Source organism: Mixophyes fleayi, chromosome 2, assembly GCF_038048845.1.
Source record: "Mixophyes fleayi isolate aMixFle1 chromosome 2, aMixFle1.hap1, whole genome shotgun sequence".
NCBI classification, from domain to species: Eukaryota; Metazoa; Chordata; class Amphibia; order Anura; family Limnodynastidae; genus Mixophyes; species Mixophyes fleayi.
Genome location: NC_134403.1, coordinates 346638102 through 346782280, shown reverse-complemented (window position 1 = coordinate 346782280; position 144179 = coordinate 346638102). Strand labels below are relative to the sequence as shown.

At 40.5% G+C, this 144179-nt stretch overlaps 1 protein-coding gene across 2 annotated transcripts; it reads left to right on the top strand.

The window, feature by feature from the left end:
* Window positions 1-71128: 71128 nt before the first annotated feature.
* SAMSN1 (SAM domain, SH3 domain and nuclear localization signals 1) lies at window positions 71129-131150 on the top strand. 2 transcript variants are annotated; one of them, XM_075197098.1, is made up of 14 exons: window positions 71129-71188; window positions 76370-76410; window positions 79716-79802; window positions 82124-82203; window positions 83961-84032; window positions 84819-84924; window positions 88376-88743; window positions 117112-117180; window positions 119622-119771; window positions 120245-120380; window positions 121359-121510; window positions 123852-124058; window positions 125620-125770; window positions 130826-131150. In XM_075197098.1, the coding sequence occupies exons 4-14, from the start codon at window positions 82144-82146 to the stop codon at window positions 131023-131025; spliced, it is 1671 nt and encodes a 556-aa protein (XP_075053199.1). In that variant the 5' UTR covers window positions 71129-71188; window positions 76370-76410; window positions 79716-79802; window positions 82124-82143; the 3' UTR covers window positions 131026-131150. The 2 variants fall into 2 exon arrangements, with proteins under 2 accessions (XP_075053199.1, XP_075053201.1); XM_075197100.1 differs by lacking the exons at window positions 71129-71188; window positions 76370-76410; window positions 79716-79802; ... (2 more) ...; window positions 84819-84924; window positions 88376-88743 and adding an exon at window positions 104422-104592.
* The last annotated feature ends 13029 nt before the right edge of the window (window positions 131151-144179 follow it).

Here is a 144179-nt window from a genome sequence, read left to right as displayed (position 1 = left end):
ACACCCAGACTGTCGTGTGGACTACAGCTCCCCCTGCAGGCCGTCTCTAAAGTGGACAATGTCACCCACACATTGTAGCAAGCATTAAGTTCACACTTATCACATGACATGCCATAGAAATGAATGACAACTGAAGCAATAAATGTCAATTTAAAGTTTGCTATATCTGTATGTATTTCATATTATAATTAAACCGTTTTAAATGGTACAGTTTAATCTAAATACATGTAGCATGTGCGTAAATATGAGCCATATATTTATAATTGTTATCAAATTGTTTACAAACACTTTGGAACAAGTCCATTTATATGATTAACACGACTTACGCTTATTAATGTTTTAAAATGAATGACGTAAAAGGAGTTGGCGTAGGTGTCAGTTTATAACATAAATAACGACAGACAGGCCAGATGAAAATAACATGTGTTCCTTACCTTTGACAGCTCAGTACACACTTAACAGACAGTACTAAAAGCAAACAGGGAAAAGTAGAAGGGAAGAATATATTCCAGCTTCCAGATCTTCCTGAAGTATATATATATATGAAGATTTTTTTTTCTAGTGAAAGACAAGTTGGCAAGACAAGGTTTGGAAATAAACCCTGCGATTACTCATAGAGTTTACACGAGCAGGAGGATTAGTGACAGGGTTCGCTGAAAACAGTCTATGATTACTACTACGTGTCAGGGGGACAAGGAGTGAGTTCCAGGAAAGATTAATAGAGGCTAAAGACAGAAACACATAATAAATACATGTGGCAGATGGGATTGCTCCATGACATAAATATATGCCAGTACTATCTAAATATATTTCAAGATGTTAACTCTTTCAGCAAAGTGCAACTCAGAGTCGGTCGGCGATCAGACCTTCATCAAATTAAAGGGGTCTTTGTCTTACCATGTTTTTCTCATGCCACTGGGCTTTAGATCAGAGACTTCTCTTTCTCACAAAGAAATATACATTTATTAAAGGGAATAGGGGAAGCCCCTTCTAAAACACTGCCATTGTATTTACGCTGGACTTGTACTTAGTTAAATTAAAATTCGCATCCGCTCAATTTGGTGGCTGTATGCTTAGCGTAGAGATATACTGGGAAGTCATGGTGCCTGTAACTGCCCAGGCAAGAGTAAAAGTGCATAAAATAAGTACTTTTGCTTATGAGCTCTATGAGTGCATAATACCTTACATAGAGTGCAACAAGTACGTACGTTCTAGTGTAAGCTTCTGGGGTTGAGCTAATTGTATCAAAGTAACTATGGGAAGACCCTACCTCACAATTGTATAGTGCTAGACAGCCCTCTGGGGCGTGGCCACACTCCATTACTATATGGCCATGACCACGCCACCTGCCCCACTGGTGGGAACAGAAATGTTGGGAGGTATGGGGAAGAGGCATAGGGGTAGGTTTACTAAAGCTTATCAAAAGGAAAAGTAGAGGCGTGGCCCATAGCAACCAATCAGATTCTAGCTATCATTGTCTGAAATGTACTAGATAAATGATAGCTAGAATCTTATTGGTTGCTATGAGCCACGCCTATCAGATTCTAGCTATCATTATGTAAAATGTACTAGAAAAATGATAGCTAGATTCTGATTGGTTGCTATGTGCCATGCCTATCAGATTCTAGCTATCATTATGTAAAATGTACTAGATAAATGATAGCTAGAATCTGATTGGTTGTTATGTGCCACGCCTATCAGATTCTAGCTATTATTTTGTAAAATGTACTAGATAAATGATAGCTAGAATCTGATTGGTTGCTATGGGCAACACCTCCAATTATCCTTTTTAGAAACTTTAGTAAATCTATCCCATAAACAAGAGTCATGTTTGCTCTTCCTATTTTCCACCAATAATGTGCTTCAAATTAAACATATTTCTTTCTATATGCTACCAAAAGGAAGGCCTACCTGACCAAAAGACAGTTTGGTTACTCAGCAGTATCAATTTGTAGTTACTGAAAACCTCAAACTATTCTCACGTCTGACGTCCTATTTAAAATGACTCCTGCCATAAAATCCCCCAGATACCAGGAAAACCCCCTGTTCCTCTCAACACAGAGCTGTCTCCTATATTTAGAAGGGGACACACCCTTTTGGCATCTGTTACTTATAGAATCTATCCCTGTACTGACCAGCCAATGTCTTGGTTAATGTGTTTAGGGGGCATACATTTAATGTATTCCTTAAATTATACTCAAATTGAATAGCGCTGATTATAATATTTACAAAAAAACTTGTTTCATATTTGTAATACAGGCATTGTTAGAATGCAAGGTGACGGTGCTGCAATGCATTTTGGGTTTGTATAGACAAGTAGTGAGTGACTAGTGTGCTTTCCTTTACCGTGCAATGTGTTAAATAAAAGCTTTGTATGTTTTCACAAAATATAGTTTTTTGGGTTGTTTAATAAATTGTTTTATCATTTTTTTAATATTGTGTTCAGACTTTTGTTTTAAATTATTCAGAGAAATCTGAATGCTTTAAAAAAAATCTAAGTCTAAAGGTAAATTATTTATTTGCAACTAATATTGTTGAAATATATTTTACGGTAATTGGTGTTAAGATGTCATTGACCTGATAAATAACCCCATCTGAACTGCTGCTAACCAAATGTAGTTACTCCTCTGCAGTCCTCTGCAGTGTGCAACACTGCCACACAGTGGATATTTATGGTTGTTACACTTTTATTCTTAAGATGACTTAAAAATACAGGTAGATTTATTCAACAGTTAGATTTCTTTAATTTTAGACAACATACTTTAGCGCGTTAGTTAATTTATGATTCTATTAAATTATATATTGTGTGAAATAGGTAGATTAATGTATTTTAAATATAGACTATACCCATCAACATCACCAATAACCATGATCATGGTACTGAATTAATTCTAGTTTAGCTTACACAGAGTAAAGAATTGCAAGAATTGCATCCACCTCTCAGAATTAGTGCGCACCTTGCAATAGTTCAAATGGAAAATTAGAAACTTTCATATACAAAGGTTACCGCTCAACACTGCAGACACTGCACAGTAATAAGACAGATGTAAGTAAATAGTGTGAATGTTATATTAGATTGAAGAATGAAATACTTTTAGGAACTTGATAAGAATTGTGTCCATATAAGTTTACACTAAAGTGGACACATTTTGGGAATTATTATTTTGTATATTTAATACAAAATACAATTTAAGTTTACTGACCGCTGGCATATTATGTAATAGCATTGCATCCAGATGTTAAGAACTTACCTTATCCCCGTTCCGCTGCGCTGTCAGCGTGGTCTGACAGCTGTATCCGATCCGTGCAGCGCTTCTCCTGATGGCGCCGCCGCACTTCCGGGTTCTCCCTGCTGCCGATCATGTGACTCCTGGGCGGGGAATTCAAACTCCTATATCTTCTCTGCTCTGACACGCTGCCTGTGTCAGAGCAATGTGTTTCCTGTTCCTGGCTACAGTTCCTGTGTTCCTGACTCCTGTGAACCTGCTCCCTGTGTATCCCTCTATTCCTCCTACTCCTGTGTACCTACCTGGCTGTGACCTGACTATTCTTTGGCTTATCCCTGGCACCACGAACTGGACTATCTCCTGTGTACCGACTCAGCTGTGTTACCAACTATTCTCTGGATCTCCCTCTGGCACCGTATATCTGATATCACCTGTGTACCGACCCGGTCGTGTCTCTGGACCCATATCCTGCCACGCACCCATTGACTCCGTGCATCTACCGGTTACTGTTCCAGACCTACAACGCCTGGAATTAACGGTTAGTGCCTTTACTTGCACCGCTTTGTCATATTGCTTGTCTGCCTGCCATCACTTAGAACTTTCTCCCTTATGTCAGTAGGCTAATCTGGGGGCCGCGACCTGCGGTTCTTCGGCAGCAAAGTCCACACTACCTTGCGGTGGTTCTTGGTGAAGACCGGAAGGCCGTTAGACTCCGCGCCCTAGGTAAGCCTGTGCTAATACTGACTAAGGCATCATATTCGTAACACCAGAACGAAAATAAGAAACAGCTTCTGCAATATAGGAGGCACTGGGATTGGGAGTAAGGGGATCAGATGCCATTCAGCTACGCCCCCACATATATGACTCTTCCCATCCCCTCCACAACAACAAGTACATGGAGAATGAGAACTGGGAAGCCATTTGTAGAGCCCATACTTACCTACTCTCTCGGAATGTTTGGGAGACCCCCAAATTCCGAGGAGCCTTCCTAGACTCCCAGGCAAGTAGGCCACCCACCCGGATTCCCCTGCACCTCCTTGTGGACATGGCCTGGGGGACCCACTTTGCGTCATCAGGCCTCTCTACCACTGCGCATGGACTTGACTTACACCCCTGTGTAGAGGCGGACCTATGGGATCTGCCAGAGGGGAGGCAAAAGAGTAGGTATATATGGTAGAGCCTATGTGCCCCATTGGAATGCTGTGTGCAGATCAGAGCACAGAGAGAAAGGTTATAATATTTTGTAATGGGTAGAAATATAATTTGATATTTATAGAGTGCATGTTTTTACTATAATTTTGTTATTTTTGGCTTTGTTTATTTATTGGCTGATTGGGAATCTATGCACAGAATTCAGTATTACTTCATATAATTTTCCTTTTTGCATGCATTTAGTGATAATCCTTATTTAGTGTATCATGAATGTATTTACTTATGTTAGACATAGGGATGTAGACCTATTATTTATTATATTAATTAACGTGCAATGCAGCTGATATTCATATTAAATACTGATTGTGCTGTGTAATTTTTTTTAACAAAAGTAGCCTGTTAAAATAAAACAAATGGTAAGAGCTGACTTTCTTGACTTGTTCTTCAAAACTTTTGTGTATATCATTATATAAATATATATTTTGCATAAAATGCATATGTTCCCTCAGCCAAATCCAGGGACCATTTCTTCCTTTTTATCCTCCTGGACCTCTCTGCGGCCTTTGACACCGTGGATCACCCTCTCCTACTCTACACCCTTGACACCATTGGCCTTTCTGACACCGTCCTTTCGTGGTTCTTAACTCACCAACCTCTCCTTCTCTGTTTCTACCTCTGGTTCATCCTCCCCCACATCCATCCCACAGGGTTCTGTCCTTGTCCCTCTGCTTTATTCTCTGTACACCTCCTCTCTGGGTGATCTCATCAGTACCATCGTCCACCAGTACCACCTCTATGCAGACGACACTCAACTCTACCTCTTAACTCTCCCCTTCCCTCCTCTCTCGGGTGTCCAGTTGCCTATCCGCCATCTACTCCTGGATGTCCTTATGCTTTCACAAACTTAACATAGCCAAAACTGCATTCATTGTCTTTCCTCTATTAAGAGTCTTCTCCCCTCCCAACCTATTACTGTTGACAACATGTCACGGGCACTAGGAGTCTTTACCCAGGGATCACCAGGTGATAGGCTTACCAGAGCAATATAGGTGGTATAATGGTACTCTGGTAGCAGGGTGATCACGGAACAGGAAATAGCAGATGATGAGATGCTCAGGAAAGTCTATGACTAGCAGCACTGGTAATATGGAGGTAATAATACACGAGGAACTGTATGGACAAAGGACACGTGAAGGTAGTCAGTGGTCTGCGATAGCAAGTTGTACCACTGCTATAGTGAGGAGGAATGTCCAACAGAAACGAGGAGGTGATGAGAGTCAGCGGTCTGCGGATAGCAAGTTGTACCGCTGTCTTGAGTGAAGGAATGGAATCCAAGTGGAGGTATCCGGGGAGTCAGTGGTCTGCGTTAGCAAGTTGTACCACTGCTATGTGAAAGGATACTGGAACAAGTGACACAGGGAACAGGGATCAGTGGTCTGCCTCTAGCAAGTTGTACCACTGAATATATATGTGAGGAGGAGCACGGGGAGAGACTGCAACACAGGAGATACACGGGCACCTTAAACTTGATCCACAATAATATGCACAATATATAAATGACTGAACAGCACTGTAATAATAGAAAGTCTCTTGAGGTAATCCGGCACAAGATAACACAGTCAATGATGGCAGTAGACTCAGCGGATAACAACTCCAGAGAAGAACCAACACAGTCCAGCAATATATGCAATACACCAGCACAGTCAATGAGAAGTATGCATACCGTGGTTCAGAAGCAGGCTGTCAGACATGAGTGCAGAGATACCTGAACGGCAGGAGGCCGGCAGGAAGCGAAGTCCCTGGATGGGTGAAGCGGTAGTCAAGTAGGTGCAGCGCACAGGTAGGTAGACCAGCAGGGAAACAAATACACAGGAATCAGTAGAGTGTGGAACTGGACTCCTGGAGGACCCTGAAGAATAGCGATGGTCTAGCTGGAAGGTAAGTAGTGAGACACGAATCCAATGCTGACAGGCGGGTAGAGACCAGCGGGAACACAGGAAAGCATGGAGAGTGGATCAGCAGTTGAAGGACGAGTAGAGATGAGGAGAACCGGCAGCAGGACTCTGCGGACACACGGAGGTAGCCAATAGCAACCAGCAGGTGCAGTAACGATGGCACACGGGAGAGCAGAGTTGAGCTGGTACTGATGATCACGGAGAGTAGCGGATAGCAATAGTAGTGGCAGTCTCGAGGAAACACGGGAGAGTTGAGATGAGCTGAAGACTGAAGCGCACAGAGGCAGCGGATAGGAATCAGCCAACAGTCACGATGAAACACAGACGAGTTGCAGGTTGCAGACGGTAGTGCACGGAGGCAGCGGATAGGAATCAGCTAACAGTCATGATGGAACACAGACGAGTTGCAGGTTGAAGACTGTAGTGCACGGAGGCAGCGGATAGGAATCAGCTAACAGTCATGATGGAACACAGACGAGTTGCAGGTTGAAGACTGTAGTGCACGGAGGCAGCGGATAGGAATCAGCTAACAGTCACGATGATGCACAGGTGAGTAGATGTAGATTGAAGACTGTAGTGCACGGAGGCAGCGGATAGGAATCAGCTAACAGTCACAATGATATATGATAGAGATGAAGTGGCTTGAAGACTGTAGTGCACGGAGGCAGCGTATAGGAATCAGCTAACAGTCACGATGATACACAGGAAGGTAGAAGTGGTATGGGAACCACAGTAGTGGAAGTCTTTTGGAAACCACAGAGGTAGAAGTGGTTTGGAAACCACAGGAATCAGCAGCGCTGAATACACGAGGAAACACAGGAACACCTTCAGAGGCTCATGGGGAATGAGACTCCAAGATCAGGCAACGTGGTATTGACCACAGGTGCTTAATATAGGAAGTGTTGCCTGATCTGCCAATTGAGTTAAAGGGACATACACTAAAGTATAGAAAAGGGCTGCGCATGCGCAGACCCTCAGGATGGAGGACGACCACGGTTCCTAAATGTCCGGGAAGAGGCACTCACGGTCCGGTGAGTGACAGTACCCCCCCTTTTAAAGGTGGGCACAGAACGCCTGGAACCGGGCTTGTCCGGATTTTTGGAATAAAACTTCTTCAGAAGAGCTGGAGCATTAAGATCTTCAGCTTTGATCCATGAACGCTCTTCAGGACCAAAGCCCTTCCAATGAACGAGGAAACGGAGAACTCCTCGCGAAATTTTTGCATCCAATACCTCAGTAATCTCGAAATCTTCCTCCTGATGAACTTGAACTGGCTGAGGTGCTGAAGGAGGAGTCGAGAAACGGTTGATGATGAGAGGTTTGAGCAAGGACACATGGAAGGCATTGGAAATCCGAAGATTCTTAGGAAGAAGAAGTTTAACACACACTGGATTGATTACTTGAATGATCCTATATGGACCAATAAAACGAGGGGCGAATTTCATAGATGGAACCTTCAAACGAATATTTTTGGTAGATAACCAGACACGATCTCCAATTTTCAGTGGTGGAATAGCCCGCCTCTTCTTATCTGCGAAAGACTTATATTTGTTAGATGTCTTCTTTAAACAGGTTTTGACCTGAGACCAGATATTTTTGAAGGTCTGACAAGCAGTCTCCACAGCAGGAACTTGGGTGGGAGGGAGGGCAGGAAATTCCGGAAAAGACGGATGGTGACCGTAGACCACAAAGAATGGAGTTTTGGATGATGACTCATGGTACATGTTGTTATGGGCGAATTCAGCCCAAGGAAGCAATTCTACCCAGTTGTCTTGATTGGCTGAAGAGAACATCCTTATAAAGGTCTCGAGATCTTGATTGACCCGTTCAGTTTGTCCGTTAGATTGCGGATGGTAAGAAGATGAGAGTGCTAATCGTATGCCCAAGGTTTTACAAAGGGCTCGCCAGAATCTGGAAACGAATTGTACTCCTCTATCTGACACAATCTCAGACGGACATCCATGGATACAAAAGATTTCTTTAATGAAATGTTCAGCCAGAGTAGATGAGGAAGGCAAACCAGACAAAGGGACAAAATGAGCCATCTTCGAAAATCTGTCTACCACTACCCAAATAGTATTATAATTCTTACTAGGTGGCAAATCAGTAACGAAATCCATACTAATATGGGTCCAAGGCTTGGACGGAATGGGTAGTGGTCGCAGCAACCCTGCTGGGGTTCTGCGGGAGGATTTGAACTGAGAACATAAATCACAGGAAGCAATAAACTCTTTGACGTCTCTCCTCATTGAAGGCCACCAGTAACTTCGAGAGAGAATCTCAAGGGTCTTGTGTTCACCGGCGTGTCCAGAAAAACGAGAGGCATGGAACCACGAAAGGATTTTCCTCCTCAGAGTAGGAGGCACGAGGGTCTTCCCAAATGGTAGCATTTTGGTGGACGAAGCAGCCAGCGAGATACATTTGGGGTCTAGAATAGCATGGTTGGGAACCTCTTCAACGTCAGAGGACGTCACAAAAGCTCGAGATAGAGCGTCAGCTTTTTTGTTCTTAGCAGCTGGTTTGAAGGTTATAATTAATTCAAAACGGGAAAAGAAAAGAGACCATCTTGCTTGACGAGGGTTCAAGCATTGAGCAGACTGTAGATATGACAGGTTCTTATGATCCGTGAAAATCGTCACCGGATGGCGAGCTCCTTCCAATAAGTATCTCCACTCCTCTAATGCAGCTTTGATAGCCAGCAACTCCTTGTCCCCGATTGTATAATTCTTCTCTGCAGGCAGGAGACCTCGAGAGTAAAAGGCACAAGGATGAAATTTTTGTTGCTCCGAGCGTTGGGAGAGAATGGCTCCTAAGCCCACATTAGAGGCATCCACTTCTAGGAAGAAGGGAAGTGTCACATCAGGCTGTCGAAGAATGGGAGCAGAGGAGAAGGACTCTTTGAGAATTTGAAAGGCTTGGAGAGCCTCAGATGACCATTGCTTAGTATTAGCCCCTTTACGAGTCAGGGCCACAATAGGAGAGGCAATGGATGAAAAGTCTTGAATGAAGCGTCTATAGTAATTGGCAAAACCTAAAAAACGCTGGATAGCACGAAGAGTAGTTGGCTGGGGCCAATGTAGTACAGCATTCACCTTATCTGGATCCATCTTCAGGCCAACTCCGGAAACTATATACCCCAAGAATGGAATCTGGGGCAACTCGAATGAACATTTTTCTAATTTACAGAACAATGAGTTTTTCCGTAGTCTGGAGAGGACCTCTGCCACATGTTGGTGATGAGAAGGCAGGTCCTGTGAAAAGATCAATATGTCGTCCAGGTAGACAACGACACATACATATAATAAGTCCCGAAAGATCTCATTGATGAAGCCTTGGAAAACAGCGGGGGCATTGCACAACCCGAAAGGCATTACTAGATACTCGTAATGCCCATCTCTGGTGTTGAACGCTGTCTTCCATTCGTCACCGGAACGGATTCTAATTAAATTGTAGGCACCACGAAGATCCAATTTAGTAAAGATCCGAGCTCCCCTGATGCGATCGAATAGCTCAGTGATCAGCGGAATGGGATACCGATTCTTGATAGTAATGGCATTGAGTCCACGAAAATCTATGCAGGGGCGTAGTGATCCATCCTTCTTTTTAACGAAGAAGAACCCGGCTCCAGCGGGAGAGGTGGAAGGTCGCATTTCCTGATTTCTTAGGGCAAGAGTTGAGCATATGTGTGGAATCAGCACAATAGATACAGAGTCTATTCTTGACTCTTCGTTTCCTCTCTTCTAACGATAATTTGGAACGTCCTATCTCCATGGGAATCACAGAAGGTGAAGCTGGACGAAATTGAGGGGTTGAACGAAGAGGTGCTTTAACAGAAGTTGTTTTCTCAGATTCTCTTTCACGAAATCTCATGTCTACACGATGGCAAAGAGAGATCAAATCTTCTAGTGACGAAGGAAGCTCTTGGGTAGTCAGTGCATCTTTAATTTTATCGGAGAGCCCCTGCCAGAAGGCGGCAATTAATGCTTCAGTGTTCCACTGAAGTTCAGAGGCTAAGATCCTAAATTGAATGACGTACTGGCCTACTGTATGAGGACCTTGTCGTAAACGAAGAATGCTGGAAGCAGCGGAGGTCACCCGACCTGGTTCATCGAACACACTTCGGAACGTAGAAATGAATTTGGCACTATCTTGTAGTATTGGATCATTTCTCTCCCACAGAGGGGAGGCCCAAGCCAGAGCTTGTCCAGAAAACAATGAGATAAGATAGGCCACTCTGGAACGATGGGTAGAAAAATTTTGAGGTTGGAGCTCAAAATGAACTGAGCATTGGTTAAGGAAACCCCTACAAGTTTTGGGGTCTCCATCGTACTTTGACGGAGTAGGCAGGTGAAGCGTGGAAGCTGTAGAGACCTGGGATGGCACTGGGGAAACGGAGGAAAGCACAGGAGCTTCAATATTAGCTGTAACAGTCTGTCCAGATGTTTCTTGGGAGGTTAACGATTGGTAACATTGAAGTAACAGCTGTTGGCGAGCATCCTGTTGCTCCACACGGTTGACCAGATGCTGCAGCATCTCCTTGGCTGTAGGTTTAGTATCTGGGTCTGTCATGGCCTGATCTTACTGTCACGGGCACTAGGAGTCTTTACCCAGGGATCACCAGGTGATAGGCTTACCAGAGCAATATAGGTGGTATAATGGTACTCTGGTAGCAGGGTGATCACGGAACAGGAAATAGCAGATGATGAGATGCTCAGGAAAGTCTATGACTAGCAGCACTGGTAATATGGAGGTAATAATACACGAGGAACTGTATGGACAAAGGACACGTGAAGGTAGTCAGTGGTCTGCGATAGCAAGTTGTACCACTGCTATAGTGAGGAGGAATGTCCAACAGAAACGAGGAGGTGATGAGAGTCAGCGGTCTGCGGATAGCAAGTTGTACCGCTGTTTTGAGTGAAGGAATGGAATCCAAGTGGAGGTATCCGGGGAGTCAGTGGTCTGCGTTAGCAAGTTGTACCACTGCTATGTGAAAGGATACTGGAACAAGTGACACAGGGAACAGGGATTATTGGTCTGCCTCTAGCAAGTTGTACCACTGAATATATATGTGAGGAGGAGCACGGGGAGAGACTGCAACACAGGAGATACACGGGCACCTTAAACTTGATCCACAATAATATGCACAATATATAAATGACTGAACAGCACTGTAATAATAGAAAGTCTCTTGAGGTAATCCGGCACAAGATAACACAGTCAATGATGGCAGTAGACTCAGCGGATAACAACTCCAGAGAAGAACCAACACAGTCCAGCAAGATATGCAATACACCAGCACAGTCAATGAGAAGTATGCATACCGTGGTTCAGAAGCAGGCTGTCAGACATGAGTGCAGAGATACCTGAACGGCAGGAGGCCGGCAGGAAGCGAAGTCCCTGGATGGGTGAAGCGGTAGTCAAGTAGGTGCAGCGCACAGGTAGGTAGACCAGCAGGGAAACGAATACACAGGAATCAGTAGAGTGTGGAACTGGACTCCTGGAGGACCCTGAAGAATAGCGATGGTCTAGCTGGAAGGTAAGTAGTGAGACACGAATCCAATGCTGACAGGCGGGTAGAGACCAGCGGGAACACAGGAAAGCATGGAGAGTGGATCAGCAGTTGAAGGACGAGTAGAGATGAGGAGAACCGGCAGCAGGACTCTGCGGACACACGGAGGTAGCCAATAGCAACCAGCAGGTGCAGTAACGATGGCACACGGGAGAGCAGAGTTGAGCTGGTACTGATGATCACGGAGAGTAGCGGATAGCAATAGTAGTGGCAGTCTCGAGGAAACACGGGAGAGTTGAGATGAGCTGAAGACTGAAGCGCACAGAGGCAGCGGATAGGAATCAGCCAACAGTCACGATGAAACACAGACGAGTTGCAGGTTGCAGACGGTAGTGCACGGAGGCAGCGGATAGGAATCAGCTAACAGTCATGATGGAACACAGACGAGTTGCAGGTTGAAGACTGTAGTGCACGGAGGCAGCGGATAGGAATCAGCTAACAGTCCTGATGGAACACAGACGAGTTGCAGGTTGAAGACTGTAGTGCACGGAGGCAGCGGATAGGAATCAGCTAACAGTCACGATGATGCACAGGTGAGTAGATGTAGATTGAAGACTGTAGTGCACGGAGGCAGCGGATAGGAATCAGCTAACAGTCACGATGATACACAGGAAGGTAGAAGTGGTATGGGAACCACAGTAGTGGAAGTGGTTTGGAAACCACAGAGGTAGAAGTGGTTTGGAAACCACAGGAATCAGCAGCGCTGAATACACGAGGAAACACAGGAACACCTTCAGAGGCTCATGGGGAATGAGACTCCAAGATCAGGCAACGTGGTATTGACCACAGGTGCTTAATATAGGGAGTGTTGCCTGATCTGCCAATTAAGTTAAAGGAACATACACTGAAGGGTTAGAAAGGGCTGCGCATGCGCAGACCCTCAGGATGGCGGACGACCACGGTTCCTAAATGTCCGGGAAGAAGCACTCACAGTCCGGTGAGTGACACAACACCACGATCTCCTCTGTTCCTAACTCCGCTGCCTGGGTGTAATTTTTGAGCCCTCCCTCTCCTTCGCCCCTCACATTCAATGTCTTGCCCAAATATCCGCAATATCGCCCGCATCAGCCTCTTCCTCTCCCAGGATGCCACTATACTCTTATCAACTAACTGATCATTTCTCGTCTCGACTACTGCAACCTTCTTCTTACTAGACTCCCCCAATCCCATCTTGCTCCTCTTTGATCTATACTTAATGCTACAGCTAGACTTGTCTTCTTCTCTCACCAGTCCACATCTGTCTCTCATCTCTGCCAAACCTTACACTGACTTCACTTCCACTACAAAATCCTCTTCAAACTCCTCACACTCATGTATAAGACCCGCTCCAGCTCCACTGCTCCCTACATATATATTGACCAATGACTGTCGCCTTTCCTCCCATCTGGTAACCATATCTCGCTCCCTTATCCAATATTTCTCCCATGCTGCCCTCTCTCCCACCCATGCTTTATGCCCTCAGACACCTTTATGTGTCAACCGATTGTCTGCCCCTTTCCCTTTAGATTGTAAGCTCTAGTGACCAGGGCCCTCTTCCCTCCTGTTCTCATTAGCTATACCTTTTTCTCACCAACTACACTGCACACCTCCTCCTTGGTCTCTTTGCCCATTGACTCCCCTCCTTCATTGTCTTTGCACCTCTTTCAGTGGCGCTAAACCTGTTAGCTGCACCCATGCTAATGGACACAGGTTTCAGCCTGCACTAAATACACTCTTTGCACCCTAGTATCTGTGTTGAGAGTTGTAGTGTTATTTGTTTACTGTATTGTACTGTAATACCATATACTGTCTTGTTGTTTTCCCTTTGTACGGTGCTGCGGACCTAATGTGGTACCTTATAAATCAAGAATAATAATAAAAATAATAATAATTATAATAAAGTGTCATAAAGAACAAAACAACCTCTAAAAGGTCTGCATGCACTACTGATTCCAATCACATTTTAAATCTGTGCCACAGCCTATAGGGCTCATTTAAAGATAGCCGTACATCAATTCTTGCATAAGATACGCACTACCATACTGCACATACACACAAAAAATATGCACTTACACGCCCAGTTATACATTTGTGGTGTGCAGGACATGCACGCATAGGCTGAATACACATAATTGTAACACAACAAGTTGTGGCTGCATCATCAGACATGCCTATTAGAAGGCGTATCTCTTGCAGGTGCTGGAGGGATGGTGGAGTGATGCACAATCATGATTATGACTATAAGCAGCAGTATTAGCCACTTCTGATTGGCTGATTGTATATTGACCATTCCAACTGACAGTAATTAATATAATATAGCTGATAAGCTGATGATTTAAGTTTCAGCCGTCCATTCCCATTACTTAACTTCCATTTCTATTTGCCCTACTGCAATAAAGAAGATTTCCATTTGATTTTAAAAGGTAAAACAATAGATGTGGAGGTGTTTGTATTTCATTACATTTTATATTGATAATGCGACTTTGGAATTTATTAATAACCGGGAAGACACTATTATGTGACACTTAATTACATTATTATATTTTGCACAAATAGAGTCATGCAGCATTTACTGCTAACACTGTTGAGTCCTATATATCTACAACATTGTGGAGAGTATATATACACACTTGTTACATCTGAATCTATATACGTATAGATATTTGAATCGCTCCGCTTGTATACTTGTTTCCATTTTATCCTGTATAAGAGTCTTGTTTTTTCCATATTGTGGCTGTCATTGGATTCTCTTGTTACGCCTTTGCTACTATTGTTTGTACAATAAAAAAATGTTGAGTTAAAAAATAAATTAATTCATTGACCGCCATGATTGTTCTTATTTGTGACTGTAGTGGCTCTTACTTATGTTTTGACTCTAGTGTTTCCGTGAATGCGGTAAAGGTAAGTTACTTCTGGTATTCTACAGTTTCTTGGCTGCTGAGACTGATATGAAGCACTGGGTGAGAAACTGTAACACTAAATGTATTTTATTTAATTGGATGTAATTGGGAGGATAGTAATCATTTTGTAGAGTTGTATTACTGTCACACTTCAATGCTGAGAGCTGGAAATGACAGCTAAGGAGCCCGGGATATGATGAAAACATATAATATTTATTTGAACAGGTATGAACCAGAGAATGCTGGAAATGATACGAACCGAGTATTGCAATCAATAAACAAGGATTTATGGTTGATGCTGAGAACTGGTAACAGGAAATACTGCAACAAACCCATATAATAATAATAATAATAATTAATAATAATAATTGAAAAGCATAGTGATACAATGGGGAATATCAGTGATACATTTATTTCCCACCATCTCAGTGTAGTGCCCTAGCCAATGTACAATAGTGCAGTTAGTACACCTGCAAACCATCCTTCTAATGATCCCCGTTTTCCCCCCTACGTGGGTCAACAAAATAAACTACTTGTAACTGGCCACCCTTCAGCTGAACCGTGCTCTATCTATAGGTCACACTCTTTCCCCTAATTCTCTCACTTTAACAATGTAAGCCTCGTGGATAAATAGCTGCAGGGAGATTTTTGCAATGCTATGGGCAACTAATCCCCTACTTATAAGTTATTATCATCAACTGTAATATGCATCAAGATGTTCGTTTTGTTTAACGTTTGCACTGCTTTAGAAAAATTCACACTTCTTTGCATGTATTGCTCTTTTTTTGGTAAACAAAGTTATCTATGAAAATAAGCACAAGACAAACGCAAGTTTGTACATTGTGGTCCTGATTTATTAAGGAACGTAAAATACTGATACGTGCCGTATTTTGAGTAAAGTCCAAGTCATCTTCGAGTGCAAAGGACCCTTACTAAACCCTACAATTTCAGGGGCTGAACAGGAAGGGGAATGAGCGTATAAACGTACTCAATGTACAGTAACGGCGTGCCAACCTCAAGCGCACGCAGCAGCGTCCTATTCAATCTCTGGGCATCTCTAAAATACATCACTTTCTGTCGTATCATTTGCACCAGCTGCAGTGCAGGTGTAAGTGCAGAGTGATAGTGAAGACGGTCGCGTATGCAGGCTTGAACTAGAGATGCTCAGGCTCTGTTCATCGAGAACCGAACGCACCCGAACTTAGCAGATCCGAGCCAGCTCGGTACTTTCGCGCGCCCTCGGAATTGAAAACAAGGCAAAACTACATCGCTACGTTGTCGGATCTCGCCAGTTTTAGATTCTATAAGTACCGCCCTCCACGGCGATCCAGCGCCATTTCACAGAGGGACACAGAAGGGGTAGCACGGTTCTTGGCAGTCTCTAGTGCAGTTCTGGCAGCGTCATAGTGTGCTACATAAAGAACAGCCAGTATTTAACTTATGAGCATGCAGGGCCGCCGAGGGGGGGAGGGTGGGAGCGGGTACTAATTACCCGGGCCCAGGCATGCCAGGGTGCCCGCCCCGGGCCCTCACTTTTTTTTATTTCCTTTTTTTTTTTTAATCTTACTTTTTTCCCTTTTTTTTTTTTTTTGGTCAATTTTAAGTGGGTTTTTAAAAAAAAAAACCGCATATTACGTTAGTTTTCCATTCCTTAGTGAACCAGGTCCTGTATGTTGTTGTGAGACTGATGAGCAGTTGGACACATGTTAGGGGTGTAATTTACACTCAAATGAGGCACCCTTAAAAATAATAATAATATTAATGCCCAAATGCTGAGTCGTAGACGTCTCAGGATGTGTCCGTCGCTGCACCTATAGCATATATGCCAGGTGTATATCAGGATTACTTGAGGTATACATGCACCCCCGTTCATTTAGTTCACAAATTGTAAAGTAAAAGTAAATAAGGTGCAGTCGCATCAAGGCATTCATGATGTAAAGCAACAGCAATAAAGATATGTCAGTCATCATCATCAACTTAGAGTTCATGCATAGCCCGCGTGTGTTCTATACGGGAGTGGTCATTCATAGCAGTGTCTAAAATCAGAGCTGCTCTGATTGATTATTCGCAGACAGGCCCCTTCTCGGTCAATTTGTCGTGTCTCCTAGAAGAACAACTCTTTCATCCTCCTTCTTTAAATTAGCCCTTGGGTGAAATAAAACAAAATATATAAAGATGTCATTGTTTATATGTAGCTTAAAACAAATCCTGAAGCATACAGTAAAGCTATTACTGTATCTGTAAACTTTTGGCGGCCGGGAAGAACTCAAACGCGCTGCTGTCATTCGATCATGCTGCTTCCACCGGCCAAAGCCTCATGGGTCACAACGGTGTAGGCATGGTGCTGGTCATGTGATGTGCAGGCAGGACAGCTGACAGAGTGCCATGCAGCACTGCTTCAGTGCACCACCTCACCATCAATATACATACTACTTAATATAGTTCCTGCAGATTTGATTTTACACTACAGTAAAAGTTACAGCACCATCTACAGTCTACAGCTGAACTTCTCACCTGCAGTAACTGTTCAAAGCTTACCACACACTTGTTAGAAAACTACCATAGTAAACAGGTGTAGTGCTTTACCGTAAGAGCTCTCTCTGCCCACATCATTTTAAACCAAGGCAAGGACGCACATTTAAATCTACAATCAGGGTCTGGTGGACAGAGCCAATGAATCCTTGAATATTTGACATTAACCACCATAAATCTTTCATTCAAATCTGCATGTGGCTTATATAGTCATACCATAGAGTACATACTATTGAACCTTCAGTTGAAATTCTATAAGTAAATAACATAAACTAACTTCTCAAGAGGTGGGCTCATGATGAAAAGTTGTTAAGGTGCCTGTAATTCACATGATGGACATATGGTTAGAACCTTCTTTGGGGGGTGGGGCTTCCTCTTAGCTAATAAACATCTGATTGTCACCTAAAACACAAAGTGGGGAAAAGCAAAAAATAAACATTTTTAAAAGAAAGGCAACTAGCTAAATGAAGAGCCAAACTGTGTATTGCCAGTAAATTACTAATGTAGTGGTAACATTATTAATAGCCTGTAAATTCAGTAACATTATCACTCTCATTCTGCTCTCAGTTTCTTACTCTTAAGAATCAACTCTGAATGAGACTTACTCTGCTTCAAAAATCCCGACTCCTCCCGTTCCAGGTGTCACACACCTATGGGGTGTAATACTGTCACCTGCTGAAGCACTTACAGTAGGCCTCAGTCGACTCCACCCACAGCTGACATGGGGTGTTACCCTCTCACCTGTTGAAGCACTTACAGTAGTTCTCAGCCTACTCCACCCACAGCTGACAAGGGGTGTTACACTCTCACCTGTTGAAGCACTTACAGTAGGCCTCAGCCTACTCCACCCACAGCTGACATGGGGTGTTATACTCTCACCTGTTGAAGCACTTACAGTAGTTCTCAGCCTACTCCACCCACAGCTGACATGGGGTGTTACACTATTACTCTTGAAGCACTTACAGTAGGCCTCTGCCTACTCCACCCACAGCTGACAGGGGGTGTTACACTCTCACCTGTTGAAGCACTTACAGTAGGCCTCAGCCTACTCCACCCACAGCTGACAGGGGGTGTTACACTCTCACCTGTTGAAGCACTTACAGTAGGCCTCAGCCTACTCCACCCACAGCTGACAAGGGGTGTTACACTCTCACCTGTTGAAGCACTTACAGTAGGCCTCAGCCTACTCCACCCACAGCTGACATGGGGTGTTATACTCTCACCTGTTGAAGCACTTACAGTAGTTCTCAGCCTACTCCACCCACAGCTGACATGGGGTGTTACACTATTACTCTTGAAGCACTTACAGTAGGCCTCTGCCTACTCCACCCACAGCTGACAGGGGGTGTTACACTCTCACCTGTTGAAGCACTTACAGTAGGCCTCAGCCTACTCCACCCACAGCTGACAGGGGGTGTTACACTCTCACCTGTTGAAGCACTTACAGTAGGCCTCAGCCTACTCCACCCACAGCTGACAGGGGGTGTTACACTCTCACCTGTTGAAGCACTTACAGTAGGCCTCATCCTACTCCACCCACAGCTGACATGGGGTGTTACACTATTACTCTTGAAGCACTTACAGTAGGCCTCAGCCTACTCCACCCACAGCTGACATGGGGTGTTACACTCTCACCTGTTGAAGCACTTACAGTAGGCCTCAGCCTACTCCACCCACAGCTGACATGGGGTGTTATACTCTCACCTGTTGAAGCACTTACAGTAGGCCTCAGCCTACTCCACCCACAGCTGACAGGGGGTGTTACACTCTCACCTGTTGAAGCACTTACAGTAGGCCTCAGCCTACTCCACCCACAGCTGACAGGGGGTGTTACACTCTCACCTGTTGAAGCACTTACAGTAGGCCTCAGCCTACTCCACCCACAGCTGACAGGGGGTGTTACACTCTCACCTGTTGAAGCACTTACAGTAGGCCTCATCCTACTCCACCCACAGCTGACATGGGGTGTTACACTATTACTCTTGAAGCACTTACAGTAGGCCTCAGCCTACTCCACCCACAGCTGACATGGGGTGTTACACTCTCACCTGTTGAAGCACTTACAGTAGGCCTCAGCCTACTCCACCCACAGCTGACATGGGGTTCTACACTCTCACCTGTTGAAGCACTTACAGTAGGCCTCAGCCTACTCCACCCACAGCTGACATGGGGTGTTATACTCTCACCTGTTGAAGCACTTACAGTAGGCCTCAGCCTACTCCACCCACAGCTGACAGGGGGTGTTACACTCTCACCTGCTGAAGCACTTACAGTAGGCCTCAGCCTACTCCACCCACAGCTGACTTTAACAAATCAGTATGAAATCCCCTCATAGAATTTCATGTAAAGAAGTTTCTTGAACGTGTCCCTGCCGGTGCATTAAAACACATTTTTCATATCGAACTTCTAAATTCTTGTAGACATACATTTCAAGTTACTTAATGTCCTCAGACAACACACTTTGTTTCAAAGTCCACTGAAATGACCTATTTGGTTGTTACAAGGTCTTAGGAACAGTCTAAAGTTGCTGGGTGAACTGCAGGATCTCTCTCTGAATGGCTAGAGGTCCCCTGACCATCACAAGCCCCTGACTGCTATGTTCAATAAATAGATAGAAAGCAGAACCTTAGGAGAACCATGCGCTATAGATGCTTCTTTTTACTTCCCTTTCTTAACTACATTTGGGCCCAGTAGGTATTCAAAATCCCTTGCCTCTCTCCCATGGATGGTCACATAAAGCACCGCATTTGGACATTGCAACCCCAGAACAAGACATTTTCTTTCTGGATCCGAGCAGACACCTCAGAATTGTGTCACCGGTCAAGAACAATCTTTCTTTCAGGTAGCAGAAGTTCCACAATTTCATCCCTTACCCACTCATGCCGGAAGAGCTACTGTAGCACAAATTGCTGAAAGTTAATGCTGACTATGATATAAAGGTGTCAGAACACACAGAGCATCACAGCTTGCTGCGTAGCCACACACCGGCCAGAGTGCCCATGCGGACCCCTGTCCACTGCCAGAAGTGCCTACAATTCTCATGTGAGTGCTAGAACTGGGCCATGGAGCAATGGAAGAAGGTGGCCTGGTCTGATGAATCACGTTTTCTTTTACATCATGTGGACATCCAGGTGCATATGCGTCGTTTACCTGAGGATGAGATGGTACCAGATTGCACTATGGGAATAAGGCAAGTTGACAGAGGCAGTGGGATGATCTGGCCAATGTTCTGCTGGCATTAATGTGGATGTCAATTGGACATATACCACTTACCTAAACATTGTTGCAGATCAAGTACACCCCTTTATGGCAATGGTATTTCCTTGATGGCAGTGGCCTATTAGCAAGATAATGCGCCCTGATGTTCTGCAAAAATTGTTCAGGAGTGGTTTGAGGGACATGACAAAGAGTTCAAGGTACAAAAGAACTAAAAGGGAAAGCTCTCTCTATATAATGCAGCACATCGCATATATAGTTGTAAATAAAATGCTGAAAGAAGAAGGCGCAGTGTGAAACGTAGTGAGAGAAAGCACATAGGAAGCGTAGGCTGGCACTGCACAAGCACAAACAATGTTTATAGCTCTCTAGATGAATAATGTGGCGTCTCTGAAGCAAATCTAAGATTAAGGCCGAAAGGATGGGAAAAAAGATCTTACCCTAGTAGTCCCTATTGCGTTGATCCTGGCACTCACACATCTTCATAATGATAATCCTCCGTAGGGACTCGTGTTGCACTGAATAGCGCGTTACCGCGTCTGGAACGCGAAAGTCAGTAGCTGGGTATGGTGGCCAAATGTGGTCAAAAAGCTTAAACGCGATTCATCCAATATACGGACTTTGTCAAGGATGATGTAGCAAGAAGTGAGGGGTGTTAAATAGACCCTCCGTTCTCCTGATTGGTTAAATGTCTTTATGGAGGAGAATTTATTCTCATCAATAAAGAGTTCAAGGTGTTGACTTGGCCTCCAGATTCCGCAGGTCTCAATCCGTTTGAGCATCTGTGAGATGTGCTGGAAAAACAGGTCAAAAGTATGTAGGCTCCACCTTGCAACTTAAGGACTTAATGGATCTGTGGCTAAGGTCTTGGTGCCAGATACCACAGGACACCTTAAGAGGTCTCGTGGATTCCATGCCACGATGGGTCAGAGCTTCATTGGCTGCACAAGGGGGACCTACACAAGTGGTTTGATCAAGATATATATATATATATTTATTACATACAGTGCTTTCTTTGTCATAGAACTCACCAGAACTGAGTTCCAGCACCTTTTTTCGACAGATCTTCCAAGTTTTAGAAGTAACTTTGGGACATTTGATGTTTGGTCCACATGGACCTGAATCGCCCTGTTGAGTGTAGCAGGTCAGCGGCAAAATCATTAAAACGGTGCATGTGGCATGCGGGCTGCTTGTGTGTCAAGTCCGATGCATGCGTACTTCGTCCGCATTGGTTGTGATGGCGCTGCTCGGCTTGTGGCGCTGCGTTGTGTGGTTGTACGCTGAGTGTTTACTGCGAGCAGCGACCGCTATGTTTCGTTGCACAACTGACGTGTGTGGGTGTGTGTACAGTGATTGACTGCGTGATGTGAGTTCCCCGGAACCTTTTTTCTTACAAAAAAAGCACTATATGTGTGTGTGTGTGTGTGTGTGTGTGTGTGTGTGTGAAATGTTGTCTTAAATTGTATAATTTCTTTAACATTTTATATTATTAAATTAATTTACTAACAGCAATGAAACTTGCACTGTAAAATGACCCTTTCCAACTGTAACTTTGGTAATTATAAAAGTTATATTAACACTTTCTCACCCACCACCAATCCCCAATGTTGGAGATCCTCTTAGTGGATTGGCCGTGGTTCCTGTGCAATCAGCATCCTCAAAACATATCTAGGGCTAGATTAACTAAACTGTGGGTTTGAATAAATGGAGATGCTGCCTGTAGCAACCAATCAGATTCTAGCTATCATTTATTTAGTTCATTCTACAAAATGATAGCTAGAAGCTGATTGGTTACTATAGGCAACATCTCCACTTTTTCAAACCCGCAGTTTAGTAAATATACCCCCTAGACTCCAAGAAGTTTGCATTTCTCAGCCAAATGAAGGGTTGTCTAAAAGTTTACAACCTTTTTAACTAAAACATTCTTACGTATTTTAATATTTTCCAAACCAAATATATATTTCACCAGTTCCGAAAGTCAGGCTACAAAACTACAAGGCAGTTCACACTTGAAATTTTAGCTCTGCATGCTATGTAATCCGTGGTGATATTTTCTAATGTGGAAGCTGGCACATTCTCTTCTTGCTGTAATCTCCCATCTGTGCTGTAGATATGAAATAGTCATCTGTTTAAAGACCATTGCTGCTTAATTTTTCAGCTCAATTGACCATTTCAAATAAGTACAAGGGAGAAGGGAAAGCCCAATTAAATAACCAGTAAACCTTTGATTGAAATATTTAATTGACTGACTGACGAGCTGCATCGTGACAACGTGACTCATAGTCGGAGTCATTTCATCTGACATTAAGTAAAAAGACTGCCGGCAAAGTACTTTTCTTGCAAAATTAACTTTATGTATATTTTATGGCGCAAATAAATGCACTCCACACTCGCTGTGACAAGGCAAAAGTGTAGTTGCTAATAGTGTGTGAGGTTAGAAATTGTACATGGTCAGGGTTTAAAATGAGAAAACAATATTCAATATATGACTGGAAGAAAAACTAAATCACATTATATTGCATTGAATCATATGATTATAGTAAACTGCATAGACAGTATATTCTATTAGATTGTTGTTACAGTAATTCCATCATTATTTCTGGCTCTCTGAGGTTTATAATTTGGCAGTTTAAAGCAGTAGCTACTGTGTATTACTTTAAACCTTAAAGTAAAATTCAAGTGACGTTTATTTAAAGGTGCAGTATAATCATTGAGGATAAGGAACGCATGATTTGCAACATATTCCATGTATATTCTTTTCTTTTCTATCTTTCAGAAATTAAGTCCACCTGTGGTAAAGCCTTAAGTCTATTGTGAGGATCTCCAAGGTACTATCCTTTCCTTTAGGTGGAAGATATCCCGCTGTAGTGTACACCAGATGTTTCCGTTTATTTTTTACTTGCAAGCTTGACTAACAAACTTTGTCTATCTATGTGCACTTTTTGAAATCAGATGATAATATTTCATCTGGTATTATTGGATATCCATCTATTCCACTTAGTGTGTTTTAAATTTGTTTTCTATATTGTTATGATATTTTTTATGATTTTTATGTTATTTTTTATTGAATGTCCACATTTTATTTTGAGTATTAAATGCAGCTTTATTTTATATATATATGAGAATGCAACTTTTTTTGATTTTTTTTTGTAATATTTAATATTTATACCAATATTCTTTAGCGCAGACACTTATTTTCTATCAGTAGCTAAATTATGAAGCACATGCAATTGACTTAATTAAAATGGGGATAAAGCTGATTGTACCTCTTGTGCAAACATATTAAAGATTATGGATTGGCAGAGGGATAATTTTGTTAGCACGAACGGCAAGTGTGGCCATTTTCCAAGGGAAAGAATTAATTAAAGATCATATTGACCATCTGGAGCAGACAGAGAATCTAAATCTATATCTGTCTGATTAGACTTTTAGACTACAGGGTAATGTCTGATTCCTGCACACTGTATTACTAATGATAGTCTTTGCTGTATATTGGAAGTAGGATATGCCAAGTTTACGCCAGTAACAACAGTGCTACCTGGCATATATACACATTAATCTCCTACTCAGCATTACCGAACATTAGTGATTTACTGACTGTCAGACAAAATGAAATTAAAAAGGGAAAAAAAACACTACGACAGCAAATAAATAAAAAATGACACACTACAGTATTACTACTTACACCGCAACAGACACTGCAGTGTGTTAGTTTGAGAACACCATTATTTATCTTCCCTAAATGCCTTTCACTGCTCAAGCTTGCTACTACTTTATGTATTGGGTAATATACCTTATAATGTAAATTATAAGGATATTAGAAATTAGTTACCAAGGGGTTCTGTGACTATTTTATACAAGTCACAGAAATCTAAGGTGACTTCTAATAACTGTAGTAATTTACAGCAGGTCATGCCTAACTGTTGACAATACACACTTTTCCTAATGAACACTGAAGTGATGACATCAGACCTCACCAATTATACAGATATTATCTCAAGTGTCCTTATGGATATGCCTAAGTGCCTCCTCTGAGTGATGTGGGATAAATGGAACCAACTATTGGGCTTGTCTGTAGTGTAGGACTAGAGCGTTTAAATGTTCACTCCGGTGCCCATAAAAACAGCTAAAACCTCCTCTGAGTAAGAGTCAGGGAACACCATGGTTGAAACATAAATATTTAAAGTTCAGGATTAAACTTTCCATTCATTGAGAGCAGAAGCGGTACTAGCGAGCTGTGGGCCCTAGTGCAGGGGAGCGGGGAGGAGGGAACCAGGGCCCACAGCTCACTATTTCCCCGTGCAGTGAGCCCTATTATCTCCATTGACCCTGGTGCACAAATTGTGGTTGCTGCACGGATTGAGAGGGTTCTTCGTGTCCCCCTTATACCTATGCCCCTCTGACAGATATTTGGACAAGGGATAGTGCTTGCAGCAGAGTGTCAAGTGTGAGTCAGTATGAATTCCAAGAAGGTGACCAGGGTTTGACTGCAGAGAAACGTACTTAAATTCCAGAGGGAGAGAGACTGAGTACCCATAGGGAGGCTCTGGAGCCCAGTGTTGTGATACTGCTGTGAGTTGAGGTGGTTGCGCGGGGGGGCAGAAAGCCAGGCGCTGTCAGCCTGATTTGCCAGAGAAAAGAGTGGTAGGAGCCTGAGAGACTTCCTGAGAGGAGTGTGTGCAGAGAGTACTGAGCACAGGCAGGATACAGAGGTAATGAGAAGAGATGTCCTAAAGGGATGTGGGAACAGGGAAGGTGGAATGGCCCCGATAGGTCAGAGGAGGAAGAAAACAAAATGCAGAGTAACCAATCAGTGAGAGTGTGAGCTTAATTATGTGATGAGTTACAGCTGTGATTTATGCAACAAATAACTGAGCAGGAGAGAAACAATGTCATAAAAGTGATTCTTTATTTCATCGAGAGATAGACTGGTGCCCATTCATTGATCAACTGTGATTGGAATGGGTTACCATGTCTGTGTCTGCTCCACATCTTACTCTCTTGTTACTAAATCTGCATGTGCAGGGTCACGTACCTATGTCACTGTACCCTGGGAAGAACTGAGCTAGACCTGTGTGGAAAATGTGAGGATCTCCAGAGGTAGGTGCCAGGGAGTATGTACCTACATCACCCCACAGACAGGCATAGGACTACATTATTTAATACAATTTATACATGTATTAGCATCACTTAGTAATACAAAGTCATTAATAGACACAAACCCTGATCTTAAAGGAGAGAGACCACTGCAACTTGTAGTTGTGGTATAGTAGACAAAAATGCAATAGTTCAAATAATTAGTTGCCACTTTTGCACACTGGGGCTCATGGTGATTTGGATGTACTTCTGTTTGCATAGCCTACAATTCTCAAATTTGTACAGCCCATGCCCACAATAATATGCTGATGTCCTTATGCAGATAGGACACTTGCGCCTCCTTATGCTTGAAGAGGTGGAACAGGGGAGGATAGAGGAGTGCAAGCTCAGTGCTAGAACAGGCTGTGCGTGCTCATGTATTTGTAAACTGAGGCAGAACCACACAGAGATGCTGATGATGATTAGCCCTTCATTCCAATATTCAATTGTGCAGCAAAGTACATTTAAATGTACAAATTTGATTGTCTAACATATTTTAATAATAGTAATCAACATATTTGAACAGAGGGGGGTGTCACAACCAGTAGCAGACTGGCCAGGGTATCAGCTTGCCCAATGGCAAGTGGGCCCTGTGGACAATATGTTAAAAATGTTACTGACCATTTAGCAGCTTGAAAATATAATAGAAGTTCCAATATTATTACTGTATGCAACTAAAATTTACGTTGTATTACTATTTTAATAAAGTAATTTTTCAAGGATACTTTATATTTAAGAATATAATAAATAATGCTGAAAAAATAATTCTGATTCGGGCTATGTGAGGCCAACGCATACGTTATATAGGCTCAGATCTTTACAATTGCGACTGTGCAATGATGCTTAGCTGGGAATCCCAGCCTGGGATCGTGACGTGCACTGGAGTTGTTACCTATAGCAACCAATCAGGTTCTAGCTGTCATGTTGTAGACTGTACAAAATAAATTATAGTTAGAATCCCATTGGTTGCTATAGGCAACATCTCCACTTTTTCAAACCCGCAGTTTAGTAAATATAGCCCTAAGTCTGTGATGTTTTCTCACATCATTTACTTGTCTATTTTGACCATGTTTTCTCTACAACTAGAGCAGTGGACTATGTCTTGAAAACCCAGCTCTTTAAGTAATTTAGAACTCAGAGGGGGTAATTCAATTCCCCCCGAAGTACCGCCGGGTTAAAACTATTACCATTATTATGGTAGTTTAAACTCGCAGCTCCCTGAGCTGAAAAAAGCCGGCGTTAGAACTACCATAATAATGGTAATAATGTACAGGCCGCGTTACTTTTAACAGTAACGCGGCCAATTGAATATGCCCCAGAGAGACAATAATTATTTACAAACAGACAGATACAAATATTTGTGTATTCTTAAGTATACTCTGTAATGTTTGTTGCTTAGTTTGCAAAGTTAACTGTTTTACTCAGAATGATATTGTCATCAATTGCTTCACTTTAGCCATCTAACTGTTAAAGATTCAGTTGGTCTTGCAACTTATGGTCATGTGCATGGCATGTACATCTGGGGCAGTGACTGGAATCATTTTCTGCTTACTATATAAGCTGAGACGGGGGGGGGGGGGGGGGGGCGACCAGGGCCACCTTAACTACTTTATGGGCCCCCGGGCAATGCAGTGTACCGGGCCCCTAAAAAAATAAATAAATATATATATATATATAGTGTGTGTGTGTGTGTGTGTGTGTGTGTGTGTGTGTGTGTGTGTGTGTGTAAAAAAAAATATATATGTATGTAAAAAAAACGTGATTATATATATATAATCACTTTTTTTTTACATATATATATATATATATATATATATATATATATATATATATATATATAGGGGCCCACTTAACTTACCTTAAGTCCGATCCTCTTCTTTTTTCCGCGCCGCTGAGTCTCTTCTGCCCTCTTCCGTGCTGTGGTTGCAGTGAATGCTGGGCGTGACATCACGCCCAGCATTCACTGCAACCACAGCACGGAAGAGGGGACCAGGGAGGGAGCCGGATCACCGCTAATGTGACCGCAAGGTAAGTATTTAAAAAAAAAACAAAATAAAATATTTTTTTATTTTTTTTTAGGATTCGGATGGGCCCCCCTTGCCTGCAGGGCCCCCGGGCACCTGCCCATCGTGCCCAATGGAAGAGACGGCCCTGGGGACAACAGGGGATTCAGTAGCCTTTTCCCTGGAATAACGCGGACTGCAGAATCGCTAAGGAGACAGAAACCCATTCTAACCTCATTGTCTAGCTGAGGAGGCCTCCTAGAATTGCTGATGTGATTGCTGTACTGGGCATATATACCTATGAATTGATCAACACTTGTAGCTAAGTATATTTTATATAAATCTATTTGTAGTGCTAACTGAAGTTGTGTCTCTTACTTGGGATTATATATCTCATCGAACTTTCATATTCAAACATTTACAGTGGGCAACTTCATTCAGCTGTGCCAAGTAATTGATGGTACAGAGCAGGGACTTTTTGATCTATTGACTGAAACATTACAGCATCTTAAAATTGATCCCAAAAAATGTTTATCTGATAGTACAGGTGGAGCTGGAAGCTACCATGGCCAGTACAATGGTTTACAAAGTAAAATTACTTATATGGCTGATCAGCATGTTCATATCTGGTGCTATACCCATTTCTTCAATTTGGGGACAACTAAAATAAACAAAATGTTGCGTGCCTGCAGTTTCTTTTTTAAAGTTTCTCCAGAATTTAACATCTTTTGTGAAAACATCATACAAGAGAATGGCTGTAAAACATCCAGGAAAAGAAAAAATGAAACGATTGAAGTTAATTGATGAGACAAGATGGTCAGGAAAATACAATGCAGCAACAACTATATTTCATACTTACCTACTTTCTTCAGCTCCCTTCCGGGAACCAGCCAGTGGAGGGGGGCATGAGGGGGCGGGGCGGCCAAAATCGCGTCATTTCGGCCCCTCCCCATGTGACGTCATGACGCAAATTGCGTCATTTGACAGAGGGGCTAAACGCCGCGATTCATCGGGGAATCGCGGCGTTTGGGATCTAATTCTGACCACTTCACTAGGAAGTGGGCACTTTCTAGTGAAGTGGGCAGAATTCGGGAGATTGCCACACTCGCCCGGGAGACTCTCGCAAAATGCGGGAGTCTCCCGGACATTCCGGGAGAGTTGGCAAGTATGCTATATTTGGACGTTTTGATAATGCGCTGTCAGTACCTTTGTAAATCTATTGACATGCTTATCAATGATACCAGATTCAGAAAAGTTTGATGAAAAAACAAAACAAGAAGAAAATGTTTTACTTCAAAGGGGCATATTCAATTCTCGGCGGAAACGCTGAGAACCTCGCGGCCCGCGCACTAATACCGTTATTACGTAATCGTGCCTGGAAAAACCATTAATACTGTAATTTTCTCGCTGGATTTCAGCTCGCAGCTCCCTGAGCCGCGAGCTGAAATCCTGCTAACTAATACCCTATTAACGGTAATAGTTTTTCCGCGGCACGGAAAACAAACATTTGAATATGCCCCATAGACTTCTCAAGTTTGAAACAATATTGTCATAATTTAGTTTCTTGTATATATTTGAAACTACAGCCCCGTCATCAAGTTATTTACAGACAAGTGGTGTAGATATGTTTACTGCATGGAGTTCAGTAGTTTCAGCTACAACAAAGTTGAAGGAACAGGCAAGAACATTTGATACCGTGCACAGTAAGGCATTTTCAATTTGCAAAAAAATGTAATGACAAGATTTCGCAGTTGAACATGGATGCAAAGCAAACATTGGAAATTGACTCTTTGGAAACAACATTGCCAGTTAAGAGGCAGCGGAAGAAGAAAAGACTGACAGATGAGCTTATAGATGATGAAGGAAATTCCTCAGATTCTCTAGCCGATTTTCAAGTAAATGTGTTGAACCTAATAATGGACCGCATTGTCCAGTCACTAGATTCACGCTTTGTACAGCACAAAAAGTTGTATAAAGATTTATCCTGCTTGGACCCAGCAAAGTTTAAAACTACTGCAGGGAAGGGCCTTGAAGAGGAAGCATTGGAAGGTATTAATTATTAAGCTGTCTCTTCAAATCAGGAAAGATCAAATAATATTGGAATTGTTTTCTTATGCTTCGAACTTTGATGTATTAAAGCCATTGCTTAGTGATGGTGAGAATATGGATTCCAGTTGCAACAAGTGTAAGATTTGTATCACTTTCCCATCGTATGTACTGAATAATTCAGGCTCCCAACAGACTTTATGACAAGGCGTATGATAACCTTTATGAACTTTATAAAGTCATATGCACTGAGGAGAACTTGGAATCATACATGTTGCTATCCAATGAAAAGGAATTGTTAGATGAACTGGATGCAGAAGCAATTATTGACACATTCGCACAATCATCTAGTGTTATCAAATGATCGCTCTTAATATAGTGGATTGCATGAAATATGCTTTTGAACTACCTTTTATTGTGTAAAATATTCAGGAAAAGCAAACTATTTAAAAATATCCACCATTTATTTAACTTTTTTTTTAAAATAATTAAATTATAACACTCTGTATTTACATACAGAGTGTACAATATATGTAACTGTCATTACTAAAAAATATACATTTATTCCGCAAAAAGTTTAATTGTACCTTTTTTCCACTGTATTTTTTGAAAATGTTATTTATTTCTTATAAACATTAAATGATAGCCTTATAGTGTGGTGGGCCCCCTTTATCTGTTGACAACCAATATTTTAGACCCAGTCCTCCACTGGACACAACCTCCTTCTCCCAGAACTTCTACACTCCAGTTCTTAGCAACCACCCAATAGGTCATATTTCCAGAATTTCCTTAAAGTGGTGGTCTACACTCCGACAATCCATGCTCATAAAACAAGCCCAATCTATACAACAAATGAGGGTGAGAGATATCTACTGCTGGCACCCCCCACCCACCACCACCACTGGTAGACACACCAGGAGGGGTAAAACAAATGATTGATGATCTAAGTAGAATAGAGGAATGGTCAAGAGAGTGGCAACTAAAGTTTAATGCCAAAAAATGCAAAATCGTGCACTTGGGTCTCAAAAACCCAAAGGCTAAATATAGTATTAATGGCACTATAATGAAAACTACTGAGGATGAAAGGGATCTAGTAATCACTATTTCAGGTGACTTAAAGGCAGGTAAGTAATGTAACAAAGCAATGAGGAAGGCAAGTCAGATGCTTGGTTGCATAAGTAGAGGAATCAGTAGTAGAAGGAAAGAAGTAATAATGCCACTGTATAGGTCATTGGTACGGCCTCATCTAGAATACTGTGTTCAATTCTGGAGGCCAGAAGGATATAAATACATTAGAGATTGTACAAAGAAGGGTAACTAATATGGTACATGGCCTACAGCACAAAACTTACCCAGAGAGACTAAAAGATCTTAATATGTATAGATTGAAGTAAAGAAGGGAAAAGGAGGACATGATAGAAACTTTCAAATATATCAAGAGTTTTAACAAAGTACAGGAGGGAACTCTTCTTCAAAGGAAGAGAAGTATTAGAACACGAGGACATGTACTGACACTGGAGGGAAGTAGGTTCAGAGGAAATTTGAGGAAAAACTGATTTACAGAAAGGGTAGTGGATAAGTGGAATAGCCTCCCATCAGAGGTGGTAGAAGCTAAGACAGAAGAGAAGTTTTTAAACATGTTTGGAATAGACATAAGGATATCCTTACAAAGAATAAAGGATCAAATAAAGTTTGAGGTTAACATAGGTTAAAAATTGGGCAGACTAGATGGGTCAAGCGGTTCTCATCTGTCGTCAAATTCTATGTTTCTAATTGTTTGAAGCCAGGGATATGAAAGTGAATGTCACTGATTTTCTTTTCTCAGTACATGTATAATCTACAACTTTAGTATAAGTAATAGACAAATGGAAGACATCTACATATCACAATGACCTGCAAAGAGGAGCCAGTGAAAAGCTTCACCAATGCTACTAATGGGCAGTAAAAACTTATTTTCAGCAGCACATTAAGTATATCTGATCCCAAAAGCTCCTTTATTCAGGCATGTGCTTGCCTATGATAATGTTTTTTACTGCTATGAAAGAATGAACTGATGATAACATTATTATACAATGTAGCTGATATTGTATTAACTTACACTTATTTCCCCTCCCCTTACCAAGTAGCCATTGTGCCCCTTGTAGACATAATGGGTCTCATTCATGTTCGAACACAATTACGTTTGCATGCTCTATCATGTGTGAAATAGTTCTGTGCGTGACCAGAAACGGACCATACGCCAATGAACACAACTGCATGCAATTCATGTCCGAATGCAAATGACACTTCCGTCTGCCTACACAGCCATCTCAAAGTATTCTTTCTCATTCCGCTCCCTGTTTAATGTAGGGTTGCTTGGTGACTCGACTTCCTGGACCTTAATCTTCCGCTATTGACAAACCATCTGCATTTCCAACCTTTTCGATGGAAAATAACAAAATTATATAGTTGTAACGCTAAGCTCCACCTCAGCATCCTCCCGTTATCTCCTGCAGTCCGCTGTAACCAGTATCAAGGATTATGGTCGGTCATAATGGAGACCTCCTTTCCATAAAGATAGGGCTGCAATGTCTTAACAGCCCACACTAGGGCCTGGCGCGCCTTCTCAATTGTGGCATAAGTCATCCCACAGGCCAGTAGCTTGCAGGAGAGGTATGCTATAGGGTGTTCCCCTACCTGGCTTGGCACAGCTCCCAATCCAAGGCATCAGTATGCAAATGAACCATCTCTCAAAGTCTGCACTAAGGGATAGTAAAGTCTGACCTTCAGTCTCCTAAATACTATCTCATAGTCATCAGTACGGTCCAGTTGTCTACTGTATGTTAAACCAGTTAAGGGCTTGGCAAGGGTGCTGTAGTGAGGGATGAACTTCTTGTAATACTAGGCAGTGCCCAGTAAAGCATGCACCTGCTTTTGGTTGGTGGGTCTAGGCCATTATAGCCTCAATCTTTTCTGGTTCTGAACGAATCTTCCCTCCTCTGAATCTGTGTCCTAAATACAGCACCTCTGCCATACAGTTGTCCATTCCTGTGTCTAACACCAAGGCAGAGAGATCATTTTCAACATTTAAAATGATCAAAACTTATATACGTATTTCTATGGGGCAAGAACGGCTGAGGTCTTTGACGCTGTTGTCGACAGAAAACGATTTCAGCAAAACCACTAATGAATAATGAATAATTGCTTTAAAGAAGTCGAGAAAGAAATGTTTTTATTCTTAAGTCTATGTGTTGCTTGTTGTCACTATGCATAGGTTTGCTTGTATGTTATATATAAATGTTTTTTTATGTGTTTTCCTAATTAGAATATTTAATTTATTGTTATCTTCATTAAATTATAAAAACCAGCTCAGTATTTTTTTTTATTTTTCTTACAAGGGCCCCATTCCAATGAGCTGCCCCTGGGTCCCAACACTCTCCGGTACTGCACTGGGTTTATTTTGGTACATTATATATATTCCTATATTTACATAACTCTAAGATGATTTTTGACATGGTGCATGGCTTCTATACAGCTGTTATCAAATGGAGTAATAATAATCTCTCAATTCATATTCATCATTTTTGTAATCTTTAAAATATATGTCTTATTTGTCTAAATATATTGCAACCTTAATACCAACATATTTATGGCCAGATATCTGTTTTTCACAGTTTTTCTCCTTATTTTTTTGTTGTATGCTATTTTATATACTTGTATATAGACATTTCTGTACATTTTATTTAGTTGTATACTCCACCTGCCCTCTTGTTCTGGGAATGCAGCACCTGATGTACAGAAGGGGGCGGGGCTTCACATCATCAGCAGCAGCTATTTATATAGCGCCACTAATTCCGCAGCGCTGTACAGAGAACACACTCACATCAGTCCCTGCCCCATTGGGGCTTACAGTCTAAATTCAATAACACACACACATACACACATACACACACACACACACACACACACACACACACATATACACACACACACACACACACACACACACACACACACACACACACACAAACACAAACACACACAGACTAGGGTCAAATTGATAGCAGCCAATTAACCTACCAGTATGTTTTTGGAGTGTGACACATGGTAGGAGTGGTCAATGAATATATTTTGTTGTAGAGTAATTAAATGTTGGTGCATACTTTATACTTCTTGCCCCGACTTTGGTGGTTCTTTCAATGAAACATTGACTCGCTAAATATTTGTTGCATTATTAAGTGTGTGTGATATAACACAATCCACTGTGCACAGGTGATAAATCTACTTTAAATAAAACTATAAGTCAAGGTCTATATTCATTTGTCAACTTTAATCTGGGGTTTCTAAGCCTGTTCAGCTGATGTCTATAAATGAAGGGCTTAGCCACATTTCTCTTACAAGTTCTTACCACACGGTGCCCTATCACTTTGCCAAGGCCCTAAGGGGATCTCCAGCTGTGTTGCAATTAAACATATCTTGCAGTCATTGGTATTGTCCTTAACAAGGTCACCGTTCTACTGAGCAGACAGAAATAATATCTGCTTGGAATTTCCATCCTGGTTTGTTGCAGAGATGCTGTAGATGAATTTACTGTACACAGATTCAATGCTGATGGAATTAAACGCTCAAACAGGGTCTTATGCCAAAAGCACATTCAGGATTGCACGACGGTGGTAAGTATTACCGGATGATCACTGAATTGGATGGTGGGTAAAATGAATGATGACATGTATAATGAGCATTAAGACTCATTAATGCTGTGTTTATTTAATTGTAGCTTACATTACATTCTGTCAGAATTGTCCAGGAAAAGTTATATTTTAGCAGCAATAATACTAAGACCATAATAATGTTTAAATATTAAAAATATATATTTAAAACATTGTTCTTACTAAAAAAAAAAGTTCATATATGTATAATGGAGTAAGTTTTGTTTAGTGTTTCTTTATTTTATGTACAGGAAAACAGTAAATGAAAAAATAACTCATCTACTTTACATGAGTTTATTTAGTTGCAAAATTCAAATTGTAGCAACCATTCTGTGTCTATGAGCAGTCTATATATTAAGTTAGACACTGAAAACTAATGTCTGGTTGCTGTGTGTTTATATTAGTGCAAAACTTTATAACATCTCCATGAAGCATTTACAATATGAGTCAATCACGCGAATCAATCAGCAATCCTTAAATGTATTCCTTAGAACAGCAGGTGGTTGAACTATATAAAATAAAAGCAAATACTTTTGAATATTTAGTTGGTCATTTAAGTATCTACCATGATTTAAACCTCAATGCAAAGTACATACTCCTTAAAGAATTTAAGAGTGTATATTGGTTAAACTATCGTTTTTTTAAAATTAATATAAAATGTGAATTAATCATTCATGAATGATAAAAAAAAAAAAAAGTCACACGTACATTGATTTTTTTCTGATTATCCAGAATGATGGATGTTCCCATAAATTAACTACATTCATAAAGAAAAAAATATATATCGATATAACATAGTTTTGTTTACAATGGCTGCGCAGTAAAATGATTTGTAAACAAAGTTAGTTTGTTAACAATTGTTTACATGAGATTATTATCTGCGAACACTGTTTTCTGTTCTGCAGGGAATGGTTTGCTCTCAGAAAGCCTGTCTCATTTAATAATGGGCTCTGAGTCCTATGGATTACTGCAGGGATTTTATCTTGCTGTAATCTCTAGGAAGAAATATACAAACAGCTGGGAGGACGCGGCAGATCAGCATTCTTCCATCGCAACCCCATGAAATACAACTTTTAAGGACTGGAGGTAACCTGCATATTCCAAAATGAACCTCTTCTGTTTTTCATTGGTAAGTGGCACATTCACAATTTTGGTATAAGCTAAACTCAATTTCTCAGAAGTATGAAAGATGTATACTATTATTAAATAATGCCTAGTAATCTATAAATACATGAATCCTTGCACTGTATCCTACTTGTCTCCCTGAAAATGTTTACTAAGTATTCCTATTGTTTATACATGTACACAAAATAAAATCCTATGTCTCTAATGTTTAAAAAGTGCCCCATAAAGTGTGTAATTGTGCAATAGCAAATCCTTATATATGAAAATATATACCCCCCCCCCACCCACCAGGTGTATGTTAATATTTACTATATATTTATGTATTTATTGTATTTAAATACACACAAGTACTTTATGTCTGTAAATATTTACCAAGTACTCCCTCTTTATGTAAACAATATAAGAGAATCAGCACATACTGTATCATTTAGTTTATTATATCAGGAACAGTCTTGTTATAACCTTTTCCTTCCAATGAGCAATGTTTATGTCCTTTAAATTATTACATTTTAAAATAGGGACTGGTAAGATCAGGAATGACTCTGGCACTATTTAACCAGCCTAATATATATTATGAAACTAACACTTTCTGCTTGAATAGAGGAGTAGGCATTTCAAAGTCTAAAATGTATAAAGGTCAGCAGGTGGCTTAGTGGTTAGCACTTCTGCCTCACAGCACTGGGGTCATGAGTTTGATTCCCGACCATGGCCTTATCTGTGTGTAGTTTGTATGTTCTCCCTGTGTTTGTGCGGGTTTCCTGCGGGTGCTCCGGTTTCCTCCCACTCTCCAAGGTTAATTAGCTGAAAACAAAATTATCCGTACTCTGTGTCTACCTGTAGGGAATTTAGATCAGTGATCAAAGTGGAAATTTAGAAGTGCTGCTATGGAACTTCCACTTTGAACTAAACGGCCGGGGGATTTTAATAGAGTAATATTAATTTCAGATGCATTTTAACACTATATAGCATAATATAAAAAACATACTGGTAGGTTATTTGGCTGCTATTAAATTGCCCTTAGTCTCTCTCGGTCTGTGTGTGTGTGTGTATGTTAGGGGATTTAGATTGTAAGCTCCAATGGGACACGGACTGATGTGAATGAGTTCTCTGTAACAATTAGTGGCGCTATATAAATAGATGATGATGATGATGAAAGGTCATTTAACATCTTGCTTACAGTAAGTGGAGAGGGCTAACGATCTTTTAGCCTATATCTGGTCACACACAGCTCCCAGATACAAATGGGTCATGTGATCACAGCTCTTTTGCTATAAAGTGTATAAACTGTGTAAACGCCATATCATTGTGAATTTTTAATAAAAACTCCTTGCGATCTTCAAAGGGATCAATGTTTCAGTTCTAAAGTCCTATTTGAAAAGCATTCTTTATTTATCTTTATTCAGCTCAAGCGGAGGGGCAACACGGGCTACGCACCGATAGTGTAAAGGTCTCTAAAAATAAAAGTACAGAGAAATAGGGTATTTCCTCCCATATGCAGTAGAGACGTATACATCTTATGTATCCGCCTTCGCATGAGCAGCATATGCGCCTGGTATAGGACATCATCATCATCAGGGAGTATTTGCACCTGCCCTAACAAGCGTATATGCGATTCTACAGGTCGGCATGAGCTGCATTTGCACAAACATGCCTTTACTGTACTTCAACAATGTTAGAACGCCCCTTCCCTTCCTTACCAGGCACAGGCAGGCGTAAGTGCTAGATTCACACAAGACTGCATAGATGCATGTACATTCACCAATTTTCTGAGCAATTGCAGAGTGATTTCATTCAAGATACGCTACACAAACAAGCGTAGCCCCCCCCCCCCCAACCCCCTCTGTATCACCCCCATGTACACGTTTACTAGTACAGGTTGAGTACAGTTGGTATAGGCCAAATGCAGAACTTTTTCTGACATTGCACATCACATTACATTTTAATATTTTGCAACAAAAGTACCTAAGAATATGAGCAAACATTTAGCAGAATAAAATGTAGAATGTTATGTTTATGCAAAATAATATTTAAAGGCTCACGTACAGATGCTGTTTGTCATAAATGAATTAGGATAATTCTACGCCAAGAAATTGCATTCCAAGAAATTGTTAGCAAGAATGGCCTTTCTTCGTGAAAATAATTCACAGATCAAAATATATTTAACTTGTAGGATATTCTGCAATCCAAAATGTGTCTGTCACATTGAAGATATACAACCCTTTCCTCCCTGTATATGTTTATACTTTTTTATATTATGTGTATAATATACAGAAGTAATTTTAAAATATGTTTATTATTTAAATAAATAGTAAGTTCTGATTTCACTTCATACTGATATTAGAAGTCAACTCAGATTTCTGTGGCCTACAGCCTTGTGCTTTTTTTCTTATAAAGAGCCTTCTAATAGCCATATCATTTACAGTAGGGACTAAATAAGGTAATTTATCAATCTCTTGTTCAAGCATTGTTAAACTGTCCTTACAGGAGGGCTCCATGGACAGCCTGTACGAGCCAGTACAGAACAGCCAAGAAACAATAGAGAACAATCGTAACAGAGCCAGCACTCCACCGTGTTCTTTTGCAAAGATTGTATCACATGAGAGATCCCTTTCTATGGTGAGTTTTTAAAATAACTTTTATAGGATGACTACTTTCCCAGCGCACATTCATATGATGCACACTTGTCATTTTAGTGTAAGGGTAAGCGTGTTCTTGTGTTATATTGTCCTGATTACTAGTTTGTTTTTGTTTCATAGTGATGGACAAAAATATGACCTATTATTTGTTGACTACCAGTAAATTTACAGGAGGGGCGCTGTAAATGTCACATCAACTTTTTACCCTTTGGTACCACCCCTTTCAATCGAACAACCTTCTCAGATAACCTTATTTATGACTTAAAGAATCATGGCAGTAACAAGACTCGCTCCCCCAAATGCTCAACCTGCCCACAGCTCTGCACAGCCTCTGCTGGTTTATAACAGTGAGATCCAGGTCAGGAAGACCCCCAGCACTTCTCCATGCAGGGTTGGTGCCTTTATGGAGGTGAAAGGTGTTTGTGTGACACCCTTAGTGGTGGGTGTTGAGAGGATTGTACCTGGTCTTCAAATATTCTTCTTTCACAGCACAGAAGTAGAACAGAGGATCCCCAAGTTCCCAATACAAGTAGGACACCAAATTAATGATGTGACATCAGATTTATTATACAGGAACAATACGTCACTAAAATATATCTGGACAAAGAATGATTAGCAACACTTACAATCTGAATACGGTGTTCATAGGCCTGAGCCAATAGATGTGTCAGTTATTGTACTTTATAATGCATTTAACTTGGCCGTTACTATGGGCAACACTATCGGGCAGGGGAGGGCTGGCAAATTTTAGCTCGTAGGGGCTAAGACTCGGCTCAGCAGCCTATTAGGTACATTTTAAAGGCCAAAAATGCATGTCACCCATTGGCCCAGCCCAAGGTAGCCCACTATGGGACCGGCCCAGGGGGGCAGATGCCCCCTGCCCCAGAGCCCAGTCTGCCCCTGCTATTGGGCCTTACTTTCAGAGTAACAAAGGCAATGACAAGATTGTTATATATCAATACTTCTATAATGTAAACAGTTTGGTTACAACTATGCTTCAATACTCTGAGTACCTTTTGATAACCGTCACATGGTGAGAGACTCAATAGTGTTCTACGCTGCAGCCGTAGTAGTCTAAACCTGGAATATGTGAGGTCATATAAACTGTTTAAGAATACAGTAATACACTTCTAGTCCCTGATATCATAAAGAACATTCATTTCAAACAAAACACCACAAGCAAATGATATCACAGTCAATGAATCCCTGTTAACAAAAGTCCACCCACAGTAGAGCTAATTAACATAACTGTCTTCACTGGCCAGTCTTAATGTAAGTTTAGACATTAGAACAGGAGAGACAGGAGACCCTTGCAATAATGAGGCTTAGTTTTGGCTGAGTGCCCCTGTTATCGACATTAATGGTAACTTCGGTACAATTATCAAAAACAGAGAATTACTGTCTCAGGTGTCACACAATGCAGTGTATTGTGGGGGCAGTTAACACAGTGCTTTCATATATTCTTGCAGGAAGACGTCAGCTGTGATGCTGTTGTTTGACTAGTATATTCAGGTTATAATGGGTTGCAGGATGCTTCAGATACCAGGTTACTATAAGAGTGGGCACTGGTGATTAAATCTGTAATTCAGGTATATGTAGGGGTCATGCTCTATGTAGTAGTAGTAGGATTTTTGGTAATGCTTTCCAGTTGCTAAGCAAATGTATCTGTAAATTTAGCTCACAGCTCTTAAAATGTAGGATATACTGTGAAATGAGGGAGAATACACAGTCAGTGTGACTACACAGACCTTTTTCCTGTTGTGTAGATAGTTTTCAGCTCCACTTCCCTATCACTGGTGTCAGCTTTTGTCTTTCGTGACAGCCTCTCTTTAGCCACTATAATGAAGTCTTTGTTCATGCAGTATTCTGGCTGGCAACACACCTTTGTCTTCTACAGGAGTCAAGTTCTCAGCAACAACACTTGCCTCCCTTTTCTCACAAAAACATCCAGAAAAACATGTGTATTTTCATAATGTCTCTTTAGCACTCACTCACTCACTCACTCACTCACTCACTGAGGCTCCACCTCTTAAAAGTCTCTGTCTCAAAATCCATGGAACTTTCCAGCAACCTCACAGCCTGTTTTTTCCCTGGGTCCTAGAGTCTCTCCTGTATCAACAGTCATGTTCCACAGAGTCCTAGTGCCCTGCAGTTTCAGGACCAATTGCATAAAACAATATGCACCCTCCTCCCTCCTAGAGGCTACCAGCCCATGCTGAAAAGCACCTGACCCCCCTGGGCTGTGGGAGTCAGGATCATTAACAAGTTTAATACCCCATAAGTGCTAAGATTGCCACCCCAGTGTTCCCAGTATATTGGACAGGAAACTTTAAGACAATCTGCCTGTCTATTATACAAAAATAGTAAAAAACAAACAAACAATAAAATACAGTTTTCAAATAAACTTTATTTGAATAAGCAAATCCCCAATATCCTTATATCCACTTTTTTTATAAGTAAAATAGATGATTCAAATAGGAATTAAAATGTTCTCTTCCTCTTTGGAGGGCGCCACAGAATACTAAATGACTTTAAAACTGTGCGGCGACCGCTGACCATACCTGTCACGGCCGCCGCACAGCATTCAGATGCACGGGGAGGGGGGGAAGAGGCTATTTTGTCACCACCGCCGCCTCTCTGCTCCGTCTCCTCCCCTCCACTTACTAGTGTCAGTGAGTGGAGGGGAGGAGATGGAGCAGAGAAGCGGCGGTGGTGAGACAAGGTGCGCCGATTTTTTAAAAATGCCTAGGGCGCCATGGATCCTAGCACCAGCCCTGGACATACCCCAACAAGATGACACCGAAGATCTCATTGCCAACAGAGTGGTAACACCAATTGCTTGAAATGGAGACTTAAACCAATTGTGGCCGATGAAGATCCCGGCACACTACAATGACACCTCTTTCAGGGGCCACACTATCATTCGCGCGGTTAAGGTGGTAATTTAAGGAGGTGCCGGCTGTGGAATGTACAAGGCTTTCTAAGCATTATTGTTCAGCCGGCACCTCCTTTAATTACCACCTGAACAGTCCAAATGATAGTGTAGACCTTTAATGTGGCGTCATTGTAGTGTGAAGGAAGCTTCACCGGTCTCCAATTCAAGCAATCGCTGTTACCACTCTGTCGGCAATGAGATCTTCGGTGTCATCATGTCCAGGTATGTCATGTCGGTGTGTAGATCGTCACTATAACATACCCAACCCACCCAGCCAATCACAACTGATTTCCCCCTCTGGTTGCTTATGATGGTTGGCTGTGAATTGGAGTCCTGGCTACTCCCAGTTACAGTCATTTTGCGCTGTCTTCCATAGTGTGCAGGATTTTATGGAGATTTTTCAGGTTTTGTTTTATTCTCCTATATGGACTTGTTGTATCATGAAATTTTGTGTTTTGAAAAGTGGTGAACTAGAGTTTTGGAGAGTTATTTATTCAATAAAAAACATTCTTAAAATAGTGCATGTGTGTTTATTTTTAGATTATTTTAACACTTAGGAGCCCTTGTCTATTATACTGGGAGGACTGTTGTGGCAAATCTTGTTAATTACCCCAGCCTCCACAGCCCAGTGACTTGTAGCCTCTAGGAGGGGGAACATATGCTGTTCTTTGTGGCTCCTCACGAGCCCGCTATTGATCCATCCGGGGCCAGTTTTCACAAGGGGACCCCACAATACGAAGAATTGCAGCATTTCAGATTGTCATGGTTCCTAGAATTTACACACGAAAACCACAGCACAGGTGGGAAATAAAAGAAATGTGAGACCGTAGGTTTGTCTTTAGTAAGCTTTATTTTAAAACTTTTCCTGATAAAATTGTATCTGGCTACTAATATTGAAGTGAAAAAAAATGCCTAGAATTAAATTGCTTTAAGTAGTTCTTACAGTTTATTGTGCATCCTGATGACTCCCAACTGTTACAAAGAAAGTGATCATTTTTCCATTAACATGTACATGTTTCCAATACACACAGCAGGGGGTAAATGTATCAATATGCGGGTTCTTCAACACCCGCGTGTTCAGCCTCTTCCGCGATTAAATTTCAAGTGGCGCTGCATTGTAAAGGGTTAACTTCCCTTTACAATGCAGCGCCGCTTGAAATTTAATCGCGGAAGAGGCTGAACACGCGGGTGTTGAAGAACCCGCATATTGATACATTTACCCCCTGGTCTGATTCAATAAGGAACGTAAATCACGATACGTGCCGTATTTTGTATAGAACTGCTCTATGGGGGGTATTCAATTGTTCCTCCGGGCGCCGCCGGAACGAGCGCGTTAAAACTATTACCATTTATACGGTAATTACTCGCTGAATTTCATCGCGCAAGTTTACCGTATAAACGCTAATAGTTTTAACGCGCTCTTTCTAGCGGCGCCCGGAGGAACAATTGAATACCCCCCTATGTATGCTCAGATAGTGACCATATGCCAGTGAACACAAGTGTATGCAATTCAACTTCGAACGCAAATGACACTTTCGACATCCTACAATTTCAAGGGCGGAATGGGGGAGGGAAGTGAGCAGCACAACCCCCCAAAAACATAAAATGTGTTTGTTAAGAAATAATTATTAAACTGCCATGTAATTATGTCGCTACTCTGTCACTAATTTTAGCCAGCCAGCTCGCTGCAGACTTTGACCAAATTGTTAAAAATGTGGACAGTTGTAAAAAGATCATTAGAAAATAGTCTGTAAATGACTGGACATGAATGTTAATGCTATAAAAAGTAATATAGGAGCAAAAACAGCTCAAAATCACATCATGTTACCTATTTTTCACAATGTTAAATTAAATCTAAAACCAAAACACGGGGGTCAGTGCACACCTCTAGTATAAACACTAACTGTACTTTAATCTAGTCAAGTCACACCGTTATCCAGAGTCTTCATCTTCTAGTATTACTTGGAACATTAATTAAATCTCCAATATTATACAATATTGAAAGTATTCAAATGTAAAAATGTAACCAGTTAGATGTATGAAATATATTTTGTTAATGTTTTGGTTAGCATTTGTGTTGTGAAAGGTCTAGTGATTTTATTGGCTACGATCTGGTCTAACGCTGTGAATATTCTAATGCTCTTAATGGCTACAGGTTGGTCTAGTGCCTTCATGGAGTAACTCTATATTCCTAATGAAAATCAACATGAATGGGCTTAATTAATGTTTGGAATTCATTCATGCATGCAAGTTGCATTTTTTTAAAAAGTGCAGTTCCGACTGTATTCAAGTCCAAACATATCTTAAGATAATATATTAATCATTAATATTTTTTTTTTACATTAAATACATAATCAAGATGCCTTTAATGCATACTGTACATACAATGCATTTATCTAGAATTATCTTCCATGCGTACACATGTTCTGTGCTAGCTAGTGGCATTCATACGTGTAGTTTTTAAGACTATGCCATGTCATTCATCCCTATCGCCACTTACACCCGCCCTGTAGCAGGTGTAAATGATACGGCTGAAACTCGTCCTACTTACAAGAAACCCAGGACTTGAATCGGCTGTATCTGCATTGGCAGGCCCTCGGCAGGCCCTTACAGTACTGTGTTAATCTGCCCCATTTCTCCCTCGTTCCTCATCTCAAGAGTTGTAAGTGTCATTTGTGTTCAGACATGAATTGTCTGCAATCACGTTCATTAGTGTCTGTTTATGGGCATGAGCAGAGCAATTTACGACATGCAAACTGACTTACATCCAAACATGTATCAGGCATAATATGTGGACACATATCACACATTTACACACAGAAGGGTGCCAGGAATGTTAAATATTGAATGTGAATGCTTTATTTTCTTAAAACTATGGGAGCCCTTGTCTATCCGTTCTAATGCTCAAAATGCAGTTTTGACTAAAAAAATGTAAACCCTCATTTGCTACAGATTGTTTTAATCCTGCAAATGTTCCTATGCTGTGATTTGGTATGGGTTGGTCTAGCTCTGTGAATGTTCTAGTGATCTGATTGGCTACAGTCTATCCTTATGAATGTTTTTATGCTGTGATTTGGTACGGGTTGGTCTACCTTTGTGAAGGTCCTAATACACTGACTGGCTTAATGTTGGTCTAACTCTGTGAATTTCCTAATACTATTATTTGGTACAGGTTGCTCGACTCATGTGTATGTTCTAATGATCTGATTGGCTATAGGCTAGTCTAGCTTTGTGAATGTTATTTTGTGCTGATTGGTCCTTTGAACAGTTTAGTACACTAAGAGGTATATTTAGTTAACTGCGGGTTTGAAAAAGTGGAGATGTTGCCTATAACAACCAATCAGATTCTAGTTATCATTTATTTAGTACATTCTACAAAATGACAGCTAGAATCTGATTGGTTGCTATAGGCAACATCTCCACTTTTTCAAACCCGCCGTTTAGTAAATCTACCATGAAGTGACTACACGTTGGATCTACTTTTAAACAGCTCGTGCAAATGTATCGCAGAGAAACACTCAAATACAATAGGCATTCATACACCAGTGAAATGAGCATTATAGACTGAATTAGGGTAACTTATGAAAAAAAAAACATACTGATAAATTCATAGATATTACTTTGAGGATGGGCTGGTTCATAGCTGCAAATACTTTGTGTGCTTAATGCTATTAGAGTAATATTGTTTGAGAAGCAGAATCACATTGTGCAATGAATCTATAATTTATGTTGATAATCTGTACAATACATAACTCATACTTGCCAACTCTCTCGGAATGTCCGGGATACTCCCGAAATCCGGGAAAGCAGGCAAGTATCCCGCATACTGGAATTTACTATTGCAAAATTACGCGATTCGAGGCGAATCGCGTCATTTTGGCCCCACCCCATGCAACAAAATGACGGTTTCATAGTGGGGATGTGGCCAAAATGACACGATTAACCGCGCCCCACCCCCTCTCGCCCTCCAACCATGCCCCCTGCCCGGGATCTCCCGGAAATTCTCTTTTCAAAGGTTGGCAAGTATGACATAACTTAGAAACAATATGTAAGTATAGATAGGGGCTTCTGCACTATAGAAACACTGCAGTCTTCTCTCAAGTATCTTTGTAGTTTCACTCTATAAGAACAGACATGATATCTCAACAGTCATGAAACTAAATAAACTCCCAATGCTCTGAAATAATGGACAGACTGCCAGGTAATTAAGACGAGGAATTTGATAAGGACAATTTGTTTTTACTGAGCTGTGTTTTATTTACGACAACATTTTTAGTGAGCTACTGTAAAAATTTAAGCTTTAGAAACATAGGAGATAAAATCGTGCAGGGAACTGTGAGTAATGAAATAAAAAATAGAGAAATCTTTATTAGGGCATGTCCGAGCAGTTAATTGTAATTACACAACCAATCGATACACTGCACTGCACACATCTCTATGAGCAATCAAAATGCTCAGATATGCGTGTATGTAAAATATTCTGCTACAACAAAGAATTATCACTGAGTTGGGCAAGTGATGCCTTTACAACTAAGCTATCCTAAAATTTATATCCTTGCTGGTAAATGAGGACAATGCACAAACATCACAATACAAAAGTTCTTCTTGCTTAAAATATTGGTTAATTAAATGTAAACTCTTTGCATGTGGAACTATTAACATCTCTACAGAAGTTAGGTAAAGTCCTGCAACAGGAATACTATTATACGTTCATCTATTAATATTTATATTTTCTTTAACATATTTTTCTTAGTCTGTCTTTATACCTGCTGGGGTCAGATTAAAGCAGGATATTACTGTTTATGGGTCTATTTATCAGGACCTTACTATAATAAAGATTTCCTATTGCTGCCTATCACAGCAATAGAACATCGTCTCTTGCACAACTTATCAATAAAAGGTCGCCGTGGGTAACGGAGAGATGCTCAGCTTCCCAGTGATACTGAATAGCAGTGTAAAAGGTGTCTTACTGTTTGCCAGGCCAAGGCATAGTCCCTCACTGAATGTGTGAGTCGTGATGTCAGCTCACGCATGCACACCGGAAGTCCAGACTTGGCGTCCAGATCCAGATTTGTATTAGAAAAACAAAAAGAGAAAAAAATGAGTTATTTTAATAATAAAGCATTTTTCCTTACAGTACCTCCAGTTATGGCCACCCTGAGATGGTGGTGGCTATAAGAGGACAGTGGGGCTACTTGATAAATAGGCTTCTTCATCAAGGGCTACCGTCGGCAATAGTCTTCACCAGCCCAGGGGCTCTAATATATAGGAAAAGCCCTCTTCTGGCAAAAATGGGAGATCTAGGGCTTTTCATTTGCCCCAAGAATAAAGAAAAATATACTTTGGCGTAGTCTGAAATAATAGTGTGAACAATACAATAATAAGACAGCGTGGATGAAAGTAGAGCACCAACTCTTATTATGAATATCAGATTAACACAATAACTCGCAATAAATCAATAATATTAACAGGATAAAACATAAACATTAATTGTCACAACGTTATACACTGGATCAATATATCAGATGCTAACCTTACTGGCTCCTGATACTGGGAATTATCTCAAGGGGTGAATGTATATATATTTACTTATCTCTACAATATAGTGCCAAACACACACACCGACAGCACTCAAACACACCACACAGATGGAGCAGTGCACTGCAATTTGGGACCCTTCTGTATGGATGCCAGCATGGCATGGAAGCAGAACGTGTCCAGTTTGCAGCTTTTAGAGGTCTATCTATCACTTACAGTAAGGTACAACAGTCACAGTATGCAAACCTTCCTATAGCAACATCTGTAAATCCTCAGTTTGTATCCTTGCTCATTTGAATCCTGGGACATGTAGCTCTACAATGTTATTTTAGCACCAGAGGAATCACCTTGTGGTATATGTTTAAATGCTGATTAAACAAACACTTGGTGCACATTTACCTGCCCACCCATCTATCCCTGACTCTTCAGTCCTTGTGGCCAGATATAGTCCAAACCCCACTTGAACAATGCCAGATAGGTAGATTAACCACAGGTACTTATCTGCACCAGTGTGGGTCACAGGATATGAACTTAATTCCCTCCAAAATGGCTGACTTGCAAAGTATCCTTTCTCAGAGGTGCGTGTAAACCTCCTCCTACAGCTTCAAGCTGTGACTCCCCAGCAGGTTCTGTTCACCGCTCCCCTTTGCTCTGATATCCCTCAAGACTGTCAGTTCTCTCTGCTCAGACCACCAATCCAGTGTCCTTCTGCATATGGTCACCACCTCTGGACTTGTCACACAGCTCAGCCTCTCTCAGGATGCTCTTACATCTCTCTCCCCCTCTGCTCTGGGGTTTTACAGTCTTGTTAGGCTCCACCCCCTTTTCACAGTAGCCTTGTGGGAGATAGAGTTTCTCTCCCTGGACTGGCAAACGACAATGTCCATCTCTTTTCTTACTTTTTTATGCAAATGTGATTAGTAGCCCCTGGGTGCTCAAGTCCAATTGCAGCAACCCCAGGGGTTACATTTAATATTTGTGAATCATTCACAAACCTCTAATTACAAACGGTTTGCTAGTTCGGGGGTTCGCCATCACCGTCATCTGCTACTTACACCTGCCTCTGACCACCCGCAAATAAAACCGCTATAGTCAGAACACGCCCTTATTGTACATTGCCCACATTATAACACCCTTCCCCATTATGCCTCTTCGTAGAGGCATAAGTACAGTAGTTGCACATGCTCATTTTGCTATTGAGAACTTCCTCTGTAACCACACTGTGCTCGACATTTTGCAGAATCACTTATCCACATGGAAATACTCATGGTGTAAAGACTAATAAACGTCAGTCTTGCCGTCTATCACTTTAGAACAGCGCCCTTCAATAATTTAAACTTTTCTTTTTTTCTCCTAACATACTGCTCATTTATGTCTTAAATAAATTATGAGAGTAGTTGTGGAAATTCAGAACTGTCTTTATTACATGTCACTATCAAACATATTTTTATTATATTGGTCAATTCCCATTTGAAGTGCCCCTGGAAGATACGGTGTAGGCTAAGGACAAGGAGACCGCGAGTATAGGGCCCCCTGCTATTGTGAAAAAAAGCCAGAGGCCACTTCTTCTAAGGATATCCTTTTGTGGAGGAATGGAAAGCCCACAGCTGAACCCCTAATGTCCTTGAAGCTGAGAACTCCAGCTTTTGCTGGAGAACAGAGTGTGAAAGGGCGTGTTTTCACTTCACCCTCTATATTAACGCGGTTACTGCTGGTGATAACCCCCTTTGAAAGAGTCTCTTTTAGCATGAAGTGCAGAAATCTGCCAATCTTCTGGGCACACTAGAGTGTGAAATGTGTCACTCCTGGAGTCCCAATCTTGTTAATTACTTTGGCCTCCACAGCCCAAGGAGGTCAGACCTGGTAGATTCTGGTGGGGATGGGATATGTTGTTTTTTACACCCCTCTTCCCAAAGGCACCAGCACTGCACTAATCAGCCTCAAGCTTGTTTTCACTATAGCAGGGGACTCTACACTTGTGGTCTACTGGATATAATGTAAACTAGTCCATGTGGTTAAGGATTTCGAAAGGGGGTAATGCCTTTCTTTAATTATTTATTTTTGTCTTTATTCCTCCAACTCTGCCCAAGTCCTCCCTTGTACCTGTGTAACTGCTGCTCCTGTCTAGGTGCAGCCATCTTGCTTTATGAAACAACATGTCTCAGCTAATTTACACAAATCAAGGTGCAAAGCAGGTCCAAAGATGTATGTGCACTGCAGAGTTGGAGTCTTGTGCTTCATAAATGACCCCTGCAGTATTTCAAGTAAGAAGTATCATTGCAAACCAAGGTGACTTAGCAACTACACATTTGTTCTTTGAGAAAAATATATTTATCTGTAGAACAATATGTCCTGTTGTATGACTTTTAACAGACACAGTAGAAAGCCCCTGAGCGCTGTCCACATGGTCATATTTAAGTACAGTTGCAATCAAATGATTTTTAGGTCTGTAGGTTTAATAAATATTAATTGAATATTCCCTCCTAGAAATAAATTTACTCGCGATGATCACCATTAACAATCTCAATAGTGAACCTTTATTATCTTTGTATCCGTATACGACTGATAAAGTAATCTGAACCACCATAAAAAAATTACATCTACCGAGAGGTATAACTGGGGATTTTTGCCCTTCCTTGAAAAGTTTTAGTCTACAGACCCTTTTTACCACTCTATCTCCATGCTATGTCACCAAATCCTATGACAACTATGACCGTGGCACATTGAGTGCAGATGAACAAGAGAGGACTGTTACATATTGGCGGCAGGGTTATCTGTGCACCGCGAGGAGGCAGCAGGGGTGACCAGTTCTGATGGTTTTGGGACCACATATTGGCGGCAGGGTTATCTGTGCACTGCGAGGAGGCAGCAGGGGTGACCAGTTCTGATGGTGGTGGGACCACATATTGGCGGCAGGGTTATCTGTGCACTGCGAGGAGGCAGCAGGGGTGACCAGTTCTGATGGTGGTGGGACCACATATTGGCGGCATGGTTATCTGTGCACCACGAGGAGGCAGCAGGCGTGACCAGTTCTGATGGTGGTGGGACCACATATTGGCGACAGGGTTATCTGTGCACCGCGAGGAGGCAGCAGGGGTGACCAGTTCTGATGGTGGTGGGACCACATATTGGCGGCAGGGTTATCTGTGCACCGCGAGGAGGCAGCAGGGGTGACCAGTTCTGATAGTGGTGGGACCACATATTGGCGGCATGGTTATCTGTGCACCACGAGGAGGCAGCAGGCGTGACCAGTTCTGATGGTGGTGGGACCACATATTGGCGACAGGGTTATCTGTGCACCGCGAGGAGGCAGCAGGGGTGACCAGTTCTGATAGTGGTGGGACCACATATTGGCGGCATGGTTATCTGTGCACCACGAGGAGGCAGCAGGGGTGACCAGTTCTGATGGTGGTGGGACCACATATTGGCGGCAGGGTTATCTGTGCACCGCGAGGAGGCAGCAGGGGTGACCAGTTCTGATGGTGGTGGGACCACATATTGGCGGCAGGGTTATCTGTGCACCACGAGGAGGCAGCAGGGGTGACCAGTTCTGATGGTGGTGGGACCACATATTGGCGGCAGGGTTATCTGTGCACCGCGAGGAGGCAGCAGGGGTGACCAGTTCTGATAGTGGTGGGACCACATATTGGCGGCAGGGTTATCTGTGCACCGCTAGGAGGCAGCAGGGGTGACCATTTCTGATGGTGGTGGGACCTAGAAGATGTTTCTCCAGCCATATGTGAGGACCTCAGAGGAGGTGGCCTCGCCCATGGCAGCCTGATTACATCACCAGCAAATTGCATGCAGTCCCAGAGCCCAGTGTATATAGACCAAGTACTTCCTGACAGTAGCATAGGACATCTGGGAGACTAGCAACTCTGGTATGTATCATAACTAAATAGCCTGCTAATGGGTTTGTTACTGCTTTTATATGGTGTGGTAAGATGGGGTTAATGTGCACGGATGTTGTTATTGTGGTTGAATGGTGTTGGTTAAATGGTGTTATTGTCGACAGATGGTGTTATTGTGGTTGGATGGTGTTATAGTGGTTGGACGGTGTAATAGTGGTTGAATGGTGTTATTGTGGTTGGATGGTGTTATAGTGGTTAAATGGTGTTATTGTAGTTGGATGATTTTATTGTGGTTAAATGGTGTTATTGTGGTTGGATGGTGTTAGTGTGGTTAAATGGTGTTATTGTGGTTGTATGGTGTTATTGTGGTTGGATGGTGTTATAGTGGTTAAATGGTGTTATTGTGGTTGGATGGTGTTATAGTGGTTAAATGGTGTTATTGTGGTTGGATGGTGTTATTATGGTTAAATGGTGTTATTCTGGTTGGATGGTGTAATATTGGTTGGATGGTGTTATTGTGGTTGTTGAATGGTGTTATAGTGGTTAAATGGTGTTATTGTGGTTGGATGGTGTTATAGTGGTTAAATGGTGTTATTGTGGTTAAATGGTGTTATTGTGGTTGGATGGTGTTATTGTGGTTGAATGGTGTTATTGTGGTTGGATGGTGTTATAGTGGTTAAATGGTGTTATTGTGGTTGGATGGTGTTATTATGGTTAAATGGTGTTATTCTGGTTGGATGGTGTAATATTGGTTGGATGGTGTTATTGTGGTTGGATGGTGTTATAGTGGTTAAATGGTGTTATTGTGGTTGGATGGTGTTATAGTGGTTAAATGGTGTTATTGTGGTTGTATGGTGTTATTGTGGTTGAATGGTGTTATTGTGGTTGGATGGTGTTAAAATGGATGTTTGCTGTTGGTTGTTATTGCGACCCTGGGTTAATGCAGGTTGTTACTATGCTTCACAATCTTATGTTAAATAAAAATTAGTACTGGTATTAATGTAGTGCTGCATTACTGGGTTGTAGATTTGTGCAGCACGATATTAACATAGTACTATATTTTTATGTGTTATTAATGTAGTACCAATGCTGCTTACTTGCCAACTAAACTACTCCTAGTTGGGTGCGTGGCGACATGATTCATGATCCCCGTCCTGCCCACTCCACTATCTATGTTAGGAATTGCAGTGGTGGACTGGTGGTAGGAGGCATTACTAGTGGGCTGTACTATTGTGCCAGTTATGTCTCACTTTACCGGGCTATATCGCTGAGGGTTTTTGCTGTTTTGCAGTTTATATTTGGGTGCAGTATTTTTTCATATTATTTGTAGATTATATTTCTTGCTGGCTACTACTAGTGCAACACCCTCAATTATAATACAACTATAATAGTAATACAATTTTTTATTAGGGCATTCATAATTTTGCTCGTATATTCTGATTGTTTTACAGTGATTGTGGGTGCCGAGTGGCATATTAATATTTAGCGTGTTAGAGAACTAGACCAGTGAGGTTTAATATACACCCCATATTTTTGCAGTAGCATTATTCACTTTTGAGGCTGTGTGTATTTGGTTTAGATTCATAGGATAAAGGACAGCAGGGTTCTGCTTAAACTGCTTAGATATCTCTAGTTGTCTCTGTTGAACGAATCACTGTAATATGTTACAGTAATGTATTTGGTGGTTGGGTCTACGATATATATAGTTATGTAACTATCTGTTTTGTTGAGAAAAATTGGTGGGAGTGTGTAATTAATGATGTCAGCAGGGTGGTTTTAATCTTATGGGAGGGTTACTGATGTATGTAACTTGAAATGTAACTTGCATGTAACTTGATATTTGGCATGTTCTAGGTTCCTCCTGGGGGTATTTCTGTGTTCTGTGTAGGTGTTGGTTGTTATGACAACCATTGTCTCAGGCAGAATCCATCCCAAAGTCGCGTTACCATGGACAGTCTGGGGGCTGCTTGTCATGCGACCAATGCTATAATGACAAACCTGCATGCGGCTCATTGAGTACTTACCACTGAACCTGCAATAAAGATTTATTTCTATTACAGTATTGTACATCTTGCTAAGAATATAACAAAAAATACAGAACAAAATGTTAAGATATCACGTTTTGTTGCATTTGTTTTATTTACCTTACCAAAAAGATGATAAAAATATTGTTCTTGTCATTTTATTGTGATATAATAATTTTTAAATTTCATGTTTTCATCTCTCAAGGGGAGGTGAGACCAGACTCAAAAATTGTCAGGGGGTGCATCATTTTGATGGTTTGTTTTGATGCAGTGTTTATTCAGCAGCAAACTATGAGGTAAATTTATCAAGCTGCTGGTTTGAAAAAGTGGAGATGTTGCCTATAGCAACCAATCAGATTCTAGCTGTCATTTTGTAGAGTGTGCTAAATAAATGATAACTAGAATCTGATTGGTTGCAATAGGCAACATCTCCACTTTTTCAAACCTGCAGTTTTAGTAAATTTACCCCAAAGTGTTTTTATAATTTGTCCCCTTGGGTATGTACCTCTCAAAATGACTAAGTGGTGCCCCTTGTCGAACTTGTGTTTGGGCCCATAGGCCACATTTTTGTAAATGGTTGTGAATAGTCAACAAACAACAAGTGTGGTACTGTTTATACGGTGTTGGTAATGTGGCAGTCCGTACTATGGCTCTGTAGAGCGTCATGACTGCCTATGCACACTCAGTCGTGTTAGTCAGCCTTTGATGTCATGTTTTTAAGACAGTTAAGTTACAAAACACATTGATTTGAGTCTAGACATGAGTACATAACGGTTTGTTGAGTGCAAGTTTCAAGGTATTCATAAGTGTTCCCTGTGATGCAATTTCCTAGAATTAGGTAGTTGTTATCCATCTAATAATGGACTGTGGGGTATTACTTTATGATTACTGCTAAGACTCATGGGTATATTTACTAAACTGCCGATTTGAAAAAGTGGAGATGTTGCCTATAGCAACCGAACAGACTCTAGCTGTAGAATGTACTATATAAATCAGGGTTGCGGCCCAGCGCGACTGTAAATGTGGCCCAGTGGTTGTGGCAGGGGGGCAGCGCTGTTAATGAAAAAAATATCCTGCAAAAAAAATAAAAAAATACTTATCTTGCGGTCACGTCAGCTGGCGCTCCGGCTCCCTCCCTGGTCTCCTCCTCCATGCAGTGCTCGCAGTGAATGTCGGGGGTGACGTCATCACACCCGACATCCATTGCGTAGCGCAGAGGAGTCACTCGCGCGAACTATCAGCAGCAGTGAAAGATTATCCAGTATCTTATTGTTGTTACTCTGAATTTGGACTTTCTGCACCATGCAATTATGAACTAGCTGTGTTCTCTGTATGTATCTAAAATAAATATTAAGAGATAATTGTATTTTTAATATTTTAAACCATTTTAAATGTGCAGTGCTGAGTAGGGTGAAAATATCACCCACTGTTACCCTCATCGGAGGCTGCTCCATGAGCCATTTTTCCCGCCACTGTATCTTTAAATCTCTGTAGATTTCTATTAGTCCTCCTGATGCTACCTATATCGGTGACCATTTCAAAATTATCAATAAAAAAAATGATTCATGGGTGCAGAAAGAGAGGAAAAAAAAGTTTTTGGCATTTAATTCCCCAAACCCCACTAAGGGGCAGATGCAGGTAAGTTAAATTGCAGCTGGTAATGGGACTACTGCTTTAATCATGATTCTTCAACAGGTTTCCTAACTCTTACTAACTTCATTTCCAAGTAAGTTTAATATGTTAACTATGTTTTCTATGGTTTTTTTGGATGATCAGCTATCGTTAGTGTTAGTGTATTTTATATGCGGCCCAAACCAACTCGTCGTCTTCCAATGAGGGCCAGGGAAGCTAAAAGGTTGGACACCCCTGATATAAATGATAACTAGAATCTGATTGGCTACTATAGGCAACATCTCCACTTTTTCAAACCCGCAGTTTGGTAAATATACCCTTCAGTCTTTACAAGTAGCAGTGATGTTAAGAGTGCCCTTTTGTGTTTGTGTAGATTGCAATGGTTGTCATCTAGTACCTTACATATATAACTTGAATTATATCTGTGTATACGACTTCTATATTATCAATGCCCCTCAGTTGCTTTTCTATGCTACTCTATATGTGTTATTTTCCTCTGTGTTTTAATTTTGTTCGCTTATAGTAATAAAACTGATGTTACACAGTGGATATTTATGCCTCGTCATCGGTGCATTATATAAGTATATTTGGTTTTATACACAGGCATTGTTATATAAATTGATACAATCTTACATTGTTTTCACAAAATTGTGACTCCTTCCAGCATGTTTACGAGTGTTATAAAATATTCTTTAACAATAAATGAACATGTTAGCTTTAAATGTGACCTACTGTATGTTTCCACCATAAACAACAAGGTATAAACATATAGGTCATTTTTTGTGTTTTTGTCTGTTCACCAGGAAAAGGACCTAGTGACAAGTCCTATTTTCAACCTGACCGAGCAGGATGTGGTATGTGTTAGCTTTGTAGAGAAGTATAAACACACGGTAGTTTAGGTATTGTGAAATTAGGGCTTAATTGCTTTATGTAAAACAATGTTGCAAAGCAAAAAAGTGATGTGATAATGACTGTGAGTAGTTTAGTAAATTAAGCATATGTATTTTTTGCTTTTAAATTCATTGCGTGATGCATGTGAAGTGTGGTATAGAAGCTGCTTTTGCATTGACAGCATAATGTACAACCTTGACTGCACATAGGCAATTTGCAATCCTGTTATACCACTTTCATACTGCATATCTGTGAAGAAAATGTTTCTAGTACCAAGATGGACACAAACATCTGGGGGTAAATGTATCATACTCCGGTTTCTTCAACTCGCGGGAGTTCGGCGAGATGACAGCTAAAATTTAAAGCGGCTGCTGCCTTGTAAAGGCAAGTTTTCCTTTACAAGGAAGCAGCGCTTTAAATTTTAGCTGTCATCTCGCCGAACTCCCGCGAGTTGAAGAAACCGGAGTATGATACATTTACCCCCTGATTGTTTACCATGGACAACACAGCATTACATGTAGAACAGTTCCCCAATGAGTGGATGTATTTTTCACTAGGCCCCTATCACCTACACACACACACAATGGAGGCAGCCAGATTACTAGCTAACAATTCACTGTAACCAGTGATATATCCTTTCATTACCAATATTAATGAGGCCTGACTAGTATTCATGAGTCATGACTAATATTCATGAGGCACTGGTTAACAAGCTGCATTCTCATGAATATTTACAAATCCCCCAAAATGTCGGCTTCCACTATGTATAAGTGTCCGCTGATCTTAAAACTCACCATGACAAATCATGGTGATTATACAATATTATTAGAAAGATCATTAAAATATATTAAAAGTTATTGAGAGAATAGTAAGTTTTGAAGCATACATTCTGGTAAGTAAAAAAGGGATATTCCCATGTCTATTTCGTTCAAAGGTTATTGCTCTCAAACCTGAAGCCTCCAGTCTACCATTGTTCTTGATAAATTGTGGATACTAGTCTTCACCTGCCTGTGGATAATATTTCAAGTGTTTCATTAACCTAAAGTTAATATTGAACCAAGTACTGAATGGGGCGGTATATAGTAAAATGGTGACACTTACTTAGTACTATACTTCTAGTAGTTAAAGAACAGTGTTGGCTAACCTGTGACACTCCAGGAGTTGTGAAACTACAAGTCCCAGCATACCCTTCCAGCAATAAGCAGCTATATATTGGCAAAGCATGCTGGGACTTGTAGTTTCACAACACATGGAGTGTCACAGGTTAGCCAACACTGGTAAAGAAGGATGGAACAACAAACTGAATGTCAAAGTAGATCTAGATGTGATGGCTTCCTGGTACTGAGGTGTAAGGAGAATGGGGGAGGCCGGGTATCATGAGACACAAGGATTTCAATGGATTACAGGGGCAGATGGCGATGAGTACTACCATTCTACTATATACTGCCCACAGCTGTCCATAGTTAACTTTATGTGGAGGAAACTAAAATATGCTATTATTCAAGATCAGGCTTGGGCAACCTGTAGCATGCCAGCTGTGTCCCATGACTGGCAGAGCATGTTGGGAATTGTAGTTCCAGAGGGTACAAGTTTCCCACCTCTTTTTTTTTATTATCATTATTAATATTATTGGTTAACTCCAGCATCCACCCTACTCCAAGCTGGTAGAAGTCTGTGGTTCTGAGACAGGAACTCTTGTGGTTTAAGAGAGCTCAACCCACCAGTGCAGCAATGCTACTTGTTCCAGTCAGGGGCATAGTTGTTATGAACCCCACAATCAGCGATTGATAACCCCTATACAGATGCTATGGCGTGAGATTTTTTAACCAATAGCTGCTGTTTTCCCCAGAACCACACTGTTTTCCGGTGCTCAGATGCTCTCTGGACGATTCCAGTAGTTGTTATTAGCCGTGAGTGAGGTAGAGTCAGGGAAACTCGCAGCCATGGAGTCACACGTAGACAAAACAAGACAGGACACAAAAGAGACTAGTTAATTGGCAGGCCGGGTCAGAGGACAGGAGGTCAATAAACAGGCAGAGTTCAAGGGCAGGCAGAGAACCAACAGCAAGGTCCAGTAAACGTAGCCAAGGTCAAACACACTGAATGTAGCGGCAGAACGCAAATCAATCTATATAGAACAAAGGTACAGGAACTAGCATAGGTAAACCAAACATCAGCAAGGCAATAATGGAAATGAATGTATTTATGTAAGTCCTGGCTAATCAGCTGCTGGGTAGAAATCATGTGAGCAGAGAGTGTTGTCTGATCAGCTGCTAGGTAGTGAGCAGTAATGAGTCTTGCAAGAGCTGATAAATCAGCTGCAATGTGAAATCCCCATTAGCAGCTCAGAAAGTAAGGTGAGTATGGATGTTTATCAACCTCAAGCACACAAGGACCCAACAACTCTGACACACAGCAGAACCTAAAATGGATTCAGGGACCACAGAGCAGCATAAACATAACAATAGTTTGATATTCCTAGACCCAATAATGACATTTTTATGGGGTCCCCAAAAGATTCTAGGGAGGAACATCCTCCCCTCACTAGCCTTGCTGTCTGCAATTCCACTGCACACCCCTATGTACTCCTTGCTCAGAGAATAAAGGTAGAACCAGAGTTCTCTTCCCCTATAAGCAGCATGTATTTGGTGCTCTGGAATGCTGGCTCATGTGCACGGCATGCTGGGGCTTCAAATGTCTCGCAGTGTCAGCACTCATTATACTCCCTGTTTAGGGAGTATAAGGAGATGGCCAATGAGATGGCAGAGGAGATCAGGTCCTAAACCAGCATAGGTGGCAGCCACATAGGCCTACCCCTTCTACCCCATGGTCCCATGTTTGATATAAAGGAGCAGTTCACAGTTTCTAGGGTAGTTTTTTCAAACCTAAAAACAAGAGGTGGAGTTGTTGTCCATGGCAACCAATCAGATTCTTGGTTGCTATGGGCAACACCTCTACTTTTACTTTTCATAAGGTTAAATAAATCTACCCCTCTCTGCCTGCTCCATCCAGTCAGCACCACTGTTACAATCTTACACTGCTTCTTGGGCATCAATTATTGCAGCGCTGGTGAGAGGGAATTCTTCTAAACCGTGGGGATCTGTGACATTGAAATCCTCGGAAAGCTAGTTGAAACGGTACACTTCTTAAAAATAATTTTTAAATGGAATTATCCTTTATTTTTGTTGCCTCTTAATATTTACTGAACCCAACCCATGAAAACGCAAAGACGCAATGCTCAAAGCAGATGAGGCTTTGTCTGCTTTCAATCAGAAAATGTAAGATGTTAATCCCAAATTGCTGTGATAGATGTTCACAGATGTTCAGTGTCACTAAGTTAAACCCAAGTAATACAGGTTTAAAAAAATGGTCACTAGAAGGAATTGAAAATCCAGTTTTGTATATAAAAAAAGAACGTGGCTCAGTCATTGAGATAAACTGTTCCTACATGTTTTATGAAGTCATAAATGTGAAAAAACGTGAAATACATTCTGAAAACAAGACATACACCAAATTAATATGATATGATGTGGGGGGGGGGATTAAACTAATTGCAAACGCAGCCAATGAAAAATTATTCTAGTGCAAATTAGACAATAGAAACAAATGACTGATTGGCTCGTATTAAATAGATATTGTTTAAATCTCATTTGTCTCTCTCTTCCTGGTGTTATTAAACACATGGTTTTATTCTTGTCTGTTCTCCCCAAATCACACTCTTTCTCTGTTAAGAAAACACTCCATAAACCATCAAATAAATTCTTATGTGCTCATCTGGGTTAGTTTATTTCACCTCCACAAGTGGGAATATTAATTACACTTTGCTGTTTCGTGGTGAGATGCCGTAACACAGAAAGAGTGGGAGTTGCTTGGCTTGTATGGACTGTACCTTTGCCTCAGTATTGCTAATTGACAGTAAACTTACTAATACACAAAGGAGGGTCATACTACGGAATTAGAATGTGTGTGTGTGGGCAGGGCCGGATTAAGGGAATGGAGTCCCCTGGGCTAAAGGGGCCTCCATTCCCCCATGAGGGCCCCCCCCGTGATTCGAGCTGCCCGCGCCCCCCCGTGATCCGCGCTGCTCGCGCCCCCCTCCCCCCCGGCACTTACCTACTTCTCCGGTGCGCTGTACGCTCTTTACTGAGGAGATCTCGTGAGGGTGAGACTCACGAGATCTCCTCAGTAAGAAGACTACAGCGCGCCGGAGAAGGACCGCAGTGAAAGTGCTCAGCAGCACTGATCGCGCCCCCGCCCCCGACCGATCAATACTGCTGCTGAGCACTTTCAAGGGCCCCCTGGATGCCATAGGCCCCTGGGCTGTAGCCCAGTTAGCCCTATGGTTAATCCGGCCCTGTGTGTGGGGTTGTAAATCTCTTCCTTACAATCAGGTCCCCTTCTGTTTAGATGCTGCTTCTGCTTTCAGCTCTGAGCATATATTGATACAGCATGATGTGTCAGTAAAATATTAGAAAAAGTCAGTAAAATATATTTTCCATAGCTGGCTACACTGCTTTACACCTTTGTACTTTTGCTCTTTCTTATTCTTTCCAAGCTAATCACTGGGAAAGGTGTTTTGTACGGATAGTAGACCTCTTGTTCCAAATGCATGGGATATCCTATTGGTATATAAGTGATTTACGGATTACTAATGTTTCAATATCCTTCAATTTAAGAAATATTGGGCTCCATTTGGGTACCTAATTCTGACAGTAGAAATGTCGGCACTTAATCTACTGACATGAACATGTCGCCAGGCTAAATGCCGACACTTCCACTGTGCTGACAGGTTGACAATGTCGATGCGATTGGCGACATGCACAATGTTACCAATCACAATGCCGACATTAAAAGAGCTCAGATCTGCAATCTTTATCTGTCATAACCATCTGCTGAAAAGATGGTGACTATGTAAACTCTATGGAGATCTGCCTACACTGCTGGTAGTGAGTGCGTACACACTGCACAATTTGTCCAACATCGTTTCATCATAGATTGTGATTTTTCAAATTCAATTCAAATCAAACGATACAATGTGCTTTGGAACGATAAAACATGATCATGGGAGCGTACACACTAATGCAATATCAGACCTAACTGTTGTTCATTGTGTGATTGGCACAATGATTGGGTAAAACACATATAGGGCCTGATTTTGAGTTAGGAGCAAAAGAAAGAAAAGTAGCAATTTTGCACCTGGACAAACCATGTACAAATGGGTACAAATTGACTTATTTTTTTGCACGCAAGAAAAATACTGGCTGTTTTTCCATGTAGCACACAAATACTTGATAGCTTTATTTTTACACTGAAATTAAAGTTGATCTAGGGCATGCCCTTTCCTAACTATAAATCTGTCCCTACATTTTAAATCCCCCCCCCCCCCCCCCCTCCAATGCAACATGGTTTTGCCCAGGTGCAAAGTTACTCCTTTTCATTGCTTTGCTCCAAATCAGACCCAAAGTGTGTACCCAGCTTAACTCTAATTGGTCTGGAAACATAAAGCTTAAAAGCTCGTAGTACTGGTTGTCACCAATAGATGGTGATACAGAGCTGAACCATTCCACTTGTGTGTTATAATTATATCTAATACATATGAATGGATATTGTACGTACATTGACTTTACTGTAAATATATATATATATATATATATATATATATATATATATCATAAATTATTAATATATAATAAATTAATCTGATCATCTGACTGCACTGTCATTATCTCTCATTGGCTCTTTCATTACTTCTGATCTTCTCATTGATGCCGGCAGAGTGTGAGCACCTCATAGTCCTTAGAGCTGTAAAAGTATTTGATTGACAGCACTAGGGACTAGGAGCTGCTTGCACGCCACCCAGTTCAGTAAGACGGCATGATGGGAGATGTAGTGTGCCAAGGTCCACGAGATAGTCCTGTAAATGATGTGCTAGATACACCAGCTCAGCACATTGCTAGTGGTTGGTAAGTTCTGATATCATCAGTGTTCATTAGGAAACAATTACAGATACGAAGACACCTTGGATTTCCAGACACTTGTACTATGACCTCTTACTTATGCGGTCACAGTTGTTTGCTGTGACTTGATAATCGGACGCCTTTCTTGCAAGAAATATTATGTAGCTATAATTAGCAGTGGACATTATGGGGGCGATTAATCCAGAGAATGTTTTCCATTTTTGGGGTCAGAAAGGACACCAATTTACCCCCACCCCATGAGGCTAAATTTGAAACTGTCAAACTGGGAGACAATTATAATCGAGACAATTATAATTTATAAAAGTATGGACTGTGTCTTTTTTTTCTACCTTACAAACTAGGTATCTTTATAATTGACAATATCTGACATAATATCCCATTTAGGCATTCCTCCAGGCTCGAGCTTTTATTGCTTAGATGAAGAGAGTATATTTACTAAACTGCGAGCTTGAAAAAGTAGAGATGTTGCCTATAGCAACCAATCAGATTCTAGCTGTCATTTTGTAGAATGTACTAAATAAATGATACAGTAGAACCCACCAACAGAGAAGTGTGCTGTATACAGATGAGTAAGTGAGGGTTGAGCTGCATGTGAGAGATGTAGTCTAACTATGTGGAAACGGGAATGGAGACATGTGGGAAGCCACAGACCGAAAGTTAGACAGTAGAAGGAGCAGGTTCTCACAGAGTAGTGACAGGAGGCCACTGTTACACCGATACAGGAAGATTGTGGTGTTAAATACAGCTCTATAGTAACAAATGTTACATCCAACTTGTGAAAGGATAATTCTACTTAATGTGGATGTTGCTTCATTACATGTTGATTCATTACATTACATTACATTCATGTTGAGTACAACAACTTAGTAGAATAAATCATACGATCCTCCCCCTCCCCCTTTTTTGGCCATTAATATGCTCTGAAAAAAGTATGTTCTTTGAAATTGGATTTCTGCCTGAAATTGCCTGCTTAATACAAAGAAGTACACTGATAGTTTGCTAAAAAAAACTGACATAACGCAGCAACTTCTGTAACCATGGAAGCGAGCAGTGCAGTCCATTGTTTGTTTCCATAGTTACAGGTGTTGTTATCCTACTGAACTGTAGCAGATCAAGAAGAAGAAAATTATTTTATTGTATATCAATGAGAAGACTGGGTCAGTGTTTCATTTAATTAAAGATTATTTTACAATTGTGTCTGTCTGTTTTATTAACTTACGTACACAATTTTAGTCTAAAAGGCCTTAGGGACCCTTGTCCATTATATCGGGACCACTGGGATGGCAAAGATGCACATCTATCCCAGTCTTCTTCAAAACTCCAGCCCCCATAGACGCACCAACACTGTTGACCAGCCGTGGCTGGTTTTTAGTATGGCATGGGAATCCTGTACTTGTGGTCTTCCGCTTATAGTGGAAACCAGCCCAGGGTGTCTGGCCTGGGGCTGCTTAAGTTTTTTTTTTACAGATTTTTTATTTCTTTATTATTTTTAATGACTTATATAGACTCCATTCATTTAGATTGGCCAGGGGATTTATTCCTCAGGCCTAGCTATGGTATGGAATCAGGGGAACGTGTTTTGCTTCAGTCCTTTTTCATAGCATTCTTAAACCAAATGCGATTTGAGCAAACTCAGACCCACACCAAAACTATGTGACTATTTTTCTGGCAGTTTGGCCAGCGATATTACAATCCGCTGCTTGATACATTGTACATTTTGTTTGTCTAAAGAACAACATTGCCTGTTTGACCTTCACCAGTTTTGCATGGTTTCCAAACTAAACATGAAAAATTGTGTTTGAAAAGTTTATAAACCTAGGAAACACCTGTAATTTCATACATAGAAATAACTTAAACTACCTTAAAGCATATTTGCTACTCTCCTGGAACATCCAGGAGACTCCTAAATTATGGGGAGTGTTCCCAGATTCCAGGGAGAGTAGGCCACCCCCACAGATCGATTTGTGTCATCATGGCCTCGCCCCCTTTGCATTTAAATGTGATCTCGTCATTGCGCAGCAGGGGGCAGTGCCGTGATGACGCAATTTGCTTCCCCGCACTTGCTCTTTGGATCTTCCCACCAGGATCTCCTGGAGTGGAGGGCCAAAATGTAGCCAAGTATGTCTTAAATATTTTTAAACTAGAGATACTTGTGAAGATAAAAATTGGAATCCTCTATAAACTGGCAGACTCTTACTATTCCAAAATGAAACTAATAAATAATGACGTAGGTACATGACCTGGCTATACTCAGTAATATGTTTTATTATGGAGATAGGAATAGGCACAATAATGACTCTCCCAAACATATGGGTCCACCATCCACCCAAAAGTCCTATTGCTGTAGAAGACGAGAGTGCAGCTGGTGATAAGGCGTTTTTTCTCTTAGACCTGTACATAAAAGGCTTACTGTTGGTCATTACACCGCTATCCACTGAGATAACACTAGAGCATTAATGAAGAATTCCCCATGCATGGTAGATCCTATTAATTAACTATCGTGGAACCATTAACAGAAAGAGAAAACTAAATAAATAATTTACTGATGATTCAAATTTTTTCTTCAGGCTCCATCTTTGTAAAATGAATGGGGCTATTGCCCCACCCTCAGAAATACATATTATTTCTTGAGTGAAAAAACATGCAATATATTTTTCTATAATATAACTTATATATAATATCTATTGTATATTTTTATTAGAGATGGGCGGGTCCGGTTCTCCGAGAACCGAACCCACCCGAACTTTGGGTATCCGAGTACCGAGCTGAGCAGCTCGGTACTCTCCCGCCCATTCCGAATCCAAATCGAGGCCGAACGTCATTGTGACGTCGTCGGATCTCGGGACTCGGTTCTCGCGATACTTCAACTTTATAAATACACGCCTCCACAGCAATCCATCGCCATTTGACAGAGGGAGAGAGCAGGGTGTAGTCATAGGCTAATTAGAGCAGGGACAGAGAATACCATATTGTTCTTGCAATTGCTCTAACCAAAATCGCTAGTGCAGAGAGGAGGATAGAGGTTTATTATTTTTTCTTCATATTTGGCACTCCCCAGCGCTTTTGGGGTGTCCCCCATAATTGTGCATTAATATTTCTGGCTGTCAAAAGTCATATCTGTCAGCAGTATCTACTAAATAATTTGTAGCACACCTCAGTGTTTTTGGGGTGTCCTCCCTAATTGTGCATTAATATTTCTGGCTGTCAAAAGTCATATCTGTCAGCAGTATCTACTCAATAATTTTTAGCACTCCTCAGTGTTTTTGGGGTGTCCTCCCTAATTGTGCATTAATATTTCTGGCTGTCAAAAGTCATATCTGTCAGCAGTATCTACTCAATAATTTGTAGCACTCCTCAGTGTTTTTGGGGTGTCCTCCCTAATTGTGCATTAATATTTCTGGCTGTCAAAAGTCATATCTGTCAGCAGTATCTACTCAATAATTTTTAGCACTCCTCAGTGTTTTTGGGGTGTCCTCCCTAATTGTGCATTAATATTTCTGGCTGTCAAAAGTCATATCTGTCAGCAGTATCTACTCAATAATTTGTAGCACTCCTCAGTGTTTTTGGGGTGTCCTCCCTAATTGTGCATTAATATTTCTGGCTGTCAAAAGTCATATCTGTCAGCAGTATCTACTCAATAATTTTTAGCACTCCTCAGTGTTTTTGGGGTGTCCTCCCTAATTGTGCATTAATATTTCTGGCTGTCAAAAGTCATATCTGTCAGCAGTATCTACTCAATAATTTTTAGCACTCCTCAGTGTTTTTGGGGTGTCCTCCCTAATTGTGCATTAATATTTCTGGCTGTCAAAAGTCATATCTGTCAGCAGTATCTACTCAATAATTTTTAGCACTCCTCAGTGTTTTTGGGGTGTCCTCCCTAATTGTGCATTAATATTTCTGGCTGTCAAAAGTCATATCTGTCAGCAGTATCTACTCAATAATTTGTAGCACACCTCAGTGTTTTTGGGGTGTCCCCCATAATTGTGCATTAATATTTCTGGCTGTCAAAAGTCATATCTGTCAGCAGTATCTACTCAATAATTTTTAGCACTCCTCAGTGTTTTTGGGGTGTCCTCCCTAATTGTGCATTAATATTTCTGGCTGTCAAAAGTCATATCTGTCAGCAGTATCTACTCAATAATTTGTAGCACACCTCAGTGTTTTTGGGGTGTCCCCCATAATTGTGCATTAATATTTCTGGCTGTCAAAAGTCATATCTGTCAGCAGTATCTACTCAATAATTTGTAGCACACCTCAGTGTTTTTGGGGTGTCCCCCATAATTGTGCATTAATATTTCTGGCTGTCAAAAGTCATATCTGTCAGCAGTATCTACTCAATAATTTTTAGCACTCCTCAGTGTTTTTGGGGTGTCCTCCCTAATTGTGCATTAATATTTCTGGCTGTCAAAAGTCATATCTGTCAGCAGTATCTACTCAATAATTTGTAGCACTCCTCAGTGTTTTTGGGGTGTCCTCCCTAATTGTGCATTAATATTTCTGGCTGTCAAAAGTCATATCTGTCAGCAGTATCTACTCAATAATTTTTAGCACTCCCCAGTGGTTTGCGCTCAGAATGGATTCAAAGCAGTCCACATATGATCTAAATGAGCAACCAGGTTCTGTCACCAGTCCTGATGTTAGTGTTCCCAGTACGTCATCTGGCCAAGGCGATGTCAAACAACAGAGTGTTTTCAAATTAGTGCAAAAAACAAAAACCCAAAAAAATTTTACTGTATTGAAGCGAAAAAGAAGTGTAACTGAGCAAAAGTTAAGTGACGATAAAAAAAAAATTGCAAGCATGCCATTCTACACACGCAGTGGCAAAGAGAGAATGAGGCCTTCACCTTTGGCTATTAGTGGCAGATCCCAAAAAGTTACCCAGCCTACAATTGGTGCACAACTACTGTTACGCGTCAAAGCCGAGCTGCAAGATAACAGTGAGGCATTACAGGAGAATATTTGCTCTGATTCACAAATGACAACAATCCCTGTGGAGAGTCCATCCAACAGTGGGATGTCTAATCGTGACCATTCTGTTAGTCTACCCATAAAGAAGGGCCCTTTCAGCAGTTCTGCTGATGTGTGCCTGAACAGCCCGAGTGTAGCCGGTGATACACCAAGTGAGGATGACACTTTGTCTTTAGAAGAGGATGTGGGGGAGATTTGGGTATCCGACGATGAGGATGCGGTTGATTGTGTAAGTCCTGCAGCAGTGTGGCACCAGTGGGAGCAGTTCTGGCATGTGAGGTTCTGGCACCAATATGCACTTTCCAAACACAAGCAGGGATGACGCAGGGGGCAGACCACAACAGTTTGACATCTGGGCTGGTTTGAAGGATTTGTCAAAAAAATGTGTGACCTTGACCATAATTCCAACCAATCCTACTATTAACATGCAAAGGATGGTGGAGGGCCTATCAGGGATTAAACTGTATTTTTCATAATTTTCACTAATAATGTTTGGGTGTAATATACACCCAAAGACGAGTGCTCAATTGCTAAGAGTCATTGATGGAGAGGAAGACAAGCAGGCTTGTCTGTAGAATTTGCAGGCAAATTGTGCTGCGTTATATAGGTAACACCCAAAGAGAAGAGCTCCATTGCTCCATTGCTAATTGTAATTGCTGAAATAGAAATAATAGGGCTGACAGTCTTGGTCTAAATCTGCAGTTACATTTTATTGTACCATAGCTCATTGCGAAACTGGAGAGGTGGCAGGGTTTAGTGATAATCTTCCTCCAACAATACTAATTCATCCCAATATCCCAATATCATAGAAGTCTGTGTAGTATGATGTAATTGCTGATAATGGCCTTCCAAAGGGAATGACTAGTTGATTTTAGGGCAGAGCTGTCACGGTTTTTGGGCAATTCTTTTACAGCACAGCAAATATCAAAATGTTTAGCGGACTCATCTGCATCATCACTGGGTGTCTTGGGAAAGCAATTTCTTTTATTACAAGCAGTTGCCAGAGAAACTGAAGGAGAAGACGTCCCAACAAGATGTTGATAAGTCTGGGATCCTTGCAAAGAAAATTAAGTATTTCATCTACAATTAAAATATAGTTAGCACATTTACTTTGTTTTATTGCACACTATAATTTTATGTAGCACCTTTTCAAAATCTATTATTAAGGCAATCACTTGACTCAAGCTAACTGTGTCTGCACTTTCTTCACAGGTAACTACTTCGCTGGACTAAAGTATATTCCCCTCAAATGCTAGTCTTCTTGCAGCTGCTGTATTCTCCTACATGCTGTTGCAGAAACCACAAATTGACCCTAAATGTTTATGGACACAAACAGCATCTCCTGCATGTCATTTTTCAAAAGTTCTGTAACACCAAGTTGATAGTGTGTGCAAAACAGGAAATGTGATGGAATTCAGCCCCGCTGTAATGCTGGACCAATATTGGGGTCGTAATCAGAAATGACATATCCTCAGGAGACTCCAAGCAGGATTAGCCATCTTTCAATGACATCCCTTAGTTTTTGGAACAGTTTGTCAGCTGTATGCCTCTTAGTGAAGCTGCTGATACACAGAGTAGCCTACTTCTCAAAAATGTGATGCACCTGGGTACATGCTGCTGCTGTCCATGCTGGGGAAGGCGAAAGACCAACCCAGTGGGCTTTCACAGTCATATAATCTTTTGTTTGCCCAGTTCCGCTTGTACACATATCTGTGGTTAAGTGTACAGTGGGTAGAATACCATTTTGTCACCCAATAATGACATTTTTAGGAACTTTCCGGTACAGGAGAGAATAAGCTTTTCTAGTAAAATGGTATAGTGATGACATTTGCTAACAGGGACATAACACCTCAATTAAATGTCTTAAACCAACTGTATTAATAGTGGACATTGGACACAGATCTAACGCTAGCATAGTACCCAGGGCGTCTGTGATCCGCTTTGCGACTGGGTGACAGGTTTCATTCTTGCTTCCTCTTGCAGAGGATTGTTTACTTGCCAATTGTTGGGGGGGAAGATTGCAGGTGCTGGGATGTAGATGAGAGAAGGGAGGTAGATTATGCTGGAATGCTTGTTGTTAATTTTTTTTTAACCAAAGTTTCTGATTTTCCCAACAGTTTGCCAATAACTCGCTGAAAAATGACGAAACATGGATGAGGATCCCAGATGGTTAAGGTCCCTACCTCTACTGAGTGTGGCTTTCAAAATGTTACAAATGGATCGACAACTCTTGCCAGGATTCGTGTAAAAATAATTCCACACTTAAGAGGTGGATTTTTGGTCTTATGCCCAGGCATGACAATGGCCTTTTTGTTATCACTGGCAAGAACTGCAGCAATTTTTCTTTTCAAGTGTATGAAAATCATATTGTGACATAGGAGGTGTTCAAAATTGAATAAAAAATACTGGAAATTAGTGTTACTGAGGTTAATAATAATGTAGCTACAAAATAATACCTAAATTATGTTATTTTAGCACCAATAAATGTAATTTTTATAACAAATTGCAAAACAAAACCAAACAAAACCAAAACCAAAACCAAAACACGCAATGGCGGTTTTGCAAAACCAAAACCAAAACCAAAACACGACGGTAATCCAGATCCAAAACCGAATCCAAAACCAAAACACGGGGGTCAGTGACCATCTCTAATTTTTATATATAAATATTTTTTCCACTGGAGGTTTAAGAGGTGCAAAGACAGAGTCAGGATAGTGAGGGAAAAGGACTGCAATAGAATAGCAAACCTAGCTGGACCAAACAGAAACTTCTTAATCGGCAATATAATAATTCCCGATTTGGGGGTAAATTTAACAAGCTGCGAGTTTCCGGCAGGTTTGAAAGTGGAGATGTTGCCTGTAACAACCAATCAAATTCAAGTTATCATTTATTTAGTACATTCTACAAAATAAAAGCTACAATCTGATTGGTTGCTATAGGCAACATCTCTACTTTTCAAACTTTCAGCTTAATACCTTAACTCACTGGGGTAAGATTCTAGCTGTCATTTTGTAGAATGTACTAAATTAATGATAATTAGAATCTGATTGGTTGCTACAGGCAACATCTCCAAAATGTGTGCCGGTACACACACAACATAATGCCCGAGATCTGCCTCTATGCCAGTAACAATGGAGTATGCCAGTCACACCGGGGGACAACCAGAAGAGTAATTTTAGCCTTGATAATAGGAAAGAAATGTGTTGTAAAATGACTTATTTTGAAAGCAATATATTTGTATGTTTTGTATTACTTGTGTTGCTGAACAATAACAAGAGTAATTACTTTTCTGTGAAATCCTTTTTATTGTGCAGAACTACAAAGCAATGTTATATTTCATTTTACTTAGAGCAGACTAAAGAGCTTGGAAATAAGTCATTTTCTGATGTAAATAATTCCTATATCCAATCATTGAGTTTGAACGGTGCCAGAATTCAGTCAGCTGAGGTCGAGTTAGGAAACGAATCAATGAGGAGCACTTGTCACCTCCAGTAAAGACAATTTACAAAAGTTGAAATGTGCAGCACACTTTATAGCCGCTGCTATTTGTGCCTAATTTTGCATGAATACGCTCAATTTTATGTTTTACGGAGATCGCATGTCCAAACGTATTTGCAGGGGTGTCATTTTGCATGTTCTGTTGGGAGGAGCCCATTTATAACCACACCCACGTCAAACCGAGGGAGGGTTGTCTAGTTGTCTATTACTCATGTAATAAAGACCATCACAATGTCGCCTCATGATTTATTTAAGACATATATGAGGCTAAACTAAGCAGTATTTTAGGAGAAATAACAGAAATGTTAAATTTCAAAAATGCGTTGGCCCTAAAGTGGTAGTAGGCTGAACTTCGAAGTCCCATTTTACACTTGGGCATTGCCAGCTGAACCCATAAACCACTAAAAGACCATGCAGAGTATGTTTTCAGGGCGCAGTTCCTGAAATCAAAATATGTGTGCAATATTATTGCCCAGCACCTCCGCATCCAGCAGCAGAAGATATCGACAGGGAAAGCTGGCAAATTTTAGCCCGGGGGGCAAAACTCAACTCAGCAGACTATTTTAAAAGAAAAAAAATGCAGGTGGTCCAGTGTCCCAGCCCAAAGTAGCCAACTATGGGACCGGCCCAAGGGGCAGATGCCCCCTGCCCCCCAGCCCAGCCTGCCCCTGATATCGGGTAATCTCATCATGACGTCACCAGGGTCTACTTGTGTAGACCCTGGTGATGTAGGGGAGGTCCATATTGTTCCTCCGCCACTCAAACTATCTGTTCCTGGATCTATTACAATGCCTATTAGATCCAAATAGCACTGGATCTAATATTGATACTGTGCAGTAGAGATCCACTAAAAGTCTAAGGGATATATTTACTAAACTGCAGGTTTTAAAACGAGGAGATGCTGCCTATAGCAACCAATCAGATTATTTAGTACATTCTACAACATGATGGCTAGAATCTGATTGGTTACTATATATCTCCACTTTTTCAAACCAGCAGTTTAGTAAATATACCTCTAAAAGTGTAAAAAAAATCATTTAAATGTAATTCAAACATTGTAAAAAATAAATACTAAAATACAAAAAAAGTTCCTTCTTTCCCCTAACCACCTCATCATAATAGCTATACCACATTACAACTTCAGTGTGACCCTTGCACAGAGTCACATACGCTCATGAAAATGTGTCAATGTCACGCAAAATTACAGTTGCCCCAACCACCCCCAAATTACTTTAACCCCACGGTTGTCTTCCTAATCTCAGCCTCATGCCATCTTTTTCCCAAACTGTGAAACTGTGTACAGAGGTACGTTTGTACCTGTGTTCAGTGGTTGTATACTAAAGTGTATAACTAAAATATACAACTTAGATGGTGAACCCTACAATAGTTCCAGTCCTTATTTAAAGTACACTTATTTGGTATCTCTATACCCGAGAGAACTAGATTTGCAGGTGAATATCTGTTTTTTTATGTAATTATGTGAAACTAACTATTCCTGTTCACCATCCCAACTACAAAATGAATATGCTTTGGGCCCGAAATATAGAAGATAGATTTAGTTTTATTACAATGAAAAACTTCTTTTGAAAATCACAAAAGTAGCAAACATTAAAATGAGAATGACTGGTCATTATTTACATCTTATTATTTTTATTTCTAAAGGAAATTCCTGATTTGGACACTACTGATGCAAAAAAGAAGAGGAAAAAGTAAGTATCAATATTTTTGTCTACATAGCCCTATAATGGATCTCTCATAGCTCATAGCTTGTACTGCAAGCACTTGAGAATTTTATAAACACTACTGCATTAGTATGCTTTGCCTATATTTTATCAAATAGCAGTCAGAAATATATTAATCCCAAATATATACAGATAATTGCAATTTATTTTGCTGAGAAGGTGTTTATACATATTAAAGGAAATATATGTCTTATTTAGTGTGTCAGTGATTACATTTCAGTCCAGTGGTTGAAGCGGAAATTTAGAAGTGGTGGTATGGAAAATGTAAGTTAATGGAATGTGATAGTGTTACAATGAAGGCAGAAGGAGCGGTATGGCGTACCACCGTATACACCCACACTCCCGCCACCTTTCAGTGCCAAAACTAAATAGAGGTATATTCATTCTCCAATGGGTTTTTGCGGATATAGGGTATTTTTGGGGTTGTAACAAAGTAAATGGCAACCAAGACAAACATGGCTTTGTATCTGATGCCTCAAAACAACAACCCCATACTCCCTCCCCCCCCCCCCCGAAAAATAAGAACACATCCATCTCTCCACTTGTACCTCTGTATTTATATTACTTCTCTGCCACCAGCTCTGTATGTTTAAAAAACTGTGACGAAAAGTAAACTAAAATTATCAAGACAAGGAGAGATTCAGCCTCAGCCCACTTTCCAGTGGAAAATGTAAAAAGTCACCCGCACTCCTCTTGACTTCCTTTACCTTAATTGTGAGAGTCTTCTCTGGGACCCCCATCCCCACCTAAAAACCAAGCCCACACAAAGAGAGACCAATTTGTAAATGGGGTGCATTCACAGGAAGGGAAGGCTTTCAGTGGAGTGCCCCAGGGATCTGTACTTGGACCAGTGCTTTTTAATATCTTTATTGGTAACATTGCAAATGGTATTGAAGGGAAAATATGCCTTTTAGCAGATGACACAAAGATATGCAACAGGGTAAATATAGTATTAACGGCATTTTAATGAAAACTACTAAGGAGGAAAGGGATCTAGGAGTGAAAAACAGCCAGTATTTAACTTATGTGCAAAATAGAAAATAATTTTTACTCCTTGCATTTTAACATGGTTTTGTCCAGGAGACTTAAGAAAGAAATTTCTTGCCTAAGTCTCCTTATGAATCAGGCCCTAGATTATTATGTACACACAGTAAATAAATGTCAGGCTGGTTTACCACATCATCTGTCCCTTTCCCCACTAGCTAAAGGATCTACAGTCACCTGGCTGTCTAGACTTGACGACCCATGGATCTCCCTCAGCTGCATCTGTAGACTCTGGTAAAGAACGACAACTCAAAAAACAGACCTTGCACCTTCCATGAATAAAATCCCAGAATGAACACCACCTCCCCCCTGGAGTGGCTTCTTATATGTAGTGTCATATTTCCACAGTGCTTTCCCCTTCCTCGACAAACCCCTGGGTCTCTCTCTCTTTAAACATTGGTAGGTCCTGGATCAGGGGGTTGAAGGGGGGAGTGGAGATGAACTGTGCTTCCAAAGAAGCCCCCTGTTAAGACGCAGACAAAACATCTGGACTAATCCTATGGAGAACAATGAATACTAATTGACTTGCCCCACCTCCAAACATAGGGTAGCAGTCAGCCCCTCCTAAAATTAACCCCTTACACTACTTTGTGATGTCACAGGGTCCCCAGCTGTTCTATGCTTGATGTAGAGGAAGAAGGGGGGAGAATAAATATAGCTCCAGCCCCCTCACCTGTATCCTGGACACCACCTGATCTTTACCCATAACCCACCCGGTTACTTTAAGGACAATGAATAACAACCTCACTGCCACATCATCAATATACAATACACAATATACATATCTACAATGAGCTACAATGTCCTCTTGTCGACATGTAATTAGACACTGCAGTGGTATTCTGGTGAGCTGGGGAACAAGAGCAAGGGCTATAAAAAGCACTTGCTATAATCAACATTTTATGAGAAATGAGGAACAGGCTGGTTATGGTGTTATCAAACTCGTTTCGTCACACCCTTGTAAGTACTAAATGTAAAATCCTCTCCCACTCTGCAGTCCTCTATGCAGTGCCATCATGCACCAAAATCGTGGGTACATCCAAAGACATTAATAGATGTGGCGTATCATAAAGTGCTGCCATTGATTCAGCTGCATTGTCAGTCACTAAATGTAACACACCAAGACACCTTAAAAGACTACAATCTTGGAACTAATGTTGTTGGCTGGATTTCAGTCCGAGGCATCGGTGTACAGAGAGGTAATCTGGAACTGTGGTGGAGTCATCATCATCATCAACATTTATTTGTAAGATGTCACAAATTCTGCTGAGCCGGACAGTCAGCAAACACATTAACACACACCTATCAATATCGGTATATATGGGGTGGGTATATCCTATATAGCTTCACCCTGTTACCTTCACTACCAGCAGTATGTCTCCAAGACAGGCTAATAAACGGTGTTAGGAGGAGGTATTGGTGATCAAGGAACGGAGAAAGTTGCCTTCAGACAGAAAAAAAATCATGTCTTGTGTTTCCACCCTTCAGACTGCAGCAGACTCTTCCAGGAATGCCTGTATAAAATTTATACCAAAAGTGACATTATTTCAGCCTGTACAGGGAAACAATTATCCAAAATCTGATTTTTTGTTGGGTTGACCGAATATTTTGCCATACGATCCGCAGTAGATGTCATCACTAGTATACAGCATCATGCCAGGCTGTGTTGTCACATTGCCTGGTGACATAGAGTAAGCAGATGTATAAAACACATTTTCAATATTCCACCTTTAATATTACTTAAACCTGGTTATCCACTCAGCCAGCTACCTTCTGGGCATTAGTTATCACAGATTATATAGTAATAATTATAATGGTAAGATTATTATGATGAATTGGTCTTACTAATTGTTATAAGTAAAACCTAATATAGCACCAGGTAACTTAATGAACCTGATGGGGAGAGGGGTGATATACATCACAATTAGTATAATCTTTCAACCCTCGAGTTCTCCCTCTGAATGTAGATTTTGGCAAGAACCACCAGGTTTGAATTGGAAAACATTTGCTAGACTGTCTATAGGTCCTATATGGTAACTCCCACACACATCCCAGGGGAAGGAAATAGGCCACTTAGTGCATTTATTAAAAGGCTGTGTAACTTAAAGGACTGTAAGCTGATAGGCAGTTGGTGAGATATTGCAAATTTTGGATACGCTTGATAAGGCTAGGTACAAACTAAAGAATTTTCCGGCCTACGTGTTATCTCAAATGATTGTACCTACGACTGAAGGTCCGATCAGTCTGGTTATTCATGCGTGCACACTAACCTGATTTACCTTCAGATCTGTTCTCTTCATCTGGTCGTTCATCTGGTCCTCTAGTCTTCAGAGAATGACAGCACAATATTCATTCATTCATTCATTCATTCTTGTCACATTGTCACACTGATTAAAACCGCCTTGTTATAGCTATCCACATGTCCTAACGAATTTCGTTAGCGTCTGTGACTCTGAATTTCAGAACGAGCAAATGAATGATTCCTTCTACAGCACTCCGTACATTTATTCACTGGGACAATCATTGCCAGCATCGGCTGAAAAGAGCCCGACTGTAAACTCTATGGAGATCGTAAACATTAGAGCATACACACTACATGATCGGTCGGTGATTGGTCGGAAAATATTAAACAGTACAACCAACCAAATGAGCCGACAATTGACACTTTGGAACGACCATCGTGTCACTTTACACACTAACCTGAATTCCAACCGAACGGTCGTATGTCGGGCTGGATCACTGGGTTATTTGCATTTTTTCATCTTTAAATGTTCCTAATAGACTGCTGAGCCGAGTGTCACCCCCAGGCTACAATTTGCCAGCCAGCCCCTGAATGTATTGGCACATGAAGTTTAACTGAACAATAACATATAGTCATGACATATAAGAAAGCAACAGAAATGGTAATACCTGAAAACAGTTTGATTAAGCAATATCTGATACACAGGTAATTGGATGAACAACAGTACAAATTGTGAATTTCCAGTTCACAGTTAGAATACCTACAACTGACTGTCAAGCGGGGGTTTCACTGTATTCTAGGCCTCTAGAAAGTGACTGAGTACAAGTCTGATGTTGAAAGTTACACTGTTAGCTCAGACCACATTCTGGAACATAACTAGGGCCCTGAATCCAAAAAAGACAAAATAGTGCAATACACAGAATTATTTCCAACTTTTGCAATAATGAAGAAAGGGAGGGTAGGAGTATCCCTGGCAGTTTAAGGCAGTTCAAGGATAAGGCATACTTACCTACTTTCTTCAGCTCCCTTCCGGGAGCCAGCCAGTGGAGGGGGGCGTGAAGGGGCTGGGTGGCCGAAATCGCGTCATTTCGGCCCCGCCCCCTGTGACGTCATGACGCAAATTGCGTCATTTGACAGCGGGGGCGGGGCCAAACGCCGCGATTCACCGGGAATCGCGGCGTTTGGGATCTAATTCTGCCCACTTCACTAGGAAGTGGGGCACTTCCTAGTGAAGTGGGCAGAATTCGGGAGATTGCCACACTCGCCCGGGAGTCCGGGAGACTCTCACAAAATGCGGGAGTCTCCCGGACATTCCGGGAGAGTTGGCAAGTATGGGATAAGGGATATATTTACTAAACTGCGGGTTTGAAAAAGTTGAGATGTTGCCTATACCAACAAATTAGATTCTAGTTAACATTTATTTAGTACATTCCACACAATGACAGCTAGAAGCTGATTGGCTGCTATAGGCAAGATTTCCACTTTTTCAAACCCACAGTTTAGTAAATATACACCTTAGTCTCTGACTCAAGTGCTTTGCAACACTGGTAATTGGCTCCTATTGTGGTGCGGGTCAGTTTTTTGGACACCCCTACGTCACTCATCTCCGGGAACCTGGCCAGGTGACAGTTACGTATGAGGATTACACGAACACAAATAATTATGAAACATACACTGTTGGAGTGTAGTAAACAGTTACATATGTTGGTGGAAATTCCCTGAATGATTTCTTTCATTCTGAAAAAAGTGGCTGCATTATGCAAGGAACTGTTAAAGAGGAAGTGAATTGTGCAAGAACATTTATTGATTGACCCCTGTTTTTACAGTAAAAAATATTACAACTTCATCCTCTTTTTATTCAGATCACTTATACAGAAATCCGTGTCAGAAAACGAAGCATTTGGTATGTTACTTTTATTGTATTTGTAGTATATTTGAATAATGATGGCTACGGGCAAGAACAACCTGTTTGGGCAGAGAGAGGATAAACAGGATCTGCTTTCAGCCATAAATTGGCTAAATTTGACTCTCACCCCAAATGGGGCTATTAGTGGGATTATCTAATTTTGTTTTACTCACACGTTAAGAAATGCATAGGCAAATTTATTAAAAATTGACAACTTACCTTTATAGATGGTGTCCTTACACGTGCTTATGGGTATAGGAAGAGTTTTAACGTCCTCTCCTCAACTTTTTATAGTGTTTCCGTGTATGAGAAGATGTAAAAAACATAAATTTGGGCCTGATTCATTAAGGATCTTAACTTGAGAAACTTCTTATTTCAGTCTCCTGGGCAAAACCATGTTACAATGCAAGGGGTGCAAATTAGTATTCTGTTTTGCACATAAGTTAAATACTGACTGTTTTTTCATGTAGCACACAAATATCACTTTAAATGTCAGTGTACAAATAAGCTAACAAGTATTTGTGTGCTACATGAAAAAACAGACAGTATTTTTCTTATGTGCGAATCAGAATACAAATTTGCACCCCTTGCATTGTAACATGGTTTTGTCCAGGAGACTGAAATAAGAAGTTTCTCAAGTTAAGATCCTTAATGAATCAGGCCCTTTGTCCCTGTAACTAATGAACCAGAATCAATATTAATGTAGTGCTCACTATTTCCTTAGTATTGTCTTTTATTTCTTCCTTCTCTTATATACTTGTCTCCTTTCTAATTGTAGCACCCCCATTAAACTTAGCTGTGCTATTATTATTTTTTTCTCCTTACCAGATGGTACTGACCTATGCGACAGGACCAAAATCGTAGGTCGCCGGACACCGTCCTCTCTCTTAGCAAACTTAGCATGAGCTATCAATTAATATATAAACATTATTTTATTGTTTTGAACAAGTCTCCAATTCCCTGTTTACTACATTTATTCATATACAGCAGTAATATAATTAAAATGAAGTGTATTATTAATGTAAAACTGAATAATGTAACGCATAGCTAAATCACAAACTTGTTCTGAGTGTCAACAAAAACAGTAAAAAATGGTGTTGGACACCTTTGTACAAACCCCGCTACTTAGCCACACCTACTTCCATGCAATTCTTCAATGGTTGTCTATCCCGCTGGACTCCATTGATAGACATAAGAGGAGAGCACCATCTAAACATTATTAACGGAATGTCTAGTAAACATGGCCTTGGTGGATTGGCTGCAGCGCCTGTCCATTCAGACTTAGTATTTACATACTAAGCGGGATTTTCATTCTTACCCATTTCCGAGAAACTACAGTCAGGTGCTCCTGAGGAAGAGCACCATCGGTGGGCTATATGGGGGAACACGTTCCTAACTGGTGCACAACCTTTGATCAAACTGTCCCTTAGTTTCTTAACATTTAAAAGCTCCCTCTTATGCAACCAAACATGTCCATACATCAGATAACCAACATGTGACATCTTCTTTAATTCTTAAAATCCATTAAACTCACATAAATGCTTCAGGTGGGTGAATGAGTTTAGGGACCAGAGAGTTACTTATGGGAAACAATGGTAGAAATTATTGATATGCCTCTACATTTTGGGGTAGATTTATCAAACCTTCTAAAAAGGAAAGGGGGGAGATGTTGCCCATAGCAACCAACCAGAGTCTAGCTATCTAGAATGTACTAGATAAAAGATAGCTAGAATCTGATTGGTTCCTATGAGCAACACCTCCAATGTTACTTTTTAGAAGGATTGTTAAATCTAGCCCTTTATATCTGACCCAGTATAGGAAGGGAAAAACGAAGGCACAGAGGGAACAGACAAGAGTTGTGTAAAAATCTTTGCTTCTGCAGAATAAGTATATTTTAACAGACAGTTTCATTTCTGGGATAGTGAGAGTAAAAGTAACACACTATAAGAGACTGAAACAAAACACACACACGTAACTTGTGCAGAATTACTCCATACAGATGGAGCAGACTTTACTGCAGTATTCAACTGATATTTCTCACTATAAGTGTAGTTTTCAAATATACAAATAAACACCCCTGCAGAGAATTTGCTGTTTTGTCATGTTAAAACTTTATTTTTGCATAAAAGCTCACGTTTTTTTTAAAGTACAGGGATGATGGCGTCTGTGGGTAAAATGAAGCATCTTATGATGGGAAGAGCTAGGCGGCTTGAGTGTCCCAAGCTACATGCCGATGCGTGATCATTTAGACGCAGACAGATAGTCAATAAACATTCATACACACAAAGATAACACATGTAATAAAGACTTATCCGCTGTCCTCTCAAGATTAAGTTGAGACACAAACGAGACCGAAACAAGCAGAAATTTAGTAGTAAAGTCAAAACTTTTCATTTTATGAAGGTGGAGCCATAAAGTGTATTTTAGGGGTATATTTACTAAACTGTGGGTTTGGAAAAGTGGAGATGTTGCCTATAGCAACCAATCAGATTTAGCTGTCATTTCGTAGAATGTACTAAATAAATGATAACTAGAATCTGATTGGTTGCTATAGGCAACATCTCCACTTTTTAAAACCCACAGTTTAGTAAATATACCCCTTAGTCTTTTCTTCCTGCACGTTTCCAGCCAGAACCACAATTCCACAAAAATAGCCTGACAGTTGTCCGTCTATGGGACAGATAAATGGGTGCATTTGTGCAAACAGAAATGTAATGCTGGATGCATTTCTGTACTTCTGTTTCTTATCATACAGATTATTATCATATCATTTCCACGGAACATGCAACACAATAAGAGATGCAAGAAAGTCTACCTCATCTACAGCACATTTACACTTGTTAGAATAGCAGAATTTAGCAACACTTGAATTAAATCACAATGTAGCACCAGATAGTTTTCCATGAAATGCAATCTCTCCCGTTGGCATGTTATTATCCTGTGTTTATCACATTAACTCCCTGAATCAATGACATTACCCTGCATGGGCTCACATTCTTGAATGTCCTGCTAGAAGGGGCACTATGACAATTACATATTGACCAATTTATTGATTTGTTCATGATTATATGGAAATAATCTCCAAAGGGAATTGAAGTGTAGAAACCACTTGCAATTTAATCTTTCTCCACATTTTAAACAGAAAAAAAAAATCCATTGCTTAACAGAAAGCCATGCCTGACAGTGTCCCTGTAATGTCCATATGGCCAAGGCCTTCAAGGATTCTTTTTAATAGAGAACAAATGTGTTTCCTATGCTGACCATCTGCCGCTGGTAACATACCTCCCTGTGTTTGATGTTAGACAGGAGAACCTGGGTTACCACAAACTGGCCTAACTCCAGGAGGCCAGACAATGATTCCTTCCTCAGAAGACACTGTCACATCGAAGGTAACGCATTTATATAATTACGTTTATTGCTGTGTAATCCCCTAACCCCTTATAAGGGGACTCTGACATTCATCCGTTCACATTCAGGTAAAGAGGTAGGGGTAGATTTACTAAACTGCGGGTTTCAAGAAGTGGAGATGTTGCCTATAGCAACAAATCAGATTCTAGCTTTCATTTTGTAGAATGCACTAAATACATGATAGCTAGAATATGATTGGTTGCTATAGGCAACATCTCCACTTTTTCAAACCCGCCGTATAGTAAATATACTCCTTAGTCTAAATGTATATTTGTGCCGAGTATATTATAATGTTGTCGAAAATATGTTTCATTTCTACAGTTTCCATGTCTACATATCCTGTATTATACACATACCGAGAAATAAACAGAATTGTGGAGAAATACATATAGTACATATCACAGCTATATCAATACGTTGATATATTATGTATGTTAGAATACACACATACCCTATACAAATACATACCAGTACATTACTTTGCTGTGACTGGATTAAGGAATAAAGGCAATGTTTAACTACAAGCAGGGACACAGCAAGGATTGCACAATAAATGCATGGCAAGTTCTGGTTCTTCAATTGTGTTGAACATTCTAAGTAATCGATATTAGGATTATTTACAAATAATTATGACATTTTCTGCTACCTTATAATTGAACATTTAAATGTATCAGTTTCTCTGGAGTACAAATGGACTATACATAAATGTTGTCCCTACATGCCTATAACATAGTGTACTCAGTATGCTAATAGCTAAACTCAGCTTCTGCATAGTGTCTGGTGCTCTGTCCTGTGCCAGACTCCTCCCATAGTCCTGTACTGCAAGTCACATGTCACAGGGGGTGGAGCCTGTTTCTTGAGTCCACATAAGGTGAGCTAAAATGTAGTTCTACCTTTCAGTAAAACAGAGCAAAGTATTAATTCATCTAAGTTAACTGCAATGTTAAATATTAATTTATTTCATATATATATATTATCACATTACCCCTTTAAATTTAGTGTATCTGATAAACACATACCTGCCAACTTTTCCTCGGTGGCTTCAGAGAGATCCCGGGGAACGTGGGCGGGGCTTGATGAATTGGATCATTTTGGCACCGCCCCGGGGCTAAGATGACGCAATATTTGTGTCTTAAAGCCCCGCTCCCCGCCACTTATCTATTGCAGGGACGAGAAATGCGGGAGTCTCCCAGACATTCTGGGAGAGTAGGCAACTATGCATTAAAGAAAAGCAACTAATGAATCTCTAGAGATTGAAGTGTCTTTTACATTTCTGTCTCCATTACTGAAGTCATGTTGTCTTAGCTGTCAGTCTTTGATTAAATCTTGGTCTCCATGAAAATGGCCACCTCTATAGGCATCAATACATGGACATAGGACACAATTTCTGAACTGTGTCATCATGCCACAGATGGCGAAGCCAACCACATCCTGTACTGGCTCAGCATCAGGAATAATGCCAGACTCTTCAGGGAGTGAGGGAGATCACCCCTATTTCAGGGAGAGTTGGCAAGTATGGATAAACATTAAGGACCTGATTCATGTGCAGATGAAAGTCTATTTGCGTAGCGTATCTTGCGGGAAATAGCCCTGCGCATGCCCAGAAATGGACATTACGCCAATGAACACAATCGCATGCAAATCATGTCTGAAAGCAAATGACACTTACGACTACCTGAAACTTGAAGAGCGGAACGGGGGAGGGAATGGGCAGACTAACATAGGCCGTGTACAGTAAGAGCGCTCCGACGCAGTGCGGTCGATTCAAGTCCTGTGTTTCTCATAAGTACGTTTGCTTTCAGCCCTATCATTTGCACCCACTGCAGGTCAGGTGTAACTGGGGACTGATAGTGATGACTGCCACGGTATAGTCTTTGATTTAAAAGTAACACGTATGTGCGCCACTATCAAAAAACAACTGTATGCACCTAAGATAGACTATAAAAATGCACTGTACGGTATGCATAGTATTCATCTTTATTTATGTTAATATATAAAAGAAACTATATTTTAAAATTAATATTCATAAAATATTTATACTAATAACAGGTATTCTTTTATTTTATGAGGACATAACAGTTGTGTGTATTGCAGTCTGTTCTGTGTGTTTACGTACAGCAGGTTATCTGTAGAGCATAATACAACTGGAGTCAAATGGAAACGTATCTTGAGAAATGCTTGGATTTTAATATGGTCGGAACTACATTCAATTTATGTCTGTTCCCTTTTAAACACGTAATGTACGTGCAAGTTACGTTCTAACTGAAGCCCAAAATCTGTGATTTAACATTTTATGTTGTAGATCTCCGTGAAGAAGATTATATGTTGGGAGACAAGACAAATTTACTGTCAAGAAAAAAGGCTGAAGAGAATCTGTGCCAGGTAAAGAACATTCTCATATAGGATGTTAACCTTTGTGTAGCGAAATTATTATTTATTATTTTTTTAATTGAGACGGCACATCAGAAAAGCACAGATGTACATTACATTGTACAAACCAGAGTAGACAGTATGGCAGGATGTAGTATACAGACAAATACATAATACCACGAAAAACCAGTATCATTTGTTACCAGACAGGGGGCAAAGGGAGTAGAGGGGGAGGACCTGGAGGGGGGGGGGGTTGCCAGGAGGGTCCCAAGCTTCAGAAGAAGAGAGAGGGTATCACATCAAGAAAGAACAACATAGCAAGTACAACACTGTACTTGAGAGATTTTGAAGTCTTGTTTATACTCGTTTTACTCTGTACTGTTGTACCCTGATATACTGTCTTTATTGTATTTTTGTATTTTACACGACGCTGCGGATACCTTGTGGCGCCATATAAATAAAGAAGAATAATAACATTTATACAGGCACAAAAAATTCAGTCTACTCATTTAAATAAATGTAAATTCATAAAGTGTTCTACCCATGGAATGTGGAGTTTGTATGTTCTCCCCGTGTTTGCGTGGGTTTCCTCGGGTGCTCCGGTTTAATCCCACACTCCAAAAACATACTGGTAGGTTAATTGGCTGCTATGAAATTAACCCCAGTCTCTCTGTCTGTGTGTGTGTGTGTGTGTGTGTGTGTGTGAGTGTGTTAGGAAATTTAGACTGTAAGCTCCAATGGGGCAGGGACTGATGTGAGCGAGTTCTCTGTACAGCGCTGCGGAATTAGTGGCGCTATATAAATAAATGGTGATGATGATGAGGATTTTATGAACAACACTGGTGATGTGTCTCAGGTGGTAGATGCTCCATATCCTCTATCGGCTATAGAGAAAGCACAGGGAGGTTGGGGTCCGTCCTGCAGGCAGCCAGTTGGCATGTTACGACACGAGGAATGTGGCACACATGTAGAATGTGTACTTTGTAGCTATATGTAAGCAGTACAATGCCATCGGACACCAATCTTTAGCAGGCTCTGCGAAACATTTTCTTCTTCGTACTCTCTTCCATTTAAACTTTCCTGGCTCTATCCTCCTGTTATAGCCCCATCTTAACTCACCTGCCAGCCAAGCACTGCGGACATGTCTTTCTTTATCACAGATTTGTAGAAAAGCGCACAGTACCCAGCTGTTAGGTATATAAAGATGAGAGGCCCATATCCCTCTTAAATACAGTCTTGGTACATAATGACATCATACAGTTTTACACATAGCAAGATTGAGTTGTTTGTACATTAAAATCTGCCTGTGTATCACGTGGACCGTTTGCTTTAGAAATGTCTAATTACTAGATGTATTTAACAAAGACAAGAAGCACCATTAGCAGCTGCTTTATCACCTTGTATTATTATTTTTACTAAAGATAGAAACAATGCATTTATCATCATCATCATCATCATCATCATCATCATCATACATATGATAATACACAGGAATTTGCCAAGCATGAAACAGAAGTGCACCAGTATTGCTGCTCCCAGAGATCCATACTCACAAAGCCAGGCGCGGGCTGGCAAGTTTTTTTGATGTGTTAACCAAAGATAACAAACTTTTATTGTGCTTGCCTGATCTGTCTGTCTGTCCGATGGGATCTAGTAATGGGTCCCAGCTACAGTATTTTGTAAGTCTGTCCCACAATGCACAGGTATTTTAATATAGATAAAGAAGAGTATCTTGTAGGCTGTAACTGATTTCATGTTATTTTTGCCAGATTTCAACAAACAAACAATGGAATCCACCACGTAATCAACCGTCAAACTCAAATGGACCTACTACTGAAATGGTGAGAATAATTAATGTGGACTTCACAAGGTTCATAAAGACTGGACGGGGTAACATTTAACCATCTGGAACGTAGTTCCACATCGTTCCTGTTTACCTGCAGATTTAATAACAGAATATTATGCATAAGTTCACCTCATCTAGGCTTCCAAAACCATCAGCTAGGGCAACCACTTCCATCCACGATATGAAGGCTGTTTTCACTCTTGCAAATTCTACATTTAAAGAAGTTGGATTTGATACCACCGTAGTGTATTTGATACCAGTTTCACAGGAGCCTTACATCACTACATTGTGCTGTTGAGGAACCTGCACCTTCTATCTCTAACTCTCTCTGTAGCTTTCCATTTGCCTCACATTATGACATTGCCCTGTCCCATGCAGTCCTGCCCCCATTAACACAAGTAGAGAGGTCACTGTCTCCCACAAGATTAGCACACTCTTCTCCTGAAATCATATGTGCTGCTGTGAAAATGATTGACTATAGGCTGTTCTATCCCTGCCCTCTCCAAACATGAAGTTTTCTTGAACAAGCCTGAAGATTGAAGATTGAATACAAAAAAGTGGTCAGACTCACGGTGTATCCATGGCCAGCTTGTAGGTTTGCATACAGGTCCCTAGGATGGAATATATATTATAGCTTATAAACCAACATGATTAGTGGGCTTGTAAACCCAAGATTGTGCACTCTTGCTGTTACAGCAAAGTAACACAGTAGACAAGTGAGCATGGTAATACATATATTTGAAACACTTAACCATCTGTGGTGTACTGTATTGTTTTGCAGGATGTGGATGACAGCAAATCAGAGTCCATGGGAACATTGAAAAGATTGCAGAAAATAGTCAGAACTAAAAAGGGCAATGATGATGGGAGACATGCTCTGCTACAATGTAAGTATCTGCTGATCCTCAGCAAGCTTTCTGGACAACCATGAATAACCACAATATGATGACACAGCACAAAGCAATCAATGACTAAAGATCTAATGCTGAAAAATATATTGATGATAGTTCTAGAAGTCAGTGTAAATGTCCGTGTTTGTAAACAGATCAATGATTATTTTCAGACTGCATTAAAACAATGCTTTACACTGAGACTGCCAGTCTTTCACAAAGAAAAATATACTTATAAGGATTTTACCAGCTTCTATGAAGGCATTGTGCTTGTAGTGGATACACCTTACTTGCAGGTGTATCTTTGGTTGCACAGTCAGACAGGTGGTCTTATCTGTTCACAGACATCCCCCCGCCCACCGAATTTTTAAAAAAAATTAAAACCTAAATAGCCAATCATGGATATCCTATATTCACATTACCCATCCAATCTTAGCACTCTTATTTACCTAATTCCAGTACACCTCATTCCTTAAAGGCATTGCGGGCCCAGAGGGGAATGGGCCCAGGAAATGCCAGGTCAACCTTCAGAGGCCCTCACCCAGCTCTCAGCAGAGTGTGGGGCCTCTTCTGTGAATGCCCTGGACTTTCTTGCTGGACTGGCACTTCTGTGAGTGCCCTGGACTTTCTTGCTGGAGTGGCACTTCTGTGAGTGCCCTGGTGCTGGAGTGGCAGAATGCCGCGTTTTGTCCCACTGGTTAAAGGGGTTTTTCCCCTTATACCCCAGCAGATGTCTCCAGTCACAGTGAGTACCAGAACACTGCTGTATTCATCAAAATCATTATCATCATTGTTTATATGGCTTGACACATTCTGTACCTTATAGTCAGCACCTGACATAAATGTACAGATATGACATACAAGGGGACAGTATACATAATAACAGGATAATAAATGCATGGATGCAATTAACACAACAAACTGCATAACATACAGAAAAAACTAGCATAAGACATGACAGGAACAAACAATAAAGACGGAGAGTAGACCGTCATAAGACATAAGGTAGAGGACCCTGCCCGTGAGAGCTTACATTCTAGTGGGGGGGGGGCAGTGAGAGGCAACAGGGGCAAAAGGACATTGGGCTAATCGGTCAGAGGAGATGGAGGCCTAGCAGTAGAAGTTGCAGGAGGGTAGGTTGAAAAGGTGTAAGCAGGACGGATAGGAAAGAAGGGGGTCAGGAAAGGTAAAGTAGGATAGGAGGGAGGAGAGGATGATGAAGTAGTGCGGGGAGACATGGCAAGCAGTCAGTGTAATGCAGATAGAAGTACGTGCTAATATAGATGGATATAAGAGTGGGCAAAGTGCAAAATGAGATAAGACTGCAGACAGAAAGCATTAATAACAATAACACAGACAGTGCTACCAGATGAAGTTGCAAAGTTGTAGGAGGGTTGAACTGAGGCTATAGAAGGATACAGGGGGCTTGGTGTTTAATATTTGAAGAGAGTGGTCCAATCCAAATCCAATTTCAACTGTCATGATTATAATGACAAGTAAAAGCCTTTTACAGGTATTTAATTTTAAAATACTTTGCTTAAATAGAAGTCACTGAATCGGCTGTTGCAGGGGGAGGGAGTGGAGGAACAATTAATAAAACAGTTTAATTTACAGAGGGGATGTTGCAGGGAGATGAGATGACAGATCAAATGCCAAGTTTTCTTTAGGTGAGAAAACGGAGATAAGATCATAACAGTTCTTGAGGTGTGAAACACGCTGCCTGGGAGATATGAAAACATCAGAAATAGAAGGTGGAGTTACATGAAAAGCACTGTACCAGTCTGTCAGTGGCCAACCCTGGGTATCCAATTCGGGCTTGTATTAGCACTGAGGAGGCTTCTCCTCTTGTGCTGACGATAAGGCAGCGGTCCTGCTTCACTGTCACCACAATATTTGGCTCACAGATCCACCAGACCCACTGGGATTCCAGACAAAGGAAGTGGACTTAACAATCCTTCTGTAGCGTTCCATTGGGAGTGACCCCCTCCCGTGTACTAGTGTGGTGTAATGGTAGTTAAGTGCAATGTCATTATTACACTTGAAAAAAAATACAGATGTAAACAATAGATATATAACTGGTTATGTATAGTTTTTCAAGACAGGAAATTCTGTCATTTTACAATGTTGACATCTAGCGTTCATTGGGAAACACTGTTTCCCTGTCACTCTTTAGCTGCTAAAGTTCTGCATGCGGTTTTGTCAGCCACAAAAAGCAACTTTGAGAAAATCAGTAATGAGCTAAGAATGGGAAACGTTGTTTCAATGACATACAAGATGCCCCTCAGACCTACAGCTGCTAAGTTGATCCCTACAGTTTTTCCGGACAGAAAAAAAGACAGAAGTCAACATTGAGACATCAAAGTCAAATGTAAAATACCATAATTTGACCAAACCAATATTTCATTTAACTGGCAAACAAGTATAAGGTATAGTTTTATTACTGAAATTAGTTTATTGAATTAAACGAATACTACATTTCTATAGGGTGATGTTGGTCCAGATATTTGATTGTCAATTATTATTAAGAATTCAAATGAGTTTTCTCCTTTTCCCTGGTTCAACAATAGAACAACAATGGGATAAAAGTGGAGGGGCCTTATTGGAAATAGCCCAAATCTCCCCAACTCCCAGAACTGTGTAAGGCTGGGTAGACACTACAGGTTTTTCACCCAATTATCGGGACAATTACATGATAAATGATCATTCGGCTCTATATCATAAATGAGTGTACGCTCCAATAATGAATGATTATCGCTCCAAAGCACATCGTATTGTTTGAATTGATTTTATAAACTGACTAAAAATCACGATCAATGATGGAATGTTGTCGGGCAAATTCTAAAGTGTGTTTGTACTCACGGCCAGCAGTGTAGGCAGATCTCTATGGAGTGTGCAGAGTCACCATCTTTTCAGCCAATGGTTATGATAGATGAAGAGCACAGATCTGAAGGTAAATCTTGTAAAACATGTATAGTGTGTACACATGAATCAACATGCTGATCAGGACTTTCAGTCATTGGTAAAATCATTATCGTCATTGGGAGAATTTCTCTGTAGTGTGTAACCAGCCTTGGGGGTAAATGTATCATACTCCGGTTTCTTCAACTCGCAGGAGTTCGGCGAGATGACAGCTCAAATTTAAAGCAGCGCTGCCTTGTAAAGGGAAACTTGCCTTTACAAGGCAGCGCCGCTTTAAATTTTAGCTGTCATCTCGCCGAACTCCTGCGAGTTGAAGAAACCGGAGTATGATACATTTACTCCTTAGTCTTATACTTGCACCTGACGCAGATGGGAGTTGTCAGTGCCGCCTTCTCTAACCAACTGGGTCGATAAACTCCACAGTTCTAAACAATTCCATGGAGTTCTACAGTTATGTAATTAGTAAATTCATTCTATAATAAGGGTAGAAGGAAAACTTCTAATCATATTCACAATGTTTTATTCAAAGCACCTACCCAGGACGTTGAAGAGGAGGAAGAAGAGACTTTAATAACCTGCATGAAATTAACAAAATCTCAAGAGAAAAAAGTTGCCAAAGAGGCTGCCAGAAAAAGACAAGAAGCCGAATATTCTATGGAACTGAACTGCTCTTCCTTAGACAGATCCATGAATCTGAAACGGAATATTTCCAGAGGGGTGGTGACGTGTCCAGAGACCACCTCTCACTTCTTAACCGACTGGAAATCTTTTCCCGATCCCTTTGACCCCTTTGTCTTTTCCACGTCTCACATGGAAGAATGGGAAGACTGCATTTGTTGTAACCACCACAGCCAGCTTCCATCTTCCTTTACAGACATAGATCTCCCATATTCATGGGTAAGTGAGTTTGACTCTTTCTCCCTTTTTTATTTAACGGGGTGTTACTATATAAATTCTTTTCAATTGGTAACTTCTCCCCCTGGACTAGGAAAACAGTGAGGTTCCTTCCCCTGAGTTCTTACCCTTCACAAGAGGTAGACCAGAGAAGTTTCCCAAGGTGACTGAAACATACTGCATGAAAGTTGATATAGCCTTGGGCAAGACAAGTCGACCTGTCACCAGGGGTGTAGGAACGAAAATTTTCACGGGGGGCAAAAGGCCAAGAACTACTATAGGACTTAAAGCCCCTTTAACTCCCGTTTGGTTTCTTGTTTTATGACAATTGTAACTGATACCAAACCAAACGTGTGTCTGTAGATATACAAAGACTCCCGAACCTATGTTAATTTTTGTCAGTGTTCAGGGGTTGGACAACCCCAGTTTCATTGTTTATTTTACTATAAAAATGTATTTATACATTATTAAATAAATCTTATTATTAATATTAGCTACCAATTAGTACAATAGCTGTTCGAAAGTTTGAATTCAATTGTTCATCTTAAAAAATTTAATTTTTCATAGCCCTTAAACTAGTTTTTATTCAGATTTCGTTGACAGCCTAACCCTCATGTGATTGGGAGTAATTTGCATTCTATAGTCACTGCCTCACTGGTTATGGTTTGTGCTATCAATTTAAATTGCTGTATCTCATGTTTGTTACTGGACGCACCGCACGGAATTCAGGGCAAAAGTAGAGTGAATAGTTTTTCATCATCAATACAGGTTGTTTATTAAATGTTTATGAACAGAACACTTAAGAGTTTTTTTTAAAATTAACAAATCATTCAATCTGTATTAAATCTATACTAAGGCAATCTATATGAAATAACATTTGGTAGTTAAACTAAAACAATTTATCATTTAAAAAGTTTCACAGGTTTAGAACAGATAGCATGACTTCAGAAAGTACCATGAAGGCTTTTGTGTAGAAGTTCATGGGGGGGGGCAAAACTCAGTCTTTGCCCACCCAAAAGAAATCATGGGGGGACATGAGATTGACCTCTTCTATAGTTTTTAAAATCCAAAAGATAGACAATCTATTAGCTAATAGTAACAGAACAGGTAGGGTAGCTTTACTAACTGCCTGTTGTAGTAATTGTATTTATCCCTGTCTTACAAAAGAACTCCATGAAAGAAAATTAATTTTCAAAACTAACTCCCCTACCCCCATCTATCAGAGTTTCAGGGGGTTTCATGCACCATATATTTTGGAAGATATTTAACCCTATCACAGTCTGCACTACAACAATGCTCACAGCCTGTAGACTGAATGTAACAGAGGTCGTTGATACAGTTATTAGACAATCCACCACCCTTGGCACTGGCAAGGATGAGTTTGTGTCCTGGGCCTCAGAGTTTCTGCTGGTTGGGAGAAGGAGGGTTAATGCCAAACATATAAAAAAAATTTCTCCTTAATTATGCAAAACAAAAATAATATAATATTATAATAATAATAATGTTAGTTAGATTCAGGGCTTCGATTTCTTTACATGCTGTAGTTGTATAACAGTTTTTCACTACTCGTATGTTGGTAATCTTATATCAACTTCTTCCCTAGTGTGAGGACATGTGGTACATTGTATTAACTGATATGTTCATTCACAAGTCTCATAGACGTATGTTCATCACACCGATAACACCAATCAATGGGGTCCATGGGCAGTGTTATGTTTTGGATGCAGTTCTCCACACCTCTTTCTAATTTATATGTAATGAAAAAATTAAAACTGCATGGTACCATTTGTCAGGTTCTGTATTTTGGGTATTATTCTCAGTATCTGGTATTATTCTGTAAGTATGGATAATTGTGCATCACCACTACTCTTAGGCTGTAAACTGGTTGTAATCATTAGTATTATTTCATATTCTGACTTTATGGACAGCTGCTCGGGACCACTTCTCTTCTTTAGCATGGTGGATATCATTTCTTTCATCTCTTCTCATTCTGTAAATTATTAAAGAGGATCATTTAACAATGGTTGAATAATAATGGCAAGTGCAGTGGCGGAACTACCATTGGTGGAGATGGAGATATTGGGGCCCGCTACATGGCAGATGCAGAAGATCGGGGGCCCTGGTTCCCTCCTCCCTGCACCGGGGCCCACAGTTCGCTAGTTCCACCTCTGGGCAAGTGTTATTTTGGGAGGTCTGCCCAAGGCACATGCACGGAATACAGAAGGGCATCTTCCAAGAAGGTAAATGCCCCTGGATATTATATTCAAATGTTGGCATCTCTAATCGGTTTGATGAAAAGTAGACATGGTACTCCTGGTGGTGTTGAAATACAATTGCAGAATGATCTAATATGCTGGAAGTTGTAAGTCAATATAGCTGTGTTGTAGGATCTATATGTAGGATCCATACTGTATAGTTCAACACGGCTGAGGATAGAGGGAGCAGTAGTTGGAAACAACAGAAGAGCAACAGATTTCCTACATTTTTGGGCCTATTTATAAAGGTGCAATGTGGTGTAGGCACAAGAAAATATTTCTTTGTTTTATGCCTCTTTAAAAAACCTTTAAGTTTTCAAAAGGCAATTTTACTAAACCTGTTTAGCATTATAGGCAAAAAAATTAATCATAGATTATTTATCAGATATACAGTGAACATATTCTGTCTGCAAACAATCAATGGGCAGGAAATACTGTCATTTATTCCACTGTAAATCAGGAGCCATTAGCTTCAAAGGGGCAATTCTTTTTCAATGGACCATAGTAATTTGGCGGATTACCTGAAATAATAAAATGGTAATGTGATATGTTTTATTTAGGGATACATAGAATTTTATTCAGTGTTTCTTCAAAATTTCCAAGACTTTATCAATGGGCCACTTAGCGTATCTTTGTAACATATAGACTATTGTGGGACTATTGTGGGACTAGGACACATATGTCTGTGAGGCTTTTTGGGGGGCTTTTTAATTCTGCTTTTTCTTCCATTTATTTCTCTGGATCTACATGAACGTCAGATATTTGAGGGTCTAGTGCAAAGCTACCAGAGATTTGGAACCTAGTGCATAGCAACTGGAGATTTGGGGTTCTGCATAATTACCAGAGATTTTAGGGTCAGCATATTTACCTCAGAGTTATGGGACACTGCACAACAACCAGATACTAGAGATTTGGGGGGGTGTGGGGGGGTTGATTTGGTGGTCTTCATTGCATGTCCTCAGAGATTTGAAGGTCTTCAGTAGAATGCTACCAGAGGTTTTGGGGAGGGTGATTTAGGAGTCTTCAGTGAATAGTGATCAGCGATTTGGGGTTGTGCTTTGCATAGCCACACATTAATTTATGGGTCTGCATTGTATATGTTCTCTGTATTGTATACTGGTTATTATAAGGATCTATGTATGGTAAAATAGGCACTAAAATGCTCTCTGTATTGTATACCAGTCACTAGAATGCTCTCAGTATTGTATATCAGTCACTAGAATGATCTCAGTATTGTATATCAGTCACTAGAATGCTCTCAGTATTGTATATCAGTCACTAGAATGATCTCAGTATTGTATATCAGTCACTAGAATGCTCTCAGTATTATATATCAGTCACTAGAATGCTCTCAGTATTGTATATCAGTCACTAGAATGATCTCAGTATTGTATATCAGTCACTAGAATGTTCTCAGTATTGTATATCAGTCACTAGAATGATCTCAGTATTGTATATCAGTCACTAGAATGCTCTCAGTATTGTATATCAGTCACTAGAATGCTCTCAGTATTGTATATCAATCACTAGAATGATCTCAGTATTGTATATCAGTCACTAGAATGATCTCAGTATTGTATATCAGTCACTAGAATGATCTCAGTATTGTATATCAGTCACTAAAATGCTCTCAGTATTGTATATCAGTCACTAGAATGCCTTCTTTTTTGCATAGCAGTCACTAAGATGTTATCTGTATTATTTATTGGTCACAAAAAGGCTCTCATTGTTGTATATTAGTCATTAGAAGGCTCTCTGTATTGTATATGGATCACTAGAATGCATGGCCTCACTTGTACAATTACACAAGTAGATGGGTCACTGCCTCCTACAAGATCAGCACATCAATATTCTGAAATAATCTGTGTCAAACATTTATAAAAAAAAACAAAAAATAATCAAGTTTTTACTGTATCATTTTGTAGTTTAAAAACTGCATAAAACTGATGAAAATAGCCAGAGCCAAAACATTCAATAGTGTTTTCTTTTTATAACATCGGACATCTTCTTGACCAGTCTTCAGTGGCTTTAAGACAAATAAAGACTATTCAGACAATATGTGAAGACAGAAATGACTGTGTAAGCGAGATCTTGCAGAACATGATAAATCTATTTCCTGAGTGTGGCAGATAAGTACTGTTACAGGAAATGTCGCTGAACGGAGGTAACGCTGCTTAAAAACACTCAACTAATTCACGTCTAGCCTCTTTCCATCTACTCAGCTGTTCCTGTAAGTATTTAAACTATGCCGTAGACTCGAGTCAAGTAACACTCTCCAAGTCATAATTTCATTTTTCTCAGATATGTGGCTAAAAATAATTCTGCCCAGTCATGGGAAAGTAGAAAACAATCAGCATGGAAGCAAAATATGTAAATGGGTTTTCCTGTAAGTCTGCTGCATCGCATCTCTCTTGCTACGGAGAGAGCTGCGCAGCGCCAAAGTGATCGCAGAGTTCTTGACTGCATAAGTGCCGGAACCCTGAGAAGCGCAGATTTGTAAGGCGCCACAGTGCTCCGCAGCGCCGAGTTCCTCAGGAAAGGAATGTCCCACCAAAGTGCTATTATTGGGAAGGGAGAAGATTTAGTAAACTTCTTAAATAAGGTAGAAAAATAAAGTTTAATTGTTTGGTTTATAGGCATATTTTTGTGACGCTAAGGCCCTCTTTCAGACAAGACAATCACTACAATCACGACACACCATAAAGGCCATTTATGAACACAAATAACCGCAGAGGGGCGCAAATGCTCTTCTTTCTTCTCTTGTGTAATGTGTTTATTTTTACCGCATTTGCTTCTTATTTTACGGGTACGATTGTCGAGTTAGCGTCGACTGCAGGAAATCAAATTGATACTTCTGGGTAGTGAGCAAATTGAAGTATTCCAGGGGGTATATTTACTAAACTGCTGGTTTGAAAAAGTGGAGATGTTGCCTATAGCAACCAATCAGATTCTAGCTGTCAGTTTGTAGAATGCACTAAATAAATGAAAGCTAAAATCTGATTGGTTGCTATAGGCAACATCTCCACTTTCTCAAACCTGATAGTGTGGAGATAACATGTTATACCGTCACAGAATGTTCTGTAGTAATCGCCGAAAATGGCACAGAATACCAGAGGGTGTGTGAGTCCCAGAGGGTGAGAGTAAACCTTGAACAGACATATGTAGATCTCTACAATTTCATTTTCCAGGTAGCATGGCATACGGGTGGTTACTTTTATAGCTTTTTTCCACTTCATATTTCAAAAGAGACAGTAATTCGCCTGTGCTTGTTGTACATTGTCCTAAGAGGTCAAGACGTACAGTGAGAACCTTCCAAGGAGTTTATAAGAAACGTAAGGTCTGATATTGTTTGCATTCTCTATCTTGTAATTTTGGACTCCTGTTGAATTAGTATGCTTATGATAACAGTGAGGGGTAAGTATATCCATAGCCGTCCACCTGACTGCTCTGGGGTCACCCCAATGTGCATTAAAGTGCAAACTTAAAATGCCTTCATAATGAATGAATCCAGGCAGTTATATGACCTGGAAAATAATGATGATAAAATGACTGTATATCTAATTCAGTCTAATGTGCCCGGTTGTTACCAATTAGTAAACTGCTCTATTACATACAGATTGGAGATGGAGCAGACATCATTACATCATTGACATGGGATAGACATGTAGCATGAAGCTCCTCACCATATTTTGGTATGGGGAGCGGAGAGTGTACGTTACACCCCTGCTTATTAATGTTTAAATCACAAGACACCTCTTTGTACAATCAATGTTTTTGGAACTGACACCATAAAAAGTCCTAGGAAAGAATGACAGAAGGGGCAGCAGGAGTAGGCTGGGGATTAAGAAGCACAGAGTCTGATTTATTAAAGAAACTACTCATTTTTTTTACTTAAGGTTTTTCTTGGACAAAATCATGTTACAATACAATGGGTGCATATTAGTTTATTAATTTCCACATAAGGAAAATACTAGGTTTTTTCCCCTAGATAAACATTACATTTCAGTGTACACATAAGCTATCAAGTATTTTTGTGCTACATGAAAAAACAGAAAGTATTTTCCTTATGTGCAAAATAATAAACAAGTTTGCATCCCTTGCACTGCAAGATGGTTTTGTCCAGAACACTTAAGTATGAAAACGTACTCAATTTCTTACTTAACTTTGCTTAATGAATCAGGCCCAAGGAGAGGATCTCATCTACACTCTCTGTATTTTTTACAAGACCTTCAGCGCTCGGATGATAGATAGGACAGAGGGCTCCAGAGGGGATGGACAAAAATTGCAAGGCCCCTCCCCCATTTTCTCTTTTTTTTTTTTTACAATGGAGCTCGGATAGGGACTGTGCTGTCTGAGACGAGAGTCCCACCTGGCCTCATGGTAGGAATAGCTCTATGTGTAGTTGACGGGTGCTCTTTAACTGTTGGCCTCTGTTTCTTTCTAACAAAAACCCATTGGCACTGGAAGGGATAGGCTCGAGCAGTGAAAGATATACCAAGACATGGCTAAACTGCCCCCCACCGTCACCAATGCATCAATATTATTCCCACTCTTGACTTAGCATTTTATCTATACAGCAACAGGAACAAAACTTTTACTTGTTATTCTTAGACCACAAATCATCATCTTAAAATTTCTGGAGCGCTGCCACGAAAAAGTGAACTTGACAACTGCATCCAATAATAAGTTCGGCACAGTTGCTAATTTGTGTCATAATATTTCAAAAAGGAATCCAGTGTTTATCATCTTAATGTTTGATGTTTATAAAGAATATGGAAATCTCCCGCCACCTGCTTCAGGCTCCACTAGATAGATTGATGATGCCCTTTTCTGCGGGATGAATCATCTCCTATACGTGTAAGCTGGGAATTTGTCTATTTGAGACGAGTTGCTGATGTAGGAAGAAATTCTCAGAAACCTCTCTGGCGTTGTTATTTTTCTACTATTTGATTGAAAATACTTTTATTGTTTCTTTTCTGGTTTTAGTATAAAAAGTTGCATCATTTTTATGCTATTTTATAGTTTAGGTATTTAACCCTTACTTCACATTTTTGAGACATTATTTGTTCTCCATGTTTAATCAAAATACACTTAGGAGTAGATGTATCAAACCTTTTACAGAGGAGAAGTGGAGGTGTTGCCCATAGCAACCAACCAATCAGATTCTATCTACCATTTTCTAGAATGTGCAAAATAAATGATAGCTACAATCTGATTGGTTGCTACAGATGCGCCAAGTTAAATTTTGTGGCCACACCAGATTGGTTATCAATTCAACTATAAAGAACAGGGAAGGACACCCAGGCAGGCCCGGGCTCTGGTACTCTGTACCTAATCCCCCCACTCTTAGCGCCCCCTGGGTTGCTATAGGCAACACCTCCACATTTCTTATTTAGGTTGTTTTATAAATCAAACCCTTAGTATTTATTTAGCATTTAAGTCATTTAGAACATAATATATTGGCATAAAGATCATATTCATATTTAATTGTGTTTTAAAATCTACTTTACTTTAGGGTTCTGCTTTTTAAATAACAGTTTATGCGTGCTACCTAGGGCTAGATTTACTAAGCTGTGGGTTTGAAAAAGTGGAGATGTTGCCTATAGCAACCAATCAGATTCTAACTGTCATATTGTAGAATGTACTAAATAAATTATATATAGAATCTGATTGGTTGCTATAAACAACATCCCACTTTTTCAAACCCGCAGTTTAGTTAATATACCCCCTAATGTCATTCAAATGATGCATGAACCACTATCCACTGAGGTAAGTATTAAACATAACTGGTCATCTAAACATAGTGGAGACTGTCATGAGCTGTACTCTATATTCATGAGAATTCTGCTTATGAATTCTGTGAGAACCAATGACATCACTGATAATGCAGCCTATCTGTTCATGAGGAACCAGCGGCATCTCTGTTTTCTAGTGAATGTATAGACTTTATTCTGATGAATAATGGTTCAGCTCCAAATAGTTGCCATTACTCTCTAGGTGACAGTGCATTTTAAGGAAGTATGTTATGTAAGTGTTTGTATATAGACTTGAATAAATCAATGGTCTTGCAAGTCTGGAATATGATTTCTGAAGACGTTATTGATTACTAAGGCCAAAACACATATTTCTCATGGTTAAAAATTAATGGCAGTGGAAGATAACAAAGCCGGATTGGTAGAGTGAAGTGACTATGTGGACCAATAGCTTTCCATTTATCCATGTGGTCACACCCCTTCTAGACTGTGTGCACAACATCTGCTTTTACTAAAGCCACAAGCTCAATAAACAGATGTCCTAGGGCCCAAGATTACTCTGGGGGGGACCTGAGTGCCAAATGGCTACATCTTTATGATTTGACCATATATATGTAGAAATTGTACTACTTGTTTTCAGGGATAAGGAAACTTATTTGTTTGTTTTTTCGTTTTTACTATGCTAAAGAATGTGCACTATTTTATTTTTTTGGGCCAAATAAAGCCCTCCTTTTGTTCAGAATTGCTGTTAATTCCCTATGTAGTGTATCAAAAACAACACATTATTTATTTTGCATGGACATTTCTTTATGCAAGGAATATGCATAAGAGCGCACAAGAGAGATTTTCATTAATGATGTTTCTTGTAGGATACACTCTGCAGTTAGACATTAAGGTGTCAATAGTAAATACAAGATTCAGAGGGAATACTAAGATACATTAAGTGGAGACTCACAGGTTTAGGAAGATGAGCATTATAATGATGGTATCTACAGAGCGTACACATTTCATGCATGAACAGAGAACATTTTCCGAGATGAAAGGAAGTAATCTCGCTTCTTTCCTCTTTGATGAAAATATTACCAGGAGAGGATTTTTAGAGGACTAATTTTCCCCCCCGCATTCTGTTTCTGCTTTTCTAAAACGTTATTTGTTTTTTTCACATCACACATCTTGAAAGAGGGTAAAAGTCATATATATAGAACAAAATTTGCATAATGGCTGAAATGTAAACTATTATTCCTGGTTCAGAAATTTGTTTAAAAATCAGCAGAGACTTTAAATATGTCGACATGTTACAGCAGAAGGTGGACTTTAGTCGCTCAGTGATCACTGACATATTTCTGTGTAAGACCCTCTCATATCCTATATCAACAACAAACATCTCATCACATGCAGCTTGCAGTATTATTTTCTGCTTTGGGATTCTATCTTTGCCTTCCACCAAAATGTTTATATTATACATATTTCCCTCCTTACTGGTCTTTCCCAAATCAGACTCTCACCCCTACAATCTACTTTGCAATCAGCAGCTAGACTGATTTTGCTTGCAAATTGTTCTTTCTCTGCTGAGCCACTCTGTCAGTCTCTACATTGGTTGCCTGATTTTTACCAAATCCAATATAAAATATTTCTACTAACATACAAGGCCATCAACAAAGCTGCACCGACATACATCTCCTCACTTGTCATAAAATATCTCCAAACTCGCTACCTCTGTTCTGCACACGATCTGTGCCTCTCTTCCACTCTCATTACATCCTCCCATTCACAGTTACAGGAATTCCCTCCCTCGCACAAATAAGACTTTCCTCTGGTCTACAAATCTTCAAGCATTCTCTGAAAACTCACCTCTTCAGGCAAGCTTATAATGTTTCTCAAAATTGACTAGGTTACCCTACTACCACCTTCTAGACAGTTCACACAAGACAACAACCCTCTGACCAAGTTGCTGTGTGACAGGATCATATAGCCCAGTAGACACTTTTTACCTTTGCATTCTGGCTGGAGCAATATGCAGTATGATGTAGCAGTTGCATAAATCACATTCCCACTGTCCCATAAATTGTAAGCTTGCAGGCAGGGCCTTCTTACCTCTCTGTCTGTATTACCCAGTATTGTTTTATAACTGGGTTTCTTCCCAATTGTAAAGCGCTATGGAATTTGCTGGCGCAATATAATTAAATGTTGATAATAATAATAATATATTTAGAAAGGGACAACATATTACCTAGCGCTGTTACTTTAGGGAATCATGATACAAATAAACAATATAGAACAACATTAAGCAGAAGGTAACGATGGCCCTACAAATAATCGCTCACGTGCCCAGTGTACAGGGGTCAGCATGTGCTACGCAGCCCCATACGCAGCAAGCTGCGATGCACTGTGTGTTCTGCCACCTTTCTATCATAGTCAGCATTAACTTTTTTAGCAATTTGTACTCCAGTAGCTCTTCTGTGAGATTGGACCAGACTGGCTAGCCTTCACTGCCCACGCGCATCAATGAGCCTTGGGCAACCATGACCCTGTCACCGGTTCACCAGTTGTCCTTCCTTGGACCACTTTTGGTAGGTACTAACCACTGCATGTTGGGAACACCCCACAAGACCTGCTGTTTTTGAGATGCTCTGACCCAGTCGTCTAGTGATCACAATTTGGCCCTTGTCACAATTGCTCAGATCCTTAGGCGTGTCCATTTTTCCTGCTTCAACACATCAACTTCAAGAACTGACTGTTCATTTGCTGTCTAATATATCGCGCCCCTTGACAGGTGCAATTATAACAAGATAATCAATGTTATTCACTTTCCTTGTCAGTGGTTTTAATGTTGTGGCTGATTGGTGTATATGTGTGTACTTACGTTGTGAGATGTGTGACAGCCTCAGCAAGGTCAAGTGCACAAAAAAAAACATGTCTCTTTAATATAATTGTGATATATGACCTTTATTTCTTAAGCTGGGTACACACTACAGAAATTTCAACCAACATTTTATGCCGAGCGATTTTACATGCGATCGATGGTCCGATCGCTCGGTCCATGGACTGCATACACACTAGCCTTGTTTAGGACGATAAAGGGAAGAGCGGACGTCCTTTTAGCGACTTTTTACAGCCATGTTGTCGTGAGCAATGACTGTAATTTCATACTCACTGTTGTGGATCGGTTAGAAGTTTATACACACTACACAACGGAAACGAGATTGGAACGAAAATATAAAACGGTACGATCAACCAAATGAGGCGATAATCGTCCATTTGGGCAGACTTTCGACCATCGTGTCCCTACACACACTGACCCGACTTTTGAACGAGTGGTCGTATGTCGGCTGATTTAGCCGATTATTGGATGAAAACTGTGTAGTGTGTACCCAGCTTTATATAAAGGTATTTGACACTACAATCTTCCCTTATCAGTTTGGCAGACATCTAACATTACTACCCTCCACTTTCCACTGTCTATCTCTTAGCTTTTGCACCTACACATATCAGACTACAAAAACCCATGCCCTCACTTACACAAGTGATCAGCTCACTGCCTCCCAAATGTACAGCACACTCATCTCTTGAAATCATTTTCCCTGCTGTGACCTTCACAGCTATCATCATCATTTATTTATATAGCACCACTAATTCCACAGTGCTGTACAGAGGATATTTGTCATTCACATCAGCCCCTGCCTCATTGGAGCTTACACTCTAAATTCCTTATCACACACACTAGGGTCATTTTTGATAACAGCTAATGCACCTATCAGCAGTGCTTTTTTGTAAATAAAAAAATAAAGGTGCCGGAACTCACATTTTGTTAATCTTTTATATATATTCTTAACATAAATGTACTCCCTTCCTTGCCCCTCACACACTTGACAATTGTAAAATAAAAATAATAACTCTTATCTCCTCTTGGCTGGCTTGCAAGGCTGCAGTCCAGATGCACTGAAGTAGAATGCTGTCCAGTCTTCACTTCTGCCCAGGAGGCCATGGTTGGGAATTGAAATCATGACCCTAGTGCTATGAGGCAGAGGTGCTAATCACTATGCTAAGCCACAGTGCTGCCCAGATTGGCTACAGTTTGTTCCATAAAACTCTAAACATCTGGACGATCAGAAGTCAGAACAAAATGATGCTCAGACCCTAGTCAAACTCACCTTAAAAAATGCAGGCTGCTTTATGATAAACCATTATCTTGGTTCACTGTGTTATATTCGAAGGTCATTAAGCATCATCTATTTTTCCAATGACATAAAATGCACTGATATCTGGGAGTTTTCCTATTCAGTTCTTAGAAAGGCATTTTCATGAAACCACAAACAAACCACACATACATAGCACAGAACAATGCTCTGATGGCTTATGACTATGGCGCTGCTTGTGTCATCTCAGACACACTTATCTTTTGAGAACTTTTAAAATTTTTACCAAATCTTGAAACATTTATGTTTTAATATAATTTTACATTTCCCCAATAAGAGAGCATGTCCCAAGTTCAAAATCAGTGTATTTCTAAAATAAAGCACTAGGTAAATCAATAAAAAGATAGGAAGATAAAACATAAAACAATAAAACAAACAAATTAAAGAAACTACTACCATCATATAAAAAGAAGTAAACAAAAATTACAGCTCTATCGGTGAATAAAACTACTGTTTGCAAGATGAGTGGCAGAGAAGTAAAAACAACGGGTCTGAGTCATTAAGGAGAGCAAAGCAAAAATAGAGTAAATTTGATCCTGAACAAACCATATTACAATGCAAGAGGTGCAAATTAGTTTATTATTTTGCATTTTTGAAAATCCTGGCTGTATTTCATGTAGCACACAAAAACTTGATAGCTTTATTTTTACACTGAAATTTAATCTAGGACAGGCCCTACCCCAACTATAAATCTGTCCCCACATTTAAAATTGACCTTCCCCTCCAATGCAACATGGTTTTGCCAAGGCGCAAATTTACTTATTTTTTTGCTTTGCTCTCCTTAATGACTCAGGCCCAATGAATCAAAATAAGTTGTGGTTAACATTTAAAAATACGCAACTTATTTTTTTAATCTCTTAATTTCCAGGATATTACACTTCAATTATCAGATTGTTTTCAACACTTTTTTTTGCAATGCATCTGTTACTCTAGAAAACGCATGTTGCTATGGCAGCAGCAGGGGAGGGCTGGCAAATTTTAGCCGGGAGGGCAAGACTCAACTCAACAGCCTAATAGGAACATTTTAAAGGTAAAAAATGCAGGTGGCCCAGTGACCCAGCCCAAGGTAGCCCACTATGGGACCGACCCGCCATCCTGCCCAGCCTGCCCCTGGTCAGCGCTATTGATTCAAGGGGCTGAGAGTCTTGAGCTTGCAGTAGAGGAAAAGATGACTTCAGACGGCAAAACAATCGAACCAAATTTGGCTATGTCATTGTTCCACCCAAGCCTTGTCTAGATCTGCTCAGACAATGGCTACATTTGCTAATACCATAGCCCAAATAGCTACGCCCTTCCGGTTTTAGACTCCAAACACCTTCACGGTTTGGGGGGGAATTATTCCAGGGTGGAATCTGTGTTTGGATAGGAAAAGTATGTCTTCTGTTCCTAGGATGGATTGGTAAAACATGGAAAGGGAGAATCTACACCTGTGTGAGAGAGGGACAGTTACTCCTTATCCCGCTCCATTATGGCTCGATCAGTCTTTGGTCTGGAGTGTCATTTTATTGCTATCTGCCAAGTAGACTCTGATAAAAAAGGGCATGTCATGTATACTGGGGCTTAGTGCTGTCTCTACCTGGGGCACTCTGTCTCCCCCCATGTACTCAGAGACTAACAATTATATAGCGAGTGTTGGTTTAGCATATGATTTGTGTCTATGATCCTGGTTTCTGTAAACTTGCACTTGTTACTACTGTTAATATAACAATACCCAATTGCAAAAATTAGATTTTATTTAGTAGTTTGAGGTCTTCTAATATGTCTTCCATGGGTGGAGACAGGACAGCACGGTGGCTTAGTGGTTAGCACTTCTGCCTCACAGCTCTAGAGCCATGAGTTAAATTCCTTACCAGGGACTTATCTGTGTGAAGTTTATCATCATCATCATCATCATTTATTTATATAGCGCCACTAATTCTGCAGCGCTATACAGAGAACTTATTCACATCAGTCCCTGCCCTATTGGAGCTTACAGTCTAAATTCCCTAATATAGACACTCACTCACACACAGACAGAGAGGGAGAGACTAGGGTCAATTTTGATAGCAGCCAATTAACCTACCAGTATGTTTTTGGAGTGTGGGAGAAAACTGGAGCACCCGGAGGAAACCCACGCAAACACCGGGAGAACATACAAACTCCTCACAGATAAGGCCATGGTCGGGAATCGAACTCATGACCCCAGTGCTGCGAAGCAGAAGTGCTAACCACTAGGCCACTGTGCAGCCTAGTGTTTATATGTTCTTCCTATGTTTAGGGGGGGCAGGGGTTCCTCCGGGAGCTCTGTTTTCCTCCCACACTCCAAAAACCATACCGGTAGGTTAATTGGCTGCTGATTAAATTAAACCGTGTGTTAGTGGTTAGCACTTCTGCCTCACAGCACTGGGGTCATGAGTTCGATTCCCGACCAGGGCCTTATCTGTGTGGAGTTTGTATGTTCTCCCCGTGTTTGTGTGGGTTTCCTCAAGGTGCTCCGGTTTCCTCCCACACTCCAAAAACATACTAGTAGGTTGCTATCAAAATTGACCCTAGTCTGCCTGTCTGTGTATGTGTGTGTATGTTAGGGAATTTAGACTGTAAGCTCCAATGGGGCAGGGATTGATGTGAATGAGTTCTCTGTACAGCGCTGCGGAATTAGTGGCTCTATATAAATAAATGGTGATGATGATGTTAGGGAATTTAAACTGTAAGCTCCATTTTGGTAGGGACTGTTGTGACTAGCAAATATTTTTTGTACAGCTCAGCATAATTGGGGCGTTAAATAAATAAATTCCTTAATTTAGGAAGATATTCCTGGCTTAGGATTGCCATGGAGCCTTTTTAGCCCTGCAAGAGAACTTACACTCTGCAATAAGACATCGGCCATTTCTTCCAATAAAACACTTTTAGCCCCATCTAGGTGCAATTGCACGCAATGCAGTAATGAATGCATAAATCAATACTAAGAAAACATTCAAATGTACAATTAAATAAAGAAGCCCTGGTGCTCACTTACCCACTTTTTTAGGACATACATGAGGCACCTCTAAGGGGTATTTTAAGAGGATACAAGGAATAACTGGAAGACATCTTTGCTGCCTGTCTGCTTTGTAGTACTACAGCCCTCACTACTGCGCCAATCTCCACAGTCTGACCCACTCACTCCTCTCGTCTCAGTTCTCCTCTTTACCCACTAGATTGTGAGCTCTATCACAAGCAGAACCCTTCCTTGTTTTCACGTCTACATTTATGCTTAGTTGTAAACACGTTTTGTGATAGATGTTATCATTACTAATCAGGATTAATCTGATTTCAGTAAAATGTCATATCACCCACCTTCACGTTCACCAACATGAATTCTACTTTGTGGTCAGAAATAGCAAAACCTTAAGCATGTTCTTAGATACTTGAAAGATGAAATACACTGGGTTTTTTTAGTGCAATAATACGAAGACAGGAAAAGTGTTCATTGCAAAACAGTCGCTGTGTTGTCACATCCTCTGTCAATGAGGAAACTTGAGGTTAATATGTAGTAGACAGCTAGAGATTGCTAGGAACTAGACACTTACTGCTCTCCGAGAAGCTGGTTACATTGTCCCTATTTTATATACAATGCTGAAAAGAAAACCATCAAATGTTTCAGAGAAAGAGAAAAGCCAAAAGCCAAAGGTAAAGACATGATTCCAAAGTATAAAGTAATGTACTCACATCATGTGTGTCTAGAGCGGGCACCAGGGCTGCAGATTATAATAACGTACATGAAATGCAATGTGATAGAGTGAAACAAGTGTAGCGAATGTTCTAAAACAAACAAATGTATGTGTGGGCTGCTTAGACTATTATATAGCTAAATTATATAATCAATTGTTCTCAAAGATGAAAAAATGTATATTTGGTAATAAATAATGTTTAACGGAAGGGTAATTTATGACGCAGTATGTTGTCCATGCAGAGTTTTTTTTTATTTAGTTTTTATTTTAGTTAATTCGTGGTCCATTTAGGCATTTAGTGAAATGATTGTGTATCTAGTTTTATGTTATGAGGCGTATGATGGGGACATGTACAAAGTGGAACTACTATGTCCTAACCAATATAAGGCTCTCACAGTTAAATGACATGTAAAATGTACTTTGCAGGAAAGGATTGTAATAAGTTAAAATGGCATTTTCTTTATTCCATTGTAACTATTTTATCTATATGTGTGTCCCAAAAAATATACTTCATGGGGGAAATTCAATTGGCGGCGATGTGGCGCGTAGATATTGCGCCACACACATTGCTGGCAATTACGGTAGAAGTCGCCGCTCATTTACCCTCGCACCGCTATTTCTGTTAAATCTCCGATTCCAAGTGTCTCACGGACATTCCAGAGACACTTTGCGGCTAATTGAATCTCCTCCTTCCAACCAGTTTAGATAAAGTGTTTTTGCACACTGTTGACTTGCAACTCGTGATGCGGGTAAGTATAGGGCATTTACGGTTGCTCAGTGGTTAGCACTTCTGCCTCACAGTGCTGGGGTCATGAGTTCAATTCCCGACCATGGCCTTATCTGTGTGGAGTTTGTATGTTCTCCCGTGCATGAGTGGTGGGTTTTCTCCGGGTGCTCCAGTTTCCTCCCACACTCCAAAAACATACTAGAAGGTTAATTGGCTGCTATTAAAAATGTCCCTAGTCTGTCCCTCTCTCTCTGTCTGTGTGTATGTTAGGGAATTTAGACTGTAAGCTCCAATGGGGCAGGGACTGATGTGAGTGAGTTCTCTGTACAGAGCTGCGGAATTAGCGGCGCAATATAAATAAATGATGATGATGATAATGATTTACAGTAAGGGCATGTCACACAATTAGAGGGGGACGCATCCACAGAAACGCCTTTTAGGAGGCGTATTTCTCTTGTGACTGCATTAAAGAAGAGAGTATATATAACTATATCTGAGCTGCTGAAGACTAAGAGACTTCTCTCTTTATGGCATGGCGATATAGACCTGCGTACATGCATTATCTGCCCAACCTAAGGGGGTTTGAATTCCATGGCATGAATTGCTGCTTGTGCTGCAGAACTCAAACCAGTTGACGTTAGTTGATGATATTTAATATTAATGACTAACTAGCTGGTTCATACATAGCACATGTACAATGAAATCTATGCAGGCCAGCGTCATAAAAACACACTATGTAACCTAGGCAATGAATTATTAGGGGAAATTCTACTATGCTTAGTGGCGTGTTCCTCCTCTGGATATTATACAGTCCACAATTTATATATGAAAACAGAATAATTAGCTACACAGATATTTATTTAAAGGGTTTCGTCCTCATTTTTACCTGTTTCTTACCTGCTCCCCTTTAACAAATATGGGTGCCGGGTTTGGGGACACAGTGTAGGGGGGGCTAGTCCCCCCAGTCCTCTTCAACAGAGTTGAGTAGCAGCGTCCTGCTCAGCTTTACTGAAGAAGAGGAGAGAATTCAGTCTTGCCTGTGAGCACCACAATATGTGCGTCTACACTAGTGGCCTGTTCCTAGTGACCTGACATTAAGCATTTTATTGAATATTGTGAGTTGCAGCTTACGGTTCAATTTTGTAGTAATGGGACCAGTACGGTTGAGAGGTTGGTTGAAGATATTCTAATATCCACTTCCCGTACTTGTCCCACATGTTTATACATATCTCCATTCAGGTCACCATTTTGCTTTCTTATCTTCTTTAGATAACATGACTGAAACATTGCCTCATACTTATATAACATTAGGATCACAGTATATCTGTCACTGTCAATTCTTATGGATCTGATATTTGAAATCCGCGGGAAACAGAAATTGTCAGATTTGAGGCAATTTAACTCATTCACTTTTCTTGAGATCTCTTAATGTTGTATTCTGATTATAAGTTACTGCATTGTACGGATATTATGTTCTACATATTGGACAATGGGATCATAACATTCCAAAACAATATGTGGGCCTGGCCCGTGTGTTTATGCTTTCATTCCATTGGACCCATTTATTTTAGTTTCCCCCATTTAATATTACTATTCAAATTGTGCCTGGGGGTGGAGGGCTAACATCCCACTGCCAGGTTGGCACCTGAAAGGTTAATGGACATCTGGCAGGCAGCCCCAACAGTTGCAATTGCTGACAGGAAGGACCCTGTCTCTCCACTGACTCAACCTCAATCACATGCAGATGGACTGAACCAGAATTCATTCTCATGAATACTGGTCTCAGCCAAATAGCAGGTGAGTGTCAGTTTTTTAAAGATAACACCCATGGTGGACCTACTGCCATTGCATTGGGGACAGCACTATTGGGCCTGCAAATGAGCTTGTGGTCGCCACACTCTATGCCATGGCGGTAGTTCTGCCATTGCCTGCACCCACTGTCAAGTCAGAGAAAGCACATTGAAGCCGAAACAGGACTTTACCGCGCATGCACAGACCCCTGCGGGGCCACGGGTGGACGGACCTTCCTCTCGTCCCCTAATAACACCTTTGAATTGCCATGTGCACGAGAGGTCCCTGTCGTTGGCGCCATGTTGATCAAGGACATAACTCCTATTTTATCGTGAATCAGGACAAACACGGAACAGTGGGATAGTCCTATCAAATCAGGACTGGCCACGAAATCAGGACAGTTAGGAGGTATATGTATGCAAAGGCATTTCCAGCGCCTATCCTCTCCCCCTCCACCCCACTGCCAGCAATTTGCAAATGCCCAGTTAAGCACCTTTGGGAGCGAGAACTTGGAGGTTAAGGGGGGAGGCAAAGAACTATATTTTTGGTACTATCGGGATGGGGGGGGGGCGCCGCCTGGTAAGCACAGTGCCCTCTGGCAAGAGGAATCTGCGCCTACTGGGCTTACCATGTTCCACTGGCCCTGTGTACGCAAGTCTAAAAATAGATTACAGTTCCTGCTCTAGTTGTCTCGGTGGGACCCTACATGAAGATGTACACTCTATATTAAGTGTGCCACTATTTTAGCTATTATTAGGCATGTTTTGCCGAAGAGAAGTTGAATGTCATTATTTTCCATTAAAATGTTTCAGAATGAAATACACAATGGGCTAGATTTAGCAAAGCTCAAAGGAAAAGTTGAGGTGGTGCCCACAGCAACCAATCAGATTCTAGCTATCATGTTCTAGTATGTACTAGGAAAATGACAGAATCTGACAGCACCTACAGTTTTCTTTACAAGTTTTAGTAAATCTACCTCCAAAGGTTGTTAGCTGAAGTGATGCTTAATTGATGGTGAATTTTTCATTAAGTTTGGGTATTTACAAAACAGGCTGCATTAATTTACAAAATAAGCACACATGAACATGACACAACTGTAACGTGTGCATGGTTTCTGCACATTATTTATAAAATGAAAGAAAAATATATGCACATAAGAAAAATAGGCTACATTTGATGTATTTTTCCTACGTTAGAGAAATTCTGCAATGCACAAATTCAGACATGATTCATTAACTGACACTGCAACATTCCTTTAAAAAATGAAGAGCTTTTTTTAGATAAATAGGGTAATTTAATAAGACTGTGTATAGTGCAATCCATTATTTTTAAATGCAGGTGATTTGTGAATAGCGATAACATGTCCTAAGGTGCTAAAAATTGACTTTGCAAATATACTGATCAGCATTTATGTTAAGGTTGTCAAAAAAAGTTGCACAAGTGTCGCAAATAGCAATATAACTAGCATTCTAGGTTATTCAAAAAGAAAATGTGATAGGGAAATGCTAAGTGAAAGTAGGTATTATTCGCTAAGAGAATATAAGTGCCGAGAATATTTAGTAAAATTTTTGCCTTTTTAAATAATGGAAATATAAATGTTTTTATATCAATTTAGTTCCCCACGGACTCTTATTATTTCACCAATTACATTTTTAAAATGAGACATATGTTGATGTAGGGTGACAAACATTAATACAACCAAGTGTGGCAGCGGCGCACGGAGGATTGTCGGGGCGAGGGTTTCCCCCCGCCGACCCAAATAAAAACAAACGAGAGAGAGCGCAGCAGCTCCGTTTCGCCAGCGCTGTCCTATACAGCAGCCGTGGCGCTGTCTAAGAAGCGTCTGCGGCAGCGCCGCGGACGCTTCTTTGACAGCGCCGCAGCTGCTGTATAGGACAGTGGCCACTTAGTTAGCGCAGGAGGGGGGTTTCTAGAGACTCAGAAACCCCCCCTGCGTGCGCCACTGTGTGGAGAGCCCTAGTATAATAGGACACTCCCGTTGCAAGGTCTCCGTCATCGTGAGTATATATAACTGGGTAATAGTTTGTTATAGAAGAATAGTAAAAAAAAAGCTTTAAGTTTATGTACACATAAACTGTTTTTGACCATAAATAAGGATTCTGCAGTCTCATGGTTTGAATGTGCAGTTAAGGCTGGTTCAAGGGCAAGGGAACTGAGGCAACTGCCTAAGATACCAAAGTGTTAAATGCCCATTTAGCAGGTCAGTGGGATAAAACGGATTATCTTCCAACTTGTCAGTGAGACAAGTGAGCTTATTCCCACTCATCATATTAGCAAGAAATTGCAGACCCTTAATTGGACTTTTTTTTGTACAGTACCTCAATTTAAAATAATCAGCCATTAATGTTAGCATGTTTCTGTTGCCATGTCATAAAATAAAGGTTCTTTAAGTCTTATAGCTCGCTACTTTCAGGATCTTTATCCAATAGTATCTGTTCTCATCAGACTTGCCTCTCCCCACCCGTCCTCTCTATAACTCCCTTTGCCACCCTTGGCTCCTACCCTCCTTTAACTGTGTCTGAGATACTCACTCTTCTCCCCTCCTTTTCTTCTAGAACCTGTCTTCTTGACCCTCTTCACTCCAAGTTCCTCCCCTATCCTTTCTCCCAATGCCTGTCGTCACCTTGCTCACATCTTTAACCTCTCTGTCTCCACTGATATCTTCCCCTAGGCCTTCAAGCATGCTCTCATCTCCCCTATTCTCAAGAAACCTTCCCTTGACCCATCCTTTCTCTCCAACTATCGTTCCATATCTCTGCTTCCCTTTGCTTCTAAAATTCTCGAACGACTTATCTTCTCTCGTCTGTACCACTTTCTCTCTTTCCACTCTTCTTAAACCCTCTCCAGTCTGACTTCCATCCCCTTCACTCAACTGAAACTGCCTCCACTAAAGTAACCCACGACTTACTCTCAGCTAAGTCCAAAGGTCACTTGTCCCTTCTTGTGCTTCTTGACCTCACTGCTGCTTTTGACACAGTCAATCATTCTCTTCTCCTCACCACCCTTAACTTCAGCGCGAAACAGCTCTCTCCTGGTTTGCCCTCTACCTCTTCTACCTCTCTCTGACCGCTGCTTTAGCATCTTGGCTTCTGATGCCCCCCCCTCTTCCTCTTTATATTGGAGTCCCCCAAGGCTCTGTCCTCAGCCCTCTTTCTTCTTACCAATGTTGCTATCCCTCCCAATATTTCTCTCTTGGTTGGATTTGTTGGCTACCTTGGATTCACCCTTGACTCTGCCCTCAGCTTTACCCCTAATATCCTGTCCCTTACCGAAATCCTGCCACTTCTTTCTTTCTACTAGATACATGTTAGCTAGAATCTGATTGGTTGCTATGGGCAACACCTCCACTTTTCCTATTTTAGAAGGTTTAGTAATCATCACCTTTGTCTATTGATGGTGGACTAGTAGCATAAGAGCAAAATAAATGGAAAAAATGATGAATCACATGACAAAAAAGAATAATAGAGATGACAAAGAGGATTGTATAGCAGCTTAGTATTATTGATCATCTAGTACAATAGAATACAATATCTAAATGTAATATAAAAATTGACCGGTCTGACTTCATATTTGACTTCATAAATCAGTTACAAAATACAATAAACAAGATGTCTGATATTGGTTTGCCCAACAGCGAATAAAAAAAGACAAAATATACAAGTAAACAACTTAATAACTACAATCTGCAAGGGCAGCAAAGTGCTGTTTTGGAAAAAGACATCATGCATTTCAAACTTATTGTAGATTACATATTTCCTAGCAACACTGCATAAATCTGTCACTATTTTATCTTCAAAAAATGTATCTTCCAAAAAAGAGAAAGTAAAAAAAAATATCATGAAGCATCAGGATCACAAAGTCTATAAGCTTACTGATATTAACTGCTACCGTTGAACTCTGAAAACATAAAGCACGCAAAGAAAAAAAAAAGAACTTTCTGTCAGTTTTATTATGTCTCCAAAGGTTCCCCTTGAAAGACAAGAGTGACCTTGATATGCTGAGTTGGCACATGCCAGTGAATTAATGGCAGGACGTAGCTGGAGGGAGGCTTGCAGAAACAAAACAGCGCCAAGGGCTGTGTTCTGCTCTGATCATTAACTAGATGAATCAAAGCAATACATCAAATAAACTAATCTGGTAGTGGCCTTTTTTACTTTGTTCAAGACCTCTGATACAGAGACTGGTGCTGTTTTCTGTGTCTTATGCGATGCAAAATAAGACTATGGTGAGATTCTAATCCCAGAACATGCAGCTTCTGTGTTTTTTCCACTCTGTTTCTTATGACGTTTGCCAAGTTTGATAGCTTGCTGACACATCAAAGACTACTTCAGTCTTTTTAGAGGCTAGCAGGAATAGAGTTAGAAGCAAATCTGACAGTGTTAAAGATAACAAGGTAAGATTAGCCCCTTTTCCATCACTAGGCATCAGCTGTAAGTGTTACTGGCTGCACCTCCAGGTCTCACCAGGACTAGATAATCTGACATCATGCAAAATTAAAAGCAAAATATAATGGTAATTGCGTAATTATGTTGTATTTCTTCTTCTACATGTGAATGTACTGCTCTAAAGATACTAGAGGTCATTTACGAACCAGCGGCGTAGCACTAAAGGAATGCAACTGGTGTTGCGGGGTCATGAACCTGTGTTTGTGGACCGTGTGCCCATCTTTTAGAGAATAGCAAATGAATTGGCACAACAGATTGGATTCCAGTGGCACACTACTAGAATTAGCAGTAGGAAGAATTTTTTAACCAGGCACAAGGGTCTTTGGAAAACCCAATTTGCTACATGTCACTGAAGACAAAGGGTTATACAAGAGACAAAGGGCTAGATTTACTAAAGGGCGGTTTAATTAAACCGCCAGATTTCGTCCGTTTTTTACGGCGCTTTTACTAAAGACCAAAGCTGGGGTTTGCAAAACCGCGATCCAAACGGCCGAAACAAAAGAGGTGGTTGTGATAGACTACATTGCTAAAACTGCATGTTGTTTGAGCTATGTTACCATTCAGAACATAACAGGAAGCACCAATGGATTTATACATTTGGGGGGCAATCGTTATTTCTTGATTAAGGGTCAAATTTAATTTATAATTAACTTATGGGGAAAAATTCATTAAGGAAAGTAAAGCAAAAAAATTAGTAACTTTTCACCTGGGCAAAACTATGTCGCGTTGGAGGGGGGAGGTAAATTTAAAATGTCATGGGAGATTTATAGTTGGGTAGGACATGTCCTAGATTAACTTTAAATATCAGTCCACAAATAAAGTTATCAAGTATTTGTGTGCTACATGGAAAAACAGCCAGTATTTAACTTATGTGCAAAATAATAGACTAATTTGCACCACTTGCAATGTAACATGATTTGTCCAGGAGAAAACAATTTTTTTTTGCCTTCACATAGGTACTGTCATTGAAATGACCCCCATAGTTTTGTTGGTCAGTAATGATCTAACATAGTTACTTTATGTATACATGGAAGTCTATTAAATGTTGTAGCTCTGAAAGCAGTGCACGGAGGGGGATCACAGTGGCACCGGTCAAAAACTTTGCAGTTTCTTTCTAGCACTAAAATTCACCTGTCTTATGTGAACATCTTAAATTATGAATGTTGATAACATTTTGCTAAAACTCTCTATACCTCTAGGTCATGACTAAAAATGGTTCCAACCACATATTCAGGTGCCTTTTGATCATCCGAATATTCCCAATAGCAGCAGATAAGTTTCCTGATCTAGTGGGAGGCAGTCACCTATCCGTTTGTGTGATTATTATAGTAAGGACAGGGCTGCATGAGACATTCAGTACCATGAGTGAGGATGGGAATGGAGGCAAGCAGCAAGTTGCAGGCTGAGTTAGATAGTGGAATGATCACCAACATCAGTAATACACCCCTATCTGTTGATACAGCCAACTTGTTTTACATATGCATTTTATTTCTTTTATTTATTTATTTATGAACAGTTATTGCCGCAGTGGAGCTTATAATCTATACCGATCATACCCAGCCAACTACGCAAATCCCCAACCACTCGATCCAGTGCTCCACAGCAAAACATCCTCTTTGGATTTACACAAGTTCAGCTCGATTCTTACCAAAAAAAAAAAAAGTTTAAGGAGGGGGCATTTGTGGAGGGGCGGAAGTTTGCACCAGGCAACTGGAAGACTTGGGGAGGGGGATTAAGGGCATTTCTCACAAAATATGCAGTAGGCTCAGCAGTGGGCTTTGTTTTCTGTAGCAGATCAAATTTTTTATAGTGGAACATGATTAATAAAACAGTTACCGGAGTGAAGTGAACCCATGCCTGGTTGTGTGGAGAGTGCACACTCATTATCCCTACCCAAATGGACTGGATATTTGTACAATTAACACACACTTCTGTTCATACTGTGCATACCGCTAGTAATATCTCTCTTCCAATAGGCATTTGCAATGTTAGTAATAGTTAAAAATTTAATGCTAAATGATTCATTTCTTTAAGTTTTAAATACCATCACAGCTATGGAAACATTACAGCCTCAGCAAAACAACTAAGTCTAAAAGTCCTTATTACCCACGCAATGGCACACTTTCTCCATACACATATGCTATCGGCCTACATGATTGTTATCTACAGTAATGTTGAAAAGGGGGCATTTTCTTTTAAAGTTGACATATATTTTAAGTGTTTGCCTTTAAGATTATGGAGAAAAATGTTATAGAAATATTAACATGAAAACACTTAAATAAGAGCAGGAAGATAAGGCATCGATGATGATGCCAATCTGTAATGCGGCCACATTGTCTATTCCCAGGTAGAACCTACAGTAGGATAATGGTGCCTGGAATTCTGGGAGATCAAATGGGCAATCCAAGCCCACAAGAGATAGAATACCCAACAAATCATATTATTTTACATTCATAGTCTTTAGTGCACCCACTTCCTACACACAGTAGATTTTGTGTGCTGAGACTATATTTATGTGAATGTAGCCTATCGTATAACTAGAAACCAATGATATTACTCAAGCACCTTATGCCTCATTTAGAGATTTAGAGCTAAGAGTGAATCCAGCTAGAAGGTACAACCTTCCACTCTGGCAAAACCATCTTGTGCTGGTGTTGGGTTGGGGGTTTAAAATGTGCAGACAGCTTAAGCTTCGGAAGGGGGAGCCTACTAGCTCAACTGTAAATCACACTGTAAAAGTAAAGCTGCCCAGTATTTGTGTGCTACACACAAAAACAGACAGTATTTTCCCTGCATACAAAAAAAAAGCATTTCCACTCCTTCAGAATCATCAGCTATTTATATAGCGCCACTAATTCCTCAGTGATGTACAGAGAACTCACATCAGTCCCTGCCCCATTGGAGCTTACAGTCAAAATCCCTAACATATACACACAGAGAGAGATAGAGACTAGGGTCAATTTGATAGCAGCCAATTAACCTACCAGTATTCTTTTGGAGTCTGGGAGGAAACCTACGCAAACACAGGGAGAACATACAAACAACAGATAAGACCATGGTCGGGAATCAAACTCATAACCCAAGTGCTGTGAGGCACAAATGGTAACCACTAGTCCACCGTGCTGCCCCCTTGTATTGCATTATGGAGTAGAGTTTGGATCACCGCACTGACTATAAGATTTTACCCAATTGTAATACACATATCCCTATAAATATCTCCTGAATAGGATCTCTTGATTGGTAATTGGGGTGCAACCTTGAAACTCCAGGTGTAATCTGAACAAAAAGGAGAAAAAAGCAAAGTTTCTGGTATAAGGTGCACTAAATCTTCTAATAGATAATATCGATAATTACCATCCTATAAAACATAATTTTTATTAAGTAGTAATTTAAAAGCGAAATATACTAAAATATAGCAATTAAAATCCCATGGATATAAATAAAAAGCTGGATACACTCAATATAGTACCTATATAATCCCACTATAAATTATATGGTACAGAGGTATAATAGTGTGATTAATATGAATAAGTCAGATAGTAAATAAAGAAACATACGCCATAACAAGCAGTTATGTCTCTAATATAATGTCTGTTAAATAACAGGCTATACAGGTTGGTACTGTCCAGCTAGCAGATAGAGGTTGGAACAAAATATCCCAATTACCTCTTATAAATCACAAACGCTGGTATGTAATTCCTTCTGACTAAATCCTGCAAATCAACAATCAGTTAAAATGGAAACATTTTTTGCCTTGATTAAGCAACAGCGAAACGCGCGTCAGCATATCAGCTGGCCACACTTGATATTTGTACTAAGAGGAGTCTGATTATTTAACTACCCCTATAAGCCAAGAGTTAGAGGGGAAACCTAGCAGGCAGTTAGCAATACACTCCCCATAACAGCTATTAACAATTTGTGATAGCGCCTCTGAGATATCTACCATATAGCGCTATTGAGTGTGCTGCAGGGTAGATTGCACTACAACTGATTATAGATTGGCAGGAATTAGTTGGAAGGGATTGCATACTAGCAACTATAATTCTATAATAGCGTTTCTGCTATACTTTACATGTTACGCTACTGAATATGCTGCAGGGTAGTTTCCATTTCAACTGATTGTTGATTTGCAGGATTTAGTCAGAAGGAATTACATACTAGCGTTTGTGATTTATAAGAGGTAATTGGGATATTTTGTTCCAACCTCTATCTGCTAGCTGGACAGTACCAGCCTGTATAGCCTGTTATTTAACAGGCATTATATTAGAGATATAACTGCTTATTATGGCGTATGTTTCTTTATTTACTATCTGACTTATTCATATTAATCACACTATTAATCACACACACATTATACCTCTGTACCATATAATTTATAGTGGGATTATATAGGTACTATATTGAGTGTATCCAGCTTTTTATTTATATCCATGGGATTTTAATTGCTATATTTTAGTATATTTCGCTTTTAAGTTACTACTTAATAAAAGTTATGTTTTATAGGATGGTAATTATCGATATTATCTATTAGAAGATTTAGTGCACCTTATACCAGAAACTTTGCTTTTTTCTCCTTTTTGTTCAGATTCCCTTGTATTGCATTCTCAGATTATCTTACATTTGTGCCACATGTATAACACTATTGAGCTCCCACGCTTAGTGCTAGTTCTTAGTTCATTTTAAGCAGATAATAACAGCAGGACATAGTTAACTTAGTCACAATCTGCAGTAGTACGACACCTATTCAGTTCATTGCAATTATAACTTCACAACTTCATGACTTCAAAAAGTTTCAAAATACAAAACATAGATCTTTATGACAGTCGGATGAAGATTACACATCATGGAAATTGCATCCTGTGTATGACATAATCTAAAGTGGAACATGCTGTTTTTTTCAGCCTTGCTGTACATTCAGGTTAAGTAACTTAGAAACATGGCATATTGCAATCCAACAAATGGAGAGAGTGGAGCATTTGTTCTTCAATGTGAATCTAAAGCTTCATCTAACAAAGTCACAGAAACAAATACGTCTGCAGTGTACAGCAATGGTTATAACTTTCAACTAATTCTGTTTATGATTCATTTCTGTCATCTACAATAGTATTTTATCAAAATTACAATTTAGGGTGTTTTGGGCTAATTTACAGGGATAATTTTGCGCTTTGGTCATACACAGAGGTATTGTCTAAAAGTGGTCGACTGAAATAGTGAAGAAATGTGTCCTTGAAATGGATGGAAAATGTATTTCATAGTCTGTAAACAGTAAAAACATTTTTCGGTGGTAAATCACAAAATACTCTTTGTAGACAGGTCATTTGTGATTGTTATGGATTTGGTGATATTATATTATTGATCCTTAAAGTACGCTGGTGGTTTGGCTCACCCTGTGACCACAAGAATCATTAAGTCATCTACATCTGCCGTTATTATATATTTATCCTTTCTCTATTAGTGTACAGTTTGTTTCATTTTATATCCTTTCTGTTGACAGCGCACCACCAGTTTTGGAGCCTTTGACCGGTTCAAGAAATCGCCTGCCTCCAAGCCAGAAGATAATGAGGTCTGTCACTGTACCGGTATCACTCTACGTTGTATTATATTATTGAAATTATGCACCTGAATTAATAGGATCAAACAACAAAATTACAGGAGAGTCCAGCTGATCTTAGGAAATTACAATGTGACACCGTGCTTCATTTATTTGGTTCACTTTTATGACATTGGATGTCTAGTTTGCCAGTTTTAAGCAACGCAGGAAAGACGAGACGGATGAAAGTGCAGCTGTGTAATGTTGAAGAGATCAGTGGGGTCTTAGCTTTTTGTATCTCTGTCTACTGACCCCGAGGCTCTTCCTGTGAATTTCTCTCTGCTGTACATAGTAATGAATTCGGCACCTTAAGAGGGAAGGAATGGTCAAATTCCAGCTATTGTGATAGAAAAGCATAGTGGTTATTTCACCTCAAAGGTCAACAAAGGTGGATGTGTTAGTTTCACAAGGAAAACCACATGTCATCTTAAAAAACATACCAAATGATTGAACTTACCAGCAAGGGAAAATAACAAGTACAATCTCCACATGGATGGCTGAATCCTCATGTCTGCACTGACGGCCCAGTATGACCATTTGTGACCTCACTTGTAGCGTTATGCATAAAAGGGCTGCAGCATTGTTAATAGTGTATCTTGTGCAGAATCACTCTGACCTTGACCAGTAAGTTGGTGCAGGCACATGTAGCTGTGCAGACTTGTGCGATTCTGGTACTTACACCCTCCTGTGCTTGGAGAGGAGGGACAGGGGAAGGAAGAAGCATTCTAACGTTGGTATCGTAATATATACTGCCCCATCCTCAGAAATACATAATGCACTAAGTCAGTAATACATAATGCTCCTATCCCCAGTAATACATAATGCTCCTATCCCCAGTAATACATAATGTCCCATCCCAGTAATATTGTCATGCCCCAACTCAGTAATACATAATGTCCCATGCCAGTAATACATAATGCCCCATCCCAGTGATATATAATGCCTCATCCCAGTAATACATAATGACATAATGCCCCATGCCAGTAATACATAATGCCCCATACCAGTAATATATAATGCCCCCAACCCAGTAATACATAATGTCCCATGCCAGTAATACATAATGCCCCATCCCAGTGATATATAATGCCCCATCCCAGTGATATATAATGCCCCCAACCCAGTAATACATAATGCCCCATGCCAGTAATACATAATGCCACATCCTAGTAATATATAATGCCCCATGCCAGTAATACATAATGCCCCATGCCAGTAATACAAAATGCCCCATCCCAGTAATATATAATGCCCCCAACCCAGTAATACATAATGCCCCATGCCAGTAATACATAATGCCCCATCCTAGTAATATATAATGCCCCCAACCCAGTAATACATAATGCCCCATGCCAGTAATACATAATACCCCATCCCAGTAATACATAAGGTCTCATCTCAGTAATACATAATGCCTCTAGCTCAGTAATACATAATGCCCTATCCCAGTCATACATAAGGTCTCATCTCAGTAATACATACTGCCCCATCCCAGTAATACATAATGCCCTATCCCAGTAATACATAATGCCCCATCTCAGTAATATATAATGCCCTATGCCAGTAATACATAATGCCCCATCCCAGTAATATATAATGCCCTATCCCAGTCATACATAAGGTCTCATCTCAGTAATACATTATGCCTCTAGCTCAGTAATACAAACTGCCCCAGGCCCACTAATAAATACTGCCCTCTGTCCTGTAGTATAGATTGCTCCTTGCCCAGTAACATATATTGCCTTTTGCCCAGTAAGATAGACTGCCTTCTGTGCAGAACAATATGAGATCATGTACTAAGTGTATGGGCCGGTCTGCAACATAAATGCTGTGTTTTGAACCTGTCATGTGGCTGAATATGCACAAATGCACTTAGATTTCCAGCAGGGCACATGGTTAGTGCTTTGACTGACAATCATGGTGATGAATACAGTGTTTTTATAGCACACTATATGTAAAGCTGCATATCAGGCGCAGTTAGGCATTAAAGCAGACCTGCAGGACATATATATGCAACATGGATCCATTGCAGTCAGTTCAGATGCATGCCGCCAGATAATACTACACAAATAACTTAAATAAGCATCTAAAGTGTTTGCAATGCCGTCACTGAACCTATGTATTCCATGTGCCCAGTTTTACATGGCTAATTTGGCACGCAGGTGAAGGGACATGATGTGTGTACGTTGAGTGGAGAGAGTACAGCTCCATTAAGTAAAAGTTGTAGAGCCACAAAATGTACACAATGCTGTAAGGGCTGGCTGCACTTAATTTACATGTGAAATGGAGCTGCAGCAACACCACTGGTCCATCATTCATGTCTAACCTTATTCAGTTTCCATAAAACCACTCAGTGCCGCCATCTTGTCCTCACCTTGTCTTACCTGAGTGATCAATCTTCTTTACCTAAACAGACCGGTGAAACTGAGAGCGTGTGTGAAGGAGGAGCTGCAGATGGCGACAAGACGACAAATAGCGCCGGAAGTCTGACTAAGAAGATGAAAGCCATATCTCTGACTATGAGGAAAAAGATGGGGAAAAAGTACATTAAGGCTCTGTCTGAGGTAGAGAAATTATTAAAATTAGTATATATCAAAAAGATTAGCTCTTTGATGATACGGAAGTCGATGTGATGAATAACTTTCTAACTGTATGCAATACTACAAAGACATATTACCGCTACCTTGGTTATGTGAGCAAAACAAAATGGCCACCCCACAGTGGTAATACTGTACTTCCAAGTAGTGCTGCTTCATAGTATGTGTTCAGAACTCATTTCACTTTTAGCGAACAATAATACAGTACGTAATAAAGCACGGAATATCTCTGTTCTGTCAAAGTCTTACATAATGTAAGACTTTGACAGAGTTACATTAGTGCTCCTTCATTCAGTTTTTGAAAGTAATCAATTTCTGTTTAACACCTTGTACCTAAACGGTTTATAGCTACTGCTAAGGTTGAATTCAGCGACGACCATCACAAATAAATCACTTGTTAAACTGTCGTTTTATTATCATCTATTATCTTTTTTTTCCAGAGTGAAGATGGCGACGGGATTTTTTCTTCCAGAGACAGTGACCCCACCGCTGGAGCCAACACTGAGAAAGTCACTCTCAGAGGCAGCGAATCCGTAGAGAGTCTTTACAGTCTCAACAGCGGTCAGAGTTCATCTAGTAAGTATCCATAAAAATGCTTTCAGTTTGGGGGCCCATCAAACAAGTCATTTCTAGGGGTAATAACGTAGGTTTTAACTTACATATGTCATGTGAGCCTCCACCAGCGACAAATTGTAGATTTTGGTATCTGTCCAAGATCAGAACATTCTCATTTAGTACAAGTTAGGTGACAGACACGTGATGCAGGGTAATTCATGGACATAAAATCAGGAAAAAATACCGGGTTTTTTTTACAGCTAATTTAAAATTGCATTTGGGAAGTGGAGAAATATTGATTCTTTGTAAAGCACTAAAGACAATTTATATTCAAAGTTACTTTGTGCTATAAAGTATTTGCCATCCAGTACCCTCTATACATTAGGACACAAATATCAATAGTCGGAACTGAAAATGTATATCTTTCCTCCATTACTAAGATACATGAGTGACATTCTAAGTTCTGTATGAGATGAATTATTGTCGACGTGGTCCTATCCCAGGAGGATATGTAGAAAACAGGAATTTTGCAGCTTCCTGTTCAATAGGGTATGCCCAGGGAAGATTGTCCTTTCAAGGTATAGGGGAACCCTGACATACTTGGTTGGTTATAAGTCTTAACCACTTAACATTTCGGCAAAAATTTATGCACAATTTCACGAATTGTCAGTTGCGCTGAGCTGCGGGTTTGCAATTTAGCACTTTCACAAATAACCTTTTGTCACAATACCTCTGTTTCTCTAATGGGCAAATTATCATGGAGAATTGTACAATGCGAGTTCGGCTTTATCATGCTGTAACCTTAGATCAAAACCGCTCATCAAAGTATTGTTTTTCAAATAAATAATGTCTTAGTTATTGTGAGTTAATGTTCTGTTATCTTTTTATATTTGATTTTAAAGCATAGTACTACCAGAACTCACTGAAACAATTTCAATATAAAATCTAAAAAATATTTTGCCATTTAAAAAAAATAATAATAATGTATAATTGATGCAGGCGGTGTGACCAGCTGCTCTGACGGAAACAGCAACAGGGACAGTTTTCGATTTGATGACGACATGCCTTATACTGGACCATTTTGTGGTCGAGCGAAAGTCCACACGGACTTTACTCCTAGCCCGTATGACACAGATTCACTGAAAATCAAGGTAAGTCAGTATTAAATGTTGCTTATCTTGCCTTTACTATTGGGCCAGGTATACATTGGCATTGCATTTCCATTTTTTATACCCTAGTAAGACTACTAGTGAAAACTCATATGTTTGTTACAAGCATTTTGAGGTCATTGAAGGTCCCCATTACGTTTACGCATGTACATGGATAGTGCAAGGTGCGTTCAGTAAATGGGATTGGAAACACACAGAGCACTTGGATGCTAGTAAAAACATGAGTGAGTATGGTGACATTTGAAACAATGTGTTCTATTGTTCCATTTCTATCCCCAGACCCATTTACATATGTTGAGCTAGCATAAAAGCTCATAAAATCAACGCTAGTGGGTATGAGGCCTATTACATTCCATCATGGGACACCTTGAAAATGAGTCATGTGGAACTATTGTTAGGGCAGCACGGTGGCTTAGTGGCTAGCACTTCTGCCTTACAGCACTGGGGTCATGAGTTCAATTCCCGACCATGGCCTTATCTGTGAGGAGTTTGTATTTTCTCCCTGTGCTTGCGTGGGTTTCCTCCGGGTGCTCCGGTTTCCTCCCACGCTCCAAAAAAACATACTGGTAGGTTAAATGGCTGCTAACAAATTGACCCTAGTCTATGTGTCTGTGTGTGTGTGTGTTATGGAATTTAGACTGTAAGCTCCAATGGGGCAGGAACTGATGTGAGTTCTCTGTACAGCGCTGCGGATTTAGTGGCGCTATATAAATAAATGGTGATGATGATGATCTATTTATTGAGTACATGCCGACAATCGCCTCTAGGCACCTACAAAGCTGGCGTCATTCAGCAGCAACTGAACTCTTTAGCAGTGACATATTGGTGAAGGGGAAACATTTTTAGCCATTGCAAATTAGAGCACTTTAGCTGTGAAGAAGCTTTTCTTCAATTTCAAAGTGTTATTCTCAGTTTGGTGGAAGTATACTGTACATGGGATGTGGTTTTACATTGCTGGCCGCATGCAATATGCACTGAGAACGCGGCAGGATGTGGGATCATTGATACCTATGAGCATCCCTTTCTCATTCCCCTTTTACTAAACATTAGTGCAGCATTCCTAGGGGTATATTTACTAAACTGCGGGTTTGAAAAAGGGGAGATGTTGCCTATAGCAACAAATCAGATTCTAGCTGTCATTTTGTAGAATGTACTAAATAAATGGTAACTAGAATCTGATTGGTTGCTATAGGCAACATCTCCACTTTTTCAAACCAGCAGTTTAGTAAATATACCCCCTAGTGTGCTAGACTTTATTGCCCTGAAGATTAGGAACTGGGGGGTGGGGTGTACAAGGTTACGGATCAATTATCCTTAAGGTGGCTGCATTTCAAGTGTTCTGGGTACGTGATCAGCACAATAAAACAGCGCAGTATGCAAAACACACTTCAGTGCTTGAACACTGCAGTGTTCAACCTCTGCTGTGCACATCACCCTAAAAATAGAGATGCTCAGGCTCGGTTTTCTAAAAACCAAGCCCACCCGAACTTAGGGGATCCGAGTAGGCTCGAGAGCCGGCTCGTTACTTTCGCGCATCCTCAGATCTGAATCGAGGCAAAACGTCATTGCTGCATTGTCGGATCTCGCGGGTTTTGGATTCCACAAGTACCTCCCTCCCCAGGAGATCCAGCGCCATTGCTCACACAGAAACAGGAGTAACAGTGTTCTTGTCACTCTCCAGTCTCCAGTAACATTGCTCAGTGCCATTGCTCACACAGAAACAGGGGTAAAAGTAGCTTCTGCAGTGGCGTATGTGACATTCAGACAGCAATCACAATACACATTTTCATTGCTGGGATGGGCTTACAGGTTCATCATCATCACCATCATAATCATCATCATCATCATTTATTTATATAGGGCCAGCAGATTCCGCAGCTTTACAATTGGGAATAAACAGTAATAAAACAATACTCGCAAGCATACAATCTACAGTCACTGCCATCAACAGCCCAGAACAGGAGCTCTGTCTCCTATTGCTGTATGTGCTATATAGCTGGAGAGCTAAATTGTGCTCCTCCTACAGGACATTAGAGGACATTACATCAGACGGTTCTCTCACTTTGTTTGCTTTTCACCAGTAACTTGGTTCTTACAAAAAACTTTTTAACGTTAATGGTAAAAAAAAAAAAGGATTTGTTAACAATTTTTGAAGAAAAAAACCCCAATAAAATACAAGCAAATGGCAAAATAATTGACAGAGTTTGGCTATTTTATTATAGGTATAGTAAACAAAATAATAGAGTTGGCACCAAAGTTATAATATTTTATGTGCGTCTTAATTCTGAGAAACTAATCAGGTTTTTTTTCACGTGTCTTTCAGAAAGGAGACATCATAGACATCATCCACAAAACAAATATGGGCATTTGGACAGGCATGTTGAATAACAAAATTGGGAATTTTAAATTTATATATGTAGACATCATCTCCGAAGAGGAAGCTCCCCCCACAAAGAGGATAGTGAGAAGGAAAAGTAAGCGGCCAAGGCCAAAGACGCTGCAGGAACTCTTGGAACGGTTCAACCTGCAGGTAAGTGACACAATGGGCTAGATTTACTAAGCTGCGGGTTTGAAGAGGTGGAGATGTCACCTATAGCAACCAATCAGATTCTAGCTTTCATTTTGTAGAATGCACTAAATATATGACAGCTAGAATATGATTGGTTGCTATAGGCAACATCTCCACTTTTTCAAACCCGCTGTTTAGTAAATATACCTCAATGTCTTATAGGAGCATACTTGCCAACACCTCAAATGGCCAAAGGAAGACAATGAAGATTTGTGGATACGCAAACACACATCGGCAGATTCCCTAATTCAGCTACCTAGAGATTAGTTTTTCCATACAACTATATGGAATATAGCTGTTAGCTCTGCTCAAGGAATTGACATCATGTCATTCATGCTTGGAAATGCCTCTTGTTCTATGTGTGCGTTTCTGAAATCACCATTCGAGGGTGAATACTGCTGTTCAGAAAGCCAGTTCCCGTTTGTAAACCCAGATGCTGGATCTCAATAAGCAACTAGCAACACTGCAGTCCGTATCCAACAAGGCGGGCAGTTTACTGCACTGGTTGAGGCCAATGAAGTTGGGGTTGGAGGTATGGGAGAGCAGGATCCTGAAACAGGCAGCTGGATAATAGTCAGAAGATGGGGTAGAGGGGAAAGTGTCAGGGGGACTACTGCTGATTGGCCATTCCCCAATAAATATGCCAGATTGTGGATGTCAGATCAGGATGAGCATCGATGCCGTAGGATACCTCATCTAGAAACCAGGGGAACGACTTCTCCAATAAATATGGAAACAGGGGTGTAGTGGCCAGACAGCTGCTCATGGTAGGGAATTCAGTTATTAAGATAGAATAGTCTATCACAAAGGCAGTTTGTTGACTTTCAGGTTCAGTATAGGGTGGATTAGGTACCATGTTGTGTTTGGCAGAAATTTTTGTAGGAAGATTTATTGTCTAGTCCATACTTGCCAACCTTATGTTGGCCGGGTCCGGGAGATTTTGGAGGGCAGGAGGGGTATATGGGCGGGGCTTCACGATTCACATCATTTTGGCCCCGTCCCCAGTGACGTAATGCCTGTAAAAACACCCCAAACAAGCATTACATCACTGGGGGCGGGGCCAAAATGGTGCGATTCACGAAGCCCCGGGCCCCTCCGCCCGTACATTCCAGCTCTAATCTTTTTGAAGTGGGCAGATAGGCCAGATGTGGGAGAATCGCCAGCTCTCCCAGGAGTCCGTGAGACCGACCCGATTTTCGGGAGTCTCTCGGACATTCCGGGAGAGTTGGCAAGTATGGTCTAAGTCTAGTGCAACCCTAGTAAATGTATTGAGTAGGAAATATCATCTATGCCACTTCATGCAATGGCATGTTATCACCATGGCTAAAAAAAATCATATTTAACCTCAATCTAACATGAGAAACGATGGTATATTAATATTGACACTGTATGAATTACATTCTAATTGTCAATATATTGTGCCATTCAGATACACTCTATTGTATAGTTATAGTTAGTGTGCAGTGAGTACTTGGTTAATGTATTTATTAAAGACTTGTTATGCTGCTGTCTTGTCTCACAGGATTACATGTCAAGCCTGTTGCTGAATGGATACGAGACACTGGAAGACCTAAAGGACATCAAAGAGAGTCATCTCTGCGAGCTTAATATTACCAACCCTGAAGAAAGAATGAGGTTACTGGTTGCTATAGAGAACCTACAAGACTGTGACAGTGAGTTTCACTTCATTCTTCCCCATTACTCTAAACACAATTACGGAATCCTGCAGATCAGTCCTGTGAGCAAGTTCAGCTTTGAAGAAAAAAGTTTTAAAAAATGTAGTATTTCATGTTTTTTTTAAGTTACAGAGGTAAAACCCTGCAGATTGTAAGAGATGTATTGTTTTTCTTTTTTGAGACACGGAGCCTGAGCAAGTTCCGTAAAAATAAATAAATTATGTAGCTATGCTTCGCCTTAATTAAGAGTCGAGACACCTCAGGATGCAGTGTCGCCTCTGTTTACAGGCGGAGATACTCCACAGTTACGTTCAGGGGCACGCACAGGTGGGAGTTGGAATTGGGAGCAAATGCACCACTTTTACATATTGACCATTAAGTTAGAACAGAACACACATAAAAACAAAAATGCTTACAATGAAATTCTTCATTGCCTTGTATAATTGTCCCGAACAAATGACCAATTTTCTGATCATTGGAAAATTTGTTAAAAAAAATTCTGTTTGTAAACTCCATGGCTGCAGAGTGAGCATACACAATGTCCAAAGCCTAACACAAGGTAGTTTCATTGTAATAATAGCAAATAATAAACAATTGCGGACATTTGCTTTGCTAGCAAGCCACACGCATGCCTGAGTCCGCGTACACAACATGAACTTCTCTAAGGTAATGCTGTCTTGCTCATCACTATCATCTGGGATTTACACCTACCCTGTAGCAGGTGAAAAAGATATAGCTGAAAACATACGTATTTCCGCAAACATCTGTGTCTGAATGATCCGAATCTGCGTGAACACCCCCTTAATTTACATGGACTATGTTAGTCTGCCCCTACTCCACTGTTCCACCTCTCAAATCGTAGAGGCTCGTAAGTGTCAGACGCGTTCAGCTATGAATTCTGCGCAATTGCGAATGCTCGTTTGTAAGTATGCGCAGTACAATTTCACATAAGATATGCTACACAAAATAGTGTATGTCCAGCTCTGAATCAAGACCATTGTGATCCTTCCTTTGCTAACTAAGATGTAGGTACAGGATTCTGGAAAGTGGATAGACAGTGGTGATATAAACACATGATAACCTTGTTGTATGTGTTTTTAATGCCAGGGTATGTCAGGGGCGCACACAGGGGGGGTTTCTGGGTCTCCAGAAACCCCTCCCCTCCGCTAAAAAAGTGCCCTACATAGCGGCACTGTACTATACAGCAGCCACGGCGCTGTCAAAGAAGCGTCCGCGGCGGTGCTGTATTGTATGGACCCGAAACGGAGCTGCGGCAGCTCTCTCACTTTTTTTGGGGGGGGGGGTGGAGGGGAAATCCCCCCTTAAAAATCCTCTGTGCGCCCCTGTATGTCATCCTGTTTTTTTAACTATTGCATAGCTCATAGCGTGACAATACGGCAGCAATCGTGGGGGTATAAAAAATTTTCATCTTCTTGATTTCTACAGAATGACAGTTAGAATCTGATTAGTTGCTATAGGCAACATCTCTACTTTTAAAACCCGCAGCTTGATATATTTACCCCCAGGAATGAAGACAGTCCTGATGTCCCCTTACATCCATAATGTAAATAAGACATAGTAGTATTGTTAGATAAAAATGTAAAAGTTATAATGAAATAAGGGGATTGGCCTAAATGTGATAGTAGAGGCGGTGATTCAAATAGGTGCATTAGCACAGAATGAAATGTACAGCACATCTGCATATTTAGGGGTTAATAAATAACCTTTACCGAGTACAAAATCAAGTGCAGTGGCATTAAATGAAATGTCCAACCTTACACTGCAACGATCTATTAAAATGACCCGAATGACCTTGCTGTAGAAGATAGGTCACTGTCTTAGAAATCATGAAAACATAATTGATATGACCACTTAATAAGCATGGCAGGTTGTTTAACAGCTAACATTTTACGCAATACTAAATATATCATCGTGCATGTACCTTTCTGCGTATGTAATTAATAATTTATCATTGGATTAAATTACATTATAAATTCCTATATTGAGCAGCAGAAGTGCATTTTGTGAACTTTGAGTTATGAAAGAAAGCGACATATATGTCAATCAGCATTTCACACCATACAATTCTGGAGACATTGTGCTGCCGATACTGAGGCACTGAGAATAATACCATAAGGTTCAATATTAGCATTATATCATAGTAACCAATTAGTTCAGGAAAAATAAGAACTGAGGGCTGAAATAAGCACAAAGGATAATAAAGTTTTGAGGCTGTGTCACTAGGCTTTAGTTAGTCCGCGGGGTCAAAAGTTTAACTGAAGGGTTACGCCCATCTAATGTCACAGGAGAGGGGAGATAGTCTTTAAATAGGATGGGCGGAGATAGAATCTCGCCTCTCTCAGAGCATTTGTTTATAGCCTCGGTCCAAGTACCGCCCCGATGGGTAGACTTGTGGGTACATTACTTTAACCCAGAACGGTTGCGGGTCAGTTGTGTCCAGGACAGGTGTCCTGGAGGTAGATATGTGCACCCGGGGTTAGAGTCCCCATTTTTTGTGGTTGTCCTTTGGTTGATGCGGGAACTTCCTGGTTGCGTGGAGGAATTTGTGCACTGCTATTTTCTCCACTACCATTTCAATAAAAGTTCTTTGATTTCCCACACTTACGTCGTGTGTTATTTAATTTAAGTCGTTAAATGTTTATAAGAGGTTAAGTGAAGTAAGATATATCAGCCTCTAAGCATTTTATGCATTTACCTATACTTTCCTTAGTTAAACATTGTTCTGTTTGCTTTCCTTTGCTTTGATGTAAGTCTCTTTGATGTAAGCCTCTCTCTAATTCCAGTGACCATTAGACAATCTTTAATGCACCCAATCCATTTTAATTGTCATTGCAAATGTTACAGAAACATAAAGTGGTATTTAGGGATTTGGGCCCACTCCATAAGCTCTCAGTAACGAATAATGCCACAACATGAAATACTCACTTTTTACATGTAGTGTAATCTTCAGGTGTTCTATCACAGCAGTTCTCAAAGCCAGAACTTGACTTTGACAATACAGACAGGATTAGCGCTTTATAGGTCAGTGCTTCATAGGAGATTGGGGTAATCCTGTGGAAGTTAATGTAAGGACAGACAAGTGGCATTAGCAAGATTTACAGGATCAGAGGTGCAGATTTAGACACCAAAATGTCATTTTTACCAATCCCTTGTTATACAGTCATACTTGTATTTTTAGCTCCTAAGAAATGTATCCTGGAATTTAGAAAGGATAATAAATACATTTAAAATGACATTTTAGCCACAGACTCCAATTGAGTATCCCCTCCACTTATGACATTTTCATGGACAATACTAATAAGCCACAAGTCATATACTGTTGGGTGATTACAGCTGGAGTTGGAGATTAAAGAGGAAAAGTTGCTGCAGGCAATGTTTAGACCCCTTTAGTTATTAGTTACTATCTCAGGGTAAGATGAAGATTCTTTGTAAATTTAACATGTTTCTTATATTTATGGCTGTGTTTACATTATGTATATGTAGAGTACCGTATTTCCCCAAGTATAAGACGCACCTTTTTCCCCCAAATTTTAGGTCTAAAAAAAAGGTGCGTCTTATACACTGCAAGCGCTACTTACCTTAATGAAGAAGTCGGCACCTGGTGTGAGAGAGGAGTCCCCGCTAATAGGAACAGCGTGTCCCCACTGGTTGCTTCACACCAGGGCCATCTTAACAACATTATGGGCCCCCGGGCAAAGCAGTGCCAGGGTCCCTAGATATAGATATAGATATATAGATGTATACAGATACAGATATAGATATAGATATATAGAGATAGAGATAGATAGATGTACTTGCTCAGTGACCCTTGAAGGTTTTTTTTGCAGGTTTTTTTCTTTTGCAGGATTATTTATTCTCATTAAGAGCCGTGCCTATGGGCCCCCCTTGCCCGTGGGGCCCCCGGGCAGCTGCCCATCGTGCCCAATGGAAAAGATGGCCCTGCTTCACACAGCTTGTTAGCATGTCCGTGCTGCCTGTTTAACACAGCGTGCTGCCGCTGGCTGCTTCACACAGCTTGTCCCCGCTGATTGGCAAAAGGACCTTAAGGTCCTTCAGGCGCCTCCCACAGTCTCGGAGCTATCAGTCTTTATGTACCGTAATACATCTTTTTTTTCATTTTGGGCCCCAAAATTAAGGTGCGTCTTATACTTGGGGAAATACGGTATATATAGGCAGCTGTTGCTTGATATATTGTCAAAACATGAATCACCACCACCCTATAAACACCTTGTGGTAGTCGTGAAAACCTCTACAATAATACTACAATATAATAAGACATACACTAACCCTTGTCAATGACGTTTGCAGCAGTTCCTCAGAGGCTGCCCTCTTGTGGGGGATCAATATTGTCCTCAGTAAGATGATCAGTAACTTGGTCCTCTAATGTCTCTCCCCCTCCATCCTCCTTTGGGATGGAATTACTCGTACTTCCTCTGTTAGCTTCAGGCCTTCATAATAAATACTGCTGAATTGTTCAATATAAATTCTCAGTCCCACTGGCATTTTACTTGCTACTAGCTGCATTTGATAATATAGATTTCAGGCCAGAGACGCAGAGTCTCATTGCGCAAGGCTTCAGTGCACTTCACTCTGAATTGATATCCCACTTAGTGTCATCATCATCATCAGCTATTTGTACAGCGCCACTAATTCCGCAGCACTGTACAAAGATCTCACTCACATCTGTCCCTGTCCGTTTGGAGCTTACAGTATAAATTCCCTAACACACACAGACACAGACACACAGACTAGGGTCAATTTGATGGCAGCCAATTAATCTACCAGTATGTTTCTGGATTGTGGGAGGAAACCGGAGCACCCGGAGGAAACCCATGCGAACACCGGGAGAACTCCTCACAGATAAGGCCATGGTCGGGACTTGAACTCATGACCCCAGTGCTGTAAGGCAGAAGTGCTAACCACTTAGCCACCGTACTGCCCATATATATACACATATAATAATACAATACTTCTGCTTTAATAACATGTGACTACTCAGAGGCTAAATCATATTGTTTTATATTTTGACAGACGGACAAGAACCTGGGAATGAATCTGTGTCCCTGACACTCAGCCCTGACATTGCTGCAAACAAATCTGAACTAAGTGACTGTCCGAGAGATTCCGGATGCTACATTACGATAGAGAATACAGAAAACAGCAGGGATTTTGTAGAGTCAGAAAAATTGTGTGACGCTGTACAGCAAATCATCATCACAGAATCCACCTAACAAGCCTCACTTGGACTGGAAGTTACGGTGTAATAATAATTTCACGATATAACAGTATTTATTAATAACGTATAAAAATAAAAATGTAGATGGACATTCAAAAATATAAGTTAGCAGTTACCCGATACGAGACTCTTTCATTGATCATGTATGGATGGAGATCAGCCTACGCAGGTCACCACGGCGTCACTAACAAATGTACATAAGTCATACACTTCTGAGTGGAGACATTGTGATGTCAATGATGGGTCTCTGTCAGGCAGGGTGAATAGACTGCAGTAAGGTTTGGAATGTAACTAATATGATACAGTTTGTACTTGTCAAACATTGGGGGTTATATATAGGATGCAGACACAAGCACCGTATATATAGAGATTCTGTTTGTACCTGTTTTTTTCGCAGAGGTAGTGTTTTACAAACATGCATATACTACAAGGGCAGTTTGCAGTGGTATGTTGGTTTAAATTGGAAGGTGCATTTTTTTGTGCAAAGTACACTCAAAATTAAATTTAAAGGGGGTTTCCAGCGAGTGCACTACATGTAGAACCCCCATGGACATAAATGGGCAGTTTCAATTGCATGGCAAAATTTCTTGGTCAATTATAGCTTAGTCTGCCATTTGGACACAATGCTGAAGGTTTTGGAGCTATTCCAAACGATCCTGTTTTTCTGTGTTTCCAATTGACTGGAGTTCCCCGATGGAGTTAATTGTTGTTTTTTTAAATGAAAGATTTGCAAATCTCTAATGATGTGGGGGAAACACAATTAATGCTGCTGGGTAGTTTCAGTCACATGGAAATACAAAATAAAAAAAACAGCATGAGGTCCAAATGTTAGTTTTCCTTAACTAATCCATTTGGCTAATATTGGAAAACTACATAGATGAAGGTTTTCACATTCATTTAAATGGGCCCCATTTCAGTGGGGTTAATATCACGCTTGTGGCAACCCCATTGAAAAAGTATGGATCCATTCATATCAATGCTTGTAAATGCATAAAAAGTTTTTGAGTTTTCATCATCTCAATCTTTTTACACTTATCTTGTGTCTGAAAACGGTGAAAATATTTTTGGAAATGTAAACAGCTACTTCCTATTTCGATCTTTCATGGATCCACCAGTTCTATATTTTGGTGAGTTAAGGAGGAATGTAAATAATTCACAAAGTAGTTAACAGATAATAATGTACTGACAGAATGTTGCCTCATTAGAAAAATGAATAGCAAATAGAGATATTTTGAGGCAATGCTCCCTAGGAAAATGTTTCAAATAAGCCTTTCTAAAGGAGAAGGAACTTCTGAAAAATACCATTTACATGGTTACCCTGTGAGTCAACCCTCCACCCACTGGATTTTATTGCATGACAAGCAAGATCTGTTTCAGCCTGATTTGGTCTCTTCAGTGCAAGACAACTATTGCCCACCATTGTGAATTGCTGTAAAAACCACTAGAATAATGGTCAAAGATTTTAATATTTAAAACAAGACTCTTCACAAGTAGAATGGACTTCTGGATAATGCCATTTACATGGCAGCCCTGGGAGACAGTGCCCCGTCCAGTGGGTTTCTGCCATGCTCTAAAAACCCAGTGGATGTGGCATAATTTTCTGTGCCTTAACCACATCATTTATGTATATAAAATAAGTTATCGAATGCAACATATATTATACCAGAAGCCATGTATTGGGTCAACGTAACCCTACAAATGGTGTATTATCAGTTTTGATGGTACCTGTAATAATATGTAGGATGCGCTTTGTCTATGTTCTGCAATTGATCAAACACGTGTGTACAAACCAGGGATAAGTAGTGGAGTGTTACCATAATTATTCCATTATTTTATCACTTGAATTTATTGAATATGTTCTCTTCACTATAGCACAAATTAAAATTACTACGGCTACACTTAGGAACAAAATGTTATTTCCATGAAACTGACAGAACTAATATATAAAAACTGGCCTCTTCCTGAAGGAGTGAAGCACCTCTGGATGTGAAGGGATTAAAGTGGAAAACACATTTTTGAAATGTTGCTTCTTTGAACATCCCAACAGCACCCCCCAAAACATCTCAGTAGAAAAAGTCCATCCGCAATCAGTATCCTCAGGATTAAGAACTATGGTCGACATGAACAAGAAGTTAGAGGTCATGATGACACTACATTAATGACCTATACAGTGGAAACAACTATGGAACCATTTTACTATATGAATTCATAAGATCCGGAGGTTGTACAGGGGACAGAACTATTCTCCTCGATCCTCACACTGGTAGTGATGTATCTGGCTTCAATAAAAAATAATGATCCTGATTACTATTACATTGATCTGTGGGCTGATACATCTTTGTCTGTCTGGTTATGTTTCTTCTTCAGAAGACAGGGAGTCACTTGTATTACATCAGACACAAATAGAGAACGATGAAAAAGAGAAGATTTTAACAAAGGAAAACATCCAGCTTCTACAGAAACAAATAGAGAGAGATTAACAAAAGCTGAACTTAGTAGAATAAGAAATCCAGCTTCTACATAACCAATTAGAGAAAGATGATCATGAGAAGAACTTAGTGTAGGAAGAAATCCATCTTATATGGAAACAATTATAGAAAGATGAATAAGAGATTAACTTAGAGGAAGAAGAAAACCGTCTTGTACGGAAACAATGATGGAAGGATGGACAAGAGCTGAACTTAGTGGAAGAAGAAATCCATCTTGTACGGAAACAATGATGGAAAGATGGACAAGAGCTGAACTTAGTGGAAGAAGAAATCCATCTTATAGGGAAACAATGGAAACAATTATAGAAAGATGGACAAGAGCTGAACTTAGTGGAAGGAGAAATCCCTCTCGTACGGAAACAATGATGGAAAGATGGACAAGAGCTGAAGTTAGTGGAAGAAGAAATCCATCTTATAGGGAAACAATGATGGAAAGATGAACAAGAGCTGAACTTAGTGGAAGAAGAAAACCGTCTTGTACGGAAACAATGATGGAAAGATGGACAAGAGCTGAACTTAGTGGAAGAAGAAATCTATCTTGTACGGAAACAATTAGTCTGTCTTCCTCGCATGTCCCAGTCATGTCTTCTGCTGAACTGATTCTGTATTACATGTGATTTCTGCTTATCAGTAGCCATGTACCCATTGCTATGCTTACTATGGTCATGAATGTTTTATATGTATGATTATGTCAGGTGCTCCCGAATCTGTAGCGCCATACAAATAAGCGAGGATGATGGTTGTTATGTAGTTTAGTGTGAATGTTGTACCTAAATTCAATGAGATCTAAAGTATGAAAATCAAGACCTACAGATGCCTACATCTTATTTCTAAATTGATTCAAATTAGAAATGTATTGCCACAGAAATACCATAGGCCGTCTTCTGGTATTTTGTTATTTTACTTGTGTGTTTAGAAAACCCTTATCAAGCTGTGTATGTAGTATATTGTAAATATTTTTTATTGTTTGTATGTGATATCAACATTAAATTTTTGTATATGTTATTTTAGATTTAAACAGATGTGATTAGTTCTATGAACTAGTTTTTCGTACTTTTCGTCAATTGCTCCTTTTTCACATTGATGTATTTGTTTTAATATCTGAAGTGTGTTTTGTATACAGTGTGTAGAAAATTATTGGAAAATATAAAACATCCCTGGAAAATGTTTTGTCTTAATGTTTCTTTCTAGGAATGTTTCACCATGGTTATCACACCTTACTGTATCCAGTTTTCATTTCCTACTCATCCAGGATGTCATGAGTCTGCTAGCCAATCAGGGCTTATGAATGTTCACAGCAGCACAATGCATTTCAGGAGCCGAGTGTGCTGACCTTGTGGGAAGACAGTGGCCTGACCACTCTGTAATGTAATTCAGTATCTTTGTTAGTGAAGACAGAGCTGCATGAGACAGGGGCAGTGTTAGGCTGAGTACACACTACAGAAAAGTTCACCTGATATTATTAACAATTTTACCAATGACTGAAAGTCCCGATCAGCATGCCGATTCACGTGTTACAAGATGTATCTTCAGATCTGTGCTCTTCATCTGTCATAACCATCTGCTGAAAAGATTTGTGACACTGTAAACAGGGCCATTGTAAGATGTCTCGGCGACCCAGGCAAAGTTTCAACCCCCCAACACACACCAAATACCCACTTCCCAGACCCTCACACACTTAACCTTTGTAAATAGAAAAAAAAATAAAAAAGAAGATAAGCTTTACCTCCACCAGCGGTCCAGATGCAGTGATGTTTCATGCAGAACACTGTCCAGACTCCATTGTTGCCCAGGGGCAAGCACAGGATTTCTAGAGAGGAGGTATCCAAATGTTAGAACAAAAAACTTGACACAATAAGCCAATAACAGACAATTTTTTTGTGTTGATTTGAGTCCTTTTCTATGTATTATGCACTTGTTAAAAGCAATGGGCATCTTCTTTCCTTTATTGGTCCAAATGGAAGTGACAAGTAGTCCGAATAGGTGGCCCTAAAATGTCCCTTCATCACACGGCTTGCCCCGCATCACAATGTACAGCCCCCACTCTGCTTAACAATGCCGTCCCTGCAGCACACAGCCCCACACCCAGCTTAACAATGTCCCCGCGGCAGTACACTGTCCCCACCCTGCTTAAAAATGAGCCCCCCTTCCCGTACACCCATTTTTTTTTTAACTTACCTGGACCTTTTCTTAATGCTGCTGCTCTTCTCTGCCGGGCTGCGCACTGACTGTTGTGACGTGGAGAGGACATCACTCCCGACAGTCAGCGAGGGGAGAGGGGCGTCCCATCATTAGTGGGAAGTGGGGGGCGGCGATCAATCACCCCACCACTGCCATGGATCTGAAGCTGTGTGACGGCCATGGAAGGTAAACTCAGTGGCTGCCGCACAGCATTACACAATGTGAAGGATTTCAGTGGCGCCCTCTGGAGCCCGGCACCCTAGGCAGCTGCCTAATGGTAGCGCTGGGCCTGCCTGTAAACTCTATGGAGATCTGCCTATACTGCTGGTCGTGAGTGTATACACATTTCAGAATTTACCCGACATCGTTCCATCATTTATAGAGATTTTTATTCTGTTTATAAAATAAAATCAAACGATACGATGTGCTTTGGAACGATTAAACATGATCATAAGAGCGTACACACTAATGCGATATCAGACCTGTCTTTTATCGTGTGATTGGCATAATAATCAGGTGAAACACCTGTAGTGTGTACCCGGCCTTAGCCAAGTGGAGGAGCCACGGACAGATAGGTAGTGGAAGAAGCATGATCCCCAATACTACCTACTGCATACTCGCCAACTTTTCCTCGTTGGCTTCAGGGAGATCCCGGGGGAGGTGGGCGTGTGTGGGCGGGGCTTGACAAATTATCTATAGCGGGGGCGAGAACCGGGAGCTTGCCCTGCTCTCCCGGGAGGTCTCCCAGAAATGTGGGAGTCTCCCGGACATTCCTGAGAGTAGGCAACTATGTGTTAAAGAAAAGCAGCTAATGAATCTCTAGAGACTAAAGTGTCTTTTACATTTCTGTCTCCATTATTGAAGTCATGTTGTCTTACCTGTCAGTCTTTGATTAAATCTTGGTCTCCATGAAAATGGCCACCTTCATAAGCATCAATACATGGACATAGGACACAATTTCTGAACTGTGTCATCAGGCCACAGATGGCGAAGCCAACTACATCTTGTACTGGCTCAGCATCAGGGAGAATGCCAGACTCTTCAGGGAGTGAGGGAGATCACCCCTATTTCAGGGAGTCTCCCTGACATTCAGGGAGAGTTGGCAAGTATGACCTACTGGTTATGTAAGACATACCTTTAAAACTAATGTGGTGTCATACGTACCTTTACACAAAATGAAGTTATAAATCCAACATTTAGAGCAACTAAACACTGTATTTATTAAATGTACATATGAAATTGAAGCAAAAAAAATATCTGTGCATTTTTTAAAATTATGCCACCATGTGGCAGACGGTTAATATTGCACCATTGTACAATATTGAAGGAAAACTATTGTTTTTTTTAAATGCAGTGTAAAGTATAAGTCCCTACATTCCAAAATACAAAACATTGACAAAACAGGTTAAACCCCCCTCCCAAAGCCACTCTTCCTGTTGCCTTCCACAAAGGATTTATTTGGGGTAGCAATTACTGCAAAAAAATTATATATATTGATAATAATGCCAATTTCTGGTGTTCTTATGTTCCTCTTCTATAAAGAACTTCCAATTGCACGTTCAACATGTTTTATTTGCAGGTTCAATAAATGTGTAAAGTTTTATCACACTTTTACAGAGCTTGAGATATTTCCTGTATCTAGATTTGTCATGCAGATGTGTGCAAGCTTTGTGCTCTTTCTATTCTGAAGAGGCTGCACAGACAAGAAACCTATTGCGCATAGAAATATGATCTTCCCTCCCAACCAAAACTCTGTTATAAGTATCTCTTTAGGCACCTTATCCCCTGGGACACTCTCTCCCTCACCTAAAACCCTCCAGATGCAACCCAGGGACCGTCTCTCCTCTCTAACCTGGACCTATCTGAGAAGACCACTTCCTATCCCCTGACACCCCCTCCTCTCCTGGGATCCTGTCCCATATAACCCCCCTCTCCCCTCCTAGAACTCTGTGCTTTGCTTCACAGCCACCCAAACCAGAAAAACAGAAACCATGTAAATTGTAAGTTTTCAAATGATTTCAATGCTCAATTACATTTCCTTTGGTACAACATTAATAACCTGTATTTATTGCTTTCTATTGAACCTGTAAAGGCTGCTAGGCGTAGTTATTACAGAACTTCTCAGACGTAGAGCTGAGCAAAAATGTATATTTCATTTACAAAATTTGGTCATCTCTACTCAGGAGATTAGCTACAAGTCTCATGAAATAGTGTACAGAGAATATGTTGTATCTGATTATGATAAAAAGACGTGTAAACAAGATGTGAGATAAGAAGGCGGAAATGCTGAAAATTAAGTGGGAGGTCAAATCTTTCTACTAAAATTCAATAACCATTGTTAAAGTAAAACTTTTTTTCTGCTTTACACAAATATTTTAGTTCACTGTATTTTATATGTTATTTAAACAACTACTACCCTATATTCAGTCTTGGTCATAGAACTTGAAATACTTGCTTAGCTTAGCAACAGCATTCAGATAACATTACAGACTTATCAAAAATATATTTTTGGTTGCTGTGAGCGCCATCTTCTGGTTAATATAAAAAAATGCAACTCTAGAAATCAAGGTAAATATTAGAGATGAGTGAATTAATTCCTCTAAAATGAATACAAATCTCATAGATTCAGACGAGCAGAATCGCTTTAGAAATCATGATTGATTTAGATGAGATCCAGTAAATAAAAATACCCATGTAAAATCAGACCAATAACAAAAACATTTATGGAAAAAATCCGATAACAACACAACAGTTACTATGACATGACAAAAATCGCTATAAAGGTACAAGAAAGCAGCCAGTACCTTACACATTGTTCCTGATGTGAGACAGGATGTGTGTGTCAATGTCTGTTTAGTGTCTCTTGGTTGTCCTGCATAGCTCTACCAGTTGATCAGTGTCCCAAATTGGGCATTTTAGACATTGCCTTAATTAAACAAATCCATAATAGTGGGGCGTGCAAGGTAATGTATTATAAAGTGCTGAGGAATATGCTGATGTTATAAAACTTAATGTTAAAAAATTTAAATAATAATATTATTATATGTTATTATTTATATGTTACATACTGTATTGCAAAAAACTATGTGATAGAAACACCTTTTTAACTGAAATAACACTGTAGATCTGGTGTCAATGTTTCAGATATTATACCTTACTGCAAGTGTGATAGCAAATACGGGATTTTAGAAATATCCTTATTTTTCACATAAAACTGACACAAGGGAGTAAACTGAGAGTTTCTGGCAGATTTGAAAAGTGGAGATGTTGCCTATAGCAACCAATCAGATTCTAGCTATCATTTTGTAGGATGTAGTAACTAAATGATAACTGGAATCTGATTGGTTGCTATAGGCAACATCTCCACTTTTCAAACCCGCCAGAAACTCACAGCTTGATAAGTTTACCTCTAGAGCTGATGCAGATGGGAGCCCCAGTCACATACACACCAGCAGTGTCAGAGGAGACATTAAAACAATAAGAGGTACATGTTCAATGGATAAAACCAGTATTACAAATATGTTTTATAGATACAAAGGTAAAAACAATTCAAATAATACAATAATATACATTTAAAAAGTGGTCAAATGATACACATTTTGCAAATCAATACATTTTAGCCAGAGGAGTGATACATGCAGATGAGTCATTATACTGCACTAGTTACATTACAGACACTAAATGCAGGTTACTAGATGAAGTATCATCTTAGCTAATATTAAGAAAACGATGTAAACAATTGTAAAGTTCAAGCCTCTAGGTGAAAGTGAAAAAATGCAGAATGCTTCTCTAAGAAGTAATGATAAATGTCTATTACTATCTCTAGGGTTATAGGGCATATGACCAATGATTATATATTTCAACTAATGGTGGTGGAGTATAGCATATTTGACCTCTCTGGCTAGTCTTCATCCAGGGGTATATACATTCTCTATTGCAGTATTGATAATAATATATATTCTACTCTAAATATGTCATTGAACCTGGGTACTTCAACTGATTGCAATAAAAGTCAGTAATGCAGGTAAACTACCAAGAAATTCCACAAACAAGAAGTCGGCATAGCAGCCGCTGCATTCAAAATAAATTGTGAGAGTCTGGTTAGAGGAAGGTCAGTAATGGGTGAATTGTAATAGTCAATGCGGGATATTATTAGTGCATGAGTTAAAGTTTTTGCAGTGTCTTGTGTAGGACATGTGCACATTCTGGAAATGTTTCTTAGATGTATGTAACAGGATAAGGATACAGATGGGACGTGGGGAACAAATGATAATTCGGAGTCTGGGTAAGGTTTATTGTTGTGTTGTCAACAGAAGTAGAGATGTCAGGTAGGTAACTTCTTTTGGCTGGTGGGAATATTATTAGATTGGTTTTTGAAAGACTGAGTTTGAGGTGACAAGTGGATAGTCAAGATAAAATGGCAGAAAGACATTCAGTAACACAGACCAACACAGATGGTGAGAGATCTGGAGAGGATTGATAAAAATTGGGTATCATCCAAATGAGGGGTGGATCTAGACTTTTTGGGGGCAGGGTGGTTTATTGATTAACCATCCCCTCTCCAGTCCCAACTTTTGTAGGCCCTGTGCCCTACAACACCTTGTCATACAAATTAATGTATTTTAAGATTCAAGGTGGTCCGGTTTATTCTTTGCTTTATTTTAAGTAAAACACTATATAGCTATTGTCACGTAAGTCAGATAATGGGAATGGTCCTGACCTCTGCGCAAGTGACAGTCTACCCACAGAGAGGTGCGGAGTCTAACGGAGGAGAGGTATTCACCAGGGATCTCCGTAAGGAAATATGGTCTAAGCTGCTCTCAACCGCAGGTCACATCCTCTAGGGGGCGCAGAGCAGATAATGCACGGAACCACCAAGACACTGTAAGGCAGAGGGGAATGATTAGTGAGGAGATGAACTGCAGAGAGCTGGAGCACTGAGATCCACACAGGTATATAACTGCATCGGTAACGCTCAGAAGCGGAGAGCTGCACAGGTGTTTGCTGAGAAGCTGTGAGCTGCACAGGTGTTTGCTGAGAAGCTGTGAGCTGCACAGGTAATGCAGAGAAGCGATGAGCTGCAAAGATGACGCTGAGAAGCGGAGAGTTGCACTAGCCACTATGTCAGGAACAACGGGAGAAGCTGAACAGAAGTCAAAGGAGATGCTTCCTATCAAGTAGGGAGACCTGATAATCTGACACCCATTAAACGGAGAAGGGCCCTTATAAACGGAACTGGCTGCAGATGATCCAATCACTGCTGAGCAGAGGTTTGAAGGTTCTCGGGGTAGCGCCTGCGCAGTACACTAGGCAAGATGGCGCCCAATGAGAGAGGAACCCCAAGCTGGACAGCAGATAGCAGTAACCAAAGGAAACCAAGGAACACAATGAACCACACGGAACTAAACTGGTGCGATGCGTGATAGCTATAACACCATAATAAGATCAACAAAGAACACATATGTCTGACCCATCATCATACTGCTCCCCCTTCATCACACAGTTTCCCCTTAAACACACTGCTCCCCCTTCAGTACACTGTTCCCTCCTAATCACACAGAGCCCCCTTCATCACACTGGGCCCTCTTACCACACTGTCCCCCTTCATCACGCTGTACTCCTTCATCACACTGTGCCCCCTTCATCACACTGGGCCCTCTTAGCATGCAGGGCCACATTTATCACACTGTGTCCCTTCATCACTCTGCCCCACTTCATCATACTGTGCCCCCTTCATCACATTGTATCCCTTCATCATACTGTGCCCCCTTCATCACACTGTGTCTCTTCATCACACTGTGCCTTCTTATCACACTGTGCCCCTTTTCACACTGTCACACAATTCTTTGCTTCCCTTCCTATGACATTCTTTTCTTCTGTCTTCTGTTTCCTGTTAGCTGCTCCTCTGCGTACAGCCCCCTTGCATCCACCCCTTAGTTTACCAAGAGAAGTTGTATATACAGGAAAAGTGGTGGATTCAGAGAAAGGAAAAGAGCCAGGATAGGATAGTGTCCTGAAAACCAAGGGAATGCCACGTTTGTATAAGAAGAAAGTGGTCAACAGCATCAAATTCAGCAGCAAGGTCCAGGAGAATTAGAAGTGAGAAATGGCCTTTAGATGTAGCATTGATTGATTGACCATCTTAGCCAGGACAGACTCTGTGAACAGTTGAGAACGAAGAGAGGTAACCTGCAAGAAGCAAGGACTTACAGCTGGAAGGCCTATCCCGGAATGGAGCATTCGGAGGAACATCCTGGGGAGGAAGGTAAGTGCACTACCCACCCTTCCAAGACCACTGTACGGACTTTTTGAGCATGCACTCACGGCAATACATAGCCTCTATGAAGCAGATTTAGGTGTCCTTGAAATATTGACTTATTCACCCATCGCTTCACAGCTTTATTTTACCACTAGCAATATACCTAGACGTCAAGTACTAATGGAAATCTGATTTGTGTGGTTTTAGTCAAGTTTGTCTACCATTTGTCATGGTTTTGTTCAGATTTTACTGTGTATATGGAAATTAATACAATATAGCAAGTATACATTGTTTGGTGTTTATCTTTTCACCCCGAACTTCCTTTTATCTTTCCTATCCTGCGCTGGGGGATCTTGTATTTTTGAGAATGAAAGTCTGACTGAAGAGGGTCCAGATAGTTGTGTTAGAAAAGAAAGTGCGTGAGGCACGTGAAGGCAAGCTTCTCAGGAAGTTTGGTAGGACAAGGGAGCTCAATAATTTTTTTCAAAGTAGGAGTAATTACTGCATACTTGAATAATGATAGAAAGATACCAATGGAGGGAGAGTTTACAGATTTTAGTTAACGCTAGGATGAGCACAGGAGACAGAAATCGACTGATTTGTGAGGGTAAAGGGGCAAGTGTACAGTCATGGCCAAAAGTTTTGAGAATGACACAAATAGTATTTTTCACAAAGTCTGCTGCCTCAGTTTTTATGATGACAATTTGCATATACTCCAGAATGTCATGAAGACTGATCAGATAAATTGAAATTAATTTCAAAGTCCCTCTTTGCCATGACAATGAAATTTATCCCAAAAACAACATTTCCACTGCATTTCAGCCCTGCCACAAAAGGACCAGCTGACATCAAGTCAGTGATTCTCTCGTTAACACAGATGAGTGTTGATGAGGACAAGGCTGGAGATCACTTTGCCATGCTGACTGAGTTAGAATAACAGAATGGAAGCTTTAAGTGAAGGGTGGTGCTTGAAATCATTGTTCTTCCTCTGTCAACCATGGTTATCTGCAAGGAAGCACGTGCAGTCATCATTGGTTTGCACAAAAATGGCTTCACAGGCAAGGATATTGCTGCTAATAAGATTGCACCTAAATCAACCATTTATGGGATTATCAAGAACTTCAATAGTTGTGAAGAAGGCTTCAGGGCGTCCAAGAACATCCAGCAAGTGCCAGGACTGTCTCCTAAAGTTCATTCAGCTGTGGGATCGGGGCACCACTAGTGCAGAGCTTGCTCAGGACTGGCAGCAGGAAGGTGTGAGTGCATCTACATGCACAGTGAGGCGAAGACTTTTGGAGGTTGGCCTGGTGTCAAGAAGGCCAGCAAATAAGCCATTTCTCTCTTGGAACAACATAAGGGACAAAATGATATTCTGGAAAAGGTACAGGGATTGGACTACTGAGGACTGGGGTAAAGTCATTTTCTCTGATGAATCCCTTTCAGATTGTTTGGGACATCTAGAAAAACGCTTTTCCAGACAAGGAAAGGTGAGTGCTACCATCAGTACAGTGTCATGCCAACAGTAAAGCATCCTGAGACCATTCATGTGTGGGGTTTCTTCTCAGTCAAGGGAGTGAGCTCACTCACAATTATGCCTAAGAACACAGCCATGAATAAAGAATGGTACCAAATCATCCTCCAAGAGCAACTTCTCCCAACCATTCAAGAACAGTTTGATGATGAACAATGCCTTTTCCAGCATGATGGAGCATCTTACCATAAGGCAAAAGTGATACCTAAGTGGTTCAGAGATCAAAACATTGAAATTTTAGGTCCATGGCCAGGAAACTCCCCAGACTTTAATCCCATTGAGAACTTGTGGTCAATCCTCAAGAGACGGGTGGACAAACAAAAACCCCCAAATTCTAACAAACTCCAAGCATTGATTAGGCAAGAATGGGCGGCCATCAGTCAGTATGTGGCCCAGAAGTTGATTGACAGCCAGTGGCAGATTGCCCCGATCGCCCCCCCTAGCAGGGACTTGTTGCCGATGGCTGCACAGTATGTGCAGGTCCGTTCGGCAGTGACAGTGTGCTGCCCGGCTGCTCTGATTGCCGGGCAGCACACTGAAACTGCCGAGCGGACCTGCACATAGTGTGCAGCCGCCGGCAGCCTTAGATGGCAGAAAGGGGGCATGGCCTAAATCGCCCCCCCCCCCCTAAATCACCAGGGGTATAGCAATTTTCTAGATCCGCCCCTGTTGACAGCATGCCAGGGCAA

What these genes read in the sequence shown, in the direction of transcription:
- SAMSN1 (XM_075197098.1), top strand. Translation starts at nt 82,144, where the DNA reads ATGTTGGGAGACAAGACAAATTTACTGTCAAGAAAAAAGGCTGAAGAG. An exon ending in CTGAAGAGAATCTGTGCCAG is followed by an intron (nt 82,204 to 83,960) that starts GTAAAGAACATT and finishes TATTTTTGCCAG; the next exon opens with ATTTCAACAAACAAACAATG. An exon ending in CAGATTCACTGAAAATCAAG is followed by an intron (nt 121,511 to 123,851) that starts GTAAGTCAGTAT and finishes CGTGTCTTTCAG; the next exon opens with AAAGGAGACATCATAGACAT.